At 41.2% G+C, this 130206-nt stretch overlaps 1 protein-coding gene across 2 annotated transcripts; it reads right to left on the reverse strand.

The window, feature by feature from the left end:
- Nucleotides 1-47435: 47435 nt before the first annotated feature.
- Nucleotides 47436-109094, reverse strand: LOC124144751. Of its 2 annotated transcripts, none has more exons than XM_048391183.1 (26): nt 108945-109094; nt 80719-80969; nt 79268-79492; nt 76834-77025; nt 75787-76017; nt 73635-73853; nt 72160-72378; nt 70907-71131; nt 69868-70077; nt 68794-69087; nt 67963-68172; nt 65658-65897; nt 64544-64753; nt 63680-63934; nt 63197-63418; nt 61541-61882; nt 60693-60917; nt 59335-59577; nt 58528-58752; nt 56831-57061; nt 54429-54653; nt 53428-53643; nt 52250-52444; nt 51525-51755; nt 49936-50169; nt 47436-49167 (listed from the first exon to the last, which is right to left on the reverse strand). In XM_048391183.1, exons 2-26 carry the CDS (start codon nt 80966-80968, stop codon nt 48938-48940), a joined length of 5799 nt encoding a protein of 1932 aa, XP_048247140.1. In that variant the 5' UTR covers nt 80969; nt 108945-109094; the 3' UTR covers nt 47436-48937. The 2 variants fall into 2 exon arrangements, with proteins under 2 accessions (XP_048247140.1, XP_048247139.1); XM_048391182.1 differs by lacking the exon at nt 108945-109094 and adding an exon at nt 99788-100040.
- Nucleotides 109095-130206: the final 21112 nt, after the last annotated feature.

The following is a 130206-nucleotide window of genomic DNA, read 5'->3' on the forward strand; positions in this document are numbered from 1 at the left end:
ATTGATGCTGTGCAGATGACTGACTCATTCATTCATCCAGACATTCTGCAAACATAAGTAGCATTCACATTACATAAATCTCCAAACTGTACATGCTGTACATTGAATTCAATTGAAAAGGCCCCAGTTGAGTTTCCAACTTAGAACTGTCCTTATTAAAATATTTCATCCCAAACATTCAGAGATAAAACATAACCCCAAATTTAACAACTGTCAAACAATTATTTGACAACAAAGCCAGGGTCATTCAACAAAGACTTTACATAGGGAATCACTTGTTGCAAAAAAGATCCTCGTCAAGGTCAGAGTCATTCCATGAAATATTGAATTATTAAGTTATGAAGCTTATACAAAACAAGGACATAACAGTGTAATTATAAAAATATGTTAAGCGTAATAAAAAAAAAGTCTTTGGTGGCCATTATTGTAAATTATAGTATGTATTAGCATCCCACGAAAGTTTAGAGTTCATAATCGTTCCTAGATCTTTGTACTTTTCTTCACTATCTATAAAAAGCGGATCTAATTTGGATCATCTTGTTTGGACCACAAATCCATTACGCCCCTTATGCAAATCCTTGTCGTCATAACAAACAGTTGACCATAATACTAAAAAAAGGACCCTTGGCGTTTACGGAAAAGTATGTAGAGCAGGAAAATATCTAAATCAATCCGTTCCATAAGATCTCTGCACAGAAATCATAAGGTCACGAAGCCCTGCTACGTACCTGGCATCCGCATTTGCTGCCAATCGCCTTTCCAAATACTGCTGACTTTCGCGTTGTGGATGGCTCAGAGGAACTTCGGCCGGCATTTCCGTGGTGGAGGTGAATGAAAACAATGTATCGATACACGAGGTAAGCTTATCGTAATCAAGCATAACAGCGTATATCGATACACGAGGTTTGTTTACATCCATGTTCTAAAATGGCGCCCTGGACCGTAGGGGAATATGGGTAAAATGGCTTGTTCCGGGTTAACACTAAGCTGGGCCCCCGCCTCTAATATCACAATATTGTTCGGCGCAAGCTGACGACGCGCATAGACAGCCGTGAACCAGGTTAATACGACATAAGCTGGTTCCCGGCTCTCTATGCGCGTCGTCAACTTGCGCCAAGTTATATCAGAGACGAGGCCCAGCTTATACACTGAACACGATCGGTCATTTCGTCAAAATTGGCCAAATATTGAGATTGCAGCTGAGGTCATGCTGGCAGCTGAAGTGACACATTAAGGTAAGGAATATGTTAATATTACAATGATCACGTATTAAAGTAATTTACCACATGTAAGCCTGTCACATGTGACACATCAACTTTTATAGCCAACATGTAAGTAAATGTATAATTATATTTTGATATAACAAGTAGCCTGTCTTTCATATGTTAGTATTTGCTTATGTATATAATGTAGAAATATGTTTACTTTAACTGGATAATTTGTATGCTAATGTGACTCACTGTCTTATTTCATATACTCCCTTTACTCTGTGAGATGATTAATAATAGCCTCAACATATTTTTCCAGATGTGAAGAATCAAGAACAGTTTCAATGACAGGGAAGTTTTGCATCAGAGATCATCGTGAAGTGGAAGATAAGACATTTTAAGGGTATGAACATTTTCACTTGAACTAGTTGAACAATAACCATGATGACAACTTTATCCTGGGGGAATTTTTGGTGGTGGGGTAGCCTAGTGGTTTAAGCGTTCACTCTTCGTGCTGAAGACCGATGCAGGTTTGATTCCCACCATATAGCTGCGATATTGCTGAGTGTGGCGTTAAACATCAAACAAAGCTAACAAAGCTAAATGGAAATGCTAAAACACCTCCCAATATTAACCATGCTATTACAGAATCTGTTCACTTGTTTTTGTATGTAAAATATTTTTGAACGATTACATCCATCTAATGATTGTTTGTATGTGTGATATGCCAGTAGAGGTATATATGTACAAGCATGTGCATACGCATATACAAATTATGTATGTTTGGCTAGGTACCAGTATATGAATGAGTTGTTTTGTGCGACTTGTATATTAGCATCATCATAGTTTCAACAGACAGTTTATGTATATCAAATGTTAAATGTCTTTGTAGGGAGAATTGTCATTATTTTATTACTTAAGAGTAGAACTTTTTAAGTATCTGGCATGATACATTTCCTTGGTCCACAGAAACATGTTACCAGTAAACTGACTTGATAAGTAGCATAGCAGTCAGTGTGGTTGGAAACTAACTAAGCCGTCACTACTCAATTAAGTAATTAACAGATAATTGCAAGTGATAATACCCACCTGACACTAATTGCCCTGTTAATCCCTAATCCACCATGAGTTGACATTGAGTTCATCTTGCTAATGAGCTGTTGTGAGCTGTTGTGGGCGCACCCCAGCACCACCATGGGCGCTTATTAGAGCGAGGCGCTTATTACGTCAAATACGGTAGTTCTGTTTTTATGTATAAGAACCTATTTTATGCAATTTGCATTGCCTTGTTTACCCTTCCTTATGTTTTGATGTAATGCAAACATTTGAGAAAAATTCAGGTGAGCCTGCCTTATGGCACTACAGGAATTGTTTTCAGAAGATCAATTACAATTTTGTATTTTCTGTAAAATTTACTGTTTGCTATGGCTTTTTTACATTGGTTAACATGGTTTGGTTAACAGTTGCTTGATAAATTGTCATTACCTTACTCATTGAGAAACCAACTTTTTACCCTTTGTCAATATATGTGTGTTTCTTATATTTTTAATAACAAGCTTTTAAAGATGTTATAAATTGTTTCAGGCACCTGGATTTCACAATGACACCAGATCAGACAAGTCATACAAAGGACTCTCCGGATGATGAATAATCCTCCCCAGAACAACTAACAGGTTCACCTCAGAAAGTGATGATTCTGAATGAATAATGCCACATCAGTGTGATTCTGTAGGTTGTTTTATTACGACATTAATCATGTCTAAAGGAATTAATACCACAGCAGTGAGACTATGTTTATGTGGTGTACACTGACGCTGACTATACAAATCTGAATGACGTTTGTGGTTTACTGCACAAATATAATTGACTTTAGATATTCTTCTACCTTGAAATTCTTCTGAGATTTGACTAATTTGTTTATTTAGAAAATGGCATTGAAGCATCTGTTTCAGATTTTGAATGTTCTTGCACCTCTGGTTACTGAACCAATGAAATGTCATAAAATCAATAAATATGATTTTTTATCTGAACAATTGTTTTGTTTTGCTTCTTTAAAGAAATATGATATTGATCATTCATAACAAAAAAAGGTGCTAACATATATCAAATATACTAATGCCCTGAATGTTTTCCTACAATTAATACAGCTCACTGAACGAAGTTTTTAGTTCCATGTCAGTAGAAAAATTACATTGATATTTTTATGTACCAGTACTTTATTAGGTGTTTTCTGTGGATGCCATTAGTCTTATGCACCCATTTGGGTTAATGATATTCTGTTTCAAACTTCAACGAAACTCGTCTGTCAAGATGTAACAAGTACTGATACAGTTCCAAAATAATCTTTTAATCTCACCAGGAACAAAGGCCCAAGTGAGCACATAGCCAATGACTCTCATTTTTTTGTCAGAGTGAGTATGGTGTTATGCCACTTTACAAAATTCCAACAATATCATGATGGGTGACACCAAGCAATGTACCGATGTGGTGAATAGAACGCTTCAACCACTAGGCTAGAACAAACTGGGAATATGAAGATGAAATGTAAGGATACTATCATACCAGGACTGAATGCTTTTCATTTAATACACTTAACATCTAAAATGAAATATATATGAACTTGAAAAATGTTTTCAACAAAAGTACATGCCCAACTTTAAGGGGATATTTACAACTAAAATAACACAGAATATTACTACAGCTATCTGCTATGCCCAGGCTAACATTATTTACCAGAAATAAGACATCTCGAGAAATTGCATCCGGATACCTGCCGGATTCCTGCCGGATACCTTCAGCAATGTTCAATTTTCATGGTTAGTTTCCAATATATTTTTAGGTGTTTCACACTTAATTGAACAAAATGCACCCCCAAATTGTGACATGTTTTTGGAAACTCAGAATGAGGTATCCGGTGCCGGATCCCTGGACACCCAGATTGAGGTATCCGGTGAGGTATCCGGTGCCGGATACCCGGATTCCAGGTGGCATACTTCCCGGTGTAGTGTCCATGCCGGATACCACGGATCTGGTATCCGGCAAGGTATCTGCCACCGGATACCCGGACGCGTTTTGGGTAAGTGTCCGGTGGTATCTGGCAGGTATCCGGATACTGGAAACTGCATTTTTTTTGCTGTGTGCATGTAACTGTTGGAAATCTATATCGTAGATGTAAAACCGATAATCGTTGGCTTTACTTTTGGACTTTGGATTTATAAAAAAGCCAATCTAGTCATTTTTCTCCCGATGTTATATTGTATTTTACAATGCCAAGGAATAATAGCAATTTTCGGTTTATTCAGTGTAATAAGGTCAGAGGCCCAAGTACATATACATGTAAAAGGTAGGTTTACATTGTGACAAGAGACAAATGTTACATAACATCATATTCATAATATAAACTTTTCTTGATAAATGTGACAAGCTTTTTCAAACATGTGATATTTCTTGTGTTGATCAAATTAGTGTAAATACGTTCATTTTCATATTCAGTTTATCAAAGAAACATAAATGATTACTTCGTAGATCATTTAATGCAAGGCAGCTAAACAGAAAATGAACAATCATACACCAAAATTTAATACATTTTATATGATAAACAACAGACAAATTGTTTCTTCCACACTCAAGCAAAAGTGCAGTAGCTGATCCATGTCTACTAACACCTAACACAAATTTTCAAACAAAACATAATATGAAATGATTCTATTGATTAATACACGTGGAAACCCCATATTTCCGCACCATATAATATTATAGGTTTTATTTTAACATCAAATAACTTAAAAGAATATTAGAGGGTATATTTGGAAATTGATAGTATAACTTTTGAGAGCAAGCAACGCCTTATTTCCCTTATTAACCAACGTTTCCACTCATTTAGTCCTAGCTAGTCTACTTGAAAATATGACTCCAAGGTAATTGTAATAACTTGTTGTTTTGATAACCTTCCCATTAAAGTACCACTTCTCTGTCATTCGTAAATAACCTCCTCTTCTAAAAACTATCATTTCTATGTTATCCATATCTACTTCCAAACCCCACGATTTGCAATAACCCTCAAGGACAGCAATTTTACGTTGAAGCCCTATTACAGTATCATCAAATAGGCACAGATCATCCGCATATAGTAAAAGTAGAATTTCTAAATGTTCTTGACCGACATTTATACCCCAAAGATTAGATTGCTGATTTCGGCAAATAACTGTACTCATGATTTATAATTGACATGAACAATTTACCAAACACATCCATTAAACTTATTCCTCTATAATGCTTTACTTCATTGATAGAGCCTTTCTGCGGTAACAGTTGAATAATGCCATTTTCCACTCGTCTGGATAACACCCACTGTTCATAACGTGGTTAAATATGACAGTCAAATATGGAATAATATGAGTCTTACAGGATATTAACATTTCCGGCAAAATTCCATCAGGCCCAGCAGCTTTACCTGTTTTTAAACAATTAATGGCATTTTCTACTTCTTCATTGCTAATGTCAGCATTAGAATTGCTATATAACTTTCGTTCATACATTTATCACAAGCATCTTCAGAATGGTTTAAAATAAAAGCATCAACTGCAGCCATTAAATCGACATTAACTGGCATGTCAGTTAAGTTCAACACGTGTTGGAAATATTCAGTCCATTGCGAGGAAGATATTGTCGATGTCGACGTATTACTACATTTCGTTAGATTGCAAACCTTCTTCCAAAAACGCTTATTTTCCTGTGTACTAACCATACAATCCAAGTAGACTATTAATCTGATTTTCTTCGTATTCTTCCTTCTTTCCTCTGAACATACACCTGTATCGATTTCTTAATGCATGATAAGTTCTAAGGTCCTCTAAAAAACCAGATATTCTAAATTGATCCAAGTACCTAAATTTCTCCCTTTTCATCTTTTCACACTCGAGATCATACCATTCATTTATGTAGAATGAAGTATCAGTCTGATAACTCTTCACATCCAAATTACTGACAGAAGCACAAACTTAAAATATTCCGGTCACCATGGCAACAGCCATATTAATATCTTAATAAATGTCCCGCCAATAGTATATGTATTAAGGGAATCGGCAACATGGTTGACAGACTCATCTGCTACTACTTCTTTCCAAATAAATCTTTTCATGGTATGTATACTATTAACTTCAGCTATATTTTCACTAACAGATATCTTGAGTAAAGATTCGTCCTTCAGTGAGAATACCATGGGAAAATGGTCCCATTCATAGCAGGTAACTATCATTCATACACTGTACCTGAAATAAACTTTGTTCAAAATCACCAACACCTAGTAATGTTCTTGTATCTGTTCCTGCAGAAGAATTTATAGGGTGAACATAAACAAAACCTAAAATACTATCCCATTCCCAATTAAACATTTTTTTTGTCGATAACTAACTAAAAAACATCAGTAAAATTCATAAAGACATTATTAACCAAATGTTTAATACATGCTTTTGTACGCACCAACACACCACCACGTGAATTATAATCTCGATGGCTGACATACAATCACTAAGCAAAGTTCTTAACCTATCCTCATTAAAGTTGCTCCAAATTTCGACGAGGCCGAATATTGAGAACTCTTAACAGAACTTGATGAAGTCCTCATTGGAAAGCTTGTATCTAAGTCCATTTTACATTCCAGCACATATAGCGAAAATAGTCTGTCTCAATTCCGAAAGTGTCAGTATTTACATTTACTAATTAGTGAATTGTACAGCGAACTGAGAAATGTCACTCAGTGTCAAGTGTCACTGACAATTGGCCGCACGCAATCAGCGGCGAATCAACACAATCACAGTCTATATTTTGATTTTCCTATGTTAAATAAGTCGGTAGGATTACATGAGTTGGGTCCTAGGTATATGACGATAATGCCATAAAATAAAGTCGTGTCGTCTAATCGGTGACCGTCTAACTAACGGTAAGTTTATTGTATCTTTATTCTAAACAATAAAACTTGACATACACAATGTTCAATAATATTGCTAAAATCAGTCTTTGACGCCATTTTGGAAACCGCGCCCTCTACAGGCGGCAGTTCACACATCGTTCGATTGCACCCGAACGTCCGCGGAGACAGCTAAGTAAGCGCTCAGAAAGCGCCTCGGCCTATTGAACGCATGCCAGCATGTGAGTTTAATCACACATTCCTTGTCGATATCATAAGTGTACACTTTGATGTCAATAAAAAGTTGATTAAAACGAAAGAAAGCCTAAGATTGGTTCTTTCGTTCTTCGATCAGCATATTCTTCATGTGTTTCCGTTTATCCCGAACAATACGCGAGAAGTCTTCGGATATCCAGATCCCAGTCCCCTTCAATTTACTGCTCTAAATAAGCCTTTCCTGTAATGGCAATCCAGAAAGCAAGCCACGATCGCTGTTCCTCACATAATTGTGCAAGCCCCATTGATACCAACGTCCAAAGGATTTATTTCCCCTATGTTCTATTTTTTCACGTACGGCCCTCTCACAGAGGTGAGGTGAAATTTGGTTTAACGTCACGTCCAAGATTATTGCACTTATATAGCGACGTGCATTTACGTGTGTGTGTGTTTGTGGCTGCTTGTACTAGTCCGGACTGACGACAATTTATAGTGCTAGCACACTGAGATCCCATGCCATAGTTTAACATGAATACCCCACTCAGACACAGTATACTGACTCCGAGCTGACCAGTCCTTGTTTTATCCCCTTAATGCCGAGCGCAAGGCAGGGTAACAACAAGAACACGTCTTTTGGTATGACGCGGCCGGAGATCGAACCCCGGGTCTTCCACTCTCTGGGTGGACGCTCTACCACTTGGCCACGGAGGCGGTCTCCCCTCTCACAGACATATTGCTATCATCATCATTGCCAACACGGACAGAGCTCCCCGATATACCGTGAAATATGACATTAGATCGACGGCTTTGGTTCTCTTAAAAGTCGAGTTCATCTTCTAGTTTGTGAACATAATTTCGACGTTTCACATTTTCTGTTTCCAGTGCTTCATATTGGCTAGACTCAATTCCTGCTCTCAAAAGCAGCATGAGAATCAGGTTCAAAAGAGTCAACCGGGTGGCTACACCCGCCATTATAAGGCGCCATGGCCATTAAGAGTTCTTCTTCGAAATTTCTCAATAACGGTCAGCTTCGATTTAACGTAATTACTTAACTTCTCCGAAGATTTCAGAGGGCACAACACATCCGTCTTGTCAGTCCGCCATCTTGTCACGTGTCCTATATTTTATTGGGTGAGATGTGGTGTGTGTGGGGCAACCCCATTTGATTGAACATTCTTGTTGCAGCATGCAGTGACAATCTCAACCACTAAGTGTTTAAAAAATAATTTTGAACATTTTTTATAACAAAAATGGCTACCTGGCGATCTAAAAAAGTTTACCACTTTACTATTCATTCGAAATCACACATGTTTATAATCTTACATTTTGTTGATATACTCAATCTGCATCATTGGCTCAAAAGGTAAAGTAATCTCGTTTAACCATTCGAAATACATATCGCAGATGAATAACCGATAAACGTTAGCTTTACTTTTGGACTTATACACTACATAAAATTCTACATTCTCTTGCATTAATGGGTCAAATCCAACATGAATAACCCCGTTTAAAAAAATCAAACCGAGATCCATTTCTCCCGATGTTATGTTGCATAATAGACTCATGTCGAAACTATTGCTAAGGCATATTAGCATATCCTTATAGAGGCACATACTATCTACAGTTGCCCCATCTTTCCATACCTCACGGATTGTGAGATTCTTTGGGGACAGAGGTTCTAATTTGTTGTACTTTGCAAAGATGATCGTAACCAAGATTAAATTAGTTCCTGGTAGATAATCTTGACTCAAGGTGCACGCGATCATGCGTGATTCCATATCTCCTGTGCATGGTGTGGAGCCGAAGTGTTCAGCAATAACAGAGGTTGTTAATTCAGTGACACTGAAAGCTTTCATTTGATTTCCTTCAATGTAATAAATATGCTTAGTTGGTTTGTCATAGTGGATCAAAACCAGCTGTGAACTCGATTGTAGAAGTAGTTCCATAAATGTACCGTTATCAAGACTATGTTGCTTGAGAAAATAGGTATCTTTTATATGTGTCAATGAAAACAGCCAACAAGCCTCGAAGTCTGTTAACCATCCATCCTGCACTGGTACTTTGTACATTTCAGTAAATGATGTTGTTCCATAGTTGCTGTAATATAATACAGGTTCGTTTGAATCCAATGGTTCTGCTAACATGAGAAGGCCGCTGCCTTGTGCCTTGAGAGGGTAGTTGCACAAAGAAGATTTAGGCTTCTCGGTGGTTGGAATGGGGAATTTCCTCGATGTATTATCAAATGAAGAAAGGGATTTGCCCACATCAAGCACACAGGATATCACTTTGGAATTTTCCTGACATTGCCACTCTCTGTTGCCTGATTCATACAGAGCTCCATCTGTGTCTTGGACAGATGATTCCCTTCCCCAAGTAAAAAAACGTTGTGAATTTGTTGGACTTGAATGAAATATGGTCCAACATAATATCAACATTCTGAACATTGTAGCTTGCCCACCGTTTACACTGTGTCTGATCATCTTCTTAGGCGCTAGGGTGCTGCGTTAACACAGTGTCTCATCTTCTGAAAAATGGAATGGCGTGTCCTGCCATGACGTGTTCAAGTGTTTAATAGATAATTAAATCTATGCAGATAAATATATATAAGTTATTATATGTACAGCTAACAGGTTTTATCTCAGTAAGATAACAACGAAGAAGGAAAATGCCAAGGTTCTACATCATGATTATGTAATTAATAATACAACTGAGTAAAATTCAGTTAGTATTCAAAGAAGAAATGGTTGATACTGAACACGTGTCTCATTCAAGACATACAGCTGTGACAAAAACTGGACATGTTTTCACTTGTGTAATAAAGCCTATTATTTTACCCTGTGTATTGTCTTGTAAGATTGTAAACCTACACCTGTGTACTTTAATAATTTGTTCAATGCCCTTCTGTGGTTATTGACTGATTTCAGAATATAGTTCCGTACGTACGGCACCCGTGGCGTGGAGATCCGGGTTAGAATTGGTGTTTAGCAACCCAAGCTTGTCGTAGGAGTCGACCAACGGAATCGGATGGTCAGACTCACTAAATTAATATCACTATATGAATCAATACTCTGATTTGTCTTGCTCAGATTCGTTATGACAATCACGAGATCGTCTTTGTGCAGTCTCCATTACTTGGTTGATGCATGTCATCGATCCCAACTGCGTGGATTGATGCTCATGATTTCAATCACTGGATTGTCTGGTTCAGACTCGATTATTTACAAACTGCCGTCATATAGCTGGAATATTGCTGAGAGTGGTGTTAAACCACAAACAAACTTAAACATGTGTATTTAAATATAGCTTGTTCATTGATCTTGTGTCGTTCTTTACTGATTTCACAGAATAGTCCTTTTCCGTTTCAAGTTGTGAATCTACACATGACAATATGGTGGTTGAATATAATACAAAAATTGTACCCATGTGGGGAATCGAACCCGGGCCTTGGGCGTGACCAGCGAACGCTTTAACCACTTGCCTACCCCACAGCCCATATTATATTAATATACGACAACTACATAGTAAAAGACATGTGAAATACTATCTCCGGAGAAAGGCGGTTAGTGACAATTGCAAACATTCTTTCCAATATTGCTGAATACGGCGTTAAACAACAAACTAACTAATCCATATTTGAAACAAGGAAATATTGGCCTATATGCATTTTGTATGTTACACACACAGATATCTTGAATCCTTGAGTACATCAGTTTTATTAAATCATAAGCGACATTTAGTATGATCATCAGCAAGTGATATAGTCATAGTTAATTAAAACCTGAGAATGTCAAAGATATGTATGTTTAAAACATAATAATAGAATTTTGCTACTGCTGAGGGTGTTGTTCTTGAAAACAAAACGTCAATATCTCCTTCATCCTCAAGGCGGAACCAGGAAGTGAAAAGGATTGACATGCCCTGTCCCAGAACAAAAACATCAGGAAGCAATAACTTATTTGTTGTTAACAGTATTCTACCATAAGCGTGTCAACACTAGATATATTAACGTAGTTGAAAACTTATAGTCGTGGTAAACAAAACGGCATATACGTCCAACTTTCTTTCCTGCATCCACTGATGAACAGGGTTTGGGGTTCATTGAAATCCCTTATGCCAAAGTCACAAAAGAAACACAAGGGGGAATATAAAAGATTCTTATGGGCACAACACACGCATTAATGCAACATCTGATCAGTTCTGTCCTGTAGTATCATTAAGAAAATACATGTCTCTCCTTAATCCCGCCATGGCCCTTTTTACCAGGCTCAAAAGAGACGAGTTCACACCGACAGTCTGTATGGTACTCCCCGGGGTCCCTTGGCGTAGATGGTATTGGCAACATGATGAAATGAAAAAGTCAATAACGGTTAAATAAACCATTGTCTTTGGACAGTAACCATCACTTTGCTCTCAAACGCAGGCATTATCTATCAAAAGATTTGACCAATGAGTCGTTGAAGTCGTATGGTCTCTGTCCAAGGTAGAACTTGCCTGCCACTGTTCACAACTCCAATAACTAACTTCCAAGTTAATACTTCTTCTAATTCCCACAGTCTCGTACGCATGTGCAATTCTAACGTAATCAAACGTTTTTTCATCCCAATTAAGCTGCATGCCTGCTAACTCTCGCGCACAGTTGATTTATTTTGCTTCACCGCCTCAATTTCAGTGTCACTCTCTTCGATAGGGATCACACAATATGTATGTCTTCTTTCACTTTGATTATTTGTGACGGGTGCCACTGGTGGGACAGGGTGTGCTCACCTTTTCGCAAATCATATCATCACTATTTCATAAACACATGCTCATGATATAATCGGAATCGGAATCTACAATCCACTCTGCTTTTGGCAGAGATTTCTTATGACCATGGAAGGGTTTGGGCACTTATATTATCGACACAGATGTCATCGTATCCCATTTGCAATGATCAATGCTCATGGCGTTAACCACTGGATTATCTGGTCCAGACGTATTTACATGCGGCCGTCATACAGCTGAAATACTGCCCAGAGCGGCTGATGTACATAAAAAGGTTTCAGGTTTCGAAGTGCAAATGTCGAATTATGGTAAATATTCCCACAAACGAAACGTGTGTGTAAAGCTACAAATTACATAGCATTGTGAACACAAATGCCTGAGTAATGACCAATGATAACCTTTTCAATACGGTCGCCACGAACAATGAACGTCTTGAAAACATTCAGGTGTCAGTTAATATCGTGGAATCAATCATGTGAAGTTCAAGCCTCAGTAAGTAGTGCAGTGGCTTCTCAGGAGATGTTCACGACATATGACCCGATCAAGATGCACTGAACATACTTGTTGCAGCGTACGCTGACCATCTCAACCACTAAGTTTCTAAAAAAGAATTTTCAACATTTATGAAACAAAAATGGCTACCTGGCGCCTTTAAATAGTTTTCCACTTTCCACTTTACTTTTCATACGAATGTACATATATGTTTATAATGTTACATTTTGTTGATATACTCAATCTGCACCATTGGCTCAAAAGGTAAAGTAATGTCATATAACTGTTGGAAATCTATATCGTAGATGTAAAACCGATAATCGTTGGCTTTACTTTTGGACTTTGGATTTATAAAAAAGCCGATCGGGTCATTTTTCTCCCGATGTTATATTGTATTTTACAATGCCAAGGAATAATAGCAATTTTCGGTTTATTCAGTGTAATAAGGTCAGAGGCCCAAGTACATATACATGTAAAAGGTAGGTTTACATTGTGACAAGAGACAAATGTTACATAACATCATATTCATAATATAAACTTTTCTTGATAAATGTGACAAGCTTTTTCAAACATGTGATATTTCTTGTGTTGATCAAATTAGTGTAAATACGTTCATTTTCATATTCAGTTTATCAAAGAAACATAAATGATTACTTCGTAGATCATTTAATGCAAGGCAGCTAAACAGAAAATGAACAATCATACACCAAAATTTAATACATTTTATATGATAAACAACAGACAAATTGTTTCTTCCACACTCAAGCAAAAGTGCAGTAGCTGATCCATGTCTACTAACACCTAATACAAATTTACAAACAAAACATAATATGAAATGATCCTATTGATTAATACACGTGGAAACCCCATATTTCCGCACCATATAATATTATAGGTTTTATTTTAACATCAAATAACTTAAAAGAATATTAGAGGGTATATTTGGAAATTGATAGTATAACTTTTGAGAGCAAGCAACGCCTTATTTCCCTATTAACCAACGTTTCCACTCATTTAGTCCTAGCTAGTCTACTTGAAAATATGACTCCAAGGTAATTGTAATAACTTGTTGTTTTGATAACCTTCCCATTAAAGTACCACTTCTCTGTCATTCGTAAATAACCTCTTCTAAAAACTATCTTTTCTATGTTATCCATATCTACTTCCAAACCCCACGATTTGCAATAACCCTCAAGGACAGCAATTTTACGTTGAAGCCCTATTACAGTATCATCAAATAGGCACAGATCATCCGCATATAGTAAAAGTAGAATTTCTAAATGTTCTTAACCGACATTTATACCCCAAAGATTAGATTGCTGATTTCGGCAAATAACTGTACTCATGATTTATAATTGACATGAACAATTTACCAAACACATCCATTAAACTTATTCCTCTATAATGCTTTACTTCATTGATAGAGCCTTTCTGCGGTAACAGTTGAATAATGCCATTTTCCACTCGTCTGGATAACACCCACTGTTCATAACGTGGTTAAATATGACAGTCAAATATGGAATAATATGAGTCTTACAGGATATTAACATTTCCGGCAAATTCCATCAGGCCCAGCAGCTTTACCTGTTTTTAAACAATTAATGGCATTTTCTACTTCTTCATTGCTAATGTCAGCATTTAGAATTGCTATATAACTTTCGTTCATACATTTATCACAAGCATCTTCAGAATGGTTTAAAATAAAAGCATCAACTGCAGCCATTAAATCGACATTAACTGGCATGTCAGTTAAGTTCAACACGTGTTGGAAATATTCAGTCCATTGCGAGGAAGATATTGTCGATGTCGACGTATTACTACATTTCGTTAGATTGCAAACCTTCTTCCAAAAACGCTTATTTTCCTGTGTACTAACCATACAATCCAAGTAGACTATTAATCTGATTTTCTTCGTATTCTTCCTTCTTTCCTCTGAACATACACCTGTATCGATTTCTTAATGCATGATAAGTTCTAAGGTCCTCTAAAAAACCAGATATTCTAAATTGATCCAAGTACCTAAATTTCTCCCTTTTCATCTTTTCACACTCGAGATCATACCATTCATTTATGTAGAATGAAGTATCAGTCTGATAACTCTTCACATCCAAATTACTGACAGAAGCACAAACTTAAAATATTCCGGTCACCATGGCAACAGCCATATTAATATCTTAATAAATGTCCCGCCAATAGTATATGTATTAAGGGAATCGGCAACATGGTTGACAGACTCATCTGCTACTACTTCTTTCCAAATAAATCTTTTCATGGTATGTATACTATTAACTTCAGCTATATTTTCACTAACAGATATCTTGAGTAAAGATTCGTCCTTCAGTGAGAATACCATGGGAAAATGGTCCCATTCATAGCAGGTAACTATCATTCATACACTGTACCTGAAATAAACTTTGTTCAAAATCACCAATACCTAGTAATGTTCTTGTATCTGTTCCTGCAGAAGAATTTATAGGGTGAACATAAACAAAACCTAAAATACTATCCCATTCCCAATTAAACATTTTTTTTGTCGATAACTAACTAAAAAACATCAGTAAAATTCATAAAGACATTATTAACCAAATGTTTAATACATGCTTTTGTACGCACCAACACACCACCACGTGAATTATAATCTCGATGGCTGACATACAATCACTAAGCAAAGTTCTTAACCTATCTTCATTAAAGTTGCTCCAAATTTCGACGAGGCCGAATATTGAGAACTCTGAACAGAACTTGATGAAGTCCTCATTGGAAAGCTTGTATCTAAGTCCATTTTACATTCCAGCACATATAGCGAAAATAGTCTGTCTCAATTCCGAAAGTGTCAGTATTTACATTTTCACAGCTGATATTGTTTTTGTTGTTACCTTCACGCTGGGCTTGGCCGTATCCCCAGCTTTCGCATGCGTCATTGTTGTCATCACCTGATCTCTCCTGGCATTGTCTGCTCGTGCTCGTCGCCTTGGTCGTAATCTGGGTTCATTTGGGCAACGTCCCATGCCGTCGGGGCATTCGTCACCAACTCATGTTATTCCGGGACAAGCAGGGTACGGAAAGGGGCAAGTGGTGACGAATGGCCGTCGGGGTACAATGAAACACAATCCACCAAGTCACCGATCCATTGAGTTGAATCTTACAACATGCATACAAACGGATACAACGAAGAGTTACAAAATCCACGATTTATCTCCTCTGTATTATTATATAAAATTTACATACTTCACGAACTCTGTACAGCGAACTAACGGATATAGCGAACTGATATCTGATCCCCAACGAGCCCATCTACCACTAATTAGTGACTTGTACAGCGAACTGAGAAATGTCACTCAGTGTCAAGTGTCACTGACAATTGGCCGCACGCAATCAGCGGCGAATCAACACAATCACAGTCTATATTTTGATTTTCCTATGTTAAATAAGTCGGTAGGATTACATGAGTTGGGTCCTAGGTATATGACGATAATGCCATAACATAAAGTCGTGTCGTCTAATCGGTGACCGTCTAACTAACGGTAAGTTTATTGTATCTTTATTCTAAACAATAAAACTTGACATACACAATGTTCAACAATATTTCTAAAATCAGTCTTTGACGCCATTTTGGAAACCTCTCTACCGGCGGCAGTTCACACATCGTTCTATTGCACCCGAACGTCCGCGGAGACAGCTAAGTAAGCGCTCAGAAAGCGCCTCGGCCTATTGAACGCATGCCAGCATGTGAGTTCAATCACACATTCCTTGTCGATATCATAAGTGTACACTTTGATGTCAATAAAAAGTTGATTAAAACGAAAGAAAGCCTAAGATTGGTTCTTTCGTGCTTCGATCAGCATATCCTTCATGTGTTTCCGTTTATCCCGAACAATACGCGAGAGGTCTTCGGATATCCAGATCCCAGTCTCCTTGAAATTTGGTTTAACGTCACGTCCAAGATTATTGCACTTATATAGCGACGTGCATTTACGTGTGTGTGTGTGTGGCTGCTTGTACTAGTCCGGACTGATGCCGATTTATAGTGCTAGCACACTGAGATCCCATGCCATAGTTTAACATGAATACCCCACTCAGACACAGTATACTGACTCCGAGCTGACCAGTCCTTGTTTTATCCCCTTAATGCCGAGCGCAAGGCAGGGTAACAACAAGAACACGTCTTTTGGTATGACGCGGCCGGAGATCGAACCCCGGGTCTTCCACTCTCTGGGTGGACGCTCTACCACTTGGCCACGGAGGCGGTCTCCCCTCTCACAGACATATTGCTATCATCATCATTGCCAACACGGACAGAGCTCCCCGATATACCGTGAAATATGACATTAGATCGACGGCTTTGGTTCTCTTAAAAGTCGAGTTCATCTTCTAGTTTGTGAACATAATTTCGACGTTTCACATTTTCTGTTTCCAGTGCTTCATATTGGCTAGACTCAATTCCTGCTCTCAAAAGCAGCATGAGAATCAGGTTCAAAAGAGTCAACCGGGTGGCTACACCCGCCATTATAAGGCGCCATGGCCATTAAGAGTTCTTCTTCGAAATTTCTCAATAACGGTCAGCTTCGATTTAACGTAATTACTTAACTTCTCCGAAGATTTCAGAGGGCACAACACATCCGTCTTGTCAGTCCGCCATCTTGTCACGTGTCCTATATTTTATTGGGTGAGATGTGGTGTGTGTGGGGCAACCCCATTTGATTGAACATTCTTGTTGCAGCATGCAGTGACAATCTCAACCACTAAGTGTTTAAAAAATAATTTTGAACATTTTTTATAACAAAAATGGCTACCTGGCGATCTAAAAAAGTTTACCACTTTACTATTCATTCGAAATCACACATGTTTATAATCTTACATTTTGTTGATATACTCAATCTGCATCATTGGCTCAAAAGGTAAAGTAATCTCGTTTAACCATTCGAAATACATATCGCAGATGAATAACCGATAAACGTTAGCTTTACTTTTGGACTTATACACTACATAAAATTCTACATTCTCTTCCATTAATGGGTCAAATCCAACATGAATAACCCCGTTTAAAAAAATCAAACCGAGATCCATTTCTCCCGATGTTATGTTGCATAATAGACTCATGTCGAAACTATTGCTAAGGCATATTAGCATATCCTTATAGAGGCACATACTATCTACAGTTGCCCCATCTTTCCATACCTCACGGATTGTAAGATTCTTTGGGGACAGAGGTTCTAATTTGTTGTACTTTGCAAAGATGATCGTAACCAAGATTAAATTAGTTCCTGGTAGATAATCTTGACTCAAGGTGCACGCGATCATGCGTGATTCCATATCTCCTGTGCATGGTGTGGAGCCGAAGTGTTCAGCAATAACAGAGGTTGTTAATTCAGTGACACTGAAAGCTTTCATTTGATTTCCTTCAATGTAATAAATATGCTTAGTTGGTTTGTCATAGTGGATCAAAACCAGCTGTGAACTCGATTGTAGAAGTAGTTCCATAAATGTACCGTTATCAAGACTATGTTGCTTGAGAAAATAGGTATCTTTTATATGTGTCAATGAAAACAGCCAACAAGCCTCGAAGTCTGTTAACCATCCATCCTGCACTGGTACTTTGTACATTTCAGTAAATGATGTTGTTCCATAGTTGCTGTAATATAATACAGGTTCGTTTGAATCCAATGGTTCTGCTAACATGAGAAGGCCGCTGCCTTGTGCCTTGAGAGGGTAGTTGCACAAAGAAGATTTAGGCTTCTCGGTGGTTGGAATGGGGAATTTCCTCGATGTATTATCAAATGAAGAAAGGGATTTGCCCACATCAAGCACACAGGATATCACTTTGGAATTTTCCTGACATTGCCACTCTCTGTTGCCTGATTCATACAGAGCCCCATCTGTGTCTTGGACAGATGATTCCCTTCCCCAAGTAAAAAAACGTTGTGAATTTGTTGGACTTGAATGAAATATGGTCCAACATAATATCAACATTCTGAACATTGTAGCTTGCCCACCGTTTACACTGTGTCTGATCATCTTCTTAGGCGCTAGGGTGCTGCGTTAACACAGTGTCTCATCTTCTGAAAAATGGAATGGCGTGTCCTGCCATGACGTGTTCAAGTGTTTAATAGATAATTAAATCTATGCAGATAAATATATATAAGTTATTATATGTACAGCTAACAGGTTTTATCTCAGTAAGATAACAACGAAGAAGGAAAATGCCAAGGTTCTACATCATGATTATGTAATTAATAATACAACTGAGTAAAATTCAGTTAGTATTCAAAGAAGAAATGGTTGATACTGAACACGTGTCTCATTCAAGACATACAGCTGTGACAAAAACTGGACATGTTTTCACTTGTGTAATAAAGCTTATTATTTTACCCTGTGTATTGTCTTGTAAGATTGTAAACCTACACCTGTGTACTTTAATAATTTGTTCAATGCCCTTCTGTGGTTATTGACTGATTTCAGAATATAGTTCCGTACGTACGGCACCCGTGGCGTGGAGATCCGGGTTAGAATTGGTGTTTAGCAACCCAAGCTTGTCGTAGGAGTCGACCAACGGAATCGGATGGTCAGACTCACTAAATTAATATCACTATATGAATCAATACTCTGACTTGTCTTGCTCAGATTCGTTATGACAATCACGAGATCGTCTTTGTGCAGTCTCCATTACTTGGTTGATGCATGTCATCGATCCCAACTGCGTGGATTGATGCTCATGATTTCAATCACTGGATTGTCTGGTTCAGACTCGATTATTTACAAACTGCCGTCATATAGCTGGAATATTGCTGAGAGTGGCGTTAAACCACAAACAAACTTAAACATGTGTATTTAAATATAGCTTGTTCATTGATCTTGTGTCGTTCTTTACTGATTTCACAGAATAGTCCTTTTCCGTTTCAAGTTGTGAATCTACACATGACAATATGGTGGTTGAATATAATACAAAAATTGTACCCATGTGGGGAATCGAACCTGGGCCTTGGGCGTGACCAGCGAACGCTTTAACCACTTGCCTACCCCACAGCCCATATTATATTAATATACGACAACTACATAGTAAAAGACATGTGAAATACTATCTCCGGAGAAAGGCGGTTAGTGACAATTGCAAACATTCTTTCCAATATTGCTGAATACGGCGTTAAACAACAAACTAACTAATCCATATTTGAAACAAGGAAATATTGGCCTATATGCATTTTGTATGTTACACACACAGATATCTTGAATCCTTGAGTACATCAGTTTTATTAAATCATAAGCGACATTTAGTATGATCATCAGCAAGTGATATAGTCATAGTTAATTAAAACCTGAGAATGTCAAAGATATGTATGTTTAAAACATAATAATAGAATTTTGCTGCTGCTGAGGGTGTTGTTCTTGAAAACAAAACGTCAATATCTCCTTCATCCTCAAGGCGGAACCAGGAAGTGAAAAGGATTGACATGCCCTGTCCCAGAACAAAAACATCAGGAAGCAATAACTTATTTGTTGTTAACAGTATTCTACCATAAGCGTGTCAACACTAGATATATTAACGTAGTTGAAAACTTATAGTCGTGGTAAACAAAACGGCATATACGTCCAACTTTCTTTCCTGCATCCACTGATGAACAGGGTTTGGGGTTCATTGAAATCCCTTATGCCAAAGTCACAAAAGAAACACAAGGGGGAATATAAAAGATTCTTATGGGCACAACACACGCATTAATGCAACATCTGATCAGTTCTGTCCTGTAGTATCATTAAGAAAATACATGTCTCTCCTTAATCCCGCCATGGCCCTTTTTACCAGGCTCAAAAGAGACGAGTTCACACCGACAGTCTGTATGGTACTCCCCGGGGTCCCTTGGCGTAGATGGTATTGGCAACATGATGAAATGAAAAAGTCAATAACGGTTAAATAAACCATTGTCTTTGGACAGTAACCATCACTTTGCTCTCAAACGCAGGCATTATCTATCAAAAGATTTGACCAATGAGTCGTTGAAGTCGTATGGTCTCTGTCCAAGGTAGAACTTGCCTGCCACTGTTCACAACTCCAATAACTAACTTCCAAGTTAATACTTCTTCTAATTCCCACAGTCTCGTACGCATGTGCAATTCTAACGTAATCAAACGTTTTTTCATCCCAATTAAGCTGCATGCCTGCTAACTCTCGCGCACAGTTGATTTATTTTGCTTCACCGCCTCAATTTCAGTGTCACTCTCTTCGATAGGGATCACACAATATGTATGTCTTCTTTCACTTTGATTATTTGTGACGGGTGCCACTGGTGGGACAGGGTGTGCTCACCTTTTCGCAAATCATATCATCACTATTTCATAAACACATGCTCATGATATAATCGGAATCGGAATCTACAATCCACTCTGCTTTTGGCAGAGATTTCTTATGACCATGGAAGGGTTTGGGCACTTATATTATCGACACAGATGTCATCGTATCCCATTTGCAATGATCAATGCTCATGGCGTTAACCACTGGATTATCTGGTCCAGACGTATTTACATGCGGCCGTCATACAGCTGAAATACTGCCCAGAGCGGCTGATGTACATAAAAAGGTTTCAGGTTTCGAAGTGCAAATGTCGAATTATGGTAAATATTCCCACAAACGAAACGTGAGTGTAAAGCTACAAATTACATAGCATTGTGAACACAAATGCCTGAGTAATGACCAATGATAACCTTTTCAATACGGTCGCCACGAACAATGAACGTCTTGAAAACATTCAGGTGTCAGTTAATATCGTGGAATCAATCATGTGAAGTTCCAGCCTCAGTAAGTAGTGCAGTGGCTTCTCAGGAGATGTTCACGACATATGACCCGATCAAGATGCACTGAACATACTTGTTGCAGCGTACGCTGACCATCTCAACCACTAAGTTTCTAAAAAAGAATTTTCAACATTTATGAAACAAAAATGGCTACCTGGCGCCTTTAAATAGTTTTCCACTTTCCACTTTACTTTTCATACGAATGTACATATATGTTTATAATGTTACATTTTGTTGATATACTCAATCTGCACCATTGGCTCAAAAGGTAAAGTAATGTCATATAACTGTTGGAAATCTATATCGTAGATGTAAAACCGATAATCGTTGGCTTTACTTTTGGACTTTGGATTTATAAAAAAGCCGATCGGGTCATTTTTCTCCCGATGTTATATTGTATTTTACAATGCCAAGGAATAATAGCAATTTTCGGTTTATTCAGTGTAATAAGGTCAGAGGCCCAAGTACATATACATGTAAAAGGTAGGTTTACATTGTGACAAGAGACAAATGTTACATAACATCATATTCATAATATAAACTTTTCTTGATAAATGTGACAAGCTTTTTCAAACATGTGATATTTCTTGTGTTGATCAAATTAGTGTAAATACGTTCATTTTCATATTCAGTTTATCAAAGAAACATAAATGATTACTTCGTAGATCATTTAATGCAAGGAAGCTAAACAGAAAATGAACAATCATACACCAAAATTTAATACATTTTATATGATAAACAACAGACAAATTGTTTCTTCCACACTCAAGCAAAAGTGCAGTAGCTGATCCATGTCTACTAACACCTAATACAAATTTACAAACAAAACATAATATGAAATGATCCTATTGATTAATACACGTGGAAACCCCATATTTCCGCACCATATAATATTATAGGTTTTATTTTAACATCAAATAACTTAAAAGAATATTAGAGGGTATATTTGGAAATTGATAGTATAACTTTTGAGAGCAAGCAACGCCTTATTTCCCTATTAACCAACGTTTCCACTCATTTAGTCCAAGCTAGTCTACTTGAAAATATGACTCCAAGGTAATTGTAATAACTTGTTGTTTTGATAACCTTCCCATTAAAGTACCACTTCTCTGTCATTCGTAAATAACCTCTTCTAAAAACTATCTTTTCTATGTTATCCATATCTACTTCCAAACCCCACGATTTGCAATAACCCTCAAGGACAGCAATTTTACGTTGAAGCCCTATTACAGTATCATCAAATAGGCACAGATCATCCGCATATAGTAAAAGTAGAATTTCTAAATGTTCTTGACCGACATTTATACCCCAAAGATTAGATTGCTGATTTCGGCAAATAACTGTACTCATGATTTATAATTGACATGAACAATTTACCAAACACATCCATTAAACTTATTCCTCTATAATGCTTTACTTCATTGATAGAGCCTTTCTGCGGTAACAGTTGAATAATGCCATTTTCCACTCGTCTGGATAACACCCACTGTTCATAACGTGGTTAAATATGACAGTCAAATATGGAATAATATGAGTCTTACAGGATATTAACATTTCCGGCAAATTCCATCAGGCCCAGCAGCTTTACCTGTTTTTAAACAATTAATGGCATTTTCTACTTCTTCATTGCTAATGTCAGCATTTAGAATTGCTATATAACTTTCGTTCATACATTTATCACAAGCATCTTCAGAATGGTTTAAAATAAAAGCATCAACTGCAGCCATTAAATCGACATTAACTGGCATGTCAGTTAAGTTCAACACGTGTTGGAAATATTCAGTCCATTGCGAGGAAGATATTGTCGATGTCGACGTATTACTACATTTCGTTAGATTGCAAACCTTCTTCCAAAAACGCTTATTTTCCTGTGCACTAACAATACAATCCAAGTAGACTATTAATCTGATTTTCTTCGTATTCTTCCTTCTTTCCTCTGAACATACACCTGTATCGATTTCTTAATGCATGATAAGTTCTAAGGTCCTCTAAAAACCAGATATTCTAAATTGATCCAAGTACCTAAATTTCTCCCTTTTCATCTTTTCACACTCTAGATCATACCATTCATTTATGTAAAATGAAGTATCAGTCTGATAACTCTTCACATCCAAATTACTGACAGAAGCACAAACTTAAAATATTCCGGTCACCATGGCAACAGCCATATTAATATCTTAATAAATGTCCCGCCAATAGTATATGTATTAAGGGAATCGGCAACATAGTTGACAGACTCATCTGCTTCTACTTCTTTCCAAATAAATCTTTTCATGGTATGTATACTATTAACTTCAGCTATATTTTCACTCACAGATATCTTGAGTAACGATTCGTCCCTCAGTGAGAATACCATGGGAAAATGGTACCATTCATAGCAGGTAACTATCATTCATACACTGTACCTGAAATAAACTTTGTTCAAAATCACCAATACCTAGTAATGTTCTTGTATCTGTTCCTGCAGAAGAATTTATAGGGTGAACATAAACAAAACCTAAAATACTATCCCATTCCCAATTAAACATTTTTTTTGTCGATAACTAACTAAAAAACATCAGTAAAATTCATAAAGACATTATTAACCAAATGTTTAATACATGCTTTTGTACGCACCAACACACCACCACGTGAATTATAATCTCGATGGCTGACATACAATCACTAAGCAAAGTTCTTAACCTATCTTCATTAAAGTTGCTCCAAATTTCGACGAGGCCGAATATTGAGAACTCTGAACAGAACTTGATGAAGTCCTCATTGGAAAGCTTGTATCTAAGTCCATTTTACATTCCAGCACATATAGCGAAAATAGTCTGTCTCAATTCCGAAAGTGTCAGTATTTACATTTTCACAGCTGATATTGTTTTAGTTGTTACCTTCACGCTGGGCTTGGCCGTATCCCCAGCTTTCGCATGCGTCATTGTTGTCATCACCTGATCTCTCCTGGCATTGTCTGCTCGTGCTGGTCGCCTTGGTCGTAATCTGGGTTCATTTGGGCAACGTCCCATGCCGTCGGGGCATTCGTCACCAACTCATGTTATTCCGGGACAAGCAGGGTACGGAAAGGGGCAAGTGGTGACGAATGGCCGTCGGGGTACAATGAAACACAATCCACCAAGTCACCGATCCATTGAGTTGAATCTTACAACATGCATACAAACGGATACAACGAAGTGTTACAAAATCCACGATTTATCTCCTCTATATTATTATATAAAATTTACATACTTCACGAACTCTGTACAGCGAACTAACGGATATAGCGAACTGATATCTGATCCCCAACGAGCCCATCTACCACTAATTAGTGACTTGTACAGCGAACTGAGAAATGTCACTCAGTGTCAAGTGTCACTGACAATTGGCCGCACGCAATCAGCGGCGAATCAACACAATCACAGTCTATATTTTGATTTTCCTATGTTAAATAAGTCGGTAGGATTACATGAGTTGGGTCCTAGGTATATGACGATAATGCCATAACATAAAGTCGTGTCGTCTAATCGGTGACCGTCTAACTAACGGTAAGTTTATTGTATCTTTATTCTAAACAATAAAACTTGACATACACAATGTTCAACAATATTTCTAAAATCAGTCTTTGACGCCATTTTGGAAACCTCTCTACCGGCGGCAGTTCACACATCGTTCTATTGCACCCGAACGTCCGCGGAGACAGCTAAGTAAGCGCTCAGAAAGCGCCTCGGCCTATTGAACGCATGCCAGCATGTGAGTTCAATCACACATTCCTTGTCGATATCATAAGTGTACACTTTGATGTCAATAAAAAGTTGATTAAAACGAAAGAAAGCCTAAGATTGGTTCTTTCGTGCTTCGATCAGCATATCCTTCATGTGTTTCCGTTTATCCCGAACAATACGCGAGAGGTCTTCGGATATCCAGATCCCAGTCTCCTTGAAATTTGGTTTAACGTCACGTCCAAGATTATTGCACTTATATAGCGACGTGCATTTACGTGTGTGTGTGTGTGGCTGCTTGTACTAGTCCGGACTGATGCCGATTTATAGTGCTAGCACACTGAGATCCCATGCCATAGTTTAACATGAATACCCCACTCAGACACAGTATACTGACTCCGAGCTGACCAGTCCTTGTTTTAGCCCCTTAATGCCGAGCGCAAGGTAGGGTAACAAAAAGTACATGTCTTTTGGTATGACGCGGCCGGGGATCGAACCCCGGGTCTTCCACTATCTGGGCGGACGCTCTACCACTTGGCCACGGAGGCCGTCTCCCCTCTCAAAGACATATTGCTATCATCATCATTGCCAACACGGACAGAGCTCCCCGATATACCGTGAAATATGACATTAGATCGACGGCTTTGGTTCTCTTAAAAGTCGAGTTCATCTTCTAGTTTGTGAACATAATTTCGACGTTTCACATTTTCTGTTTCCAGTGCTTCATATTGGCTAGACTCAATTCCTGCTCTCAAAAGCAGCATGAGAATCAGGTTCAAAAGAGTCAACCGGGTGGCGAGACCCGCCATTATAAGGCGCCATGGCCATTAAGAGTTCTTCGAAATTTCTCAATAACGGTCAGCTTCGATTTAACGTAATTACTTAACTTCTCCGAAGATTTCAGAGGGCACAACACATCCGTCTTGTCAGTCCGCCATCTTGTCACGTGTCCTATATTTTATTGGGTGAGATCAGGTGTGTGTGGGGCAACCCCATTTGATTGAACATACTTGTTGCAGCATGCAGTGACAATCTCAACCACTAAATGTCTAAAAAATAATTTTGAATTTTTTTTATAACAAAAATGGCTACCTGGCGATCTAAAAAGGTTTACCACTTTACTATTCATTCGAAATCACATATGTTTATAATCTTACATTTTGTTGATATACTCAATCTGCATCATTGGCTCAAAAGGTAAAGTAATCTCGTTTAAATGTTCGAAATACATATCGCAGATGAATAACCGATAAACGTTAGCTTTACTTTTGGACTTATACACTACATAAAATTCTACATTCTCTTCCATTAATGGGTCAAATCCAACATGAATAACCCCGTTTAAAAAAATCAAACTGAGATCCATTTCTCCCGATGTTATGTTGCATAATAGAGTCCTGTCGAAACTATTGCTAAGGCATATTAGCATATCCTTATAGAGGCACATACTATCTACAGTTGCCCCATCTTTCCATACCTCACGGATTGTGAGATTCTTTGGGGACAGAGGTTCTAATTTGTTGTACTTTGCAAAGATGATCGTAACCAAGATTAAATTAGTTCCTGGTAGATAATCTTGACTTAAGGTGCACGCGATCATGCGTGATTCCATATCTCCTGTGCATGGTGTGGAGCCGAAGTGTTCAGCAATAACAGAGGTTGTCAATTCAGTGACACTGAAAGCTTTCATTTGATTTCCTTCAATGTAATAAATATGCTTAGTTGGTTTGTCATAGTGGATCAAAACCAGCTGTGAACTCGATTGTAGAAGTAGTTCCATAAATGTACCGTTATCAAGACTATGTTGCTTGAGAAAATAGGTATCTTTTATATGTGTCAATGAAAACAGCCAACAAGCCTCGAAGTCTGTTAACCATCCATCCTGCACTGGTACTTTGTACATTTCGGTAAATGATGTTGTTCCATAGTTGCTGTAATATAATACAGGTTCGTTTGAATCCAATGGTTCTGCTAACATGAGAAGGCCGCTGCCTTGTGCCTTGAGAGGGTAGTTGCACAAAGAAGATTTAGGCTTCTCGGTGGTTGGAATGGGGAATTTCCTCGATGTATTATCAAATGAAGAAAGGGATTTGCCCACATCAAGCACACAGGATATCACTTTGGAATTTTCCTGACATTGCCACTCTCTGTTGCCTGATTCATACAGAGCCCCATCTGTGTCTTGGACAGATGATTCCCTTCCCCAAGTAAAAAAACGTTGTGAATTTGTTGGACTTGAATGAAATATGGTCCAACATAATATCAACATTCTGAACATTGTAGCTTGCCCACCGTTTACACTGTGTCTGATCATCTTCTTAGGCGCTAGGGTGCTGCGTTAACACAGTGTCTCATCTTCTGAAAAATGGAATGGCGTGTCCTGCCATGACGTGTTCAAGTGTGTAATAGATAATTAAATCTATGCAGATAAATATATATAAGTTATTATATGTACAGCTAACAGGTTTTATCTCAGTAAGATAACAACGAAGAAGGAAAATGCCAAGGTTCTACATCATGATTATGTAATTAATAATACAACTGAGTAAAATTCAGTTAGTATTCAAAGAAGTAATGGTTGATACTGAACACGTGTCTCATTCAAGACATACAGCTGTGACAAAAACTGGACATGTTTTCACTTGTGTAATAAAGCCTATTATTTTTACCCTGTGTATTGCCTTGTAAGATTGTAAACCTACACCTGTGTACTTTGATATAATTTGTTCAATGATCTTGTGTGGTTATTTACTGATTTCAGAATATAGTTCTGTACGTACGGCACCCGTGGCGTGGAGATCCGGGTTAGAATTGGTGTTTAGCAACCCAAGCTTGTCGTAGGAGTCGACTAACGGAATCGGATGGTCAGACTCACTAAATTACTATCACTAAATGAATCACTACTCTGATTTGTCTTGCTCAGATTCGTTATGACAATCACTAGATCGTCTTTGTGCAGATTCGATTACTTGGTTGATGCATGGACTAAGAAATAAGTTCGTTATATCGGTCAGTTCGTTATAAGCGTGTTCGCTATAAACGTAGTTTACTGTATGTATAACCCTTGGGGACTCTGGATTATAGAAATGGTCCCCATCAATCTATTTCGTTTTGCCTGTAATGCAAACAACCTTCTAGGTCTTATATTCATATAAATGACACTGCTGAGAAAGGCGTCAAGTGACAATTGCAAACCGATTGTTTTCATTCACATTTATGATGGTGACGTTTGTTGTTTAACGCCGCACTCAGCAATATTCCAGCTTTATGACGGCGGTCTGTAAATAATCGAGTCTGGACCAGATAATCCAGTGATTGACATCATGAGCATCGATCCACGTAATTGAGATACGATGACATGCATCAACCACGTCAGCGAGCCTGACCATCCGGGACCGGACCCGTTAGTCGCCTCTTACAACAAGCATAGTCGCCTTTTACGGCAAGCATGGGTTGCTGAAGGCCTATTCTACCCCGGATCTTCACATGTCTGAAACTGATATAAAGAAGATGTTGGACATACATGTAAATGTCCTTTTGTAAGAGTTGAGATGAAACTTGACGGATACGCTTGATCCTGCCAACAAGAGAGTGCCGTTGCGTTGAGCCAGTACAGGAAAGTTGCATGGACATGTCTGTTGTTGTGCGTCCTTTTTGCATTCTCTTGATGTCGCATTCGAAAGGGTATCTGATTTGCCATTCTCCATTGCCTGTTTCTTATAAACTCCGTCTGTGTCATCCTCAGATGATTCTCTCTTCCAGTTTACAAGCGTTGGTGGATTTGATTGGCATCAATGAAACAAAATATAACTCAATGTATTTGTACTAAACATTGTTGTGTTTTACATGTAGCTGACCATTCGAGAAGATGGGAGGTTGTACCATAAATAAAGGTCAAGTATCTCAAAGATATTAAAATCCTTTAGAATATACATGTATTCAGCTAGTAATAAATTATTACATATCTTAATACGGTTGTACATAAATTGTTTTATTTAAATATCGAGCTGATAACTACATTTAATATTCAAAGGCGAAATCTGAATGTGAAAGGTTATGTTACTCTTGAAAAAAAACTCTTATTAAATATTTTCCCCCGTAAGGACCCAGGGTAGCATGTGTCCCCTACATTGCTGTTCGTAAAAGGCAACCGAATATTGGACAACCCGTTTATCGTCGGTTGCGCCCCTGTGTTGGCGGAGGAAGGGATTCTGATGGTTGAGGGTACTGGAGCCAGGAATAGTATTCCTTTTGCCCACACCACTTTGACCCTGACTGAAACCTAGACGGGTGGTAGGATGGGCCCGGTTCTATCAATCGGCTGATCATGCCGATCTATGATTTTATGTTAGTATAATCTTTTGGTTATTTTATTAATAGTGAGTAAATTGTACCCATATGGGGAATCGAACCCGGGTCTTGGGCGTGACCAGCGAACGCTTTAACCACTTGCCTACCCCACAGCCCATATTATATAAATATACGACCTCTACATAGTAAAGACATGTGAAATACTATCTCCGGAGAAAGGCGTTTAGTGACAATTGCAAGCATTCTTTCCATATTTGAAACTAGGAAATATTGGCCTATATGCATATTGTATGTTACACACAAAGATATCTTGAATCCTTGAGTACATCAGTTTTATTAAATCATAAGCGACATTTAGTATGATCATCAGCAAGTGATATAGTCATAGTTAATTAAAACCTGAGAATGTCAAAGATATGTGTGTTTAAAATATAATGATGGAATTTTCCTGTTACTGCTGCTGAGGGTGTTGTTCTTGAAAACGAAACGTCAATATCTCCTTCATCCTCAAGGCGGAACCGAGAAGTGAAAAGGCTTGACATGCCCTGTCCCAGACAAAAACACCAGGAAGAAATAATTTATTTGTTGTTAACAGTATTCTGCCATAAGCGTGTCAACACTAAATATTAAAAACGTAGTTGAAAACTTTTAATCAGAGTGAGTGAGTATGGTTTAATGACGCTTTTAGCAATATTCCAGCAATATCACGGCGAGGGACACCATAAATGGGCTTCACACATTGTACCCATGTCGGGAATCGAACCCGGGTCTTCGGCGTGACGAGCGAACGCTTTAACCACTAGGCTACCCGACCGCTTCTTTGGTCTGAGAATACGGTAGTAATGGTGAACGATATATAAAGCCTCGGTCAGGCTCAGTGAATTCGTAGATGGTTTGTCATCATGCCGTGACAGCAGGGAACGCTGCACCAAATTCAATCACAGATCTTCACGCAGAGTAAACTATTTTAATGACGTTGGAAACAAACAGAACATATGAGTCTCATTACTCACTATATATAACACGAATTACATTTCGATTTGAAACAGAAATTGCTAAGAATTGAAGAGTTTTATCGTATCGGAGTAAAATATTTTAATGAGGTTGGAAAGAAACGAAAAATATGAATCTCATTACTCAATAAAAACTGGGCGGCAAAAGAAAGTATAGGTCGAGTTCAATGATCGATAAAGAAATAACAAGAAGAGGTTTTGTTGTGAATTATAATATAATCTAGGGAGGGGTAACAAATGATTGCTAACCACAGTTTGAATGAAATTGTGCAATCACAGGTAATGTAAGCTCAAGGAAAACAATGGTGGGGCAAGAAATTTCATTTTCAAAAGTTGTCTGAAATGTCACCAAAAATTGTCAGACACACTACAAGTTCATTGTCGACACAGTTGCCTTCAATAGCGTGTATGACCTCCAGCTGCCTCAATGCATGCTGTGATACGCCGCCTCATCGATGACGTCAGTCGTCTGATGACGTGGACTGGAATCCGTTGCCATTCTTCTCTCAGGGCATGCTGCAATTCTTGTCTGTTGACGGGAGGCTGATGGCGTGCTCTAATCTGTCTGTCAAGATGGTCCCACAGATGTTCAATAGGATTCATATCGGGTGAGTGGGCAGGCCAGGGCAAAGCGTCAACGTTCTGCTGGTTTAGAAAGTTCCGAGTCAGTCTTGCAGTATAGGGCCTGACATTGTGTTGAAACAATGTCCCCTGCTGTTGGTTTTGTAAGAACGAAAGCACAACTGGCTGCAACACTTGTTCTCTGCACTGCACAGCGTTCAGGTTTCCCTGTATAATCACCAAATCAGTCTTCTGATCTCCACAAGTACCGCCCCACACCATGACACCTCCCCCGACAAATGGATGGACCTCTCGAATACGTGCCGGGGCCAAACGTTCCCCTCTGCGTCGATAAACTCGTTTTCTGCCGTCATTTCGAAACAAGTTAAACCGACTTTCATCAGTAAACAGCACTCGACGCCAATTGCTCACTTGCCAGCGTCGAACCTGCCTCTCCCATCGCAGTCTCAGGCGTCGATGTTGTGCAGTCAGTACCAATCCTCAGAAAGGACGATACGCTCGGATTCCAGCAGCACGAAGCCGTCGTAGTACTGTACGTTGGCTTATGGGATGTCCCAACGCTGTTGCTGCCGTCGCCGTCGCCGTTACGAATCTATTTCGCAGGTGAATGAGCCGTATCTGACCGTCTGCCAGTGGTGTTCTCACTCGGGGTCGTCCGCTTCTAGGCCTGTCCTGTGTCCTCCATATCTGCCTGTACCGTTGAATCAGCCTGGCTACAGTCAATGGTGTACAACCAAACCTTCTGGCAATTTGGACCTGTGTTGCCCCCATTTCGGTCATACCGATGTCTCTCTCTCTCTCTCTCTCTCTCTCTCTCTCTCTCTCTCTCTCTCTCTCTCTCTCTCTCTCTCTCTCTTTCTCTCTCTCTCTCTCTCTCTCTCTCTCTCTCTGCTCCTGTTACAGTCGTGTCATTTATTTTGTGTGCTTTCATCACGTGTGGTTATATCCTGCTGACGAACGCATTTATACAGCTAACATGCACGTGCAGTTTATGCCATAGGCGGGAAACCTGTTTCACCATTTTTTGTCACCGCATGAGCGCCGTCAAAGGTACCGCGTTCGGGTGAGGTGTTTTTGGTACCCGTTCCTGGGCAGTCGTATCCACTAGTTATCGCTGTTTTTAGGAAAATTACAAATTGTCAACCTACTACTTTCTTTTGCCGCTTAGTTTATATAAAACGAAATTTCATTTCGATTTGAAACAGAAATGGCTAAGAATTGACACAAACAGGTTTTAGCAATATGCAAGTATGAATGATATTGTGACATATGGATATGTGATGGTCTGGTGTCAGTGGCCGTATGATTTTTTGTTTGTTCTTTAATGCCGCACTCAAAAATATTCCACCTTAATGACGACGGTCTGTAAATAATCCAGTCTGGACCAGACAATGCAGTGATTCACATCGTGAGCATCGATCCACGCAATTGGGATACGATGACATGCATTAATCAAGTTAGCGAGCCTGACCACCCGATCCCGTAAGTCGCCTCTAACGGCAAGCATGGGTTGCTGAAGACCTATTCTACCCCGGATCATGTAACTTATAAACACCCATAAATAGTAAAAGGAAGCGTTTGACAACAAGGTCTTTGTGTTTGCAAAGTGTCATGAAAGAATACCTATTAGTCTTGGAGATATGATCCGGACTCAACGTCAAACATATTGCCATGGAAACAGGAAAAACATTTTTTTTAAATTCCTAAACAGTAAAATGTACCACTTCAGCTCCTGATTAATACATGTACAAAGTTTGGACGATAAATGTTGAATTTTTTTTTATAGTTTTGCTCCTGAAACGACACCTACCTCAGTTTCAGCTGAGACCAACTTGTTTCCCCACAGGGAAAAGTGATTATTATTTTTAAATCCTAAGTAGCAAAAGGCACCACTTCAGCATCTGATTAATACATGTACCAAGTTTGGACGATAATTCTTTCACAGTTTTCAAGTTGTGCTCCGGAAACGAAATATGGACTGACAGGTGGACAGACAGACCAGATGATCAGCAAAATATGATACAGTCCTGAGACCAATCCCTCCGATGCTACCTTGGTATCATGCTCACAATTTCAAATGTACAAGTACGCGAATTATATTGTAAGTGGCCTGCAAGTACACAGGCCAGACGGACAGTCCATTGCAACAACCCACGAGGAGAAAACATTACAGAACCTAGTAAAAGTGCAAAGGTTTTTCTACAGTAAAAAAACCACAATTCGGTGGCATGGTTACTGGGATCACAGGTTTATTTTCCATTTCAGTGGTCCCTCATAAGAAAGGAACCCCTCTCTTAGAGTTCTATTTCATTTGGGAAAATATCTAAAATATCAGGACAATGCGACTTACATCAATTATTCGCGATACAAGATTGTGGATGGAATGTTGCAAATGTAACAGTTCAACATTTCGAGCGGGGAACATAAGAAATGTACCTCGCTTATATATTATCTGCGTACATTGAACATATAGCCAATAGTTTACGTGTTACAAGGAATGGCGGATTATCTTTCCCCGAGTAAAATTAATGTTGTTAGTCACGGAACTTTCATCATTAATTTCTCGTGAGTAGTTTATAGTAGCGGCATAATCCGTCATTCCTCGTCACGAGTAGTTTTTAGTAGCGGCATAATCCGTCATTCCTCGTCACGAGTAGTTTATAGTAGCGGCATAATCCGTCATTCCTCGTCACGAGTAGTTTATAGTAGCGGCATAATCCGTCATTCCTCGTCACGAGTAGTTTATAGTAGCGGCATAATTTTTCGACAATTGAAGCAATATAATGAATTTTGGCGATAAATATACATTTTGATTCATGTATAGCAGTAAAACACTGAATTAAAAATGACTTGGCATTATTGTTAATACAAAATCCAAACGACAGTTTCTCACGGTCAACATGGCCGTCAGTCGCCTCAGAGTCACTCGCACATATGACTACGAAAAGAAAAACGAAAACCATTTGTCGGTCTGCACATTCTCAATAACAAACTGTGTAAACCGATTCTACAACAAGTTAGGTTCATTTGACAGACTCTTTCAAGGGAGCATATGCCTTACAGTTTAAAACAACGGTCAATATTTCAAACTCGAACATTAGAATGTGGCGTTGCCTTGACCCTGAACTGATAGATCGAGGCCGGAGTGTTTATGCAGATTTTCACGAATGTTGAAGGTAAATGTGCATTAACCAAGAACATTCGAGCAAGTGTTCATTCTGAGTCCGAAAATATATTTTAAAAATGCGGCGACGTTTGGGGGCAGTGGATCCAACGTCCGACTCAGCAGGCTTGCAAATATTTACGTTGAATACGCCGCCCGAAAACAGGTGAGGTGAAATGGGGTTTAACGTCGCGTCCAAGATTACTGCACTTATATAGCGACGTGCATGTACGTGTGTGTGTTTGTGTGGCTGCTTGTACTAATCCGGACTGATGCCGATTTATAGTGCTAGCTCACTGAGATACCATGCCGCAGTTTAACATGAATATCCCACTCACACACAGTATACTGACTCCGAGCCGACCAGTCCTTGCTTTAGCCCCTTAATGCCGAGCGCCAGACAGGGTAACAACAAGTACCATCCGGGCGGACGCTCTACCACTAGACCACGGAGGCGGTTCCGGAAAACAGGCAGTGGGTCATATCAGTAGTTGCGTGCTGAGAGAGTGAAGAAATCACAACATCGTGTATTTGTACCGAGGCGGATACAGGAACAACATGCTAATTGGAAGATCTTTCAGCGGTTGGGATGCAACAGGGAGACAACCTGTCGCCGGTCTTGTTTGCAATATTTTTAATGACCTCGAAGCGGCACTTGTACAGGATTTAGATAAAGGTAGCCAATTGAAACCAGATGAATTCTTTCATCGAATCGAAAATATTATCTCAATATTTGTGTTACTGTTCTCAGATGATGCAGTGTTATCGGCCTCAAACGCTTATGATCTAAAACATATGTTAGACTCATTTCATAACTATTGTATACATTGGAGGCTTAAGGTTAATACTACAATAAAACAAAACTAAATTATTAATATTTGGTGGATCAAAAAATGATTATAAACCTAATTTCAAAATTGGTCATGATGTTTTGGAAAATTCACTTCAACAAAGAAAAAGCTAATAGAACAAGCAACGAACGCTCTATGTTTTATGTTCTATGTACTTTGCCAAGGACGGAAGTTGTCACATAAATGTCAACTGCGGCTTTTTGGCAGTATGGTTATACCGGTTCGTCAATACGGATGCGAACTATCGGGATTTGAAAACATCTCAGCTCCAGAAGGTGTCCATTTGCGTTTTCTAAAATAACTTTTATCATTAAGAAAATGTACTCCAAATTTCATGGGGATCTTGGAAAACTCCAACTATCGAACATCGTCAAAATGAGAATGATAAGTTGTTGGGCAAAATTTCTTTCAGGGAAATCATCTAAATTATCCATTATTGTATACAATTTGTTATTTAATGACGACCTATTTGGAAAATGTAAACATTAAATAACTTCATACTTTAACATATACACTGTTTCATGCTGATTGGCTGAATGGGTAGTCACGTGATCTGATATTTGGAGTTCACACTCCTGAGAACGGACTGAAAAATTCACACGATGTGAACAATTTTTGTGTGAAATTGATCGTGTGAACTTTTGTCGGAACTACTTTCCGGGGTTTCCCCGAATTCCCCGATCGGTGTTTACAATCAACTCGTTTTTCTATTTTCTTTTTAATCCCTGCTTCTATCAGGAATAGAATTAATTTCTTATTTTTGCCTTGTCTTGTAACATTTCATCTGAATAAATATATGCTTTGGTTCGGGTGTTTAAACTCGTCTAGCTGCTAGATGAAACAAAATGGATTGTCCTCGCGGTGATTTGGATATGGAATGGCTCTCTTTCAATACTAGATCTAATCACGCAAGTGAAGAAAATGAATTTTGTAAAATTACTGAGGTGAACGGAATTGATTTATTGAGCGATATTGACCTTAATGTCTTGTTTTCGGGCACCAATGAAAACAATGTCGTACCCTGTTCAGATGTGGCCGCTGACACAGATCAAAGCGACTGCTCCTGATCAATGCCAAACTAAAACCCGATTCACTATCGTTTCGGAGAAAAACTAAGATTTTGAAAAACCATGAAACATAAAAACGCAAAGAAAGAAATGCACATGCGTTCCCCCATTTTTTGCCCTGTGAAAATTCACCCAGGTCGGATACAATTAATTTAAGGATTGACTGTGTATATTTTTCGGTTCATTGAGGTATGAATCGAAAAACCGATGTGCAAACTGTATGAATCCGCGTTTAAGAACATTTGACACTTTTCAACCTTGATAATCAGTTTTGCCAAGTTTCATCTTTTTAATATGTTTCAAAGTATGTTTACAGTGTTTGGACAAATAAGGTTTCTCATATGTCTATCCATCGTGACGTTTCTTTTGCGATTCAGTATAGTTATCTGCAAGCAGAACACAGACGAAGCATCTTAATTACTCATATCCTTTCATATTGTTACTTTCATATCAAAAATATATATAAAAATATTATAATATGCTTTCTCTTTTCTTGTAATCCCCTAGCCGACCTTTTTATTGTCATTGTTTTGAGTGATGTCCCTCAACAAGAAGTCATTTATATCTCGGCCACGGGAGACTGTCAGCGTCGGAATGTTTATTCAGCAAAGAGGTCATGTCTCGCTTAGACATTGAGAATGGAAAGGTATCTCCGTAATCCCGACTTGTTCAAAGCAAAGTCATGTTCATCCTCTCAGCACACACATGTCGCAAGGTATACCCACAATAGGGACACAACTATTTGCTTCACGCGGTAGACACATACTTAATGCATAGTGTGACTTTAAATATGAGGACGTGTTTAGTTAACATCTACAAAGGGATGGATGTGAACGTCACAAGTGGTCTGTGGTTGTAGGTCATAGGTCATGCAATGCGTGGAGGTGAAGATCCGGTGTAGAATACGGTTTCAGAAACGCCATAAAAGGCGACTATGCTTGTCGTAAGAGGCGGCTAACGGGATCGGGTTGTCAGGCTCGCTGACTTGGTTGATGCATGTCATAAGATCCCAATTGCGAGGATCGATTTTCATGATGTCAATTACTGGATTGTCTGGTCCTGACTCGATTATTTACAGACCGCCGTCATACAGGTGGAATATTGCAGAGTGCGGCGTTAAACAACAAACAAACAAAGGTACTTGTACAACTACTCGTTTACATAGGATAAGTATTATCTATGAAGAATATTTCATAGTATCTGAGGATGAGGCGGGTCGCGTCTCCAAAACACATGTACTAATGGTCCACCAGCTTTGACATGTTCGCTTGAAATATTAAGCCAGGTATTATGCCAATTGATGTTTTCAACGAATATAACAACGAATATAAGGACCGCGGCTTCGAATCCAAAAATTGCCCCGTCGAAGATCTTGTCAGCAATGTCCACGTGCTCGTGAGATTCACTGAGGGGGTAAATGACCTGTATCATTTTGGGCTTTCCTCCCACATTAAGCCTCACTCACTCACTCACTCACTCACTCACTCACTCACTCACTCACTCACTCACTCACTCACTCACCAACCCACCCACCCACTCACTTACTCGCTCACTCACTCACTCACTCACTTAATCACTCAATCACTCACTCACTCACGCGATTCAAGTCAAATACACACCAAAAGCGAAAGTAATTCCATTTTTTTATCAGCAAAATTTCTAATTCTCAATATATTACTACGTCATGTTTAAAGCCTCGTAATATTAGGCGCCACGAGTCGTTTACCACTTTGGTGAAACCCACGAGCACGGGTATGGTGCTGACAACCTAGAAACATAATCGGGACCAATCGTGATTCGAACCCACAATCATAGGTTTCTTGTGCGCCCAAGGGACGCAACTCTGCACGGCGAATCACGGCGCCTTAGACAACTGGGCCACCCGTGCCCCCGGAAGTCACAGCACAGGAACTTGATCATAACAACAGTACTTATCAAACTTGATGAAATTCATTTCAGAACACGCACAATTAAGCCAGTTATACACGAACCGCTATTTCTGGGGCACAGCTGTCTCATTGCTTTCACACGCTGGCTTTGAATCTGTGAAATCGTGAAACTGACAGGTCAAATCAAATCCCTCATATCAAACTAGCGGGCTAGTCTGGAGCCTAAAAAGCGGCTGTTCAGTCATACTCCACTTCCATTGGTAGTCGCAAAACGCAGCTCTGTACAGCGAATCGCGGCGCCTTAGACGAATGGGCCACCCTCGCCCCCCTATGTCTCCTTGATAGAACCAGACAGCCTGACAAACACAGATAGCAATCACTCCTCTGTAATTAAATTGTCGATGATTTATTCGAATAACTTGATCATAACAACAATACTTATCACACTCACAGGATCTGGCCCAAACTCTGCACATCAAATTGCGGCAGCTTAACGACTGGGCACAGAACATGTGACAAAACTACATTATTTCGGAGGTATCCATGTTTACTGATGCAGAAAGTGCGTAATGTTTACATGTGAGTGACATGGTTATTATGTATTCCCAGGCCAATAATTACAGAGGAGATGATTGTGAAATGATTACAGGTCACCTGTTCCAACTTTACTAGTTCACTATACAATTCCTGAACGCATACGTCACTGTTAGACCTCTGTGATGACATTTCGTGGTCGCGTGACTAATTTCCCAGAAACGATAATGACCAGTGACGTGTTTACTGGTCCATGAGAAATAGAAATTGCGTTTTTACAATTACGGTCTGTGTTAACTATCTACAGATATATACTCGACCTTACTAAAACATTCTTTTTTTAATCTTATAATGAAGAGTGACCCTTTTCCGTTTGGATCTGTCTTTTTCAGATTCCGTGTTTTTCTCGGATGAAGAATTGACTTGCCTTTGCATGTGTCTGTCACGGGTTCCACCGGTTGGGCAGGATACGCTCACCTTTTCGCGAAAGAAAAGGTAAATCGTACAATGGACTTTCTTATGATTATTAGTGATGACACCGAGTGTTCGCGTTCTGCAGCTGAGCGTATCCTGCCCCACGGGCGACACACGTCACAAACACGTGCAAAGGCAAGTCAAGTGTTCACCTAATAACACACGAGGATTAAAATGAGAAAAAAACAAAGGATAAGAGTTCGACTTAATATTATCAACTCTGGAGCACATGTCGAATGTAGGAGGAATAACGTAGTTTAATATAACTAGCATTGTAACATCATTGTGACTTCACAGCGGTTTCAGGTGTTATTATTCACATCCGTATCACTTATCAGTTGATGTTGACATGAGGATTTGCATGTTAAGGTTATAGCTCAGTGACACTACAGTAAATAAATGCTATCGATGTACGCGACCTTGTCGTTAAAGGGTTAAAGCTGAAATTGATCGGGGTGCGTATGTACCCTCAACGGCCATGTTGAATCATTGAACACCCAGGTGAAGGATAATTGGACCCAGCTGTACTAAACACGGGTTAAACAGTGAGGCCCGTGTGCATCTGAGAATACCTCATGCTTTTATTGAAGCTTTTGTCGTTTAATCAGAGTGTTTCAGTAAAAGCAATGGAGGGAAAGGCGTTCATTGTCGTGGTCCCGTTTACGGGAGTGTTCTCACTGTAAGTACGTTTTGAGCAGGGATGAATTATTCTGAATGAATGAACTCTTCTCTATTATCCGTGGCTCTTATTGTTTATCCTTGCCCTCACATTGAATTTGGGACGTCTTTTTTATGTATATGTTTTCTATTTTAATGCTATCGCCACGAGGACATGTTGGCTAAGGGAAAATGTATTTGTGAATATTCTATCTAACATTATCTTTCTTCTTATCACACTGTGTCTTACTTTATTATATATACCTTCAATATACTCATACTCACACCAGCCATGGTTATAAAAGCAGCCAACAGCCTTCGTGTTCTTGTGGTAGAGCGCCTGACCGGAGAGCGGAAGGTGAGGGGTCAGATACCCCGGCCGCGTCATACCAAAATACGTTAAAAGATTTGTACTTCTTGTTATCCTGTCTGACGCTCGGCATTAGGGCTCTAAAACAAGGACTGGTCGGCTCGGAGTCCGTATCCTGTGTCTGAGTGGGGTATTCATGTTAAACTCATGGTATCTCAGTGGGTGAGCACTATATAATCGGCATTAGTCTGGACTGGTACAAGCAGCCACACACACGTCGCTATATAAGTGCAATACTCTGGGACGCGACGTTTAACCCCATTTCACCTCACCTATAAAAGCGGTCGGGTTGTGTCTAACTCTTGTGTACAGATCCACCCTTCGAATCCACCACTGACGTGTATAAAATATGCAAATTGAATAGATTAACGCCTTGCGTAATGACAAGGATATTATAACTGTATCATGAAAGGAATGAGTGCAGCGTTAAGGACTTAATGATTGTTAACACATGCGAGCACGTAAAAGCAAATTTGTTAATTTTTCGTTTTAAGACCGGTACGTTTTAGATATATAACAACACCAAATGTACAGGTAAGTCCAGTTCTACCAAAGCGATATTATAGATTTTGGAGAGTTTCAGGACGCGAACATTTTCACCTTGTCATGGACATGCCGATCTTTAGAGTGTCTCCAGGAGTTAACAACCCTGACTTAACTCACTTTATCATTATGTCTATGCTTGGTCATGTCATAAGTCCGAACCATATGGTAGTGGAGAAGAAAACAAATTATATGTTTTAATAAATATTAATCGTTGGTAATTTACACACATCCATGGTGGCCGAGAGGTGACATCGCTCGTCGCTTTCAGTTACGGCCGCGAGAAAGAGATAACGCGAGACACGAAAGCGATAACGCGAAAAGAGAAAGCGATGACACGAGACGAGAAAGCTATGAAAGCGATACGTGTATCGCTTACACGTCTCGCTTTATCGCTTTACCGATGTCTCGCGATAAAGCAGTATCCCTCTTTGGGGATACCCCTGTATGGGTATTATGTGTTTCTATTCGGTAAAGTATATAAAGTATTTATCACTTCATCGCCTCGTTCTATCACTTTCTCGTCTGGTGGTATCGTTTTCTGTGTATCGTATTGTGTCTCTGCTTGTGTACAACGCTACAAGTATATGTACTTGCATAAGGTATTTTGATAAACACAACTGTAAGTGAGTGAGTGAGTGAGTGAGTATGTTTTTACGCCACTTTTAGAAATATTCCAGCAATATCACGGCAGGGGACACCAGGAATGGGCTTCACATTATGTGACGTGACGAACGAACGCTTTAACCTCTAGGTTACCTCACCGCTCCCATCGCTGTGATAATGGTGTTATCACAGTTGATATGTGTACTTGGGTAAACTACACATATAGAGAGACACCCCAATTAGTGTGGCCACACAGTTAACGTTGATAACAATATGAACTGAATTACTATGATAATCTACATCTAGCACAACGTTGCTGGCTCACTCACTCACGCACCGTTGAATACAATTGTTTTGTTTGTTTTACGCCGCACTCAGCACTATTCCAGCTATATCACGGCGGTCTGTAAATAATCAAGTCTGTACCAGACAATCCAGTGATTCACATCATGAGCATCGATCCACGCAATGGGGATACGATGACATGCATCAACCCGTTAGTCGCTTCTTTGACAAGCATAGTCGCCTTTTATGGCGTTGCTGAAACATGGACAAACATGGCCCCGGGTTGCTGAAGACCTATTCTAACCCGGATCTTCAAGGTCATAATAGGATGTCATATGCATTTGTAGTCTTAATTATTGGATTTGTTTTATTTGATTTTGAAAATGTAATGATACAGTTTAATCCTATGTCCCTTTATTTCAGAGACGTGTTTTACTCGACCATTATGTACATCGCCTTCATGTGTTTCTTCCTCTGTGCAATCCAGTGCATCCGGGCATATAAGGAATAGTGCATCCGGGCATGTAAGGAATAGCAGTAACCAGACATGTATCGTGTATCGTCATCACGTCACCGAGTAGCTGTGGAACTACGTCATATGTTATTCCTTGCGTGCGACGTCTACACCCAAACAGTCACCTCTGGCTATTTTCGAAATTACCGGTGGTCACGGAGTGTAATGCGATACTTGTGTACAGATGTCATCATACTAATGCTCCCTCATAACTATGAAACCTGAATACTTCAGTGGCAGAGAATGAACGGATTAACTGGTCGTGTGTTCGGCCTATACGTAATCCGATATGACGGTGGATAATACCGGACAAGTGATATTACTGAGTGCTTCCTGATGAGTATCACTGGTGATATCAGATCGATAGACTGTCTGTGACGAGTGAGGTGTGGTCGGGTAGCCTAGTGGTTAAAGCGTTCGCTCGTCACGCCGAAGACCCGGTTCGAATCCCGACATGGGTACAATGTGTGAAGCCCATTTCTGGTGTCCCCCGCCGTGATATTGCTGGAATATTGCTAAAAGCGGCGTAAAACCATACTCACTCACTCACTCACATTCACTGTGACTGAGTGAGTTTCAAATATGTTTGAACTGATGGCTTGCAAAATATTTATTTTCACAATAAAATACATATGAAAGGAAACTTTGTGAGCTGAATTTAACAATTAGTGAAATGTTTCTCAAACAAATATTTTCAAGGTTGTGTGTTTGTATGAGTCATCACGTTAACAACAAAGACTAGAACATCACTGATACCAGTGAATAATTGGGTGCGGTGAAGCGGGGTTTAACGTCGCTCTAAATTAGTTCACGTATATCGTGTGTATGGCTCTTTGCGCAAGTCAAAACGTATGCCGGTTTTATTTTACTTGTCCACTGACATACATGCCAAAACACCACAATCCCTTAACTGACGAGCGCCAAGAAGTATAAAGAAGTACCATGTCACATATCTTGGTTTGCAGAAGTGTGCCCCTTACCTATTGCAGGATCCGCTGATCGAGAGTGCGAATTGGGGTTATGACCCCGTAGTAGTCAGCGCCATCCCAGTTCCCATGGGTTTCACATCATGATACAATACATGACGTCGTCCGTTTCCTTGATAACCGAACCCTCTGATAAATACTGATTAAACTTAATATTTAATTAATGCGGTATTCAGACCGTATGGAGCCTTTTTTCAATTCTTGGACTGAAAAGAAATGCTTACCATGAAGAACATCCGATGTTTGTAGCATTAACTCCATGGTGTAGTGGATACAGTGTCTGCCCGGAGGTCGGCGGTTCGATTCCCGGTCGCGTCATACCGAAAGACGTTAAAAGATGGTATTTGTTGTTACCCTGCCTGGCGTTCGTCGTTAAGGAGATTAAGCAAAGGACTGGTCGTCTCGGGGTCAATACGTTGTGCCTGATATGAGTATCCATTTTGAACTTAGGCATTGTATCACAGGGCACTATAAAACTGGCACTAGTACGCACGCACGCACGCACGCACGCACGCACGCACGCACGCACGCACACACGCACGCACACACGCACGCACACACACACACACACACACACACACACCGACGTCATTAAATACTGGATGACTGGTGCCACTTGTACTGGAACAACGGATTTGAGCTATACAATAAGTTGCCATGCTGAGATGCTAAGTTAATATTGGCTGCTTGACTGGTCTGTTACATCAGCATGTATATTTTCTCAAGTTGCCTTCAATTGATTGTATGGAAGTCTTAGTTTCCTTTGGGCAAAAGATCAGTTATGATCAATAATTTTATACCTATGACTTCCAGTTAAAGAGGTTTCATTTTATTTGATGTAAGGTGAGATAAAATGGGATTTAACGTCGTGTACATGTTTAAGATTATTGCACTTATATGGAGACGTGCATGTACGTGTGTGTGTTTCCTTGTACAAGGACTAAGACCGGTTTTATACACTACAATACCTGTGATGACTTTGACATGTCTCTGTTTTTTTATCCACTGAATGTCGGGCGTCAGGCATTGTTATGTTCAACAACATCCATCTGTTCATGTATTTCGGTATGACGCGGCCGGGGATCGAACCACCGACCTTTCACTCTCTCACTGTACTTGGCATGGGGTAAAGGACGTTGGTGCATGTGCACTCTTACCGATCACAGTCGGGGACATGAAATCAACACTACACGATAATTGTCGACGTGAAGTACACTTCTATGTATTATTTAATCACCTGTTTACTTCATGTTTAATCCTAAGTGACGCGGCCCCACTAGAGCATGGCCGTCACGCCAGCTGCGCTGTGGCGCAAGTAGTACAATCAGAGGCCTCAATTATGAGGGGTTAATCACGGTGACGCCATACGTGTCTCCTCTCTGTAACGCGTCGCGATCGGTGTTTTATCATTCACCTCTTTTTTTAAATTGAGGCATCACCGATGTATCATACTTTGGTCTTGCAGAAATCACGCTCACCTAAACGTTCAGTATTTTCGATAGCTTTTCATGAGTGAGTTGGACTAAGTTTCGTGAAGACGTGTTTAAGTAAAACGAATCCTAAACTATAATCATTTGGGCTTGAATCATTAAACTTTAAGGTATCGTGTCTGTCAGTCAAATTTCGGTGATCACAAAAGCAGTAACTCACGGAGATACCGTTTTATCTCACATCTCTCATCTTAAAGCCAGGTAGGGTAACGACAAGTACCATCTTTGACGCGGCCGGAGATTGAACCACCGACCTTCCGGTCTTTCCACTAGACCATGGATCTTATAAACACATGATACATCAGGCTAATTTGTGTAGGACATTAATTTTGTGATGTTACTGAACCAAAAGTACATATCACCTGTTTTCTGTTTAAAGTACTTCGAGGCATTGGACAGTCAGTGTAAGTTTTAATGCATTAGCCGAGAGGGATGTTATCGGAACGGAAGGTCTGATAAGCTGGGTAGATATCGTTGTGTATATCACCTGGTATGAGTTTGTATTGTAGGAGACATGGTTCCCTCAAGAGGAGGCGATGACAGACTGGAAATACATGGTATTTTGTCATGATCTCTCAGGCCTAAAGGAAATGACGGTTATGGATCTCCATCTTCTATTTCAAATATTTGCAAACGGCACATTCGATTCCCTGCATTCGTTATGTATATGAAGAGTCGAGGGCATTTGTATTTAGTTACTTCCAGCTCGCTTGTAACGGTCGGTAATGTCAAGCACAGACGCCTCATGTCGGGTGAACGTTGTCTTGTTTTTACACACACACACACACACACACACACACACACACACACACACACACACACACACACACCAAACACACACCAAACACACACACACCAAACACACACACACACACCAAACACACACACACACACACACACACACACACACACACACACACACACACACACACACACACACACACACACACACACACACACACACACACACCAAACACACACCCCACCCCACACCCCGGCCCACACCCCACACACCCACACCCACCCCTCCACCAATTTGACCTGTGAAACAACATGATGAAAAACGTGTAAGAGCATTTTTCTGCATCCCGAAGACGACAAATTAGGTTGCGTTGCTGAAAATCAAAAGATAGACACGCAAAATAAAGTTATGTTCAATTCTGACTTTTTAAGTTTATAAGAAAAATGACTCAAATATATATCATTTTTTAGATGACTATTTTCATGAGTGAGTGAGTGAGTAAGCCAAACAAAGCTTACGCCATGTCAGTCTATAAGCGGCGGTTAACAAGATAAGCAGGGGTTATGAAGACAACATTTATACAACATGTCTATTCACATTTTACTCATTTTACAAACATTGCTGGTCGTAACAGATCTCCAACAAACATTGAGGTCACGGGTGGCCCAGACGTCTAAGATGCCGCGATTCGCTGTGCAGAGTTGCGTCCTTTGGGCACGCCAGAAACCTATGATTGTGGGTTCGAATCCCGGTTCGCCCCGATTATGTTTCTAGGTTTGTCAGCTGTCAATCATTCACTGGCCTGTGCTTGACAGTGGAATGCCCTGCTGTGGAGTTCAAAGAAAACCAGCCTGCTCACTGTTGTGCAAATTGTTTACCTTGTTCTCCATAGTATAGAGCTCATAAAGCTATTATTGTTAAGTTGGCAGCATCTTCCAGAGGCAAGGGAGTTAACTGACTATAAAAAGTCCGGTTTGCACCCTTGCGAACTAGGCTGGAATTTCGGCGTTTTATTTTGGTTGGACTAACGAGTCTATGCATAGTCCGATCAAAATCGCATAACGAAATCGAAATCCCGTCCGTAAACTACCGTGCAGATTTCGCTCGATTGCAGGATTTGAAAATCATGTGTACCACCAACTTGGCGTCAAACGATATTTTCCAAATCTTTTCATGTGTTTAATAAAGTTGCACACTTGATTTGATGTACTTCGCGAAGTAATACCGGTTATATCACAATATAGACTTTGATTATCAATCAGATCGTCTTGACTGGGCGTCGCCATTTTGTTTGAAGCTAATGCAAGTGATATGAGAGGTGGAATCTGATTGGTCAATGGAATGGACAGAGAAGGGACATAACTCGTAATAGTCACTGGTGGTGCTACGATCGAACCTAGAAATTCCACCCTTGTTCGACAAGGGTGGAAACTGTACTTTTATAGTCGGTTAACTCCCTTGCTTTATGAGCTCTATACTATGGAGAACAAGGTAAACAATTTGCACAACAGTGAGCAGGCTGGTTTTCTTTGAACTCCACAACAGGGCATTCCACTGTCAAGCACAGGCCAGTGAATGATTGACAGCTGGTGATTAATTGTAACCATATGGCTCTAGCTAGCAGACGACACGCTATTATAAGATGCACTGAAAAACAATTAAAGCTTACGTATAAGCACAGGGGCTGTACTTTACGTGGAATACAGTATTAGATAATACATTGTAATTTCATGCATTGACATATATGAACCATTTGTGAAGACGGACCCTGGCGTCACAATATTTTTTTAAGAATCCCAGAATAAGAATGGTGTTCAGAGCGTTTAAGAAACATAAATCTGAACAAGGAAAAGTTGTTGTTTTTTATTTAGATATACTCAATCTGTAATAACAGACACGAATTGATGGTGATGTGTATCCACTTCGAATGGGTGATTGGTGACCTAGTGCTAAAGATCCGACTTCGATTCCCCATATGCGTTCATGTGATGTCTGTGTCCCCTGCCGTGCTGTTGGTGGAACATTGTTACACCGAGGAACACCTTGCTCACTTCCAACAGAATGTACACACACGTCTCTTGGTAAGAGGCGACTAACGGGATCCGGTGGTCAGGCTTGCTAACTTGGTTGATGTAGGTCATCGTATCCCAATTGGGTAGGACGATGCTGATGATGTCAATCACTGGATTTTCTGCTTCAGACTCTATTATTTACAGACCGCCTTCATATAGCTGGAATATTGCTGAGTGCGGCGTTAAAAATCAAATAAACAAACAAACAATAAAACATGTATTTGGTATGAATAAACAACAACAAGGTTGTTACTTGTATTTATTTATATTCCATATTTGGAGAACCCCGGCCAGCGGTTAAAGAAGTCATATCGTTGGTTCACAGGTTTTCGGACACAACCAATTAAAAATCATATTTCCAAAAGCGTTGGCGTCAACCAGATGACGATCGGTGATCGTCGAATGTGTGCATAATTGGGGTCTGTGTGGAGCGTTAGTCATGTTGAATCATGCGTAACTGAAGGAAGAAATGGCTTCCGAAAACCCATGCCCCAATGATTGAATAGTCTATGATATGAGATATGTACGCTATTTGCAACAAGGGCTGATACAGCATACAAGACACCGTCAATACAATATACAATCACTGCTGAATGGGTTGATGTCGGGATCGTGACAAAAACTTACATAATGATTTCAAAGGAAATTTTGAAACACATATTTGTTTAATTTTAAAATAATGGACATTACTAAATTTACTTTACATTCGTAATGCGTGTACACTTAGTACTGGTTTCTGCAGAAAATAGTTGGTAATTATTTTAAAGTTGTAATTATAATGTACAACATAAGAATAATTTAGATCGTCAAGTGGTAATACAATGGTAATACAATGTTTCTTATCAGCGTGCTGGTCATTAAAATCAGCGAGATAATAATGTTTGGTTTTGTCCGGTAAAACATCCAGTTGGATATGCGTGTCGATATTGTCCCATAATTTTACAGAAGAGGTATCTTTCCTTCCAAAAACAACGCTGCAATTGTTGCTTCTACTGTAGGGGAAAAGGGGAAAGCCCTTTGTTGAGAAAAAAATCTGCAGGGCCTTTAGCAGGGAACGGCACTTTGGTATATTTTGAAGGTATTCGTGGTTCTGAGAAACACCCTAGGTCCATTCAATACATTAACATATTTCCAACAAATATATTTGTGATTTCGTTGAATTAATTTGGAAATTAAATGCGACCAGACAGACACTTCCACAAATGTTGAATTTCAGTCAGAAAATGTGAACTCAAAGACATACCAGCAAAAGATGAAGTATAGGTACACACGGACATATTTTAGATGAGAAATATAAATTAACATACACATATCCAATTTAACAAGCTTATACAGATAGGTTACGTCTCCTGCAGCATAGGTGCATACAAGTCAAAATGAGGACATGTACTGGTCAAGTGGTCATTAGTTCTCATACATGACCTCACCAGTGACCAGACACGATGCAGACCATAGTTTTTAGAGAGTATACAATACATAAGATATGTCAGATGTTCTCGGAGGAACGGTAATGTCTGCACAAACTATACTCACCACAGATGGTTGGCAGATGCATGCAGTAGTGCTTACAAGCCATACTGCGCCCTTGGTATCTTTACAAACACACCAACCACATCTGGAGACGATAACCAAATCTATCTACTTTCCACAGCCAGTATTAGTTCGACCTAGCATCTTTACTTTACTATTAAGTGGTCGCTTGCCTCCTCCCATGCCAACTACAGTGGTACGCATGTCATCAGCCTTATATCAAATCTCTCCTTATCGGAACAGTTTCCGTACACGACAGTCCGGTGTCTGTAGCAGAGGAAGTAGCGGGGGCTGGTGACGTTGCCCACGGGGAAGTTGAGGTACTGTTGGTCGGGCTGGCCCACACAGCTGGGTATTGTGTTCGTACAGTTAGTACAGTAGGGGTAGTTGTTTATCCCACAATGCTCGTGATAGTCGCCTGTAATACAAATGTAAAAGATCAGTCTCTTATAGTTTAATTCATGCATACATATATGCACTTTTAACGCATGTTATCAACCTAACATGTGCCCACGCGCTGGGAAAGTAATCCTATGTCCAAATCACATGTCCACGTAGGCAAAAAAGTAAAAAGTATAACCGTGATATTAGTCGTGATAAGAAGTATAAATTATTAAGTTATGAATGTAGGTTTATTGTTTCATTTCTGACAACCATATCAACACACAAGCACACACACACACACATATATATTATATGCATACGTACGCACGCACGCACGCACGCACGCACGCATGCACGCACGCACGCTCATACACAAACAAACACACACACACATACATACATACATACATACATACATACATACATACATACATACATACATACATACATACATACATACATACATACATACATACATACATACATACATACATAATTCCAACTACCGCCGCTCGAATGTTTGTTTTGTTAAACACATCCTCAATAAAACAACATGGTTACCTCATGGTAAAGGTATATGGAGACAGACTCACTTAGACATCCTTAAAAAGAAAGGTTTAGATGTAAGTTTACAAAACAACTACTTTTCCCAACGGGGATACCACTGGTATCAAAGAATTCGATGAATTGGCTCTGAGTAATGACGAGAAACACTACTGTCAGTCATCTGCATCATATAGTTCATCAAAACTCAATACAGATGCGACATTTAGTTATGTGTCTGTCAATGATAAAAACTTACAAGCATTCAGGGGTTCCGTTCGATTTCCACAATCGACTGATGTTGAAATGTCTTTGAAGATGTTGACGCACGTATTTGTCTCGACAGAGAAGAGTTCCGGGTACTTGCACTCCTGCTTGTACAGGGTGTTGAGGATATACTTGTAGGGCTTGGAGCAGTCGATGTAGCGGGCACAGTTGTCAGGATCCGCAAATATGGCCGTGGGGAATTTCCGGCAGGCGTCTTCGATGCGATCTGAGGAGTACATATCCAGTTAGTTTGGTGTATCGCCGATATGAACAGTATAGCTAGCTGTCACATACGGGCGTGGCAGTTCCATGTGGCAGCAAACCCGAAGTGATTCAGACAGACGTTAACCTCTTCGGCAAAACCCACAAGCACGCATGTTACAAAGTGATGTGACAAACAACATTTTTCCAAGAGACATGGTTACCGTATCCTACCATGAAACCAGTGTGTTCAAACGACAGTCGAAGGATTAGGGTCAAGGAGTCCCACAATATACACATATAAATATGGCAAAACAAGCATTCCATCTCCAAACAGAACCTTAAAAGTGAACTTACTTAGAGTTTTCTAAAATATAATCCATAATTACGTATATTTCTGACGCCGTTTTTTTCCGAATTATCCCTCCCTTGTCATCTTGTGTCATCAAGGGGAAACTGGACTTTTATAGTCAATTAACTCCCTTGCCTCGGGAAGATGTCCCTTGTTAACTAACTGATCACAATATTTCTTTGGGGAGAGACAATATGTATCTTTGCTCTTTCTACTAAGATTTCCAAGAGCGTCATACGACTCTTGCCCAGAAGTTGTTTGATCACGGTTACAACATTCAAGGCCTCGATAAAGCTTTAAAAACGTTCTATTGTAGGCATGTGTAGGATATTTCCAAATTTGACGCATCAGTAAAAAAACATTATGTCCGATGCAATTCCCTGTTTTGACTTGACTTGACGTGTTTTTTCAGGTGAACAATTGACTTGCCTCTGCATGTGTTTGTGACGGGTGCCATCGGTGGGGCAGGGTGCGCTCACCTTTTCGCGAACACCTGGTGTCATTACTATTGGATAGTGATTTATAAACACATGCTCATGATGTAGTCGGAATTGTACAATCGACTCTGCTTTATGAATAGATTTCTATTGGATATGGAAAGGGTTTTGTCGCTATATTTATTTGAGTGTCGAGCCTGTATTACCAAAACTATATTCTCAGGAGCTTCTTAGGTTTATAAAAGATATCTTAAGCATGTGTATGACTGGGGCTTTGGCTGTACAGAATGACGTCAACCATGTGACGTCTCAGTGGCGTATGGTAAGAATTATTGGAGCGTTGTAACGTAACGACAAAGCATCAGTTAAATAACCTCGTACGTAGAAGTGAGTGAGTATGGTTTTACGCCGCTTTTAGCAATATTTCAGCAATATCACGGCGGGGGACACCAGAAATGGGCTTCACACATTGTACCCATGTCGGGAATCGAACCCGGGTCTTCAGCGTGACGAACGAACGCTTTAACCAGTAGGCTACCCGACCGCCCCCGTGCGTAGTCAACAGGACAAGACTATCAATGATGCACTCACACTGACTAATCGTCCCTCCACACGCCCCTGTGTGGGGGTTAAAGAGGTCACTCTTGCATCTGATGACGGACTCTGTCCGGTTGTTCCTGCACTTGACGAAGAGCGTTGAAGGCGGTAGTCCAGGGTAGGACTGGTTCCCGTCCTGCAGACCGACGCATGATGGTATTCTCTTTTCGCAGGGCAAGCAGTTCACCTGACTCTTGGGACAGTGCTTATTCTGTTCGTAATCACCTGCAATTTAATTTGACTCCATTTTACAAAATGCTTTCAAGTGTTTCATACTTAATGTTTGTTTGTTTGTTGTTTAACGCCGCACTCAGCAATATTCCACCTATATGACGGCGGTCTGTAAATAATCGAGTCAGGACCAGTCAATCCAGTAATTGACATCATGAGCATCGATCCACGTAATTGGGATACGATGACATGCATCAACCAATTCAGTGAGTCTGAGTACCTAACTTAAACAAAAGGGCCTATGCTTATACACACGGCCATGTACTGTTTCACATGTCGTTGAGCTGTGCCAGGATCCGATGATCGGTGGTTCGAATCCAAATTTCACCCCGATCACGTTCCTTGGTCTGACTGCACCTTACCACGCGTTTGTTTAAACTTCCCCTCAAACTGTGCCGACAAGTCGTGATATAACTGAATACGTTTCAGGCGGCGTCAAATCCGATTCACTCACTCATTCATGTCGCGGGGGGGGGGGGGGGACTTACATGGTGCCACGGGCTCGTACCGCTTCCCGCACTTGACGAACTCGGGGTCGATACACACGGAGCCATTAAAGAGTCTGGGGTAGCCACACTCGATGATCTGTGGTTGGCTTGAGGCACAGTTGATGTACTGGGCACAGTTGATGGGGTTTTGGGCACGTTTGCCGGGGTACGTCTGGCAGAAGAAGTTTACAGCGCCTGTTGATGGAAAGTGCAAGTGTGATCCATTAGCGCAATGGTGGCAATACACAAGCGGTATGCGTGTTATAAAACATTTGATGCAAATGGTAACCTATGCTCTTTCACCACCAGTCCCACTCATAGTGTTTGTTTGTTTGTTTGTTTGTTGTTTAACGCCGCACTCAGCAATATTCCAGCTATATGAAGGCGGTCTGTAAATAATCGAGTCTGGACCAGACAATCCAGTGATTGACATCATGAGCATCGCTCCACGCATTTTGGATACGATGACATGCAGCGACCAAGTCAGAGAGCCTGACCACCTGATCCAATTAGTCGCCTCTTACGACAAGCATAGTCGCCTTTTACGACAAGAATTGATTGCTGAAGACCTATTCTATCCCGGATCTTCACGGATCAAATGGGATTTCAGGTATCAAATACTCATTAACACCCTTTTGCCCCTTTATCTAAACATAACACCTCCTCCGTGTCGATCCTTATATGCGACTCACTACCCCAAACTTTTGACCACACGTAATCCATACAGAAACTGGTGTACATGATGTTTATAGTGCAGCCCTATACCATTATGGACCCATCGACACAGCACAACATCACCGAACACAACGCCCCAAGCACTGTTGAACCCTTTCCCTCCCGATGCTGCCGTTTCAAAAAACAAAGCTATAAAACCCTTTCAATAATCATCAGAAATTCCTGCTAACAGGATTATGGCAGATCGCTTCGTGAAGCAGACCCTTGTCCCGAGGTCCGAAAAATTAATCTGATTCAGAAACAAACACCCCATCACTTCGCATGTTAAATTTAACACTGAAATTGTCATTAGGATCTAATCTTTTCACATTAAAGCCAAGAAATGTATGTGTCCCACCACAAAACTCCCTACCCCTCTCCACTCACACAAACAACCACCCACCCAGTCCCCCACCCGACTGTCGCAGGTCCCAACCCCACCGACTGAGTGGTCAATGGCTTACTCTGGGTGAGAGCTGTCCTGCAGTTTTTGTTGACCGGGTCGAAGTACTGGTTGAGGCCGCAGTTCGTGACCACCACCAGCCTCTCGTTGCGACACTGGATGAACTCCTCGCCCAGCTCCCGACCAGGGTAGTAGTGTAGACCATCAATCTTGCCGGCACATGACGGCTTGGTGCAGGGGATCCCAGTGTATATCTGGGAGTTGACAATGTACTCGCCTGGAGGACGAAGAGGTGATCGTTTAAATATTGGTTGACATTGCACGATTGCATAGATCATGTCTCTGACAACCAATTTATTGCGCACTCATGTGATTGGTCATGATTCATATTATCTTTTACTTTGTATTAATATTTTTCATTTACATTTTTATATTTATTTATAATATTTATATATTTGTCTTTTCCTTACTTCTTTCTTTCTACCTTTTGTCATTTTCTTTTTCATTTTTTTTTTTTTTTTTTTTTTTGGGGGGGGGGGTCCAGCTATAATATGAGGCATTATGTAAATACTCGAACGATTACTACGCAAACCAGTGATTGATATTGCGAGCAACTATCCACATCGATTACGGGCAATCAAACAAGTCAATGAGGTTGACCATTTGGTCGCCTCTTTCGAAAAACATGGGTTGCTGGAATAGTTCATATAACGATATGGCATGTCATGATTAGTTGCACACTAATAAACTTAACTTTATCAAGATCCCCGAAATTGTGTTCTTTTATAGGAAAGGTTTATGATCGGTCATATTCTGATATCAAGAAATGAATTAACACTTGACAGTTTTCATTCCTGCAGAAATGGTATTAAACAAAACGTACATGTATATTTATTTTTTTAATTGATTGGTTTCTTGAAGTATACGTAGGAGCTGACAAATTTGAGGTTCATGTCATCGACCTCTGGTTTGATTAGTTCCAGGTTACAGTGATACAGCTTCAGTATTGCTGACTGACGTAAAACAACATTCTTTCACAAGCTTGCGTCGGTCGCTACTTACATGCGTCCTTGACCTCTGGACTGCTACCACAGGTGACCTGCACGTGGTCTTTGCATGTTCTAGATTCCACGTCAAACAGCTGGGGGTAAGGGCACTCTACTCTGTAGCGGCCGAACCTGCTGGCAGCCTTGGAACAGTTGAAATATTGGGCACAGCTGATAGAGCTGGGGTACACACCCGTAGGGATGGAACTGCAGTAGGTTTCCGCCTCGGCGGAGGAGGACACTGGAATAGGAACATGTTTGTGTAGGTGGTGAAGGAGGACACTGGAATAGGAACATGTTTGTGTTGGTGGTGAAGGAAGACACTGGAATAGGAACATGTTTGTGTAGGTGGTGCAGGAGGACACTGGAATAGGAACATGTTTGTGTTGGTGGTGAAGAAGGACACTGGAATAGGAACACGTTTGTGTTGGTTGTGAAGGAGGACACTGGAATAGGAACATGTTTGTGTAGGTGGTGAAGGAGGACACTGGATTAGGAACATGTTTGTGTTGGTGGTGAAGGAGGACACTGGAATAGGAACATGTTTGTGTTGGTGGTGAAGGGGGACACTGGAATAGGAACATTTTTGTGTAGGTGGTGAAGGAGGACACTGGAATAGGAACATGTTTGTGTTGGTGGTGAAGGGGGACACTGGAATAGGAACATGTTTGTGTTGGTGGTGAAGGGGGACACTGGAATAGGAACATGTTTGTGTTGGTGGTGAAGGAGGACACCGGAATAGGAACATGTTTGTAAATGTGGTGAAGGAGGACACTGGAATAGGAACATGTTTGTATTGGTGGTGAAGGAGGACACTGGAATAGGAATACGTTTGTGTAGGTGGTGAAGGAGGTCACTGGAATAGGAATACGTTTGTGTAGGTGGTGAAGGAGGATACTGGAATAGGAATATGTTTGTGTTGGTGGTGAAGGAGGACACTGGAATAGGAACATGTTTGTAAAGGTGGTGAAGGAGGACACTGGAATAGGAACATGTTTGTGTACGTGGCGAAGGAGGACACTGGAATAGGAACATGTTTGTATAGGTGGTGAGGGAGGACACTGGAGTAGGAACATGTTTGTGTTGGTGGTGAAGGCGGACACTGGAATAGGAACATGTTTGTAAAGGTGGTGAAGGAGGACACTGGAATAGGAACATATTTTTTGTTGGTGGCGAAGGAGGACACTGGAATAGGAACATGTTTGTGTTGGTGGTGCAGGAGGACACTGGAATAGGAACATCTTTGTGTACGTGGTGAAGGAGGACACTGGAATAGGAACATGTTTGTTTAGGTGGGTAAAGGCGGACACTGGAATAGGAACATGTTTGTGTAGGTGGTGAAGGAAGGCACTGGAATAGGAACATGTTTGTGTTGGTGGTGAAGGGGGACACTGGAATAGGAACATGTTTGTGTAGGTGGTGAAAGAGGACACCGGAATAGGAACATGTTTGTGTTGGTGGTGAAGGAGGACACCGGAATAGGAACATGTTTGTGCAGGTGGTTAAGGAGGACACTGGAATAGGAACATGTTTGTGTTGGTGGTGAAGGAAGACACTAGAATAGGAACATGTTTGTGTAAGAGGCGGCCAAGGGATACCGAGATGGGAACGTGTTTGTGTGAGAGGTGAAGGAGGACACTAGAATAAGAACATGTTTGTGTGAGAGGTGAAGAAGGGCATTGGAATAGGAAGAATATGTCTGTGTGAGAGGTGAAGAAGGAACACTGAATACGAACATGTTTGTGTGAGAGGTGAAGAAGGGCATTGGGATAGGAAGAACATGTCTGTGTGAGAGGTGAAGAAGGGCATTGGAATAGGAAGAATATGTCTGTGTGAGAGGTGAAGAAGGGCATTGGAATAGGAAGAACATGTTTGTGTGAGAGGTGAAGACGGGGACTGCATAGGAACATGTTTGTGTGAGAGGTGAAGAAGGGCATTGGAATAGAAAGAACATGTTTGTGTGAGAGGTGAAGAAGGGCATTGGAATAGGAAGAACATGTTTGTGTGAGAGGTGAAGAAGGGCATTGGAATAGGAAGAACATGTTTGTGTGAGAGGTGAAGAAGGGCATTTGAATAGGAAGAACATGTTTGTGTGAGAGGTGAAGAAGGGCATTGGAATAGGAAGAACATGTTTGTGTGAGATGTGAAGAAGGGCATTGGAATAGAAAGAACATGTTTGTGTGAGAGGTGAAGGGTTGATGTTCTATGAACTACCCATTTGAAGAGATGTCCTGAAGAGTAAGATATACGTTTATGCTTTGTACATGTACGACTGTTTGCACATTAATCGGATGAAAAATAATAATATTCTCTTTAGTAAATTATATTTAATATTCATATACACAAACTAGACTAACGTAAAAACAACTCTACTGAAACAAAGCCAATGAAATACCGGGTTTGAATTCGTGGACTCACTGTATATGAGTGATTGGCAGCGTCTAGTCGCGGTATTGAACTCGTAGGTAAGGGGACAATCACTGACGAGTGTTCGGTCCTTGGAGCAGTTGTAGTACTGAGTTCGACTCCCAGGGAGTGGGCCAGTAAGGCCGTCCGTCTGAGCCACACAGGATGGGTTGCTATTGGCACAATCCCGGCAGTTGGTGCCAACAATTCTGCAGTATTTGGTAAGGATGGCCCAGTATTCACCTAGGTAACAAAGAATAATCATGGCATCGTGGATACATTACACAAGGTGCACCAACTCCAGCCGAGATGGGCCACAAAGGCACGTTTGATAAATCAAAGTAATAATAGTTGGTTGGCGTGTTGTTTAACGCCGCACTCAGCAATATTCCAGCTATATGACGTCGGTCTGTAAATAATCGAGACTGGACCAGACATTCGAGTGATTAATATCATGAACATCGATCCCCGTAATTGGGATCGATGACATGCATCAACCAAGTCAGCGAGCCTGACCACCCGATCCCGTTCGCCGCCTCTTACGACAAGCATATTCGCCTTTTACGGCAAGCATGGGTTGCTAAAGACCTTTTCTCCTCCGGATCTTCACGATCCAGTGAAGATCCAAAGTAGTATTAGTCTGACTGGTAACAATTCGTCATATTGGTATATCCCCGTAAGCTAGGTTCCATTATTACCAATTCTAGATAGCACGGTCACCAGTCTAACGAACCATGGTAATGTCATGGTCATATGTTAACAGCAGTAATGGTGCTGAAGACGGCGTTTCCTGATTCAAAGGGTCCGGACTTACGTGGTTTCGCTCTTTGCAAATAACACAGTTTCAAGTTTTGAGTATGAAAAACAGTAGAGTAAAAACTTCATTATTACGGACCTCGATTATCCGGAACTTCACCTGACGACCGATTTCTGCTAGAAAAGAGTGTATATTATCCCGTAACCATGATTCGTAAAACCGGATATACGTTAATCAGGACGATTTTAGTGGGACGCTACCTTCTGGATTAATGGGGTTTCACTGCCCGTTCAAAATAGTAATCCATCTGTAGCCAGATCGGAATAACAGGGGTTCACTGTAGACATCTCATGAAACTCTAGTAATGCTTTTAAACATGTTTTGTCATAATGGCTAATTCAGAAATGAACAAAGCAAATAGCCGACAACATCACAGAAGCAATGCACCAGCTGCAATTTCATTTAAATGAAAAGCATCTTAAACGAACTCAGAAACGACATCGTGTCCAAATATTACTCAACATATATAACCCGGCCTTCATTATTTTCCATTCCGAACAGCTCGTTTATGTTATTTTTCGAGATGACACACAATACATGTGCCGCTCTGAATGCTACGCTTGTCGTACAGAGAATTTAGAAGCCTCGACCATGGCGCTCAGAAATGACATCGTGTACAAAATATTACTTAACATATGTAGCCCGGCCTTCATTCTTTTCCATTCCGAACAGCTCGTTTATGTTCGTTTTCGAGATGACACACAACAGATGTGCCGCTCTGAATGCTCCGCTTGTCGTACAGAGAATTTAGCAGCCTCGACACACAGGAAAAAAGGACGCGACCCCTTGTGGAGTGTTTATCAGACCTTCACCAGGTATCATATCAGAGTGCAACATCTCATTGTAATCAGAGCAACGGTATTCCAATTAAGGAAGAAAAAAGACCACATACATCTGAGTCTCGGCTCGTATCTTCGCCCACAGGCTACCAGGGAGTGGTCTTTGCAGGAGGCTGATGTAGGGTCAAACAGATCCGGGTAGGGACACTCGGTCAGGAAGCGGCCAAACGGCCCGTTCTGCACGGCACAGTCAAAGTACTGGTGGCAGTTCTCGGCGTGTGGGAACTTGGCTGTGGGGCTGCTGAGGCACGGGCCTTCCGCCTCCGTCGATGTTGTCACTGCAGGGGGGAGGAGTGAGTTCAGTCACAATCACAGACACAAAAAGAGACATATTTATTTGAACTCATCTAAGTACATGCGTTCAAAACAACAATAGAATCATGATAAAAAGTTATAAGTCTCCATTTACTGAGAGGGGCGGTGGTGTAGCCTAGTGGTTAAAGCGTTCGCTCGTCACGCCGAAGACCCAGGTTCGACTCCCGACAATAGTACAATGTGCGAAGCCCGTTTCTGGTCGGATCTTGCAGTCAGCTGTGTCAAGGGACGGGGGTGGAGGGTGGAGAGGGGGTGTAAACCTACTGACAGGGATTGTGGGTACCCCTCGGATCTCGCAGTCGGCTGTTGCGGGGGACGGGGGGTGGAGGGTGGGGAGGGGGTGTATACTTACTGACAGGGATGGTGGGTACCCCTCGGATCTTGCAGTCGGCTGTAGCCGGGGACGGGGGGTGGAGGGTGGGGGTTGGGGGGATGTATACTTACTGACAGGGATGGTTGGTGCCCCTCGGATCTTGCAGTCGGCTGTAGCGGGGAACGGGGGGTGGAGGGTGTGTGGTTGGTTAGGGTGGGGGGTGTATACTTACTGACAGGGATGGTTGGTGCCCCTGGAATCTTGCAGTCGGCTGTGATGGGGTCGAACTGCTGGGTCCCCGGGCAGGACATGATGGTGGTCCTCTGATCCTGGCACTGGAAGTAGCTCGACTGGTCCTCCAACATGGCGTCCTTGTATCCGTCCGCCTTACCGCGGCATGACAGCTGGGTTTCGTCACACGCCCGACATGACTTTATGTCTTGACACAGCATCACAGTGAACTGGATGTACTCGCCTGCAAAGAACATCATTGGGTTGGCATCATTTGACCTTCACGCAGCATCAAAAGTCAGGTTTCCGGCTTTCGAAAATATTCCGGAAACTTGTCTTGGTAATTTTCAACACTTTCTATATATTTCAATGACAAATTCATTTGACAAGGTTTCGTCAAGGTGTCAATGCCGGTCAAAGTGGGAAGGTTTCCGAAAGGTTTCCCGAAGGTTTCCGGACATGATTTTTATGCCGCGTCCTGCTTGTTTGTCTGATGTCTTGCTGAGGTAAGAAAAAGGTGAAACAAAAGACGTACATTTTCAATATTTGAAATATTGCTGAATGCATATATTGTTTTTAACAGTGGACAAAAAATACCCATACGTGCGAGAATCACCCTCATCTGCAAAATATGGTTCGCATGTCTTGCGATTTCAGTATTTACACTGGACGTGACTATAGCACTCAGAGCGAGTTGTAACCTTTACAAACATAGCCATATAGGGCCTGTACTTTTCAATACATGATGCTTTAGCAATTACTAACATCATCGGTCTTGATAACTGTTAATACAGTATCACTTAGCATCTAATTCGTCCGATATAATGTATGTTTACATAGTGGACACCACAGAGAGCGGAAGGTTTGTGGTTCGATTCCCTGTCGCGTCATATATAATGCTAAATGATGTTAAAAGATGTAACAGTTACTTTTTGTTTCCGTTCCTGGCTCTCGGCAGGATTCGGACTAGTACAATCAGCCATACACACACGTGCATTCACAAGCTAAATTAGTAACACAACCATGTTAAATACATTTCTCATATGTGTATGTTGTCAAGCAGATATAAAACAAACATTATCAAATGTATTCGATCGAGTACTTAAGCGTAGATTCACATCGACAAAATCTAGAACACACCATAGAAACAAGCAATGGTTTGCAGATGTACAGCACTTGGACAATCCTTCTCAGATAGAGAGACCACAGCAGAGCCCCGCAACACAAAGCGATCGTACCACTAGGACCATCCTGACTCCTATCCTTTAAATAGGCTGACAGTAGAAGCGCTACGATGGCTTTGTGATACGGGCCAATGAAGGCAACAGTTCACACAGCTCTGCGGCCTTTCCAACTTACATGGTGCCATGACCTTCCTTCTGGCTCCACACTCCGCGAGTGGGAAGTCAACACATGCTCCAGTCTTGCCGTCAAAGTGCATGGGGTAGGTGCACTCAAAGAGGTACTGGATTCCGTACTTGGGGTTGGGATTGGAACAGTTCCAGAACATAGCACAGCTGTCTGGGTGGAAGGCCTGGCGTGTTGGGTTGAAGGCACAGTACCTGCCAATATCTTGCGCTGACACTGTAAAGGGTGATTTTCAGATGGTCAAGGATATGGTAGTGTATCGAGGCGAGTCGGTTATAAAACAAGACAAGATGTTGACAATTGAAACTAATTGTGGTAACATTAAATAACACAACTCAATATGATCATATAATAACTTGCATCAGTGCCATGGGTTTCACACTGGATAGAAATTATATCAATATGCTTTGCTGTTTACAATGTCGTGTATTTAACGGTGCACTATGCTCAATGGTCTGGTATCCATTTTCAAGTTTTAGATATTGAACTGAGATAGTGTATTTGTGTAATTCTATCATTACTTTGAAGAATGCTTGATTCTGATTGCACAAAGAAGACTGAATTCAGACATAAAATTAGACTAAATAGACAGTTAGACTACCTCAAATATCAAAACACAGTAGGTAATTTATAAGTAATTAGGCGAAGCTTTAACTGGTAGATTGGTGTATATCATAAATTAAACTAGCAACAAAGTGGTATTTGAGGGGCTTGAATAAGGCTAAGACTTGCCTACCTGAGCATACTGCTCTCTCAACTGTTTGATACTCTTACTACTTTTCATTTGATACCTGTGACAATTTGTAATGACATGCTCCTTATTCTCCCGCAAAGCCTACCTGTTTGAAAGCGGGGAGCGGAGGTAGTGGTGACGGTGGTCGTGGGGATGGTGGTAGTAGTTGTGGTTGTAGTGGTTGTGGTCGTTGTAGTTGAGGTGGTAGCAGGTGTTGTGGTTGTGGGCAGTGCCTCGCACACCGACGTGGTAGAGTTGAAGATCTGACCCACGTTGCAGGTCGCGGCGACTGTGCGGGAGTCGAGGCAGGTGTAGAAGGCGTAGTTGTTGATCTGAAGTGCAGCGACGAAGTTGTCAGGCTTGCCCTTGCAGGAGGGGTTGGCGACGTCACAGGCGCGACATGATCCATCAGTGGTGCAGTACTGCCGCCTGATGCTCAGGTACTCGCCTTGTGGAGAGACGGAGCTTGGTTATGTTGTGGTAAGTCATGATCAACGGGGTCTTTTGCCACGGGTTAACTTGTGTGCAAGGTTCTCTGGGGTATAGGTTAACGTGTGTGTGCTGGCTTCTCTGGGGTATAGGTTAACGTGTGTGCAAGGTTCTCTGGGGTATAGGTTAACGTGTGTTTGCAAGGTTCTCTGGGGTATAGGTTAACTTGTGTGTACTGGGTTCTCTGGGGTATAGGTTAACGTGTGTGTGCAAGGTTCTCTGGTATATAGGTTAACTTGTGTGTAGATAGTTCTCTGGGGTATAGGTTAACGTTTGTGTACTGAGTTATCTGGGGTATATGTTAACGCGTGTGTGCGTGTATGTTTTTTTAGGTATATGTTAACTTGGTGTGCACCTAGTGTATGGATCTCTAGGGTATTATTAACATGGTGTGTCTGTATGGATCGCTGGGGTATTATTCATATGGTGTGTCTGTTAGGATCTCAAGAGAATTTTTAACATTGTGTGTCTGCATGGATCTCCAGGGTACTGTTAATATTGTGTGTCTGCATGGAGCTCCGGGGTATAGTTATTATGGTGTGTCTGCATGGATCTCCGGGGTATTATTAACATGGTGTGTCTGCATGGATCTCCAGGGTACTGTTAACATTGTGTGTCTGCATGGATCTCTAGGGTATTGTTAACATGGTGTGTCTGCATGGATCTCCAGGGTATTGTTATCATGGTGTGTCTGCATGGATCTCTAGGGTATTGTTAACATGGTGTGTCTGCATGGATCTCCAGGGTATTGTTATCATGGTGTGTCTGCATGGATCTCTAGGGTATTGTTAACATGGTGTGTCTGTATGGATCGCTGGGGTATTATTCATATGGTGTGTCTGTTAGGATCTCAAGAGAATTTTTAACATTGTGTGTCTGCATGGATCTCTAGGGTATTGTTAACATGGTGTGTCTGCATGGATCTCCGGGGTACAGTTGTCATGGCGTGTCTGCATGGATCTCCAGGGCATTGTTAACATGGTGTGTCTGCATGGATAGCCAGGGTATTGTTGTCATGGTGTGTCTGCATGGATCTCCCTTGTATTGTTATCATGGTGTGTCTGCATGTGTCTTTTTGTCTCTGTCTTCATACTTATGTAAGCTAGAGGTGAACACTATTCCCAACATAATTCATGGCTACAGTGGAGTTCAATAGATACACGTTTCAGTGTATGTGGTGTGTCTACGATAAAATCAAATTATGGTTTTGAGATGTAATGAAATGACAAGAAACACACCCTGTAGCAGTTCAGGGAAACATCCCAGTACTTACAAGGTTCTTTTTCGACTGGTCTAGGGGAGCACTTGGCCACAATATATTCCACGCATCTCCCCAGGAAGGAGTCAAACAGCATGGGGTAGTCACACTCCGCTACGAACGCTCCAAACTTGCTGGTCGGCAACGAACAGTTATAGTACCGAGCACACGAGTTTTCCACCAGGAACACGCCCGTAGGCTGCTGGGTGCACTCCACCGCAATCCGTGTAGGGTCCACTTAATAATAATAATAATAATAATAATAATAATAATAATAATAATAATAATAACGATGATTGACCAGCCAGGATCACTCAAACCCTCTTTGCTGCATTTATTTAGTTTAATCTTTGTATGTGGGATATATAAGTGGTGTATTCAACGTATGGTATTCTCCCCAAACCGCCTTTATCAATCTATCACCAGCGAATAGACATTTTTGGAAACTGGACTTTTGAAGTCAGTTAACTCCCTTGCCTTTGGTCATTCGCCACTTACCTATGGGCAGTGGGTCTGTTGGTGGGATCATACACTCTTGCTTGGCAGGCATGAAGATGGAGCCGATGACGATGCAGGTGTCGATGGTGGTGCGCTCGTTGTTACAGATGTAGAACATCACCTCGTCTGTCTGGATGGGGCCCTTGAAGTTGTCGGGACGCCCCACACATGACGGGTAGTCCGCCTCACACTGGGGACACAGCTGGCCCTTTGTGCATACCCGGCTGTATCTGCGCAGCACAGAGTCGTAGGAACCTGGGCAGGATCAGTTGCATCATCATCACCATCATCATCGTCATCACCATTATCGTCATCATCATCAACATCATCATCATCATCATCATATAACACTCCTAGACGCCATTGGTATTTATTAGTATATCTGCGGTAACCGTAACGCGGTGCGGCTCCCCTTAAACCATATTTGCTTGTCGGATTGGAAACTGTACAGGACTTAATGTTAAGGGGTCGACCGTTTGATATTCTTTGGGAGGGATTCTTTAAACTAAAACTATAAGCCTTAATAAAATAAAATCAAAAAGATCTTGCAATAATGTATTTTTTGTTGCTGACAATTTCTTGTCAAAACGTCCACCATAACGTTCGTTCTTTCGTTTGTTCGTTCGTTCGTTCGTTCGTTCGTTCGTTCGTTCGTTCGTTGCAATCACAAAGCCTGACAGTCTGACCGTCTCTTGCGACAAACAGGTTTCTGGCAAACTGACGCGGGAAACCAAAAGTTAAAAATATGGATGTGACGAATACTATTTGTGCATATGCCGCATAAATACAGCATATCCTCCTTAAGTGTGCATGTGTAAGTTTCAGTGTGCATGCAATATCACCAAGCCCTTGACCTGAACGTACATGGTGTCTTGAACTCCGTCCTGGAACCACAGCGTGTGGCGGTGACACACCTCCTGGTCGCCGTGTCAAACAGCTGCGGGTAGACGCACTCCCGCTCGATGGCCATCCCGACCGGCTTGCACTCGAAGTACTTGGCGCAGTGGTTGTTGTGGGGAATGGGACGAGACGGGTCCTGGGCACACAGTGTCTTGGCCTCAGCATCATTAGACGCTAAAATATAGAAATATACATCCATCAATCGTCATAGAACCCGTTTGAAACGTATGTCGTTATACTGGCTGTCTGCAGTATGCCTCTATGTATATAATGATGTACTTCTTACAGACAGGCATATAATGTCGTCATACTTGCTGTCTGCAGTATGCCTCTATATCCATTATGACGTACTTCTTACAGACAATCCGCATTGTTGTCATCATATTCCTCGCCAGCTTAAACTATATGCGTACATAGACCGTGACATATCTCCTGCAGGCGAGACTCATGGTCCTGCGACGCCACGCCACCAAACACCACACCACAAACCCCACAACACTGCACCAAACCCCACAACACCACACCACTAAACTACACACCACACCGCACACACAAAACCACACCACACAACCAGACACCACACCACACCACTCACAACAAACCACACCACAACTCACCACACCACACCACACCACACCACACCACAACACACCACACCACAACACAACACAACACAACACAACACACCACAATTCACCACACAACACCACACAACACCACACCACTCACAACAAACCACGCCACAACAAACCACACAACCAGATACCACACCACACACACAACACCACACCACACCACGCACACCACACCACACCACACCACACCACACTGCCCATGTACGTGCCGTTTACACATCATACGTCCTCCCATGCCTACACTGATGACGTACTGTTCACACACTGGTCACCTGGTGCCATCATACGTCCTTCCCATGCCTACACTGATGACGTACTGTTCACACACTGGTCACCTGGTGCCATCATACGTCCTTCCCATGTCTACACTGATGACGTACCGTTCACACACTGGTCACCTGGTGCCATCATACGTCCTTCCCATGCCTACACTGATGACGTACCTCCTACAATCGCGGCAGGCGTGGCCGAACACATGGCGCCGTCATATTCCTGACCGGACGGACACGAGTAAAAGGACGTCCTCTCGTCACGACACTCATAGAACCTGGTTCTGTCTGTGCTGATGCCGCTCTGGTAGTTGTTCTGGCGGCCCGCACAGGACGGGTAGTACCGCTCACATTCGCTGCAGATGATGGCATTTGCGCATGAGGGGAACTTGCTCAGGAACTGCTCATATTCACCTAGGGGGACATTCAGAGTTAAATTAATTGTTACAGTGCCATTCGCATAGCTTTGAGAAAACATAACAGACCGTTAATGCTGTGACAAATATGTCATAAATCAGGTTGTCATTTAAATCAACAGACACGTTAAGAACCTTTTTTTTATTTACAGATTAAACTACACGCAGCCGAGACAGCGAATGGTGCTTCTCCCAGAACGCGCTGTCCTGTCGAACCCACCCAGAACTTTTTGGAGAAAGTGAAGGCTCCACAACACTTCAGCTTTCTGCACTACCCAAATTGTCAGAAGGGTTGTATTCCTGGCCATCTGGGTACTCTCTCAATGCGGAGGTACCAAGCCTGAGGCACCGAGAACACTGGGGAGGTAAGCAGCTAGGTACTTAAGATGCAAGCCTGACATTTTGAAAGTGAGGTCCGCACATCTGCCATGTTTTTTTTCCTGAATTTTGTCAATCACATTAGTGTCAAAAGGGACAGAAAATTCAATGATACTCGTATACTAGTAAATGATTTCATTTGATTTCTCAAAAAGGACAAGTCCAGGTTTGTTGGCCTGGATAGGTGTGAGGTTGTATACGGTCCTATAATGTTGTATTTATCATTGTCCATGACGTCCTCTCCATATTCATGGATTGATCTCTGTGTCAAAACCACAGGCATGGCGAAGACGGTAATAAAATGATCGAACCACTCCATCATGTCGGTTAAGAAAATGTGTTTGTGCCAAAGCTGGGCATCAACTGACAATGTGTTGGACAGTCTCATTAAATTCAATGCATAATCTACATTTCATATTTACAATTTGAAGCAAATTCACACATTGACGGTTTCGAGTGGGAACTGACTGGTTCTGAGCAGCAAACAGAAAGCCTTATGTTTTACTTTTCAGGCCAGCCGACTTCATCCAAGCGAAAGACTCTGCAGGTTTGGTGTTCTTCTCAACATAGCGCACATAAACTGGATGCAGTGGTTGTTCAGATAGCTTCCCCTTGAAAAACTGAGTCTTGGCCGATTTGATATGGCACTTCGCTTGTTGATATTCATTTCAATACCGTCCAGCAGTACAGAACCATCAACAAAATCAACACTGACATTGAGAGTATGTCCCACATCCTTGGCTCGTTTAAGAAAACTCTAGAATGCCTTGTTTTCATCATGAGTCTTGACATGCTTCACAAGGGGATCATCAGACATATAAATGTATGCAAAAATGCACAATACAATTCTACCATGAAGAGCCTCCGCGTTAATCAAAGCACGCCCTCCCAGTCAGTCCCCTGAATTTCTTGTTTCGTCGAATCAACAACACCCAAATAATACGTAAGGACGTGTATAGTATTTGTGGCTTTGACTTTATTGCGGGCTTTCAGCTCTAAACTCCAGATTTTCTTAAGTCTACATTCGTACTCTGCCTGAATTTTCTCCTTGATATGAGCATTCTGGAGTCTGTCCCTAACCTGCATCCCTAAGTAGGTATAGGCCTGACATTCCACGAGATGGTCAATGACTCCTCCCCAAAAGTAATCTGACTGATCCTCGCTCTTCTAGCTTGTCACGTTTCAGCTGAAGAATGACGCAGTTGTCCAGTCCAAAGGACATGCCAATATCATTAGAGAATGACTCGAAATGGAGAATCTGGTGAAAAAGGGGTATTTGGGACATGAGCTGAGGAGGTCAAGGGTGATAACTTTCTCCCTTGCTAAGCAATGAGCTTGAAGGATTTAGTGACAAACAGAAAATCAAAGGACTAAAAGAATCTCCCTGAAATAGTCCTCTTCTAATAAAAATCATTATTCGGACGATAAAAATTTACATGAAACAAAAATTATCGGTTATATGTTCAGAATGATGATGATGATGATGATGATGATGATGATGATGATGATGATGCTGATGATGATGATGGTGATGATGATGGCATGAGTTGAACAGAGCCAGATCCCGAGGAGGAGAATCAGCTGTAGAACAAAAGAAAAGAAACACAGACATTGTCAACAATTATGGACATCTCAAGGGAAGGCGCAGTTGCAGGACAGATAGACATTGACACTCAGATACTTACACATCTGCTTGGGCTCCTTCCTGAGTCCGCAGTCCGCGAGACTGTACTCAACACACATCTCACTGGTGATGTCGAACAGGAAGGGGTAGATGCACTCTGACTCTCCCACAAGGTTGGAGCAGTTGTAGAACCAGTGACAGTTCCTGGAGTGGGGAATGATGGCAGTGGGGCTGGTCCGGCAGACAGCCTGGGCCTTCGTCAGAGTGTCCACTACAAATACACGTAATCAGTAGATTTGGTTTGTTTGTTCGCACTCAGCAACATTCCGGCTATTTGGCGGTGGCCTGTAAATCATGTAGTCTGGACTGGACAATCCAGTGAATGATATTGTGAACATGGTCCACACTATGGGAGTAACATGACACGTAAGCCAACCAGTCATCGCAGCATAGGTTGCTGAGATCCGTTCTAAACTGGAATCCCCTCGCGGAATCGCTAGATAAAAACCACTATAGCGTTGTATACAACGCCAAGGTGATTTAAACGCTTGGTTCTAGTCAATTCAAGTAATACGAAAAGCTGATTGTCTGCTTGCTAATAAATAAAGATGCAATGTTTCGGCACATATGGCTGTAGATCATTGAGAGCCTTTTAATAGTTCGATGTTGGATATTTTGGACAAAAATAATTTGTTTAAGAAACGCTGTCTCATGGCCTCAGAGGTACAATAATTGATCACTGGGGATGTTGGAGGTCCTCAAATAAGCTATGTTGTTCCAGCAATAAAACAAACCAGACAACCAATTGGGGGATCAGAAAATCCAGCGACACGATAGTTAAGCATGAAAACGACAGTTTTGAATGGCGGCCTGAAAACTTATTGAACCTTACCATTATCACGAGGAGATGTTGGAGGTACAGGGCCACGTGGTGTTGTAATTCCTGGTGACATCGTTGTGGTTGCTGCAGGTGTCGTTGTAACGCCGCTACATCCTAGCATAGTGGGGTCAAAGAAACCGGGTGTACACGCCGTGACGATGGTGCGGTTGTCTCGACATGTGTAGTACATGGTGTTGTCGCCAGGGTAACCAGAAGTTGCGCCATTAGGTTGACCAAAGCATGACGGAAAAGGGCACGTGCAGGTTATGTCTGCGACTTTGCAGGTGTTGATCCCGGTGTAGTCGCCTGGGAAACGCAAATATGAATCATGAATTTAACAAATTTACGAAACAAATTGTTTGCTACCTTAGTCGAAAGACGTATAAACTTAGCAATCATTACTTATCGGCTAGATATCTGCATAAGGAAACAGGATGTAGCTTTTATGTCAACGATGCGTACATCTCTTTCCACAGTGTTGTTATGGAAAAGGTGGTGATGACTATGAAACGAACTTTATCTTAACATCGGACACACTGAAGAACTTCTCATGTCCTAATCTCATCTGAAAACCTGCCTGTTCAGACCAGCTTTGGATTCAGCACATATTTTCATTGTTCTTGGGTCTTTACTAGTTTATGGGTTGAAAGGGTTTTATAATGCATAATTCCTTTTTTCATTCATTCATTCATTCATTCATTCGCACAATCTTTCATTCATTGAAAGCATATTTGCTCCCCGTGAAGATCCTGGGTAGAATAGGTCTTCAGCAACCCATGCTTGTAGTAAGAGGCGACTAACGGGATCGGGTGGTCAGGCTAGCTGACTTGGCTGATGCATGTCATCGATCCCAATTGCGTGGAACGATGCTCATGATATCAATCACTGGATTGTCAGACACGATTGTTTACAGACCGCCGTTATATGGCTAGAATATTGCTGAGTGTGGCGTTAAACAATAAATAAATAAATAAGTGAGTGAGTGAGTGAGTGAGTGAGTGAGTGAGTGAGTGAGTGAGTGAAGGTATGAATGAATGAATGAATGAGTGAATAAATAAATATATTTGCTTCTCCCTCAGGACTCACATCCCCTCACTTTCTCCACCCTCTCGGCACAGTCCACGTCCGTGTATGGCCGGCACACCTTCCCGCTGATAGAGAACTCCTGTGGGTAGACGCACTCGGACATGGCGGTAGGGGGGCTGCCGGCGGGGGAACACTTGTAGTACTGGCCACAGTGTTGGGGGTTGGCCAGTGCCGAGTCAGGGTGCAAGGTGCAGAAAGTCTCCAAGGAAGCTGAAACAACAGCGAGAACATTGCCTTGACAATTTATTCTGTCTTGGTTTTGACAGCTTGGCTTTAATGACATATGTGGTGTACATGGGGTTATTTACATATTCATGATACCATGTGTGTTTTTAAGGCGCCTTGAAACCGGGGCTCCTTTGCTTGCGCCTTGAAGATCGGCGGAAAATTGGTTGTTCTCTTGCACTGACGTTTGTATCATATAAGACATTTCACTGTAGCAATGAGACTGACATGTTTTAATTGGCTGGACCGTAGACCTGCTCTAAGACCAGGTCTATATGGCAGTACCATTGGATAATATACATACGTATTGCATAGACACGTGACACAAAGTTCAAGAGGCCAAATTTGGTGTCTCACATTTAACATATGGGTGTACCTTATCCAAAATCTCAATTTTCTCTCCGAGTTATCAAACTATATTTCTGCGATTCGAAAACAAAGACTGCCTTTCAACGTATAACATAGATTTTGGCTCAGTGTTCATGCACAGCCTGGCCTCTGTGTCTGTTAGAAGCAGTGTCGCAAACTTGCCGGCTTTCGCCTTGCATATTCATATAAGTGTACCTTGTCTTCTGATAACCGCATCAATACTGTCTTGTAGAACATGTTTTTCGATCAATCATAAAAAATGGGAAGATTCTGTGAAAACAGCTACCGTCAGACCAAAGTATCGAACGTGTCGAGAAGGTGACCGCCATTTTGAACTGCCATTTTGTTTGATTTTTTGTAGGTATTTTTGGAAACGCATGTTAACAGTATAAACATACATTTATTGACATTTATGGACATTTATGGACATGCAGTGAGTACTCACCAATGTTTACAGTAGGAGTGCAGGTCTTTGCCAACAGATCAAACAGTTCCCCGTTAGGACATTGTCCTATGGTGGTGAAGACCCCTCCTGTACACACCACGAAGAAGGCCGTCATTTCCTCGCCCACCAAGGGCCATCTGCCGTCAGTCTTCCCTGCACATGAAGGTAGCGTGTCGACACAGGGAGCGCAGCTCTGTCCCACACACTGGTGTTGGAGGTAGTCGCCTGGAAGGTACAGGTACACGTAATGAGGGCAGGTGAAATGGGGTTAAGCGTCGCGAATAAGATTTTTGCACTTACACATGTTTAAAGCACGTGCGGCCGCCTCCGTGGTCTTGTGGTAGAGCGTCCGCCCGGAGAGCGGAGGGTCCGGGGTTCGATCCCCGGCCGCGTCATACCAAAAGACGTAAAAAGATGGTACTTGTTGTTACCCTGTCTGGCGCTCGGCATAAAGGGGCTAAAACAAGGACTGGTCGGCTCGGAGTCAGTATACTGTGTCTGAGTGGGGAATTCATGTTAAACTGCGGCATGGTATCGCAGTGAGCTAGCACTATAAATCGGCATCAGTCCGGACTAGTACAAGCAGCCACGCAAACACGTGCATGCACGTCGCTATATAAGTGCAATAATCTTGGACGCGACGTTAAACCCAATTTCACCTCACCTCGGCTTAAAGCACGTGCATACGCGCGTGTGTGCGTGCGTGTGTGTCTGGCTGCAGTGTTAACTGACTCCAGAAAACACAGTATACTGACTCAGGGTAAGAGCAAGTAGAATCAACTTTCGTCGTTTGGCTGGGCGTCGAACCACCGAACGTCCGCTCTCTGGACAGACGCTCTATACACAAGGAACGCGAGGCGGTCTACCCACAAGAAAAACGAGGCGGTCTATCCACATGACCAGCGAGGCGGCCTGTCAACAAGACAAGCGAGGCGCTCTGTCCACAACACAAGCGAGGCGGTCAGGTCGGGTAAGAAACATTAACTGAGACGCATTATTCCATTAATTCATTAATTCTGTATGGTTCCGGCGACCCAGCTATTCGGTCCTGGAATCCACGCACAATAATGGCTTTCCAGCACTGGAATCTGGAGTGAGTGAGTGAGTGGGTGAGTATGGTTTAACGCCGCTTTTAGCAATATTCCAGCAATATCACGGGAAAATACCACTAGGCTACCCGACCGCCCCTCTCTGAATCTGGAGTATTGGTCAACTAGACACCTCCTACACATGGTACACTCAGATCTACCTACACATTGAGGCTGGTTGACGCCGGTAGTCACATGTGACCCTCTGTCTGTCTTTGCAGGTGTTGTCTGTCGGGTCGAACACTTGCGGGAACAGGCACTCGCGCACAAACTTGTTGAGGTTCCCTGAAGCCATCACTTTCTGACAGTCGTAGAACTGAGCGCATTCCCCGGGGTGGGGGATTATCATGGCCGGGTTCTTGGCACAGAACAGCTCCAGGGTCGCTGGAATGTAGATTGGGGTCATTCTGTACTATTTATTAATTCAAAAAGCAATACTTCGATATTATGAAGTTACAAAATGTATTTCATATTCAAATTGTAATTATGCAAGTTCCCATGCCTTCTAGTCTTCTCTACATGTATTATTAGAAACTATGTATAACTATGATATCTGATCTGTCCATGCTACAAACATGCCAATAATGTCACAATAAATCCATGCACACTCCATTTATGATATTGAAATGTAAAATATGATGGAAAATGGATAAAAAAAATGTTAAATTCTGTACAAACATGCATCGGGCATTATTATGTTCATTAACTTCCTTTAAATGCTATTGTACAAATTTCGGAATAAATTGTCTGTCTGTCTCTCTGTTTAAATGCTATAGCATCTTTGCCACATTGGACATATGAACTGCTACGCATATCATTGGGTAAACGGGTGTAGCGCTTGTGTTTGGCAAAGCATGTGGGTTTAATAGACATTCGTCAAAGGCCTTTTTGGATGATTACCCGGATATAATCGAAATGGAAAGGAATATATGAAAGATACTTTGAATAAGATAAATAATGGGACCGCCGTGATGAACTACTCCAGCTACATCACGACGTATCAGCTTGATTTGGGACTACGGTGAAACACTGGGGCGAACGTGGTGCTCACTGACCAATGATCACGAACCAAGTTCAAGGCGAACTTTTTTCGAACCTACAATCTAAGATCCGGAAGGCGTTGTACCAAACAACCTCAGCGCTACGACTGTCTTAGTCTATGTTAAGGTATGGGAGTCACGTTCACCTTAGTGCTAAGATCGCTTTGTACAACGGCACCCTGGTCACTGACTAGTTCTGCGCTTGCTGTGACCAAAAACTTAAAAATATGTCTCATTAATCTTAATGACTCAAAATACACTCAACATTGCTGTAATACCGCCGCCGAGACTCAAACTTTCAACTCACTTCTGAACATATGCCGTGGCTCGTCAACATTACTTGCTTGTGTTTGGCATTCAGCGTGGGCGGATACAGAGGGGGGTGCGGGGTGCGCACCCCCCCCCCCCCCCCCCCCTTTTTATTTCGAAAAAAAATCTTTATTTCTGTATAAATTACCACCAAAGACAATAAATAGATCTTAATTGTGCACACACACACCCCTTTTAAAAAAAGCTGTATCCGCCCATGTTCAGTATAATAACCTTATCACGCTGATTAATTCAGACTTATACGTCTCGATGTTCATCACACAAACATACCTGTGCTAATTTCTGACCCACATTCTTCTACCATCGGGTCAAAGATCTTGCCGCCCAGGCAAACCTTCATGTTGCGGGTGCGTTCCTTGTGGCAGTCCAGGTACTCGGAGGTCAGCGCCTTGCCGGCGTAGATGTTGGGGCCATCGGTGAGACCCACACAGCTCGCCTCACACGGGATGCACTTCTCTCGGCCAATGCAGTGGCCAATTACATAGTCGCCTGGAGTGTGGAGTACGGGATGATTTTGTATTGTCAGTAGGTATATTATACCAATATAAACTGTGATATTTTATTGCCTGTATAAGTTTGCTACGTACGCGATCAATCGCAAAGAACAATGAAGAACCAAGCGTGTGTTTATTCATGATATAACATTGTTTTATCATGACGTCATTTCTGGTGATTCGAACATGCTCGCAACTTGACTGGCCGACGTTATTCTTAAGAGGGAAGTGTCTAGTGAGTTGTTCTCCGTAGATGTAGCTGGACAGCGCAGATGAACGCAATAACCGAACGATCGGATCCAAAAGTGGGAGAGATATGACAATCGGTATTGTGAGAAAAGGTACGGATAATCGACGATCGAGCAAATTGGGAGAATATGCGGGAAATACCAAACTTAACCCCCTGTTCATAAAATGGACTTGCCCGACATTGCCGTGGTCGGATTCTGTTGAGGGTGTCATCATTATTTAAATACGGGAAAATATTTTTAAAGCTTGTTCATTTTATTAACATCCTAAAAGAGGCTGTATATAATATTGATGTATCATATAAGAAATAAACGACGAGTGGGGGGTGTTTCTCGTGCAATTTTTAAAACACTGCATGGAGAATAAACCATGAGGGGCGCAACTCGTCGTTTATTTCTTATTTACGCATCCTTAGCTAACAAGGTAGGTCTATTGGAACATGCCATCTTGATATGCGCCAATGGCGAAACCATTATTACCAATGGATCTGTGTGCACTTGATTTTCCTTCTCGACGCAAGGGCTAGAAGGTTAACAGGCACAATGCATCTCATCCTACCGGGTACCCAGCCACTGCTGGGTGAACATGGGCATATTTCGAACAAATCTCTGCCTACGGAGACACCCCATGAAACACATGCTTCCGTGTGGGGCAGGACCGAAGCGCTAGAAACTCTCAGGATTCAAGCTGCCGAACGCCTTAACCCATCCACCTACTCTCCGCGACCTGATTTGTTACTTACGCTGTACACATTACCACGTGCTACATGCCACCACGTGGTGGAGAAAAAAATATCACAGTACAGATTATCATTCCCCTCAACATCTGATCTGAATCAAAAGTTTCCTCAAAACGAGTCATTGGATTATTCGACACAGGATTTGGCAGTGTCACAAGTGACCCCGGAGACATTTACACGCACGTATATTTGCTACTCTGAAATACCCCAGAATCTGTTTGACAATATCTGTGTGGAAATGTTCCTGGTGTCCTAACATTGGCCTATACAGTTTCCTGATATAGATCCGGTCTGTGGTTAGTGGGCCGATATGTGCCCCTTTCACTGCCAAGGCCTTATATCCCCGCATCAGATTACCACAGAATGTCCTGGGACGCTATACACCAGTTATCATTCTCGGGGTCTGCAAACTCTAGGATACATTGTTCCTGCGGACATTGATTTCGTATGACTTGTCTTTTTTGTTTCTGTTTTTAAAACGCCACACTCAGAAATATTCCAACCATTTGGCGGCGGTCTGTAAAGTATCGAGTCTGAACCAAACAATCCAGTGATTAACATCTTGCGTAATGATCCACGAAGTTGTGACAGATGACATGCAATCAACCATGTCACCACCTGATCTATTTAGTCAACTCTTGCGGCCAGCATTGGTTTGAAATACTGTGGCCTCTATGACACAGGGAGCCAGTGAAGATCCGGGGTAGAATAGGTCTTCAGCAACCCATGCGACTATGCTTGTCTAAGAGGCGACTAACGGGATCGGGTGGTCAGACTCAGTGACTTGGTCGAGGCATGACATCGCATCCCAATTGGGTGGATCGATGCTCATGATGTCAGTCACTGGATTGTATGGTCCAAATTCGATTATTTACAGACCACCGTCGTATAGCTGGAATATGAGTGTGGCGTTAAACAACAAACAAACAAACAAACTTACATGGCGCCTTGGGTTCGGATCTGAGGCCGCACATGACGCCGGGGTAGAACTTGCACATACGGGCCACGGGGTCGAACAGGAACAGGTAGGGGCACTCGTCCTGGTACTCCTCCAGGGTAGAGTTGGGGCGGGCGGCGATGTTGCTGCAGTTGTAGAACAAGGAACACGACTCCGGGGACGCGAACGTTGTTATCGCCGTCGAGTTGCGTTGGCAATAGGTAGCTATAGATGCTGAAAGGCAGTAATATACTTGATGTAATCTACAAGACCGTGAACACTCCTCAAATAAGAGATACTCCCCATGTTTTACTGCTAATTGTATAATCGAAAGCATATATTCAATATTTAAGTAAACAGTAGCACGACTTGGGGAATGTGTATATTAGCTTGGAACTTCATTGACAAGAGTGGAGGATAGATGCTGAATGGCAGTTATATTTCATGTGAGATGCAATACAGTGACTGCTGATACTAGCAATTTTCAAATCATAAAAAATACTTAATATGTTTGATTAGTTTGTTTGTTGTTTAACGCCACACTCAGCAATATTCCAGCTATATGACGGCGGTCTGTAAATAATCGAGTCTGGACCAGACCATCCAGTGATTGACAACATCGATCCACGCATTTGGGTTACGATGACATGCATCAACCATGAAACATCGATTCATGATTTTTCGCATATCGATGTGATTTCATACTGCTGAAAGCCACCACTTGCTGAGATGTTCCTAGATGTTGTTATAGTGGTTCGTCCATTAGTGAGTGAGTGAGGTGGGTGTGACACCACTTTGAACACTATTTTTAGTTATACCGCATGTGGGAAGAAAACGGGAACAGTTAAGAAAGTTTAAAACGGTTATTTCTTTGGTTACATCCAGCAGAACGACTATGGTGCTGACAAATCCAGAAGCATATGTAGGCCGAACTGGCACGCCTCACGGATGCACAGTGAATCACAGCGACTAAGGCGATTACATACATGGAAATAGTACTAATTATTTAGAAATGCAAGAAATTCCGTTCTAATTTATCATCCTACTTACGTTTATAGTTGATGGTGCACAGCCGGGCTATAGGATCAAATACCTCCCCTCGACCTTTACACTGCTTGACCGTCTCGACCAAACCACCCTTACAGACAACGTACTCAACATCAAAGGGCTGAGTGGAGTAGCCATGTTCTCCGTCAGGAAGACCGGTACACACAGGGCGACCACACTCCAGGTGGTAGGAACCTGCACATATACAGAAAGACTACAGACCGGTACACACAGGGCGACCACACTCCAGATGGTAGGAACCTGCACATAGAGACTACAGACCGGTGCACACAGGGTGACCACATTCCAGATGATAGGAACCTACACACATGGAGACTACAGACGGGTACACACAGGGCGACCACACTCCAGATGGTAGGATCCTGTACATATACATAGAGACTACAGACCGGTACACACAGGGCGACCACACTCCAGATGGTAGGAACCTGCACATAGAGACTACAGACCGGTACACACAGGGCGACCACACTCCAGATGGTAGGAACCTACACACATGGAGACTACAGACGGGTACACACAGGGCGACAACTCTCCAGATGGTAGGAACCTACACACATGGAGACTACAGACGGGTACACACAGGGCGACCACACTCCAGATGGTAGGAGCCTGCACATACACATAGAGACTACAGACCGGTACACACAGGGTGACCACACTCCAGATGGTAGGAACCTACACATAGAGACTACAGACCGGTACACACAGGGCGACCACACTCCAGATGGTAGGAACCTACACATATACACAGAGACTACAGACCGGTACACACAGGGCGACCACACTCCAGATGGTAGGAACCTACACATATACATAGAGACTACAGACCGGTACACACAGGGCGACCACACTCCAGATGGTAGGAACCTACACATATACACAGAGACTACAGACCGGTACACACAGGGCGACCACACTCCAGATGGTAGGAACCTACACACATAGAGACTACAGACCGGTACACACAGGGCGACCACACTCCAGATGGTAGGAACCTACACATATACATAGAGACTACAGACCGGTACACACAAGGGCGACCACACTCCAGATGGTAGGAACCTACACACATAGAGACTACAGACCGGTACACACAGGGCGACCACACTCCAGATGGTAGGAACCTGCACATAGAGACTACAGACCGGTACACACAGGGCGACCACACTCCAGATGGTAGGAACCTGCACATAGAGACTACAGACCGGTACACACAAGGCGACCACACTCCAGATGGTAGGAACCTGCACATAGAGACTACAGACCGGTACACACAGGGCGACCACACTCAAGATGGTAGGAACCTGCACATAGAGACTACAGACGGGTACACACAGGGCGACCACGCTCCAGATGGTAGGAACCTGCACATATACATAGAGACTACGGACCGGTACACACAGGGCGACCACACTCCAGATGGTAGGAACCTGCACACATGGAGACTACAGACCGGTACACACAGGGCGACCACACTCCAGATGGTAGGAACCTGCACACATGGAGACTACAGACGGGTACACACAAGGCGACCACACTCCAGATGGAAGGAACCTACACATATACATAGAGACTACAGACCGCTACACACAAGGCGACCACACTCCAGATGGTAGGAACCTGCACATAGAAACTACAGACCGGTACACACAGGGCGACCACACTCCAGATGGTAGGAACCTGCACATAGAGACTACAGACCGGTACACACAGGGCGACCACACTCCAGATGGTAGGAACCTACACACATAGAGACTACAGACCGGTACACACAGGGCGACCACACTCCAGATGGTAGGAACCTGCACATAGAGACTACAGACCGGTACACACAGGGCGACCACACTCCAGATGGTAGGAACCTGCACATAGAGACTACAGACCGGTACACACAGGGCGACCACACTCCAGATGGTAGGAACCTGCACATAGAGACTACAGACGGGTACACACAGGGCGACCACACTCCAGATGGTAGGACCCTGCACATATACATAGAGACTACGGACCGGTACACACAGGGCGACCACACTCCAGATGGTAGGAACCTGCACACATGGAGGCTACAGACCGGTACACACAGGGCGACCACACTCCAGATGGTAGGAACCTGCACACATAGAGACTACAGGCGGGTACACACAGGGCGACCACACTCCAGATGGAAGGAACCTACACATATACATAGAGACTACAGACCGCTACACACAAGGCGACCACACTCCAGATGGTAGGAACCTGCACATAGAGACTACAGACCGGTACACACAGGGCGACCTCACTCCAGATACCCCGAACCTGCACACAGGTAACGATAACCAGGTACGTTCCCTATTTTGTAAATGCTATTATTTGAAACACGGTTTTTTACTGAGTGGAGGGCAGCTTCCGACAGCAACTATTCATTACTCACACTGGTCGAGCGGTGTTGGGGCTTGGCAGGTGACGTTGGGGTTGATGTTGGGGTCGATGCACGTTTTGGTGTCGCTGTCATAAAGCTGGGGGAAGGGACACTCATCTTCATACTGCAGCAGCCCATCAATAGGGATGGTCCTGTTACAGTTATAGAACATGGCACAACTCTCTGGGTGAGGGAACGTCAGAGTGGAGTGGAAGGGGCAGGTTGCGTTGGCCACATCTGCAAGATGAGCAAGAAAGACGTGTATTGAAGCATAAAACACACAACAGATAGGTATGCAGTGGTGTAAGTCAAGACCAAGAGGACATTTGTACGATGCAGCCGTTGGAACATTACGCTCGGCTTGTACTTAAACAATGATGCCAGAAGAGTTCCGTTATATCAGGCTTTATTTGAACCACCTGACCCCTCTGTTCGTATCACACTTTACAGATCACTTTCATCTCATGAAAGCGGGGCGGTCGGGTAGCCTAGTGGTTAAAGCGTCCGCTCGTCACGGCGAAGACCCTGGTTCGATTCCCAACATGGGTACAATGTGAGAAGCCCATTTCCGGTGTCCCCCGACGTGATATTGCTGGAATGTTGCTAAAAGCGGCGTAAAACCATAATCTCTCGCTCACTCACTTTCGTGAAAGCAATAGCGTTTCAAGAAATTCCATCTCTCAGCTTTCATTATAGATATATTTCAGGCCATGCCTTCTGAACTGTAAGAAGGTACATCCATCAACATATCAACTAGATAGCATGATGTAATATCAACAAGAGCCCAAGTTTGAGATATCGGCCGTTGTTACTTTTCAACTTGAATGAAGTAACTTAAAATTTCTATCCTATCAAATCCAGCGCGAAACAAAGGCTATTATTATAATATTCTGCAAAAATGTATTCATAATATGGGGAAAAATGTCTTCCTGTTATATCATCCGTATTATTGAAGTTATGCGGCCTTGCTCTTCTTATATCATTATACATATTATATAAGATAGCTACGCCATAAATCGCAAAGAACAATGAAGAAGGAAGCGTGGTTTATTTCAGGATAAAAAATGAGCTCGCAGCTTGATGACGTCGTAAATTGGACTACGCTATTTTTAGAGGGAAGTGTCTAGTAGGTCGTTCCCCATAGATGTAGCTGGGCAAAGTAGATGAACGCAATGGCCGAACGATTGCATCCAAACGTGGGAGAGATATAAACGTATTGGGGGAAAAGGTACAGATAAAAGGGTAACTATTTTTAAAGCTTGTACGTTTTATTAAGATCCTTAAGGAGGCTGTACAAAATGTCGATATCTCATATAAGAAATAAATTACTCGTGGCCGTTCTTTATCGTACAATATAACACTACGGGGAGAATAAACCCCTCGGGGCTGCACCCGAATATTTCAGAGTGCGGTGTTAAACAACAAACAACAAAAAGCATATATTCAATCATCAAATTGCATACCTCTTAAATTTTTACAGTTCCTGTTATCTCCAGAACAGCTGACAGCTCCATCAAAGAACTGGTTGGGTGGACACGTTTGCCAGTAGGCTGTTGTGTCAATACATTGCAAAAAGCCTGTGCAGTCAAAGTCTACAGCCTTAATACCGGTGCCCCCACAGAGGAAGTTATATCGGGGATAGATGCCTCTCGCTAACGTGTTGACCTCGGTGATGCAGCAGAGCAGTAGCGTTGATACTAGTAGGGACTTCATTCTGAAACAACAGGACAAGATTGTATACAATGAAACCTCATTTATCCGGAACCCTCTAATTCCGGAAACTTTCTTATATCGGACAATTTCACCGAGTAAGTTTTCAATGTCCTTGTATTTTATTTTGTTTTACATTTGTCGAGGGATGTGAATTTGATTAAAGCAGAGGATATAATTTGCAAAACCGGATATGATATTTATTTATGTAAATAAATGAATGTTTCAAATTCATTTATTTGTTGTATAAAATATGTATACTTTTTTGTTGTTCATCTGTTAACATTATATACCCTTATCAATTAGTTTCCACTCTTTACTTAAATGTTGCACTGCACTTGTGATTCCGGGTTAGAATAAAGGTCCAGTAATTCGTATTGAGCTTTTTTTCTTGCACTTGATTGTGGTAATTTTTTTATGTTTATGGTTGCTAAAAATCAATTCTACTGTTACACTCAAAACAGCCCGTTGGGTTTCCGGAGTGAAATTGTTTTTTGCAACCAATGCTTGTCGTAAGTGGCGACTAACGGGATCGGGTGGTCAGGCTAGCTGACTTGGTTGATGCATGTCATCGTATCCCAATTGCGGGGATCGATGCTCCACATGTCTATCACTGGATTGTCTGATCCAGTTTCGAATATTTACAGACCGCCTTCATACAGCTGGAATATTGTTGAGTGTGGCGTTCAACAAACTATCTAATAGTGCATTGTGGGTTAGCCCTGTGGTCACAGTGTTCGCTCGTCCTGGGAGAACCCGGGTTGGATTTTCATATGGATTTAATATGTGAAGCCCAATCTTGGTGATCCCCGGGGTGGAGTATTTCTAAAAGTAGCATCAATCAATTCTCACGTATACTCACCCTATTCATCGTCACATTTTTCACATGCCCACAATTCATTAAACTGATAGCTACAAAACAAAGGTAATTCACACGCACTAGAATACAATGAGGCAAAGGTGTCCTCTAACGTCATTTGATTGATACGCGCACTAAACTACACCCCAATTGATGGGATGAAAAGGTTACATGCGGTGGTCGGTGAGGATCAGAAATCGTGTTGAGTCGCACCTCCCTCCAGGCAGTGTAGGCTGTGTACCTAGTTACTGTTTCAGTGTGTTGTAAATGACATAGATAAAACTGTCAAGCGGATCACGCGTGCACGCTGAAAATGGGATACATTGCCCCGTTGATACAATACGCTGTGACCCCGTAGGAATTCCAAGGTAGAATTGGTCTCAAGTATGCTATGCTTAACTGGAAATTCGGTTCTCTGGCTTTGCTAGTTTCTGGGAATCCTGCATGAACTTGTCCCGAGTAACCTATGCATATTATTATAGTCAACTTCACTGGAAATACGGCTCTCTGGTTTTGCTATTTTCTGCGGAATGCGGCATGAACTTGTCCCCAGTAACCTATGCTTATTATAATAGTCAACTTAACTGCAAATACGGCTCCCTGGCTTTGCTATTTTCTGCGGAATCCGGCATGAACTTGTCCCGAGTAACCTATGCTTATTATAATAGTCAACTTAACTGCAAATACGGCTCTCTGGCTTTGCTATTTTCTGCGGAATGCGGCATGAACTTGTCCCCAGTAACCTAGGCTTATTATAATAGTCAACTTAACTGCAAATACGGCTCTCTGGCTTTGCTATTTTCTGCGGAATCCGGCATGAACTTGTCCCCAGTAACCTATGCTTATTATAATAGTCAACTTAACTGCAAATACGGCTCTCTGGCTTTGCTATTTTCTGCGGAATGCGGCATGAACTTGTCCCAAGTAACCTATGCTTATTATAATAGTCAACTTAACTGGAAAGACGGCTCTCTGGCTTTGCTATTTTCTGCGGAATGCGGCATGAACTTGTCCCCAGTAACCTATGCTTATTAAAATAGTCAACTTAACTGGAAATACGGCTCTCTGGCTTTGCTATTTTCTGCGGAATGCGGCATGAACGTGTCCCAGGTAACCTATGCTTATTATAATAGTCAACTTAACTGGAAATACGGCTCTCTGGCTTTGCTATTTTCTGCGGAATCCGGCATGAACTTGTCCTCAGTAACCTAGGCTTATTATAATAGTCAACTTAACTGGAAATACGGCTCTCTGGCTTTGCTATGAATCCGGGATGGAACTTTTCCCCAGTGACCTATGGTTTATGGTCGGCTAGAATGGATCGGGGGACCAGGCTTTGTTACTTTGCTTTCATGTCGATCCCCGTGACTCCATGTGGAGTCTGAGGTAGAATTGGTCCTCAGTTACCTGTTTGTAATAGTCGACAAACATGGATCGGGGCATCATATGCTGTGGAATTTTCGTGCTGTCGTTGCTCAACGGCGTGGATCGTTGTCACATTCTGTCTACATTCTATTCTAGCAATATCACGGCGGGCCTAATTGAGACACAGTTAAGTACGGACTGACGTGATATAGCTGAAACAGTACCGACTGCGATGTTATATAACACCCCCTTCACTGAATAAGCCGTGTTTATATAAAATGCTAATTAATACAAAACCAACTTCAATCAATACGCCGTGTACAAAAAACAGATTCAGGTAAATACAACACTCACTTCACTCATTACGCCGTGTATGGAAAAACAGATGCTAGTTCATACAAAACTCGCTTCACTCAATACGCCGTGTATAGAAAACAGATTCAAGTTAATACAACATTCATTTCACTCAATACGACGTGTATGGAAAACAGATTCAAGTAAATACAAAACTCACTTCACTCAATACGCCGTGTATGGAAAACAAATTCAAGTTAATGCAACACTCACTTCACTCAATACGCTGTGTATGGAAAACAGATTCAAGTTAATACAACACTCACTTTACTCAATACGCGGTGTATAGAAAACAGATTCAAGTTAATACAACACTCACTTCACTCAATACGCTGTGTATGGAAAACAGATTCAAGTTAATACAACACTCACTTCACTCAATACGCTGTGTATGGAAAACAGATTCAAGTTAATACACACTCACTTCACTCAATACGCCGTCTATAGAAAACAGATTCAAGTTAATACAACACTCACTTCACTCAATACGCTGTGTATGGAAAACAGATTCAAGTTAATACAACACTCACTTCACTCAATACGCCGTGTATGGAAAACAGATTCAAGTTAATACAACACTCACTTCACTCAATACGCTGTGTATGGAAAACAGATTCAAGTTAATACAACACTCACTTCACTCAATACGCTGTGTATGGAAAACAGATTCAAGTTAATACAACACTCACTTCACTCAATACGCCGTCTATAGAAAACAGATTCAAGTTAAACAACACTCACTTCACTCAATACGCCGTGTATAGAAAACAGATTCAAGTAAACACAAAACTCAATTCACTTAATACGCCGTGTATGGAAAACAGATTCAAGTTAATACAACACTCACTTCACTCAATACGCTGTGTATGGAAAACATAAGCAAAGTTCACCAGGGAAGAAATACTAAGTCCGCCAATACACCAAGATTGAACTTCTAACTTCAACAAGGGCAGAGTTGAATCAGCCATACATTCTCACAGAGATATGTTTCGGCAAGTTCAATATGCGGAGCTAATGGTTTGCATACGTCATTGTCAGTTTATATCAAAGACTCGGTCCTAAGTGAGAGAAATATATATAAAAACAATGCCTGAAGGGCAGTATATCCCTGTCACATAAAAGGAATCTAAGCAAGAAGGACACGGCCAATTTGTTAAAGCTTCACTTTTAATTATGCTCAGATTGACATAATTGCAAGGGATGGGAGCGCTTCACTGGTTCAGTGTCGCATAACAATCGCAAATCCTGAAGTATCTGAAAGGTTTACCTGTCACCGTTTACCCAGATGCCCAATGCAGGTGAAGAAGTAAACAGGTCTTTAGGTCTTACAGTCGACAAAAGCAGATTTTCGGGAATTATTTAGTTGAAGCACGTCATCTTTAATCATATACCTCTATTCTTTGATAGGTTTTAATAGTTTGGAAAACATGACGTCGGGAAACCTTTATGGATAATTTCTATATAATTTGTAACGACGTTTCAGGGCTACTTCTTGCCCTTTCGGGGCGGTCGGGTAGCCAAGTGGTTAAAGCGTTAGCTCGTCACGCCGAAGACCCGGGTTCGATTCCCGACATGGGTACAATGTGTGAAGCCCATTTCTGGTGTCCCCCGCCGTAATATTGCTGGAATATTGCTACAAGCGGCGTTAAACTATACTCACTCGCTCTTGCCCTTTCACCAGATGGATGTACCTCCCAACATCATGTGACTCTTAGGTAAAACTCTTACAATTAACAACATCACTATGGTAGGTTAAACTCTTACAATTAACAACATCACTATGGTAGGTTAAACTCTTACAATTAATAACATCACTATGGTAGGTTAAACTCTTACAACTAACAAGAGCACTATGGTAGGTTAAACTCTTACAATTAACAACATCACTATGGTAGGTTAAACTCTTACAATTAACAACATCATTAAGGTAGGTTAAACTCTTACAATTAACAACATCACTATGGTAGGTTAAACTGTTACGATTAACAACATCACTATGGTAGGTTAAACTCTTACAATTAACAACATCACTATGGTAGGTTAAACTCTTACAATTAACAACATCACTATGGTAGGTTAAACTCTTAAAATTAACAACATCACTATGGTAGGTTAAACTCTTACAATTAATATCACTATGATAGGTTAAACTCTTATAGTTAACAACATCACTATGGTAGGTTAAACTCTTACAATTAACAACATCACTATGGTAGGTTAAACTCTTACAATTAACAACATCATTATGGTAGGTTAAAAAGGATGTTAATAAAAGCGATAAATTCTTTTTTTCCTTAGACAAAAGAAAAATGTACTGACAGCACAGTCGGTTGAACTATTCCGTCTGTGTCACGAGCATGTCTTAATGTGTTCGCGAAAAGATGAGTGTATCCTGTCCAATCGGCGGCCCCGTCACAAACACACACAAAGGCAAGTCACACGGGAACATGGTGCAAGTCAAAATAGGAATTGCATCGGACATCATTTTTGTCACTGATGCGTCAAATTTGGAAATGTACTCCACATGTCTACCATTCAACAAAGTGAAAGCTATACTGAGGCCTTGCATGTTGAACCCTCGCTTGAAGATCTTTAAACAAACTAAATAAAACTAAATAAGAAGGACCGTGCAAGTTGACAAGCCTCTCTTTCATGGGATGTCCGTATTTGTTTTACTCCGAAATTATTCTGCTTATGCAACGGTAATTTTTCGTAGATGTTTCTGATGATGTCAACGTTTTCCCAAGAACTATTTTTATAGCTAAAATGGAAAGAATTTGTCATTCAACCGACGGCATGTTATCAGAAAGGGGGCCCCTGTAACTTTAGAATGCCCTCCTATTCCTTGACGACGGGCTATTATCACGCCCGTTGTTAGGTGACGTCATAGGATAGGGATAGGTGACGTCACGTTCTATTGTGACGTCATCTGGTTTGTTCTATGACGTTTCCATATTTGTAAACGTGGGTCAGTGACATTCGTGTTGATTGCAGTAAATGTTTCAAAACCGATGTTGTTGTTTCTTTTTATTTGATAACAAATTCCATCCATTTTAGCTATAATAACGGAAACGCTTCTTTCAGGGCATTATCATTTGCAGAAGCCCTCTGTAGGGCAGTTAATGGAAGACCTCGGTCTTTCGTCGGGCACTGCTGCCTAGTGCCTGACCCCACAGAGAAGACCTCCAAAAGATCTCATAGTTTGGTTTGTTTGTTTGTTTAAAACGCCGCACTCAACAATATTCTAGGTATATGACGTTGGTTATCCAGTGATTGACATCATGAGCATCGATCTACGCAGTTGGGATACGACGATATCCGATGCCGTTAGTAGCCTCTTACGGCAAGCAATGGTTGAAGACCAATTCTAACCTGGATATTCACTGGGAATATTAGAAATATGGTCATCTCTGTATAATGTGTTACGTAAGTCGGGCTGCATTTTTAACACTATATAGACCATATTGTCAGTAACATAGAAACCGTTAATACACATTTTTTTGTAACAGCAAAACTGTTAAAAATAACCTAATTGTATGTATTGTAATGTAACGCTAACACACACTACCGTAATACACAAGCTTTGGTTGGCCCAGTCTAAGGCGCCGCAATTCACTATGCAGAGTTGCTTCCCTTGGACAAGCCAAAGACCTTTGATTCTGGGTTCGAATCTCTGTTCGCCCCGATTATGTTTCTAGGTTTGTCAGCACCATACCCGTGCTCATGGGTTTCACCGAAGTGGTAAACGTCTAAGACCTGCATCACTTCTGGCTTTCCTCCCACATTAAGCTGGCATGTAGTGATATAACTGGAATACTGTTCAAAGCTGCATTAAACTCACTCACAATCTGAAGCTAACTAATATTTATAAAACTTAATAAGTTTAACGTTTTACCCTGTTCAATAACACAAATACCGATGTATGTCCATGTTTTAGTTAACTACGGTTACAAACTATAAAACGATTGCTAATATATGTTTAACCATACAGATATTGTTAACAAAACGATTCACTACATATAACACATTAATGCTGTGGTCTAGTGGACACGGCGTCTGCCTGGAGAGCGGAAGGTCTAGGTTTCGATCGCCGGCCGCGTCATAAAAAAAACGTTAAAAGATGGTACTTGTTGTTACCCTGCCAAGTGTTCGGTATTAAGGGGACAACATAAGGACTGGTCCGCTCGGAGTCAGTATATTGTTTGTTAGTGATGTATCAATGTTAAAACTGCGTCATGGGAGCAGCACAATAAAACCGGCAGTAGTCCGGACTAGTACAAGTACACACACGCACCCGCACACGCACACGAACACGCACACGAACACGAACACGAACACGCGCTATATAAGCGCAATAATCTTGAACGCGACGTTAAACCCCCTTTCACCCCACCTCACTTATAAACCCGTGAAGATTCGGGGTAGAATAGGTCTTCAGCAACCCATGCTTGCCGTAAAAGGTGACTATGCTTGTCGTAAAAGGCGACTAACGGGATCGGGTGGTCAGGCTCGCTGACTTGGTTGATGCATGTCATCGATCCCAATTGCGTGGATCGATGCTCATGATAATCACTGGATTGTCTGGACCAGATTCGATTATTTACAGACCGCCGTCATATAGCTGGAATATTGCTGAGTGCGGCGTTAAACAACCAACCAACCAACCAACCACCTCACTTATAAATATAGCAGAATCACTGTACACTGTATATGGTGGGCCCATTTGGTAGATGAAGTGGACGTGGTGGGTTAAAAGGGCGTCATGGTGACGCCACTGAAGCAGACATATGAGATGCATGCTTACATGTGACAGAGACAGACATATGTACATCCTCGCCGTGTCGTGTGGGCTGTAATCACATTAATATGGCCCCTTGCTCATGATAATACACGAAATCTACATCTCTATTTCACAGGCTGTCAATCAAGATGGCATATTTCTTCTCAGAAAACTGTTTTGTTTATTTTCTTTATTTTCAAGGGCAAAACATAAAATGCTTACTGCTTGTGGATTGGCTGAGCAGCTAGGGAACTAGCGAAACTATTTAAATGGGATCAACAAGGTTAAGGGTGTTTATGCCTGAGAAGGGAACAGGTGTTCATATACTGATGGTAATAAATAAGGGAACTGATAGAAAGGAAGGACTTGTTTGCAAAACGTCCCGTAAAATCAAAATAGATTGAGGTGTTTTAGGACACGACATACAGACATTCATTCAAACACAATTTCATTAATTGTTTAAGTTTGTGGACATGATATTGTTGAATGAATGGGTGAGTGAGTGGGTGGGTGGGTGAGTGAGTGAGTGAGTGAGTGAGTGAGTGAGTGAGTGAGTGAGTGAGTGAGTGAGTTGGACATAAGGCCGCATTGATCAGTATTTTGGTTATATCGTATCCTGTGAGTGAGTGAGTATGGCCTTACGCCGCTTTTAGCAATATTCCAGCAATATCACGGCGGGGGACACCACAAATGGGCTTCACACATTGTATCATATCCTGCGACTTTGATGTGGCAGAAAAGCCCAGGAGATGCAGGTCTTAGACGGTTACATCACTGCGGGCTTTCCTCCCACATTAAGCTGACACACCGTGATATAAATCGAATAATGTTAAAATCGGCGTTAAACCCAACTCACTCACTTAGACGGTTACCACTTTGTTTAGTCATTTTGAGGTTGTGAAACTAGGGATGTGTTTTAAGAACAAAGTGTAACTGTCGACTCGCGAATAAGAACCACATGGACTCCAACAGTTACTCGTATATTCTGCATAACCAAATCTGGGATTCGAACCCACAATCACTGGTTTCTGGACCAGCGAATTGCGGCGCCTTAGACGACTAGGCCACCTACGATGTAAATATCTCCATGAATAATCATAGGTTGTAAGGTAGAAAGGTTATCATGGTGACTCGACACGCAAAGAGAGTGGTTGGGTTGTTGTGGAATGCGTGGGATGCATTCTTGGTGTGGCCGCCGTCATATCGCTGACGAAAGGACCATACTCACATCTACTCGACACAAAACTTATCTGTTTTAGTGAGTGAGTGAGTTGGTGAGTATGGTTTTACGCCGCTTTTAGCAATATTCCAACAATATCACGGCGGGGAACACCAGAAATGGGCTTAACACATTGTGCCCATGTCGGGAATCGAACCCGGGTCTTCGGCGTGACGAGCGAACGCTTTAACCACTAGGCTACCCGACCGCCCCCTGTTTTAGTAAAACCATGTATAATTTGTAAGAAGTAAAACGTGTGAAACACGTACACTAGATGTCAACCTTATACAATACTTTTGTTTTCTTTTTTGGCTGTTCATTAATATCAATTAACAAAACACACACCTGTTGTTGTATATAAAATACATACAGTGAATTCAATACTCAAAAAAATATCTATCATGCAAACAGAATAGTCTTTCAAATGCCACATGTATGGATTTCTGTTGTACGTTGTTGATTTTCTTTAACGACAGTAAGTATTAAATGTGTCAGTATTGAAATTTTAAGTTTAAGAAAGTTAAATATTTGAAATACCTTTTTTCTACCTTATGCAATACTGACACTATTTTGATAGTACCATCACTAAACCGTTTATCATAATGGGAGACGGAATTGGAAGACAAACATACTATGTTTTCAATGTAGAGCTAGGTTACCTGTAGATTTAACCGCGCTAAATTGAATTTGAGACAGAACGCGCATTATGGTGATTGAATACCTCTCGTTGACCAATCAGTATGAAGCCTTTTCCACATTCATGGTAGAAACATATAATAGGCTGCACTCAGTCTGGCTTTCTAAACTGGCAAGCACTTTTACAGGTATGATACACTTTGGATCATTAAACTTAGTAATACTAAAAGAAGAGACCCGTGAAGATCCGGGGTACAATAGGTCTTCAGCAACACATGCTTGCCGTAAAAGGCGACTATACTTGTCGTAATGGGCGACTAACGGGTTTGGATGGTCGGACTCGCTGACTTGGTTGATGCATGTCATCGTATCTCAATTGCGTGGATCGATGCTCATGATGTCAATCACTGGATTGTCTGGTCCAGAATCGATTATATACAGACCGTCGTCAAATAGCTGGAATATTGATACGTGCGGCGTTAAACAACAAACAATACTAAAAGAGGAACACAAAAGCCACAATACTCACGAAAAATATTAATATGAAAATATAGATGATTCTCTCCAATTGGGTTCAAATATGAAAAGAAGTAACTAATTGAATTATTTATTGTTTTTAGTTAACATTCTAAACGTAAATATAATAACAACTGTATTTTCCACGTTTCAGTTCTACCATTAAACAAATATTTACTTGCATAAACATTGAAAACAATACTTGCATTGAGAGTATTACGAAAACATGTATTCATTTCAGCAAAAGGAGAAGCATGTTTCCTAACCTTTAACAGAAGCAGATTGTATTGGTTTATTCAATGGTTGTACAGTTGTATTGGTCATGGTTGTATGTACGCTGACTGCGGTGACGGTGACGGTGACGGTGACGGTGATGTGAGGTGACGGTGATGTGAGGTGACGACACAGATGATGGATGTTAGCCTATGCTCCGCCTCAGGTTTATTGTCTCATTATGTATATTACATGTCACGACTGTACGTCCATCTTGTTCACACGCTCAGGTGAGGTGTGGTCCCCACGTGGGTTATGTGCAGGAAAGATGAATTAAAGAGTATAGTACATTTTGATTTAAATTCATTGTATTGTATTATCATCATTATTTTGGAAAATATGGGCTTTTGGAAAAAAAACAAATTGTACTCCCCGGAGATTACCAAGCCACAGATTACTTTGTACAAACTGTCCAAGGAATGAGTTATGGTGACATAGACATAATCAAATGTAACAACAGTTCTTTCAATTTTCTATTTCATAAAAAACTAACTCCGTATTATTTCTTTTGCCCCTCAGTCAATATTTTGAAGGGGTGATCGAAAAATACCCTGTCTGTAACAAAACTCCTAGTTGAGTACTAGTAGTGGGTCTAAGCGGCGTTAAAACTCACTCACTCTTGGTAGTTGTCGTGGTCATGAAAATTATACCAACATAACATTTCTTGTGTGAGTGAATGGTTAGTAACAACGTACAAGGAATGAAGTTATATTCCAGAATATATTTGTGATATCACGCCATCATGCTGTGTAGAAAACAAACAACTTGTTTTGTTGAGAGTACCTGATTCATACCTGTTTCATATATATATAGCATATAGTATGTTATAGTATCCCGTGTGACCATCCTCATTACGCATAGTTGTTTCTACTGTGTTGATTTTTCCATCACAAGGGATACTTATTTCAAATCATCATTTATTACGGATCTTTTTCATAGTATTACAGTAAACTACGGTTATAACGAACACGCTTATAACGAACTGAACGATATAACGAACTTATTTTTAGTCCCGGCCATTTGTTGTATATATGCTGTGTATATGCTTATAACGAACTATAGTTATAACGAACGAAAATAAGTGGTCCCTTGGAGTTCGTTATAAGCGTAGTTTACTGTAGTTCCCACTTAAGTTTGTTTTTTTTTAAATATATTGAACTTATTGATAAGTTTTGAAATGTGTAGATAGTTATATTTTATAAGATTGGTAGTGTACAATTTTTAACTTTAATGGTTAGTGGCTTTATCATGAAAGGGGATTGAAGTATTGTAAAATTATTGTCCCCCTTAGAGTGAGTGAGTGAGTTGGGTTAAACGCCGCTTTATAACAGTATTACAGTTATATTACGGCGTGTCAGCTTAATGTGGGAGGGAAGCCCGAAGTGATGCAGGTCAAGGACGTTTACAACTTCGGTGAAACCCACAAGCACGGGTATGGTGCCGACAAACTTAGAAACATGATCGGGGCAAACCGGGATTCGAACCCACAATCATTGGTTTCTGGCGTGCCAAAGGGACGCAATTCTGCACAGCGAATCGCGGCACCTTAGACGACTGGGCCACCCGTGCCCCCCTGTCCCCTTTAGAGGGTATATAGGACCACATCATTCAAAGTACCTCTATTTTTACCACAGTTTTAAATGTAGTATTTTTGTTATTTTTAATTGATGGCTAACTTGCATATAATCGCTAGCAGCTGAAGGGGTGGTGTAAATCCTGCTGGGAAACCGCGCAGGTAGCAGAAGTACCGTGAGTCCCGACGGTTCTAAGTATGGTGGCCTTACTATGGCTTCTGGTGATCTATACCCCGTTTTTATACTGATTGTTATGTACAACGATATCTTTTTATGGTAACCTACTAATTCAAGATATAAAAATCTGTGATATATCTAGTTATTTTCTGTCCTTTGTACTGAACTATTGGCAATCATAGACATGGTAACACCCTATAACAACTACAGTAAACTACGGTTATAACGAACACGCTTATAACGAACTAACGGATATAACTAACTTACTTTTTTGGTCCCGACTATTTGCTGTAGTTATGCTGTATATATGCTTATAACGAACTACGGTTATAACGAAATAAAATTAGTAGTCCCTTTGAGTTCGTTCTAACCGTACTTTACTGTATATTTAACCAATTTGGACGGCATCAGTCAAGTGCCTGTGTATATTTCAAGTACATCTACGCGAATCTGCATGATGTATATACCCGATCAAATGTGTCAATGTTAATGACGGAGCTTTTACCACAAAGATACACAGACTCTGATTTATAGACACCACATGTAAAAAAATAATTTGGTGAGAAGTGTTAATGAAATGGGAGAAAAATGGTCCAGAGGTTTGTGTGAAACTCCCGCTACCAATAAACTTTACGAAATCATATGCAATGCATAGATGGACTTCTGACGGAGGTTAACGTTGTCTATTGACGCACTTGGGTCTTTGAGAACACACTATCCTTGACTGTTTGAACGCCCATGAATGTTTTGATAAAAGTAACAAATGTTTTGCTCTTAAATGAAAGAATTGTTACTATTTCTGAGGTAATGTGGTGAAATGGGGTGTAACGTCGCGTACAAGATTAACGTTCTTATATGGTGACGTGCATCTATCCGAGTGGACCAGTCTTTGTTTAATCCCCTTAAGGCCGAGCGTCTGCCAGGGTAACAACAAGTACCATCTTTTAACGTATTTTTTGGTATATCTCCTACCTCAAGTAAAATATATATCTGATGTTTCGAATTTAGAAAACAATATGGCCTGATAAGGAATCTTTGTGGCCACCAGATCTGGATTATTCTAGAAAAAAATATTATCAAGTATATATATGAATAGGATTTACCTCTTGTATTTTTTTTTATCTCAAAACTTTCATGATACTTTGACATTACTTCACATATTATCTTATATCTGCACATTAATAAGTTTTATTACCCTAGCTGGCATTTATATCAGATGTACACAATGGCAAAAGAGGTCCCCCGACGTGATATTGTTGGAAAATTGCTAAAAGCGGCGTAAACCAATACTCAGTCACTCACTAACAAACGGTTCGATTTTATCTCGAATTTCGGAACATCGTCACTTTTCACTCATTGTATCCGTAATTGTACACATTGTACAAAAGTTTGTAAGAAAATATAAGGTGGAAAGGCCAGATATCGGACTATCGACCGATACTTTCCGATTGTCTTTCAAATAAAAGTTTCCGTACCGTTGAAATAATAAACCCCCACTAGACCAGAAGGACCGTTATGATAACCCGTTGTGTAAAGATACGATGGCAACACCTACAAATGCCTGATCTTAGTGCATACCAATCTAATGGTCCATCTGATCTAATAACAGAGCCAGTATCATGTAGGTATACATTTAATGGACATGAGGACACCAAGAGGTTTAGGGGGGTTACGGCGTATATACCAATCGAATTGTCCAATCTGACCTAATAACAGAGCCAGTGTTATGGAGGTATACATTTAATGGACATGAAAACACCACGTGGTTTAAGGGGGTCTACGACGTATATACCAATCGAATTGTCCAATCTGACCTAATAACAGAGCCAGTGTTATGTAGGTATACATTTAATGTTCATGAAAACACCAAGTGGTTTAAGGGGCCTCGGCGTGTCCTATTTATCAAACAACATCAAAGAAGAAGAAAGTGTAGTCGTTGCTGGTAGGACTGGATTAATGTGCTAAACATTCATGAGAGATTGGTGGACTCAGTGGCGCAGAATGGCACATAGCCTGTCACTGACGTTAATATAAAACGTCAACACCAGAGAATACCCAATGTCGATGGCCTGTCCTTAAACGTTCCATTAGCCATAAAAGCAAAAGTGTTGACAATTATATGAATGGATAACTGACAGTAAGTCAAAGTAAGATCATACATTCACATACCGCAAGTATCCAGGTACTAGTATCTACTCCAATGCGGCTTTATCTATTCCCCGACCAGTGGATCCGTTTGTATTCCATTTTCAACTCCCTGGGGAGTATACTACCCAAGCTGCCTGCGGGCTCTGGGGGGTTTTGACATCTACCTCACATATCCGTACCCATACCCTGCTGGGTGAACACAGGCACATTTGAACTAAGTCACTTGTCCAGGGTGAGGCCACACGTTTCGACACTTGTAACTTCTTTGATAGGCATTTAGAAGTACTTGTGTATGTACGTATTCGTGTTTTCACCATCTGGTCATCTACAATCGGACGAATGGGTTCTCTTGGGTGCACAGGATGGATGTACTGTACATTAAAGATAGTGAGAACACTGTAAAGACCTGTAAACATTGTTGGTCCCAAGGCGGAATAACAACTCGGTCACTAGCGGGATACGATCTCAGGACCTGGTGCTTGCTAGCCTGGCGCTTTTGACCGCTTGTCCACTCCGCCCACTGCGTGTGATCGTGCCCTCTACGCCGTTCATCTTTTCTTATGCTTGCAGTCTCTGGTTTGACTTGACCAGATTCAATTATTTACATGGCACGGTGATATATAGCTGAAGTATTGCTGACTGCAGGTTAATCAACATTCATTTCTTATCTATTAGGGGGCACGGGTGGCACAGTCGTCTAAGGCGCCGCTATTCGCTATGCAGAGTTGCGTCCCGTGGACACGCCAGAAACCTATGATTGTGGGTTCGAATCCCGGTTCGCCCCGATTATGTTTCTAGGTTTGTCAGCACCATACCGGTGCTCGTGGGTTTCACAGAAGTGGTAAATGCCTGAGACCTGCATCACTTCGGCCTTTCCTCCCACATTAAGCTGACACGCTATGATAAAACTGGAATACTGTTCAAACCCAACTCCTTAACTATCAAGAAGACGGTTGCCTTATCTCGACCCTTCAGTGGATTGTGTCCCTATAAAAATTAATACTCGATGTGTGACCTAACGCGTGATGTTTCACCGAGGCCCAACGTCTTGGATATGTGCTCATGTTGTCCATCACTGGTTTATGTGGCCTACAGTCCGTCATGAAATAAACTCACTACGTCAAAAACACCAATCACTCTCCCAAAAAAGTATGTGCACGTGTTCCTCTTAATGCTGATGTTTTCTCTGTCTGTAGACAAACACCACTGTATCCTCAGACAGAGGATAGTTTCACTCTATCAATCAAATGGTAATGTTTGTGTGCAGGAAGTGGCATTCAGCTTGATGTTTATAAAGATAGAATACGGCTAGCGCCTTGAAAACTACACTCATTAACGACCACATTAAGCCGAACAGGAATGTGCTACCATTTTGTGTGTCATGAGGAGATTAAATATCTCACGACGGCGGAAACATTACATTTGCTGCGTGGTTTGTTTTCATTGTCGTAAAAAATAACGTCACGAATAACGTCGACCTTTCAATGACATAGTTTCACAATGAAAATAATGAAAATATTGCAATGGCAAAGTTTCATGACGTTAACTATAATAAATATATATCAATGGTACGGTTATGCAATGTTCATAATTGCAATAACGAGGATACTATATACTTCCTGTGTGTTATGAATGATGACAATAGAGCGGTATTAAGAATAATGTGGATATTGCCAGAGCATAGTTTCACAACATCATGCGTTGTGACTTAACCACAATGTGATGTTTACCAAGGACCTGACAACACAACATTGGGTATTGATACTCTACCAGTACTGTACTTACCACACGACACCTGCATCTACACCGACTCACACAACCACACAACCGCGTGTTTATGAGCAACGTCTTCCACTACGTCACACACCCCTTCTGCTTCAAAGGGGCACGTACGTTACTGATTCACAAACACATGTTTATGATTTTGTCGGAATCTTAAGACGGACTCTACAGACTGCACACTTAGCAGAGATTTATTATTATTATTTCCAGGTTAAAATAAAAAATGGAGGGTTTGGGTCATCCTGGCACAGTCAGGCTGGTTAGGCTCATCATCAGCCCTTGCCCCCTCCACACGCAGCCCAGGCAGCGAATGGGACTTCTCCCAGGAAGTCAAACCCATCCAGAACATTTCGGAGACTCCCGACCACTGCAGCCTTCTGCATTACCCAGATTGTCAGAAGGGCTGTATTCCTGGTAGCAAACCCGGGTACTCTCCCAATGTCAGTCAACTGATTGGGAGGTACCAAGCCTAAGGCACCGAGAACAATGGGGAGTCGGACAACTTGGTACTTGGGATGCAAGCGTGACATTTCAAAAGCGAAGGCTGCATATTTGCCATGCTTTTTCTGACTCTTGTCAATCACATTAGTGTCAAAAGGGACACAAGGGATATACTAGTAAATGATTTCAATGGATTTCTCAAAAAGGACAAGTCCAGGTTTGTTGGCCTGGATAGGTGTGAGGTTGTATACGGGCCTGTAATTTATCATTGTCCATGACGCCCTCTACATATTCATGGATGGACCTCTGTGTCAAAACCACAGGTATGCGAAGACGGTAATAAAATGATCGAGTCACTCCATCATGTCGGTTAAGATACTGTGTTTGTGCCAAAGCTGGGCATCCACTGACAATGTGATGGACAGTCTCATTAAATTCATTGCAAAATCTACATTTCATATTTACATTTTGAAGCAAAATCACACATTGACGGTTTTCGAGGAGGAAGTGACTGGTCCTGAGCAGCAAACAGAAAGCCTTCTGTTTCACTTTATAGGCCAGCCGACTTCATCCAAGCGAAGGACTCTGCTAGGTTGCTTATCCTCTCAACACAGCGCACATAAACTGGATGCAGTGGTCGTTCAGATAGCTCCTTTTTGAAAAACTGAGTCTGGGCCGATTTGATATGGCACTTCGCTTGGTTGACACTCTTTTTTTGTACCGTCCAGCAGTACAGAACCATCAACAAAATCAACATTGACATTGAGATTATGTCCCACATCCTTGGCCCCTTTAATGAAGCTATGGAATGCCTTGTTTTCATCATGAGTCTTGACATGCTTCACAGGAGGATCATCAGACAAATAAATGTGTGCAAAGGTGCACAATACAGTTTTATCATGAAGAGTCTCCACGTTAACCAAACCACGCCCTCCCATTATTCTTGGTAAATATAAGTGATTGCAGGGAGAGCGAGGTAAGTTGTCACTCAGTGTATAACGGTGTAAGAATCTACATCCAAACGTCGCTATATGCAATAAACCAGAAAGTTGTTACCCATAAAGTTGTACGTTTTTCTTACCAGAATAATATTTACCTGCGCTGTGTACAGGGATTAATATATACAATTAACAGATATATAATGTGAGCAACTGTTCATGCGTTGCTGTACTTTATGGAGATTACACTGCAGTTTTCGATATTTCATAAATTTGAGATGTGGTAAATTTTATAAAGCAATGCATAGATGTGAATGTTATACATATTCCTATAAAAGCAGTACGCACAGTATTATATTATGCACACACAAGCAAAAAATGAATTTCATTCTCAATGTCGTATTTTCCTCTAAGGAGACAATCGGAGTCAATCGGACTCAATCGGAGTCAATCGGAGACAATCGGTGTCAATCGGAGACAATCGGAGTCTTTTTTCATAGAGTATGTCATGGTGTTTTCCGGTATTTACAGATAGTTTAAAGTTCTGAAGCGCGGCAAACTTATTCTTAGATGAACAGGCATAGAAACATTTAAATAGGTTTCATTATTTAAAAGGGATTTGAAATGCTTATAAAACTACGATTTTGATACATTGTTGACTTTATTGCGGGTTTGTTGTAGGGTTGTTAAAAAATCTCTGAACACATATATATATATATATATATATATATATATATATATATATATATATATATATATATATATATATATATATATATATATATATATGCTTTCTTGATACCCATACAAGCCCAAGTGCAAAGGTAAATAGAATATTCTCAATTTGGGCGGCCCAGATGATCCGGCCAGTACCACCCAATGCAGTTACCATCTTGTATCACTGGTATGGTAGTCGACCGGCACTAGTACTCCACAGCTCTTGTCATGTAAGTTAATTGCACAGGTCGACCCCTTTTTCAAGGAACAAAATAGTGCATGTGTTTTCACCAACTTTAAGAAACGATTTGCACATTTGTATTTGCACATTTTCAATAAGTCTTCAGTAACTTGCTCCCTAGATCTCAGCACCATAACACAGAATAGGAGGGAGCATAGTATCGAAAATTGTGAAAAGTTCCTTGCATGGTATATCTCAAACTGTCCTCTGATATATGTTAATGGCCATCACAGCTTTAGTGCTCTCGCCTGGTAGACAAATTTGAGCCAGTACCCAAATCAATTATACCAAGATATCTATAGAATGAAACAACCCCAATATTGCCACCATTGTATGTCCATTTTTCATGACTTTAAAAGTCCTCCATTTCTTCTAAATACCATAACTTTCGTCTATTTCAAATTTACTTTCATACTAGTGTTGGAACTAAAAAATATTCCAAAGCATTCTTTTTTCTGTATATGTAGTTGTTAAGGGGTTGTCTGACACAGAGGAGACATCATCAGCAACCATGATGGCACATGCACCTTTAAATTCCTTTGAAATAAAAAGTCATTTTACCCCATAATATACATGAGTATAACACATATATACACGTATATACATGAATATAATGAATATTAGGAACTAGAGACCCGTGTATTCATGAAGAAAAATGTCCATTTTATGTCCTTCTACAAACCACACCAACTTATTTTCCACGTATACTATTGACCATTTCTACGATAACACAGGACTCTTGTCTTTGTCATCCATGGCTGCCAACAGCATGTAAGGTAGATATATCTGAAGATGTACTCACCTTGTTTGCAATATTATTCCTATTCTACACCACTAGAGTTGATGGAAATGAGCTCACACATATAACTTGTCTACCTCCCCGTTTGTAAATATAGAAAATGTCCTTGTAAAACGTGCTTCCTTCTAAAATAGACGGCCGACAGCCGGATGTCATGCTGTAAGAGTGAAGACGTATTTGCAACGTGCCTGGAAACCTTAATGAAGCCTAGACACAACAAACATGTTCAACAGTTTTCTACAACGTAAAACGAAGAAGTTCAGCATAAACAACATGTATATATTAGACCAATTTGTTACTTAAAGTGGCCATTGTAGTCGGAAGTACGTCACGGTGACGTACCTGCATTGCCCACTGCTGACAGAGACATGCTTAGAAAGCTCATGTGTACATATTTGCCCCGCCCCGAGGTAATCCAACACATTAATATGGCTGTGTAATGCCTTCCTGATGATGACAGTGCAAGAAATATACATTTCTCAAGTGGAGGGTGTCACTCAAATTAGCATAATTTTGTGTTGGGGAGACTGTGGACCGTAATACATGTGCATTCCATCCAGTTTGTTTTACAGGAAACTACTGTTATAACGAATGTAAAGGGACAACTAATTTTAGTTCGTTATAACCGTAGTTCGTTATAAGCATATATACAGCTTAACTCAGCAAATAGTCGGGACAAAAAATAAGTTCGTTATATCCGTGAGTTCATTATAAGCGTGTTCGTTATAAACGTAGTTTACTGTAATATTGAAATAGCGTTGGGTAATTAAGGAATATGTAGAACGAAAGCTTATATGTAACCCCTTGGGAGACATGCATTCGAAACCTTTTTCATTTACACATTCCTTTAAGTGAGCCTCGTTCTTTTCTGTGAAATAAAGGGGCGGTCGGGTAGCCCAGTGGTTAAAGCGTTCGCTCGTCACGCCGAAGACCCGGGTTCGATTACCGATATGGGTACATTGTGTGAAGCCCATGTCTGGTGTCCCCCGCCCTGATATGGCTGGAATATTGCTAAAAGCGGCGTAAAATCAAACTCACTCACTCTGTGAAATGAACATAAAATGCATGCTAATTTGTGTTGTTGTTTTTTTAGTTTCCTTTCTTTATATTAACGCCGAGACCAAAAGGTGATGTATCTTATAAGCATGACTTCATACTCCGGCGCCTTTACGCATGTCGATGTGTTCATGCCAGCATCACTGAAAGCAGTGGTACATTATCGTCATCGTTTACTTAGCATGCCATGCATTATGCTAACAGGAACACTCCATACATTCAAACACCTAAGGCACAATAAACTCACTCCAAACATTCATATTTAAAAGGCGAAATCTGCACTATTTTAAAGTAGAGACCTATGCAGCAGTTAACACATGTACATATATGAGCTTAAAATACATGTACAGTAAACTACGGTTATAACGAACACGCTTATAACGAACTGACGGATATAACGAACTTACTTTTTTTGGTCCCGATTATTTGCTGTAGTTATGCTGTATATATGCTTTTAACGAACTACGGTTATAACGAACTAAAAAAAGTAGTCCCTTTGAGTTCGTTATAACCGTAGTTCACTGTACATTAATGTTTATTTGTTGTTTAACGCCGCACTCAGCAATATTTCGGGTCAATGAATCTAATCGAGTCTGGACGAGACAATCTGATGAATTGGGATATGGTGACATACTTCAACTAAATCACCTAGCATCACCACCCGATGCCGTTAGTCGCCTCTTACGACAAACATGGTACCAGTGAAGATCCGGGTTAGAATAGGTCTTCAGCAACCCATGCTTGCCGTTAAAGGCGACTATGCTTGTAGGAGGCGACTAACGGGATCGGGTGGTCAGACTCAGTGACTTGGTCGAGGCATGACATCGCATCCCATTTAGGTGGATCGATGCTCAAGATGCAATGACTGGATCGTCTGGTCCAGACTCGATTAATTACAGGCCGCCGTCATATAGCTGGAATGTGCGGCGTTAAACAACAAACAAATAAACAAACGACAAACATGGGCTGGTGTAGACCATTTGAAACCCGGATCTTCACGGAGTGAATGTTATTGTAAATGTAGAAGATGACATATTGCAAAAGGAGTGTCTGTATTGTTAGTACAGACAGACATTCTTGACATGTTTCCGGTGATAGAAAATGTTTGATAATGACACAGGCTGTAACCATAAATCATGTATCACTGACATGAAAGGGACTCGACAAAGTTCAACTTGGCTGCTCAAAAGCGCCACATTGCATTATATTAATGGTACAGTTCTGAACATGTTGGTATATGTTTTTAGTATGATGTCATTCGACATCCGGAGGCTCGGGGCATATTGATGAAAGCTGCATAAAAAGTTAAGAGCCTCGTCTAAAGAAACAAATCGCTCGACAATTAACAGGACCTTTTTAACGTTAACAAACGACAAGGTAGACACAATTTTATGGATAACAACTTCTTTAATACTGTAAAAAGCGAGGTTTCGGTATAGATCCTTGCTTGACAACGGTATGGATCTTGCCAAAACATCGCTTTTTACAGTATTAAAAAAGTTGTTATCCATTAAATTGTGTCTACCTTGTCATCCGTCAACTTCTATGTAATGCCTATCAAACAATTTAACAAACGACAACACAACATGACTCAGTCCGCGGTTGTTTATGGCGGTGGCGTGTGTTGAGGATTATTTCTATTAATATTTTGCCAAGCTTCAACTTAATATGAAATAATGTTCATGCTTGGAATCAAGGGTGGTATTTTCAATTGTTAAAGTTGTCGTGATGTAATGTTTTGAAAAAGTACAAATATCGATATGTCTCAAATCTCGTGACCAGCAACAAAACCAGATGAACCTTGATATGATCCAAAATTTATTATATCCACAATCAATTACCAAACAAATATATTTTTAATTGAAATGCAAGCACTAGGCTAGTGTAAATCGCAATAACTAAACTTCCATTCAAAAGGGGGCGGTCGGGTAGCCTAGTGGTTAAAGCGTTCGCTCGTCACGCCAAAGACCCGGGTTCGATTCCCGACATGGGTCGATGTGTGAAGCCCATTTCTGGTGTCCCCCGCCGTGATATTGCTGGAATATTGCTAAAAGCGGCGTAAAAACCATACTCACTCACTCCATTCAAAAGGCAGTATACACACCAATACATTACAAACGTTATCAAAACGTTACAAGACCGAAAACAATCGCCGAAACAATGCAAATATACAGTCTAAAATACAACTATGATACCCGTATCAAATACGTCACCATCAAATAACCATTTCTTGTTTGTTCGGTGTTTACCAACAATCCAATGTCTTCTTTCTGTCTCCCGGCAGTTTATAGAACTATCTACATCCTTATAGATACCCCCGTGGTTGTGTCGAACTTTCCATCAAACTATTAAAGCTCGCATTGTGTCATTGTGTCATGTAACGGTTCAATCATGTGTCTGTCGGGACCTCTTAATGTCACGTTTACATACACAGCATATAATAAAATGGGATATGAAGACTTAATGAGAACATTGACATTGTTCAATCTTGATCATTGTTAATCCTGGAGTGCTCCTAGTATTGTTATGTAGGAGACATGAATATGGTTACAAAATATATAAAAATAGTGACAAAACATTTAAGTTATTTTGATTGACATTGAATGTTTCCTAACTTTTAAACCAATATTATTATGTTTTAATGTATTTACATGTATTACCCCAGGTGTGAAACACATCGGTGCACATATTTCTGATATTTGCACAGTGCGCACGTATCACTTTTCTGTTATTCTAGGCATTTGATTGGTAGAACCCTGACCATTACGGGACTACTTTCGCTACATTCCTTCATATTTCGATCAAAAGAACACGGTTTTTTTTTACGCTGGAAAAGCAACTATACAGAGGAATGACAATTGAAGTCATTTGAATTTGTAATTTTATCATGACATGTTGAAGTCCTTTAGCAAAACAACAACATATTATTTAAATATGCATATGCAGCTGAATGCCTATTTCGTGATCTGGATGACGGAAGAATTTGTGATGAAGCTACAGGGGAGGACAATTTCCCCTTAACTGACATAATACAAATTTCAAATGACAAAACTGAAAAATTAGAAACCAAATAATCTCCAAAACGTTCTGAAGAGCACCGAAGAGTGGCACGTGCTGTTTGACGTTATATGTTAGGTACTGTCGTACTGGCGGTCGCCGTTAAATCCCGCTAACGCCGAGCTCTAAGTTCACTAAAAGCTTCACGTTAATGTAGGGGGTCGCGTTACTGTTAAGATTAACTACATCGCATAGGCCTTGATTCGTGGTCGTTTTCAGTTAACATGTATGCAGCGTCAGACTTTTGAAAAGGGATTTCAACTGGACTAAATAAGACGAATAGACGCGCCGTTGAAACATCCGATAAACTGTCCGCGAAACATTTACGACAGTTTAGTTTTTTAAAGTGTCTACTTGCAACTTTCGCGCTCGAAACAGTTTTCAACAGCCTGACTGTGTTGACGTTTCCAGCAGATGCACTCGGTGACCCCTATATGGAAAGTTGGAAACCAAACTGAAGCGTATGCGAAGTTGTCTGGTCTTCTACGCATTTGTGCTAAGACAGGGTACTAGTTATATGATTATTTATTTTACTAAAAGTCAAGGCAAGGATAGATCGAACTAAACCAAATCTAGTTACCTTGATTCCACAGCAGAAGAGGACAGGTTCTTTTGAAAAACAACAACATTTTTTTCAAAGAAATGTTTTCAAAGAAGAATACCCCGTTCACGTGTGCCTCTATATATATGTGTGTATATATGCATACGTGTGTTGAAATGCATACGTGAGTATACTTGTCATGTGAACGCGTTTACTCATGTGTGTATATTTACACCAGGAGCAAATTTGCATCATGTCTGTAGCAGGTGCAAATGTAAATGTAAATTTACACTGTGTGTATATGTTGCAATGTAAACGTACATGTACTAACGAGTGATTACGATAAATCTAAACTGTTAAATCAGCGATTTCTCAGTTATAATAAGGCGTCACTGCATTGTTAAAACATTAAAACGGCCTTTTAATTTGCCATCGACATATAATTTTATCGTTTACCTTTAAAGGAGAGGTGAGGTGAGGTGAAATGGGGTTTAACGTCTCGTCCAAGATTATTGCACTTATATAGCGACATGCATGTACGTGTGTGTGTTTGTGTGGCTGCTTGTACTAGTCCGGACTGATGCCGATTTATAGTGCTAGCACACTGAGATACCATGCCGCAGTTTAACATGAATACCCCACTCAGACACAATATACTGACTCCGACCGACTAGTCCTTGTTTTAGCCCCTTAATGCCGAGCGCCAGACAGGGTAACAACAAGTACCATCTTTTAACGTCTTTTGGTATGACGCGGCCGGGGATCGAACCCCGGAATTTCCGCTCTCCGGGTGGACGCTCTACCACTAAACCACGGAGGCGGTCCCTTTAAAGGAGAAAAAATGACCGAAAAGCTTCAGAGGATCATCACGGCGCAAAGAAATTGTGTAGCATACCTACCTATTGATGCAAGTACCTATACTGTCATAAAGCGCACACGTGTAACCAAGGAGGTAAAACTATTGTAATATAGGGTACCTTCATAATCAGGAATGGGAATATGACACATTTCATTTTCAATATTTATGTAATATAAAAGTAGGAAACAAACATATTATGAAAATAAAACTTCTAACATATGACTTCCTGAAACATCTGTTATTTTTTCAAGGAAAATGGGGTATTAAGCTGACACAACCATAGTGGTATACATGATACTGTTGACATTGATATGTCTACAGTGGTAAAGTTATTAATATTTTTCATAATTAATCTATTCAAAGTAACAGGGACATCCTTGTAATATTATTTTATAATGAAGTAGATCAGTTGAGACATGCTGATATTGTTATTGTTGACATCCACAACGTTGTGAGTGCGCTTTTTTTTTCAACCATGAACCATATGAGAGTTACCTCACTAATGATATCTTTACTCCTGTAGTCTGATACGTCAACTACTAGAATTCACACTGTCCAAAAGTGCTAATAACTCGCTACACAGATATGGGTCAACGTTTTCCGTATTGTGATATGCTGTAGGCCTGTCCCCGTCCCTCTCGACTGACAGAACCGCTACATGTTGTAAGGGGAAATAGGTCTGATAGAGCCTCCCAGCGGATAACAATAATATGTTCTGAGTGATTTAGTTTCGTTATTTAAGTATTTCGTATGCACGCATATCATTATAAATATGTGCGAGAAAGATAAAGTTTCTTTTAAAAGTTTGTTTACATCTTTCAAACTTTATTTAATCCCCATGTAACTTTCTCCAAAACGAATAAAGCACTGAGCGTGTCTATGATGACCTCAATGACATCAATGACTTCTGCAGTGGTTTGGTCCACATAAGTAACGTTGACCTTTCTCTCAGTTGCTATATAGACGGTACTGAAACAACGGTTTTTGTTGATGCCTCTTCAAATTGGTGACCGCCTCCGTGGTCTAGTGGTAGAGCTACCGCCCGGAGAGCGGAAGGTCCGGGGTTCGAAGATGGTTAAAAGATGGTACTTGTTGTTACCCTGTCTTGCGCTCGGCATTAAGGGGCTAAAACAAGGACTGGTCGGCTCGGAGTCAGTATACTGTGTCTGAGTGGGGTATTCATGTTTAACTGCGGCATGGTATCTCAGTGCTAGCACTATAAATCGGCATCAGTCCGGACTAGTACAAGCAGCCACACACACACACACACACACACACATACACGTGCATGCACGTCGCTATATAAGTGCAATAATCTTGGACGCGACGTGAAGCCCCATTTCACCTCACCTCACCTTCAAATTGGTAATAAACATAATTTTAACTCGCTTCAATTTGTTATCAAGTTTATGTCCCTCATTAAATCATTTTTGGGTAACAGAAATATTTAACAAAGGACATAAACTTGATATTAAAATGAAGCTCTATAGCTTTCTATTGTTTCTTTTTGGTTATTTAAATACTCCCCTTGTCTATAAGTGGCTGAATATGCAGGGTATAATGCCTTTCATATTGTGAGTGAGTGAGTTTAGTTAACGCCCCTTTGAACAGCTATATCACAGCGTGTCAGCTTAATGTGGCTGGAGATGATGCAGGTCCTTGACGTGTACCACTTTATGAAACCACGAGCACGGGTATGGTGCTGACAAATCTAGAACCATAACCGGGGCATTATATTGAGACTCATTTGTAACTCAACCAGTTATCTGAACAAAGCCGAATGCTGCATGGAAGTGAATATAGTTTGCTTTAAGTGTCGAACATGTCAGAGCTTTAGAGTTAACTTCGGTCACAATTAACGTCGAGGGACTCTTAAAGTTTGTTCATTTTAGCCGACTTTCGTTTGTCATATGAACAAGATCATATATGACCCTCTACATGCGCTTCGTCATAACCGACTGTCTGAAGCGTTGTGCTGTGCCAAAATGTATCCACTTTAAACTTAAACTTATCGCAAACTTTATGAGATGAAAGTTCGGTAAAAAGGTACTTTAAGGGACTATCAAAGTTAGTTTGTTTTAGCCGAACCTTTTTGTCACAAGAACAATAACAGTTATAACCTTGTCTATTTTTTTGTTTGTTTGTGTGTTTGTTGTTGAACGCCGCACTCAGCAATATTCCAGCTATATGTCGGCGGTCTGTAAATATTCAAGTCTGGACCAGACAATCCAGTGATTGACAACATGAACATCGATCCACACAATTGGGATCGATGACATGCATCAACCAAGTAAGCGAGCCTGACCACCCGATCCCGTTAGTCGCCTCTTACGACAAGCATAGTCGCCTTTTACGGCAAGCATGGGTTGCTGTTCTCTATTTTGTTCGTCCCAATTGACTGAATTCTGCCGCACCAAAGTGTCGAATGCGTAATGAGCTCCACAGTTAATCGTGGTTAAGACGAACGTCAATGGACTGTCAGTTCGTTATAATCCAACTGTTCGCTATATCCCACTTAGTTATATGCATTGAATCTGAAGTTAACTTCCATATGTTTTAGAGGGATAATTCGCCGGACACACTTTGAATTTTAACATATGAGGAAAAGTAAAGGCATGCATCTTGAACAAAAACGTGAATTCGACACAAAGTTGTACACACATCACCATGGCTCTTTGAAGATCACCGTTCATTTAAACGATAAACTTTTTTATATTTTTTCGTATTCGCCTAACAAATTATACCATGGGAGCGCTGAGTACTACCGAGTAACTTAATTCAATAAACGATGATGAAGTATTGCACAGCCAGTACAGTGGGCGAGGCTTATACAGGATCTAGACAAATATGCATCAAACCTTCTCTATTCAAAGGCAGCTCTTTAACACAACACAAAGCATGGCGCCTAATTATGAATATGCACTAACTGCTGACATCAGGCATAAAACCCGTCTCAGAAAAACACTGACATGTTTCTGTTTCACCTTTTGTTCCTGTACACCGGCTGATCAAACATGGCATCAAATATACACATAGGCATGGTTTAAATATACGGATATGTACCTATTTACTTTTAAAGATATGGTTTCTGAGTTGCACTTCACAAATAGGTTCATAAAGTATTATCATTGATGTGCAGAGTCGGCCATATATCCTTTACCAAACGTCAATTGTCCTTTGCATGCGCAGATATTCACCAAGCAAATGTGAATGTGAGTTTACCGGTCGACATATAATTCTACATGTTCAATCAGCTTCTATCGAAATAGCCATCAATTTGGTCACACGTTTACAGCGTGTGTGGTTTCTGTTTTCAAATGAAAGCAAAAACATTTTTTTCTCATTGATTGTTGATGTTTGGTTGAAGTTGAATGTTTACGTTAGGCTACGGCGAAAACTGGGATATATATAATTTCATTATTACCGTGCAATACTCATGCTAAAATGGTATGACACGGTAAGGCATGTGGTGACTTGGATACACAGGAATGTATTTCCTTATTAACACGAAAACCCAAAAAATCCTTGAAGGAATTATTGCCTCAGAGCGTCATCATTTAAATTTGGATGTTATGAATTCTATTAAATGTTTAACAATAAATATGAAATTCTTAACATTTTAAGAACATGCATTTTGAAAAACTCACATCGTTCCGTGTCGATGGCACCAGCCGACGGGTCTTATCCGTGAGAAGACACCTTAATTCCTGCGCACTAACTCTTTATTCCCCGCCAATCCTTGCAGTTGGTGTATCCTGAGGCGACTTTCACATATCTCGTAAAGCGGAAGAGTGACAGTATGTCGTGACGGTGGTTGATGACACTCACAATCACTCATAAATAAACATAAGTTCATATGAGCACAAACCCTAACCCGGGCCTTATATACTCTACCCAGTCTGCGCATGCTCTGTCGGAAGTCTCGTCCGCCATCTTAAACAGGGGCCAGTATTGATGTAACACACCTTGTGACACATTGGGCGGGCTGTGCTCGTTTCAATCAAGTACATGCTATGATTAATGTGTAAGAGTTACATTTGCACCTGTTCATCTTTTCTTACCTGGCCTAAAATGTGACGACGGGATTTTGCAGTGGTCGCTAAATTATTGGTGTCACGCACACTGTTCTCGTTTTCCGTATGACATAACATACGATTTTTTATTCATTTATACGTTTATGGATCAACAGAATATTTCTGATACAGTAAACTACGGTTATAACGAACACGCTTATAACGAACTGACGGATATAACGAACTTACTTTTTAGTCCCGACTATTTGCTGTAGTTATGCTGTATATATGCTTATAACGAACTACGGTTATAACGAACTAAAATTAGTAGTCCCTTTGAGTTCGTTCTAACCGTAGTTTACTGTACTTTAAATGTTCATTGTATTCTTAAAATAGTAATCCAATTTGTTTACTGATTGCAATAACACGTAAACACGATAAATAGTAGTAGCAGGAGTAGTGGTTGTAGTAGTGGTTGTAGTAGTAGTAGTAGTAGTAGTAGAAGTAGTAGTAGTAGAAGTAGTAGTAGTAGTAGTAGTAGTAGTAGCATCAGCATCGTTCCATGAATAGTGAACATACAATAGCATATGATATAATATATCCTCCCGAATCAAATGTTTTATTAACTTGCACAAGGTTTGAAAAAAACTATATAAATTAATCTAAATAAGATAAACCACAAGTCCTTAAAAAGCTAAATCATTTCCCTTACTCATTCATGTCAAGACTGATAGCGGTTGCGTGACATGTGTTGTTTTCCCATAAGCTGTCAACACTATCAAATGGACATTAAAAGCATGTACAAAAATGTCATAACTTTAAATAGCGCTGGAGACGGGGATGTTTCCTGTATTTGAGACTTACATGGACCTACAACGTCGCTGTCACCGTGATGGACAAGTGAAGGACCTGGCACCAGGTACAGGCGATGGGAAGGTCAGCGTCAGTAACAACATATGGCGTTCTGTTGCGTCACCGACAACGACGAAACGCCCCACAGTGGAGGCGGGGCTAATTCATTGTCAATCAAAGAGCCACAGTGATAATGTCTAATGGGCCATTTGCACCTATCCGTATTGTTTTACCCATATCCGTAACTGAATCCGTATCCGTGTCCGCAAAAGTCGTATTTTGTAGAAAATACACTTGGGTATCTACACCTGTCCGTATCAGTATCCGTACGTTTTGGATACGTGTCCTACATCCGGGGTTTTCAGGTCCCAGACCGATTTTTTCGCGGATGCTGACGCCATCTGTTGTGACGCCATATTAGATACACTCAGGTGTAGGCCTATGTTAAACTTTTATGTTCTTGAAAGGATTCATGTTTATTTTCTGTGTCGTGTGTAATTGTTTTACAATGAATAAAACACAAATTCCCAAAGGCTTTATAAGGAATTTGTTTATTTCCAGATCCTATTTATAGTATGGTTTCAAAGATATTGTAAATTGTTGTGTTTTCTGATATATGCTCAGCAAAAAAAGAACCTATACACCATGGGAAAACGACCATAATTTATTGCATAGGAAACGTCAATCTATACACTTTACGGCAATTGTAGAAACACAATGTTGCAACACAATGGTAATTTTTAGTTCATATGTGACACTTACAGTGAAAATAACGTGACATCAAACACTTGGGCCTCAGAAGGCGAAATCATATGTCACTAAAGGTGTCATCCTGAACCCCATTAAAACACGCAACTGTCCTCTTCTGACGTCTACGCCGGATTGACAACGCTGACGATTTCTGATGGTCTGGGGAGAGACATTCATCTGCCGAGCCAATATTGTGGCACCCTGGAACTGGTTGTCTGTCTCCCAGACTCTAGGAGAAAAATAAAAAAGGAGTCCATCTCAAGTCTAGAATGATTAGGCTAGTCTAGATTACCTCAGCTTAAGGGTTGTTCTGGGCTCCATTTGGATGTTCTTTTCTTTTCTTTTGAAGATATATTTTTTTTTAATAACATAAGTTTATTTCTGGGACTAAATTTCAGTCTATGGAGCTGGTTATGTCGAGTGCTTCTTCGAATGTACCGACCCTGCACAGCCGTTGTAAACCATGGTCTCCCTGTCCGAGGATGGTCGTTGATTGTTCCCGTGTTGTTGAGGCGGTTAAGAAGGCGGTGAATGGTTGCCCTGGTAACACGGAAATGCTGTGCAACTGTTCTAATAGATGCGCTTGCTTCCAGAATACCAACAGCCCCTTTACGTTGATTTCGTGATAGTCGTGGCTTTTCCATTCCTTTGGGATTTTTATTTTTGGTAATACACGTGCATGTCATCAATCAAGGAACGTTCACCACGCATCATCTTTGGCACATGTTTCTGTTGTTTTTATGTTCTTTTTCTACACAGGACCATACAGGTGCATGCACAGACATGTTTTTCACGTGCATTGTGCTTTGTTGTGTTTTCGATAATAGTTTCAAACAATGCAACAAACCGCCTCTGTGGTCTAATGGTAGAGCGTCCCCCGGGAGAGCAGAAGGTCCGGGGTTCGAACCCAAGCCGCGTCATACCAAAAGACGTTAAAAGATGGTACTTGTTGTTACCCTGTTACTTCGTGGACCCCATTTAACTTCTGCAACATGGGCTAAATGTGGATACGCGTGGAAATAACGACATACAAGTGCAAACGTAAATACGGATGCGTGCCACGTATATGGATACGTGTGGAAATAACGACATACAAGAGCAAACGTAAATAGGGATGCGTGCCACGGATATAGATACGTGTGGAAATAACGACATACAAGTGCAAACGTAAATACGGATGCGTGCCACGGATATGGATACGTGTGGAAATAACGACATACAAGTGCAAACGTAAATAGGGATGCGTGCCACGGATATGGATACATGTGGAAATAACGACATACAAGTACAAACGTAAATACGGATGCGTGCCACGGATATGGATACGTGTGGAAATAACGACATACAAGTACAAACGTAAATACGGATACGTGCCACGGATATGGATACGTGTGGAAATAGCTACAAAGAAGAGCAAACGTAAATAGGGATGCGTGCCACGGATATGGATACGTACGGAAATAGCTACAAATAAGTGCAAACGTAAATACGGATGCGTGCAACGGATATGGATACGTGTGGAAATAACTACAAACAAGTGCAAACGTAAATACGGATGCGTGCCACGGATATAGATACGTGTGGAAATAAAGACATACAAGTGCAAACGTAAATACGGATGCGTGCCACGGATATGGATACGGATGTGGATACGGGAGCGAAAAAAAGGACAAGTGTGATATATACACATATATACTCCCTCTCTGGACATCCACTGCTTAGAGCATCTACGTTTGTACAAAGTACATACATTATAACAGTTTGTTAAACCGGACGGTGGTTTATCAGAATGATGTCCTGGGACGATTTACGGGTTAACGAGGTTTTGCTAATTATGTAGATATGGCTAGACAAAACTTACATATCTCTTCGAAACAACTCACTAAATTGAATATTGTCTTCTGTAGTGACAAGTATGAAAGTTTAATAGACGTAATATTTACGAATGTTTTATATCTTAAATCTTCTTTTGGTGTCCCCCGCCGTGATATTGCTGGAATATTGCTAAAAGCGGCGTAAAACCATACTCACCCACTTAAATCTTCTCGTTCATTTCAATTCAAAATTACATATAAAGTCTTTGAAAGACATTTAGAAGTGATACACATAAGGAAGAGAATTTATTTATGTCAACTTCTTTATTATGAGGAACACAATGGAATGAATGGAACATGATGAAGGAGTAAGCATATACTCCGAAACGTTGTGTTCCTCATAATAAAGAAGTTGACATAAATAAATTCTCTTCCTTAAAATCACATATATTATCATGCTGCCTGATGCTATGTTATATGAACATGTACATTTTACAACAGCCTTCCACGAACCTTAAAACCCCCGTGAAGATCCTGTTTACAATTGGTCTTCAGGAACCTTTGTTTGTCGAGGCGACTAACGGGATCGGGTGGTCAGGTTCGCTAACTTGGTTGATGCATGTCATCGTATACCAAAAGACATTAGAAGATGGTACTTGTTGTTACCCTGTTTGGCATTCAGCATTAAGGGAATAAAACAAGGACTGGTCGGCTCGGAGAAAATGTGTCTGTGTTGGGTATTCATGTTAAACTGCCGCATGGTTTACCTCAATAGGTTAGCGCTATGGTCCGGACTTGTACTAGCAGCAACGCACGCACATACAGGTGTATGTGCATGCATGTCGCTATATACATGAATACCCCTTAACGTGGTATTAAACCCCATTTGAACTCACCTATCCTGTTGTTTTGCTAATACAAAGAAAAACAAGTCTGGCTAAAGATCCAAATAACCAAACCAAATCAGTTAGCACAATTCAACTATTTCCGAAAACATTACATTTCCATATCAGACACTCGAGACCCGTTAGAATTGATCTTCAGCAACCAAACTTATCGTTAGAGACGACTTTGATTGTCCTAAGAGGCGACTAACAGGATCGGGTGGTCAGGCTCGCTGACTTGATCGATGCTCGAGATGTCAATCACTTGATTGTCTGGTCCAGACACGATTATTTACAGACCGCCGTCATATAGCTGGAATATTGCTGAATGCGGTATTTAACAACAAACATTTAGGCAAACAACTCAGTATACGACAATATAAACGTGGCTGCTGTCGTCTAAATTTGAGGTTATTATCTTGGACGCTGATACCGTTATATAACGATACTAATATATAGGTCCGTGTAGTGGCCGACCAGAGGGAAGGTGATGAAAAAAACATTGTCCTAAAGTTTAGGTTTTAACAACAATAATTGTTCTTTGGACATTCTGGGTGTCCTAAAAAGTATGTTGTGAAAAACAATTATTTTTTTCTACTCCACCTTTCACAGTACTAAAATGTGTTTTGAAGCAGTATCCGAAAAATAGGTGATTTGCATTGTTCGATAAATGTTAAAAAAATGTGTCTATCATTTTTTACTAAATCTGCTTTTCTAGTGTGGAGCTAGTCGAAGCCTGTGGTCCTTGTACTGGGTATGTTAACTAGATCTAACTCTGTCAGGCAGTTATTGAGTAGGGGTCTTTATTTATCACAAAGCGCACCGCTTGTGTCACATGGGATATTGCTCTGTCAAGCACTGGAACGTGCAATAGACAGGCACGTCAATCACTTCCAGTTTATTACCCCAACACAATGCTGGGCTCCTGTTTTTTCATCGCTGTATGTCACTGTACACGACAGCACAACCCACATGGAAACACTGAACATGTCCCACGATAAAACACTGTGGAGACCAGACACTGCCTAATCCGTCACTTTCTCCACACAAGGGGGGGTGTCCAGGAACTTTAAAGGGAGGGGTCCAACATATCAAAATCCTCTCAGATAATTTTACCGCCTATTACATTTGGTTTTCAAAGGGGTGGCAAAATCAGTCTCCCTTAAAGGACAACGTACTTTTCATTAAGAAATGTATCAGGGTTTTGCTTTTGGTGTGAAGCATGTTTTGCTTCTTTTCAATTTGAACATCATCTACGCATTCAGAAATAGCTAATGAAATTGAAAAATCATTTACTCGGCTTTGATTTTTTGCCATTACATGAGCTGTAATATTTCTTATATTACTTATATTTCCTCCGTTATGTAATCAACACAATCAACGTGACGGATTTAGTGTTTTGTTTAAGGCCGCACTTATAGCCCAGCTAGGGGCGGTCGGGTAGCCTAGTGGTTAAAGCGTTCGCTCGTCACGCAGAAGACCCGGGTTCGATTCCCGACATGGGTACAATGTGTGAAGCCCATTTCTGGTGTCCCCCGCCGTGATATTGCTGGAATATTGCTAAAAGTGGCGTTAAATCATACTCACTCACTCACTCACTCACTCACTCACTATAGCCCAGCTGAACTGCCTTATCTCCTGACCGCCTCCGGGGTCTAGTGGATCGATCCCCGGCCGCGTCATACCAAATGACGTTAAACTATTGAACTTGTTGTTACCCGGCCTGGCGCTCGGTATAAAAGGGTTAAAACAAGGACTGATCGTCTCGGAGTCAGTATATTGTGTCTGAGTTGAGTATCCATGTTAAACTGCGGCATGGTGTCTCAGTTGGCTAGCACTATAAAATCGACATTAGTCCGAACTAGTACAACCAGTCACACGTGCATGCACGTCGCTATGTAAGTGCAATAATCTTGAACGAGACGTTAAACCCAGTTCATCTCACCTCCTATACCCACCCCTTCTCAGCTCTAGCAACCTTTACCCATTACCTTCTCAGCTCTAGCAACAAATACTCATCACATTGTCAGCTCTAGCAACCTATACTCATCACCTTCTCAGCTCTAGCAACCTATATACTCATTACCTTCTCAGCTCTAGCAACCAATACTCATCACATTCTCAGCTCTAGCAACCTATACTCATCCCCTTTTAGGCACAAGATACATATACTCATCCCCTTCTCAGCTCTAGCAACCTATACTCATCACCTTCTAAGCTCTAGATACCTATACTCATCACCTTCTCGGCTCTAGCAACCTATACTCATCACCTTCTAAGCACTAGATACCTATACTCATCACCTTCTAAGCTCTAGATACCTATACTCATCACCTTCTCAGCTCTAGCAACCTATACTCATCACCTTCTAAGCACTAGATACCTATACTCATCCCTTCTCAGCTCTAGTAACCTATACTCATCACCTTCTCAGCTCTAGCAACCTATACTCATCACCTTCTAAGCACTAGATACCTATACTCATCACCTTCTAAGCTCTAGATACCTATACTCATCACCTTCTCGGCTCTAGCAACCTATACTCATCACCTTCTAAGCACTAGATACCTATACTCATCACCTTCTAAGCTCTAGATACCTATACTCATCACCTTCTCAGCTCTAGCAACCTATACTCATCACCTTCTAAGCACTAGATACCTATACTCATCACCTTCTCAGCTCGTTGGGTTTATCTTGCCGAGAAACCTACCCATTATATGATAAAACATTATATTCGTGTTTACGACACAAGTATCTAAATTCCGTTATTTCCCGAGCTGACAGGAACACTCAAATAATATCCTTTATATATCGATAAGGCAACGGTACTTGATACCAACAGAATATGTTGCGATGATATCGTCCACACACCCGGCTTATCTGGAACTACGGACATACGGATATTTTCAGTATCCGGGACTTCGAGTTTAGGGTTTGTCATTACATTTTAAAATGCACACATGTTTCTTGCCATCAAAAACTCATTGGCTCTCATCCGGACACCCCCTGAATCCATGGCAGTCATATTCTTGATGCTTTACAATGGTACTGTTAGAGTAACACAACGTCCCCGAACTGTTGTTGTTGTTGTTGCTTTAAGGGGTTTAAGAGGCCGCCTTCTGCCTTAGCAATTTTGGCTGACCTGTCCCTCTTTGGGACTCATGTGTGTGAGAAGGGTACACATTTCTATTGTGAGTTTGGTATTCACAGAATTTCTGTTTTTGTATTGATTTGATTTCTATTTTCCTATATTGATATAGTTTCATTTTTATCTTTGGTTGCTCTGTTTATATACGTTCGAGTAGCTGTCCATCTAACAGAAATAGAGTTAGTTTGGCCTTCGCTATTGCAACTCTTGCTTTAGGAGATCTACGACAGATAGCGGATCTAACTGCAATTCTTGTTTTAACCGAGCCCGGGCTGGGACGTGGTCTTGACATTCCAGTAACAAGTGAGCAATGGGTTCAGGTTGATTGCAAGATGGGCATACCTTGTCATATAGCTTTTTGTGACAGAGTCTGAGGCGTGAGATGGCTGTGCTGAATTTTGTATAGCCATCTGCCGATCTTACTTGCGACCCATTGGGCTTGCCATCTTTGGGCTATGATTTTGCTTTTTATCCCTAGTTTACTAAAGGGAATAGGCTGTATCTCCGCTTTGTCTATAGCTAGCTACGCCAGTGAGTCTGCTTTTTATTTCCATGAATATCAGTGCCGCAGCACACACACAAACACACACACACACACACACACACACACACACACACACACACACACACACACACACACACACACCTGGATTTTTTTATAGAAAACAATTTATTTGAATCATGAAAATAGATAAAAATCATGAAAAATAAGTTGGGGACTGTGACTTCTGATGTTAAAGCAGTGTCAACTTTGGGAGTTTTTAAAGTCCAGGGAGGGTGTGACCCATATCTTTTAAACCAAAGGGTTTGATGTTCGTCCCCAGAACGATAATATTGCCTGCTCTCTTCTAAGTTTCAATGGGAGTTCTCCCGTTTCTACTTGTAGTGCTTCTAGTATGCCCTCAATAACGAGCCTGTCATTCTTTTAATAGTCAGTTTCTCACGCTGTCGCTTATGCAAGAAACCGAGCAAAAACAATAAAAAAACGTGAAAATAGCAAAAATTAGCCTATATTTTCAATCAAAATTTGTTTATAAGAATATTTTACATTAAGGGGCGATATGTACGATATTAACCCTTAATGTAAAAAAGATATTTTTCACCTTCAGGTTTGTGGGTTGTTACTCTTAATGTAAAAATGAAAACCAGAGTGCTCGCCAAAGACATTCATGTTAACTGTACGACTCTATACTGAAGACGTGGAAATCAACACGTTAGTGACAGGGTCGAACAAAGGGCAAGGTCACCATCGGAATAAGAAAAGACAACTGTGATCTACTCACAGCTTTTTACGCAAAAGATCAATAGGAAATATTATTGTTCAAATTTTGGATGTTTGTGGCCACAAAAACAGAAGCCATGCACACTTCCACGGAGTTTTCGAATGTTCACTTTGAGTGAACTGGTCGTGCTGTCGTGTATGTTCATTCGTGAACAAACACCTTCGGAAGCAATGTCACCAAATACGCTTCGAAGAGGACACTGATGGCACAACCGGAGCATCCAACGTAAATCGAGATATCTATCGAGATAGTTTAAACAGATCTGCGGTGGCCCATAAGGGACACGGAGTCTGTTTTTCAATATTTTGATATTTCACTTACTGTTATCGTAACCTTGTGTTAATTGTGTTAATTTGCAAAAGGTTAAGATAAAAGTAAGTTAAACATCAAAATATTGAAAAACAGACTCCATGTCCCTTATGGGCCACCGTACAGATCATTTCAACACGCGTAACCTTTTTACCTTAAATCAAAGGGAAAGTCGCCGAAGTGGTCGGGTGCGTCACCCTCGATCTATCGGTAGAGGTACATTGCAAATTGATATAACTCGATTATGTAATGTCTGTAGTAGCTCTATACATAACTAATATAGACTGCAAAACGAATTTGTTGCGTGTGACTATCATGTTTGGTTTAATAAAGTGTTGTAAATATTTCGTCAAGAGATTCCTTCAGTTCTGTCGCGTATCGTTTTGTGAAAGTGAATGACGTCTCGTGATTTTTGTATGAATGATAAAAAGTAGTTCTGGAGTGACAGAGGTCACGGTTATCCAATCAAAACGACTAAAACGAGGTCAACCTTGTACGACACACGTGTGACGTATGGATTTAGTATCTTACCACCTGTATCTTCACCACGTGGGTAACAAAGTGAGTTATTTCACTTCGGTCTAACGAACCATAGAAAATAATATTTGCTTTGTTTCGAAAGAAGACAGTTGTGTTGTTGGAAAGCTGCTCATAATATCAGTCACTGATTTGTCTGGTCCCGCTTCGATTATTTAAAGGCTGCCGTCATATAGCAGGAATACTGTGCGAATTAAACAACACACAAATTTTGATCCGACAGTTTATACTGCTGTTACATTGGCGCGTTTTATTGATTGTGTTGATATGGGAGCACATCCTTCACGCGAACACCTGGTACCAACACTGATTTTTTCCGTGGCCCATCCATATAACCCTTCACAGACAGTTTACATTTTGCATCTAATGTTTGTTTGTTTGTTGTTTAACGCCGCACTCAGCATTATTCCAGCTATATGACGGCGGTCTGTAAATAATCGAGTCTGGACCAGACAATCCAGTTATTGAAATCATGAGCATCGATCCACGCAATTGGGATCGATGACATGCATCAACCAAGTCAGCGAGCCTGACCACCCGATCCCGTTAGTCGCCTTTTACGACAAGCATAGTCACCTTTTCCGGCAAGCTGAAGTTGCTGAAGACCTATTCTATCCCGGAATCTTCACGGGTCTGCATCTAATAGAATCTGTTTCGGTGGATAGTCGAGACTGGTATTCTCTGGAATTGATATACTTGCTTACTTGAAACGTCACATCTTCTGTTCTGTGTAAATGTTTTCATGTTTCTGTTACTCGTCCTTCCCGTAGTAAGGAACTTTGTTAATACGGACGATTTCACTTTAAAGTGTTGCTTTCGGATTAAATGGGGTTCACTGTAATAAATAAATCCCGGAAGTGGTGTGTGATAAAGACATACGAGACATGACATATACAAGGCGTGACAGCAGTTCGACCTTGCCAGGCCGTGACACGCCTTGTCCATTGACGCAACCAGGCTCTGACCATCCGGGTGACCACAAGGCGGGCAGGTCAAGGTCACCATGTCCCGACAGGTCAGTCCGATGTCAAACATTACCCGACATAATTTGACCGGATTTGTTATACATTGGTCGACCGACATGTACAATAGTGTTGTTGATACAAACACGACAACTCGCTTGACATGTGTCAATCACTGAAACTGACACCTGTTTGGTCATCTTTCACTTGACCCATTCATCCACAGTGTGTCTGGCTGATTGAAAAGTTATATATGTATACAGTTTCAAATCACTAAATTTAATACAGTGTTTGATTTACTCAAATGCCGGTTACATGCTTGACTTTCAATTTATAGTTATCGTGAATTAACAAATAAGGAGAAAAACGGCATGTTTATCACAAAACTGTTTGGCGTTAGCCAATATATTGAATGCAGAATGAGTTTGAGTCCAATGTTTTGAGTGGGTTGTCTATTGGAATTATGGAACAACCGTAAACAAAATATGGCGCTGTATATGCTCCAGTTTATACACAACCAAATGTTTTCCCATAGACTTCTATAGTAACGTTATTTTAAACAATATATAATTATGCATTCAACAGTTATTACATGTACATGTACACAGTTTGGCCTGAGAGCAGCAATAAAAACAAAAAAAATGGCTAGCTTAGACAGCTCCTTTTCCGAGTACAGGAAGCTAAACACACCACCCCCAGACCAAATGTCACCTACTTGAAAATATCTGTGGTCACATTCAGAAGAAGTCATCATGTTGAAAAAGACAGTACAGTAAACTGCGTTTATGACGAACACACTTATAACGAACTGACGGATATAAGAAACTTACATTTTTGTCCCTAAATTTTGCTGTAGTAAAGCTGTATATATGCTTATAACGAACTACGGTTATAACGAACTAACATTAATGGTCCCCTTGAGTTCGTTATAACCGTAGTTTACTGTACTAAATATAGAAACACATGGTCAGTTTTAACTGCATGGATCGATGTACATTTATTGACATAAAACACCTACACAATATCATCCAATCACAGCATGCAGATATCTCTCGATCTGCACTGAAGGCAACGAAAACCGCTCTGTCACAGCTGGTTCTGATTTGGTGTAGTAGGTCCTCAAGCAGCTGTTTGAACACCGTAATACCTCACACACACGTACATGTATATCAGGCATTGAAATCGTGCAGCAGAGCACGAAGCGGATACCCGTAAAGATAATGGAACAATCCTTGCGATTCTCTACACCATACGTCACTTTTATGACGTCACACTGCTTATTGTGACGCAGAACTTATGACGCTGGATATGGAAAGGCGCCAATTACAAAGGACACTGTCACCAAAACTTGAAATACACCTTGTCAGTGTTTTCTCTTCAATATCTGTTGCAACACATACTCATATGTAAATCTGCATTTCGTGACATATATTTGTACATACCATTATTTCACAATGCTCACCGTCAATGATGGAGACATGTGTTATTTTCTATAAATATTAGCTTCAGCGGTGATGCCGCAGTCAAATCAGCTGTTTCAATCAGAGATGGTTATTGCGATATGGTTAGAGGCCATATTAGGAAGACGATTCTTTAACTCCATTTATTTCTAAAAAAAAATTAAATTATAACATTTTTTTCAATTCAGTACAACTGAAGATCATCTACAAGACAATCAATCAAATATTTTATGGCCCTTCGATGGTTTGTGACTATATATCTAAACAAAATCATTCAGATCAGCACGATTCTACTGACCTTTTTTTGTACCATTTGCCCCAAGAGTTGAAATCACAATAAGTAAAAAGATCATCGGTAAGTTAAAAGGCTGAATTGGGTAATGTGTATTGTAAACTCGGTTTATAAGGCCATATAAAGGGTGCATGGCTTGTATTTTCATCACGTCTCAACAAGTGGTCGGTTATAGAACTTAATTTTACTTAATAACTTCGATTTACTGATCACGCTTACATTATAAAAGTATGCCGTTATAAAAAAAAACGTTTATAAAGACCGTTTACTTGGTCACAAACACTATTCCTGGTCTTCGTGACGGGTTACCTCAAAAAGAGTAACTACGGAATGGAAAATAATTCATAAAATGCGGAACACGAACAACATTTGGCAAAAAAACAAGAACTAAAAACTGTTATGTAGGTTCGGTTGAAAAACGAGAAACATTCCCCAAAAGACTTGTCAAGTGGTCTGTACCGCATGACCGCAACGTTTTCCCCGACGTATTGCTCGGTGTTGAACACTTCTAAGATAATAGACTTGTATCCTGGGGCAGGTTTACAGATAGCTGTGGTCTAGCAGTGACACAGTGTCAGTTCGTGAAAGTGTTTTGTCCCTGCATGTTTTTGTCCCACGGCGTGTTGTGTTCGTGCAGACGGTTCACGTTCACATGACGTCATTGGGAACAGTCAGATGCGTTTATTCACCACGTACTATCTAGGCCATATCGGCCCAGGTCACAAAATCCTCATATTGCGTGTTGGGTGTCATGTCGTAAGGTTCCGCTACCTGAATAGGTCTTCAGCAACCCATGCTTGCCGTGAAAGGCGACTATGCTTGTCGAAAGAGGCTACCAACGGGATCGGTTGGTCAGGCTCGCTGACTTGGTTGATGCATGTCATCGATCCCAATTGCGTGGATCGATGCTCATGATTTCAATAACTGGATTGTCTGGTCCAGACTCGATTATTTACAGACCGCCGTCATATAACTGGAATATTGCCGAGCGCGGCGTTAAACAACAAACAAAACAAAACAAAATCCTGAATGAGTGAGTGTGGTTTTACGCCGCTTTTAGCAATATTCCAGCAATATCACGGCGGAGGACACCAGAAATGGGCTTCACACATTGTACCCATGTGGGGAATCGAACCTGGGTCTTCAGCGTGACGTACGAATGCTTTAAGCATCAGGCTCTCCCACCGCTACGTTTTAATTAACGTACATGTACTTGGACTAATCACGCACGCGCTGGTGACCACTTCCGGTCTAACTCTAGACATTGCAATAAGTATCTTTGAATAGTAATGCCTGGTTGATTTAGATCACATCTTGTGATGTTTTAGTGTGCTGATTTAAAAACGTGGGAATGTATTGTGCACAATCGTAATGTTTGTATTTAGTGTGTGTCCATTTAAGTTGAAATATTAACTGCAAGTCAAACAGTTCAATATAAGTTAGTTTGGTCGTATGCGTTTTAAACAACATGGTTCATTGACAATAGCAACCGAGTTAGATATTTAATGTAATCAAAGTATATCCATAACGTTGCAGGTATCCATAGCGACCGTGACTTGAGTGAGTGAATATGGTTTTATGCCGCTTTTGAGCAATATTCAGAATGTACGGGTGGTTACACTGGGCTATGACATGTATATCACATCGAATCAGCTTAATGTGGAAAGAGTGAGTGAGTGAGTGAGTTGGGTTTAACGCCGCTTTTAACAGTGTTCCAGTTATATCACGGCGTGTCAGCTTAATGTGGGAGGAAAGCCCGAAGTGATGCAGGTCTCAGACGTTTACCACTTCGGTGAAACCCACGAGCACGGGTATGGTGCTGACAAAACTAGAAACATAATCGGGGCGAACCGGGATTCAAACCCACAATCATAGGTTTCATGTGGAAAGAAAGATAAAATTGACGCATTATGTAGCCGTGGCACACCCTTGTGAAACCTGCGTCAAAAATACAATTATCATAATCGTGGGGCGAACGCAAATATTAATAACAAAAAATACGATACGCCTTTTACAGCTGTGCAGTTCATGCCCCCTGGCGGCTGTAGTGAACGCCCGCATTATGAAAAGAGTCAAGATAAGACGACAGCTCCTCCTTCATGGAAGTACAATATGTTGGGGGAAGGGATGTCATATGTCTCCATTCTATCGTGATAAGTACTTGGGCTCACTCGCCTCCAAATCTTCGTGTCGGAAGTGACGTCACCATGTTAACATATTTTATTACTAGCTTAGCACGTTATTTCTCTCGTTCATGAGATTATGTATTTTTTAGCGTAGCGTATTTCGTGTAGGGCTCAAATCGAAACTATTGTGGCGAATTAGTGTCATATTATAAAAGAAATATAAAACCCTGGATGAATAATGCCGCTCAGATAGCATTAACCTTTGTGTGGAGTGGCTGTTTGTTTGGTTTTTCTATTTTGAAGTACAGAGCGGTATTTGTTTTTCTACCTGTATTGTTAAAGGTGATTTGAGATGTTATTTACGAAATGGCAACAGCTGTTCCTTTGACATTTATTTTTACAGATCGCGCAGTTACTGTCAGATCAATCGCCTGCTTCCTTGTGTGGTGAGAATGTACAACATGAATAGGGTTTTTCCTTTATCATCTGCTGAGTTATTTGAGATACACTACCGGGCAAAGAAAATATACACTTGAAAATTGGATTTGACCAAAAGATACAAACATTTTCAAATAAAGCGACAAAACCCTTTCCATATCCAATAGAAATCTCTGCATAAAGCTTGGTTGGTTGTTCTCTTGTTTTACGCCGCACTCAGCAATATTACAGCTATATGACGGCGGTCTGTAAATTATCGAGTCTGGACCAGACAATCCAGTGATCGATATCATGGGTATCGATCCACGCAATTGGGATCGATGACATGTATCAATCAAGTCAGCGAGCCTGACCACCCGATAAAGCAGAGTCGATTGTACGATTCCGACTATATCATGAGCATGAGTTTATGAATCACTAACAAATGGTAATGATACCAGGTGTTCGCGAAAAAGTGAGTGTATCCTGTGCCACCGGTGGCACTCGTCACAAACACATGCAAACTCAAGTCAATTGTTCACCTGAAAAAAACACGAGAACATATGGTTCAGGTCAAAATAGGGAATTGCATCGGGCATCATTTTTGTCACTGGTGAGTCAAATTTGGAAATGTCCTCAACATGCCTACCATAAAACTTTTTGAAAGATTTACTGAGACCTTGAATGTTGTAACCTTGATCAAACAACTTCTGAGCAAGAGTTACTTAGCCGAAGACGGTCGCCGAAACAATGCTCGCCTCCTCGCCCTCGACAAGACTAACCATTTCTTGTTTGTTTCATTTCAAGTCAACATCAAACATGGGTGTATACTTCTTTTGTGCTGCAGTGTAATATCAGACATATCAAAGACGTATGCTGTAATGAATACGGTACAATTTTGACTAATTTGTTATAATATGGGTGTTACAGCACCAATCACTTCCAACGTTCCCCATATGAAAACGAGGAAATTGACAACTTCAAATTGTTGTAAAGAGTGTTTCTTTCGTTGACAGCCATATAAACTGTGCAACTTAAATGCTGTTAGAATACCGTATTTCCTCTATTAGACGCCGGGCCTCTAATAGAAGCCGGGTCAATTGTTCAGTGCAAAAAAATAGAAGCCGGGCCTCTAATAGACGACGGGTCGATCAATTGATACAATCAATGATCCCTTTTGGGGACCTAAATTACATAATGCGGACTCCCTTTCTCTTTCGGTAACTCCACGTGTGTCAGAAAACGGTCCTCGATCCGAAATGTCGAGACATTCGTGGTCATAGTGAAATGGGGGTATTAATAGAAGCCGGGTCTCTAATTGACGCCGGGTTAAAGGTTTGTCCGAAATAAACAGAAGCCCGGGCGTCTAATAGAGGAAATACGGTATGTTCTTTTGTCCTTGCAGTACGAGCTGACGAACATCTCAGGCTCTATATGACGTGGCTGATTGTGTGTCATCGGGTCCGATGACGTTGTTGTGCTGTCACAGACTCGATTATTTAATTCCGCCACGATTTAGCTGAAATATTGCTGACTGGGACGTTAAACAACATTCACTCATTTGTTATAATACCCGTAAAGATCCGGGGTAGAATAGGTCTTCAGCAACCCATGCATGCCGTAAAGGCGACTATGCTTGTCGTAAAAGGCGACTAACGGAATCGGGTGGTCAGGCTCGCTTACATGATAGATGCGTGTCATCGTATCCCAACTGCGTGGATCGATCTTCACGATGTCAATCACTGGATTGTCTGGTCCAGACTCGATTATTAATACAGGCCGCCGTCATATAGCTGGACTATTGCTGAGTGCGGCGTTAAACAACAAACAAACAAACTTGTAATGGAGTGGAAACATGAAGACAGGAAATACGAGTTTTAACGTGGATCTAGACTAGTTTCCAGCTTTGATTCTGGTATGGTGTAGTGGTAGAGCGTTTGCCCGAAGAACAAGGTTCGATCCCCAGGCCCGCCATACCAAAAGACGTTAAAAGATGGTATTTGTTGTTACCCTGCATGGCGCTCGACATTAAGGGTATAAAACAAGAATTGGTCTGCTCGGAGTCAGTATACTGTGTCTGATTTGCCGGGGTTTCGTGTTAATATTACACTGCAGCATAATATCTCAGTGTGCTAGCATTATTAAATCGACATTAGTCTCCCAAGTGGTAAAAGTAGCCACACACACAAACAAACACACACACACACACACACACACACACACACAAACACACACACACACACACACACACACACACACACACACACACACACACACACATGGATTTTTTTTATAGAAAATAATTTATTTGAATCATCTGAGGCGTGAGATGGCTGTGCTGAATTTTGTATAGCCATCTGCCGATCTTACTTGCGACCCATTGGGCTTGCCATCTTTGGGCTATGATTTTGCTTTTTATCCCTAGTTTACAAAAGGGAATAGGCTGTATCTCCGCTTTGTCTATAGCTAGCTACGCCAGTGAGTCTGCTTTTTATTTCCATGAATATCAGTGCGGCAGCACACACACACACACACACACACACACACACACACACACCTGGATTTTTTTTATAGAAAACAATTTATTTGAATCATGAAAATACATAAAAATCATGAAAAAATAAGTTGGGGACTGTGACTTCTGATGTTAAAGCAGTGTCAACTTTGGGAGTTTTTAAAGTCCAGGGAGGGTGTAGCCCATATCTTTTTAACCAAAGGGTTTGATGTTCGTCCCCAGAACGATAATATTGCCTGCTCTCTTCTAAGTTTCAATGGGAGTTCTCCCGTTTCTACTTGTAGTGCTTCTAGTATGCCCTCAATAACGAGCCTGTCATTCTTATAATAGCCCCTCTTGTTATCAGATCTGAACAAAGTCAGTTTCTCACGCTGTCGCTTATGCAAGAAACCGCATGCTGGTCGCTATAGGTGAAACATCACATTATGATACAAATCAATGCACAAACTACAATTCATATTTACCATAGAGATACATGACATCAAACATTTGGACTCTTTTTCTTCAAAGTCCCATTTTTAGACATACAGAAGTATATGTAACAATTGCGGTTTTTAGATGTATGATTAATTGAAAGTAGCATGTACGGTTGAATGTTTTAAAATTATGTTTTTATACGAACTTACGTCATAAAAATAAGATATATTTGTAGTCCTCACACATGGTGAAATTCCAGCAATATTCCAGCTATATGACGGCGGTCTGTAAAAAAACAAGTTTGGACCAGACAGTCCAGTGATTGACATCATGAGCATCGATGTACACGATTGGGATACAATGACATGCATCAACCAAGTCAGTGAGCCTGACCACCCGATCCGTTAGTCGCCTCTTACGACAAGCATAGTCGCCTTCCTTTAAAATGATCGGAGCCTGCACTACATATGTTTTTTTGGAGTTAGGGAGTGAATTTGGTTTAACGCCGCGTGTCAGTTTAATGTGGAGGACAGCCCAAAGCGATGCAAGTCTTAACCTAGAAACACAAACAGGGCGAATCAGGGATCTGAACCCACGGACAACTAAGGGACGCAACTCTGCGGGGCGATTTGCGGTGCCTTAATGCGACTGGGCCAACCGTGCCTACAGTTTAAATGCCTCACCAAGAATTGGGACGTTCCCCATGTTTCAAAATATGTAACGTTACATCATGTTGCTAAAGTAAGCTCTGCCTTCAAAATTAGGTGAACGTTATTACCAGAGTGAGTTTGGTTTTACGCCGCTTTTAGCAATATTCCAGCAATATCACGGCGGGGGACACTAGAAATGGCCTTCACACATTGTACCCATGTCGCGAATCGAACCCGAGCGAAAGCTTTAACCACTAGACTACCCGACCGTCCCCTCGTTATGACCAAAAGCTAGGTGGCCGCCACTTTAACAAATCACCAGACAAACAAATAACTATGCAGCATATTGCACGACTGAGAAAGGAAGTGTCTGTGTGACTTGTGTTGCTCGAAGACATTCGTGACCAAATCGTGTTATTCCGGGACAAGCCGAATAGCACGGAAAGGGGCGGGTGGTGACGAATGGCTCGAAGACAGAGTTCAGTCAACATACATGATGGCATGGTAATACGTCATACATTATCCAAAGTCCTGATTTCCTTGTCCCCCGAGACATGAGAAATACTTCAAACAAGGGTTGTTTGTTCTTTAACGCCGCATTCAGCAATACTTACTCCAGCAATATGACAGCGGTCTGTAAATAAACCAGTCTGGGCTACACTAACCAGTGATTGATAACGAACAACGATCCATGCAGTGCGATGACACGCAATCGATCACGGAGACAATAAGAACTCGATCTCCAGTGTGGTTGCTTAAATTGTGACTCAGTCAAATCTGGGATCACATCGGGAACTAAAACAATGTGTACATGGGCGTTAAGTGACATTAAAAATATGTTGCAGTACATTTTCTTCTCGAACACGGACCGCCTCCGTGGTCTAATGGTAGAGCGTCCGTCCGGAGAGCGGAAGGTCCGGGGTTCTATCCCCCCAGCCGCGTCATACCAAAAGACGTTAAAAGATTGTACTTGTTGTTACCCTGTCTGGCGCTCGGCATTAAGGGGCTAAAACAAGGACTGGTCGGCTCGGAGGCAGTATACTGTGTCTGAGTGGGGTAATCATGTAAAAACTGCCGCATGGTATCTCAGTTTGCTAGCACTATAAATCGGCATCAGTCCTGACTAGTACAAGCAGCCACACACACACACATACACGTGCTTGCACGTCGCTATATAAGTGCAATAATCTTGGACGCGACGTTAAACCCCATTTCACCTCACCTCACCTCTTCTTGAACACTTGTATATAACGCCTCAGTCTCTGCCACAATATATGTTCAATAGATCTTAATGCATGGATTTGTATAAGCAAAGCTTACAAGAAATTAAAAGTTGGTTGTATGGTTGTTTTACGCCGCACTCAGCAATATTCCAGCTATATGACGGCGGTCTGTAACTAATCGAGTCTGGACCAGACAATCCAGTGATTATTATCATGAGTATCGATCACGCAATTGGGATCGATGACATGCATCAACCAAGTCAGAGTGCATGACCAACCGATCCCGTTAGTCGCCTCTAACGGCAAGCATAGGTTGCTGAAGACCTATTCTAGCCCGGATCTTCACGGGTCAGAGAAATGTAAAGAGCAATGGGCAACGGACTACTGGATAAAGGTAAAAGGCTAACGCTTATGACACACAGACCGCACTCAGGCAGCTGTCCTGTACAATATATCTAAAACAGAGCTATCAAAAATATGTCAAGATTGGTCCTTCTAAATAACGTACGGGGCTGTCCGGAAACGTCAGAGAGAATGATACTAAATAATAAAGTGTATTCTATATGACTGTGTTCTTGTATAAATTATAATAAAGTGCCATTTATGAGGGTGCCAACCCCCTTGAATCATGAATGCCATCTAATTTTTCACTCATCCTCCCGAGGCAAGAGCGTTAACTGACTTTGAAAGTCCAGTTTACACCCTAGCCGAACTAGGCTGAAATTCCTGGGCTCGATCGTAGCGCCACCACATTCGTCACCACTCGCCCCTTTCCGTAACCTGCAAGAAGACTCGTCCCCCTATGCGCGCATGATTTCAAGTTCTTCGTCAAAGAATCCATCAGAAATAAGTTTTGATTTTACATATGTCTTGCATCTAAAAATATACCAAAGACACAGTTAAATGTGTTCAATCATACTGTATAATTTCGCACGTCCCGATGTGGATTTAATTGCATTTGAAATAAATATAATCTATGGGGTAATGTAAGTGAACCATTACGCAACGAGTATGCCCGTTTGCGCTAAGGCGGAACCCGGTCGCAAAAATGGCCATGAGCGGGGCACGAGTCGCTATTCGGCTTGTCCCGGAATAAAACGAGTTGGTCACGAATGAGCGCCACCAGTGGCTATTACTAGTTATGTCCTCTCCCACATGGATCAGATTCCACCTTTCGTATCACATGAATTTGCTTCAAACAAAATGGTGGCGCCCAAGTCAAGGCGATGTGATCGACCATCAATATCTATTTTG

The sequence above is a fragment of the Haliotis rufescens genome, unplaced genomic scaffold (assembly GCF_023055435.1).
Source record: "Haliotis rufescens isolate VD_foot unplaced genomic scaffold, xgHalRufe1.0.p SCAF_9, whole genome shotgun sequence".
Taxonomy (NCBI): Eukaryota; Metazoa; Mollusca; class Gastropoda; order Lepetellida; family Haliotidae; genus Haliotis; species Haliotis rufescens.

Bases quoted from the DNA above. Each gene is read 5' to 3' on its own strand.
- LOC124144751 (XM_048391183.1), bottom strand. From the start codon at position 80,968: ATGAAGTCCCTACTAGTATCAACGCTACTGCTCTGCTGCATCACCGAG. The intron at 59,578-60,692 runs GTAAGTTGGAAA...TGTTCTTTGCAG, and splicing joins AAGGAAGGTCATGGCACCAT to GCGAGTACATCCAGTTCACT. The intron at 51,756-52,249 runs GTAAGTCCCCCC...ATTAAATTGCAG, and splicing joins GTACGAGCCCGTGGCACCAT to GTGATTACGAACAGAATAAG.